Source organism: Apostichopus japonicus, chromosome 13 (assembly GCF_037975245.1).
Source record: "Apostichopus japonicus isolate 1M-3 chromosome 13, ASM3797524v1, whole genome shotgun sequence".
In the NCBI taxonomy this organism is placed as follows: domain Eukaryota; kingdom Metazoa; phylum Echinodermata; class Holothuroidea; order Aspidochirotida; family Stichopodidae; genus Apostichopus; species Apostichopus japonicus.
Window position 1 is genome coordinate 8,376,210 of NC_092573.1, and position 122,677 is coordinate 8,498,886.

At 37.2% G+C, this 122,677-nt stretch overlaps 2 protein-coding genes across 3 annotated transcripts; one reads left to right on the forward strand and one right to left on the reverse strand.

The window, feature by feature from the left end:
* Positions 1-1,415: 1,415 nt before the first annotated feature.
* LOC139978651 (uncharacterized) lies at positions 1,416-58,793 on the reverse strand. 2 transcript variants are annotated; one of them, XM_071989030.1, is made up of 36 exons: positions 58,691-58,793; positions 41,698-48,190; positions 40,867-41,154; positions 38,012-38,113; positions 37,520-37,601; positions 36,493-36,592; positions 35,889-36,024; positions 35,510-35,599; positions 34,434-34,865; positions 33,302-33,460; positions 32,626-32,770; positions 31,520-31,625; positions 31,001-31,136; positions 30,365-30,448; positions 29,303-29,440; positions 26,840-27,049; positions 26,146-26,316; positions 25,267-25,539; positions 24,572-24,770; positions 23,585-23,730; positions 23,093-23,325; positions 21,859-21,885; positions 17,767-17,979; positions 17,154-17,274; positions 15,883-15,987; positions 14,342-14,502; positions 13,061-13,252; positions 12,296-12,419; positions 11,068-11,319; positions 10,232-10,385; positions 9,454-9,627; positions 7,925-8,085; positions 7,153-7,407; positions 5,331-5,396; positions 4,170-4,390; positions 1,416-2,338 (listed from the first exon to the last, which is right to left on the reverse strand). In XM_071989030.1, exons 2-36 carry the CDS (start codon positions 48,086-48,088, stop codon positions 2,036-2,038), a joined length of 12,150 nt encoding a protein of 4,049 aa, XP_071845131.1. In that variant the 5' UTR covers positions 48,089-48,190; positions 58,691-58,793; the 3' UTR covers positions 1,416-2,035. The 2 variants fall into 2 exon arrangements, with proteins under 2 accessions (XP_071845131.1, XP_071845132.1); XM_071989031.1 differs by lacking the exon at positions 21,859-21,885.
* Positions 58,794-67,574: 8,781 nt separating this feature from the next.
* LOC139978462 (NBAS subunit of NRZ tethering complex-like) lies at positions 67,575-119,616 on the forward strand. Its single transcript, XM_071988717.1, has 58 exons — positions 67,575-67,703; positions 69,285-69,348; positions 69,767-69,809; positions 70,297-70,377; positions 70,844-70,935; positions 73,157-73,290; positions 73,742-73,830; positions 74,288-74,344; positions 74,909-75,149; positions 75,756-75,833; positions 76,406-76,534; positions 77,632-77,695; positions 78,141-78,187; positions 78,925-79,068; positions 79,711-79,869; positions 80,535-80,590; positions 80,941-81,010; positions 81,750-81,875; positions 82,970-83,121; positions 84,197-84,349; positions 84,828-84,906; positions 85,533-85,637; positions 86,644-86,780; positions 87,309-87,461; positions 87,841-87,919; positions 88,833-88,883; positions 89,458-89,592; positions 90,755-90,880; positions 91,426-91,473; positions 92,599-92,732; positions 93,234-93,419; positions 94,338-94,440; positions 95,101-95,366; positions 96,945-97,057; positions 97,798-97,877; positions 98,669-98,764; positions 99,386-99,507; positions 100,175-100,262; positions 100,548-100,673; positions 101,196-101,540; positions 101,871-102,021; positions 102,705-102,781; positions 103,181-103,481; positions 104,451-104,517; positions 105,198-105,308; positions 106,324-106,565; positions 107,876-107,988; positions 108,411-108,509; positions 109,107-109,220; positions 109,932-110,129; positions 110,965-111,164; positions 111,557-111,652; positions 112,216-112,324; positions 112,942-113,025; positions 113,756-113,892; positions 114,581-114,716; positions 115,724-115,852; positions 116,767-119,616. Exons 1-58 carry the CDS (start codon positions 67,626-67,628, stop codon positions 117,055-117,057), a joined length of 7,284 nt encoding a protein of 2,427 aa, XP_071844818.1. The 5' UTR covers positions 67,575-67,625; the 3' UTR covers positions 117,058-119,616.
* The last annotated feature ends 3,061 nt before the right edge of the window (positions 119,617-122,677 follow it).

A 122,677-nucleotide genomic window follows, 5' to 3' on the forward strand; every position in this document is an offset into this window, starting at 1 on the left:
TCAAATTTGACCTCTAACTAATCACTGTAAATGTTTCCTTTATGTACTTCTTATCCTATATATATACATTTATAATTAAACTGGAATAAAAAAATGAAGAAAAAAAATGGCATGGAGTTTGAGAGTGGTAAAAATGCAGGTTATTAATAAAGCAATTAAATGATCAAGAGGAAGGTAAAATTTTCTTTAATGACCATACAGTAAGTGGGGTAGGAATGAAATGCATACGTGCCCTCCCCCCCCCCACTAACAAAAATGGAGAGGTGCAACATGTTGCCCATCCCTCCCCCTATTGGCACCTACGTAACAATGCAAAGGCTTTACAGGAAAAAAGGCACGTGATAAAAACATTTCGGGGAAATATTCTTTATTCAACTAGAGAGTTCGTACAAACAAATTTACCTTAAAATATTATTGGATATGAACATATTGGTAGTGTAGGAAATGAAATATAAAATATAAAATATGAAGCATATTTTAAGTAAGTTTTATCCTTCATAAACTACTAAATTGGAGACATTATAGAGACACGGAAACATTCAAGTGTTTTTGTTTGTTTCTGTTACAAATTATTTGATCCTTGTTGTAACTATAATAAAATTAAAGTTATCATCATTATATGGTTCAAAACTTTCAACCTTTAGTTTGTTAAGGCACTGTTACTGATAGGAAAAAAAGAAAGAAAGAAAGGTTTTAACGATGAGAATATTCCAGCCTTGTAACATCTTAATGTCAGAAAAGGATTTTAACCTCAAAATTTACAATTCTAAAGAAAATGGGAAGAACAAGTTCTTTTTCATCCCAAATTGCTAATTGACAATTTATGCAAACTACTTGAGGTTATAGATCTACAGTTTTGATCCCCAACCCCCCTCCCCCCGCCACCCCTCACCCTCCGACCTCTTTCCAGCAAATTGGTGTTGAGAGCCAGAAAGTGACCCATGGACAATTATGCTACTGAACCCTCTTTTCGTCTTCATATTTCCTTTAGTATGTAGTACACATGAGAAAATACTTTTTATCCTGCTTTCCACCCCCTAACTTACCCCATGCAGACCTCAGGTCTTTAGCCCCTGACTGCACCCCCCCCCCCCCCTTTTCAGCAGGCCTGTTTCTTATACACAACATATGCTAATATTATTCTCAGGGTTGGACATACAGAAAATATATTGACTGGAATGTATACTAATTAGGTGCAGAAAACATTTGGAAGAAAGAATATTGGGCTTATATATATTTACATTGTTTTTCGTGTGGTATTAAAGGTATATCTAATAAAATATTGTCACTTCAAGATCAAAACAAAACTTCTAAACATTATATATAATCTACTATCCATTTTTTTTCATGATAAACTTTTCTTCAATAGAAATATAGTGATTTTTATATAAATATATATGAAAACATATATATGAATACATATATATGAATACATATATTTTGTATTCATTCAGAGGTTTGTCAATACCTATTAGTAATAATACTGCTTGATTTTAAGCACTGTATGAATGAGAATTCAAAAAAGAAATATATTACGAACTATTTTGTCTGGATTATGTGCCTTACGAATGGCAGTTTCAACTGTTATAACTAGAGGTGTTTTATATAGACTTATCATGTAGTGGTATCCGTTTGTACATGATAAAGTTTTCTCTCAAGGAAAAATAATTTCTTTTCGGAGGTATATATTTTAATGATAAAAAATAGAGCTAAGATATTATAGTAATACAACTCCAAATTCACTTCCCATTAAATACTTCATTATCGGTTAGGTTGGACACTGTGCAAAAGCATATAATCTGAGTTGTCATCTTATTGAAGAGGCTGATAGGTAGGAAAATATCCTTCTCCTCCCAACGACTAAATATTATATTCAGTGAACATCAAAACTGAAATGTAAAATATTTTACAGAGAAGAAAAAAGAAAATTAAAAAAAAAACTATAAATTACTACTCAAAATATTTATGCAAAATTGTTGTCTCTGGCTCAAAAGCGTCTACAGGCATTTACAGCCCCAACGTGTGAATATTGGTTTTAAGTGCTAGGTTCAGGGAGACTAGCATTAGACCCAAGGTTGGGGGGTGGCTGAGGGTCTTCGCTGGCCCCTGTAGCTTGAGCGTCGTTCCCCCCATCTACAGTTGGACCGGCGCTGTTGAGGCTTTCGCTGTCAGGTGCCCGGTCCGGCTTGAAGGGGTGACGAGGGGGGTTGCCCTCTGCCTCGGTAACCACGGTGGCCTCTGCACCGGGTGGCACGTACACGGACGGTGGAGGGGGCATGTTTGCTTCTCCTTGAAGGGGCACTGCCACAGGTTCGGCGGTTTCAAAGGCCACTGGGGGCTGGAAGGGTACAAACAATATGATATTAAGGGTTTAATCAACAAAATCTTGAAAGTTAACCGGTTGTCATAAAGTTACGTGATATGAGCGTTTATACTCTCGTTCAATGAAAGAGTCTTCACGATTAGCAATTAACCATCTTGGTCTTTTATAAAGAGTCAGTTGTCCCATTAGCCCTCACAGTCTATGCACAGAGAGTCTAAAATGATAATTTACACTTTTTTTTAAAAGAATTTTTTTTTTCCGTTCCCCCCTCCCCTCCCCCTTTTCAATTGTGGGTTTAGGAAAGGGGTAGAGTTTTCATCACTGGCACAAACTTATATTTCTAACTTGAAAGCCATGAGGAGATTATTTCCCTGTGAAGGAGTGCAAGTGTGGTAATGGACTCTGTAATGTAGTTAAAAGAGTTAAAAGAGTCAACACATGACAGACAATATAATACACTGTCCATGTTGACACAGAGAGAGATACTGACATTATGCAGGCAATCGACCATATCAATCATGTTTACCTGTCAAAACATACAAACAAACAAACAGATAAACAATGGGAGAGGAGGCAAGGCTTTCTTAACCTTTAATTGGGAGATATGAAAGACGATTGGTTCGATGATTACAATTGATAATAATAACAATAATAATACTAGGGTCACCGTTACCCCTAACATTTATCTAGAGCAAGCACATTATCGTTCATCAAAAAGCTAATACGAACAATACAAAAATATGATTTTGGTGCATTCACTTGACACAAGACTCTGTCTGGTCTTATCAATAACAAATATTTTCTGGATTGATGAAGTGAACCCGCCCCCCCTCCCTCAAGGAATAAATAAATAAAAAAGGAAGATTAAAGCCCAACGGGCACTATGAGTGTTGTATGTCATCACCAAATATCATAATATCTATGCCCACATGTACCAGCTATTAACCAACAATTGTATTCCAAGTTTAAAAAGTAATCTGATGTAAGGTTGTGGAGCTATTGCAGTTGTACAACTTTGGCCCCTCCCAAAACAATTTGGGCCTGATATATATATTGGCCCTAAATGGTCCAAAATATATTTGGCCCAAAGACAAAACAGCTCCAAAACATATTTGCCGCTCACAAAATATAGCCCCAAAATGTAGGCCGAAGTGGTCATAAAACCCTTGCGTTATGATGGTAGGCAAACTGAAAGCTGCTTTGCATGAATGGTCAACATTTTAACTTCCTGGTGAGGGGGTAGTTTGTTAACTTAGATTACAAATTTTTGAGGGATTAGGTTAGGCTGAAAAATTTTAATGAAACATACAGTCAAACTGGAAAATACATAGTATTGTATGCTTCCTGCACTTTTCTTACAATATTTTTCTGGCCTTAGCATTCATGACTCCAGCATTCATTGTCCAAATTTTGAATACTTAAATATTACATAACGTATAATTAAATAGTTCAAATCTAAATTATGAGTATTAACTCAAAGCGAATTGACATTGACCTCAAAACTTTTTTTTTTTTTTATGGAAAGAAATTATTTAATAGAATTTTTGGAATTCAAACAAGTGTTCTAAGGATTACAATTCCTGCGTTCACCCAACTGAGCTCTTTCGTCCTCAGTTGCTTACAAACTGTTTATCATCTTTGCTTTACTTGGGGATAGATGGGGTGGTTGGGGGGTGGTTGGGGGGTGGTTGGGGGGGGGGAGTGAGGGTTGAAGAGAGGGTTGACAGTCATGTGATAACAATAGATCAAATTCACTGCTTCAGATACCTAACTGTGTTAACCAAAAAATTATTTGGTCGTAATTGCCTCCTTTCTTATAATTTTTAAGATAAGAAGTCATACGTACATCAGCTGGACGAGGTGATGGCGTCCGTATCACATCTGCCGGAGGAGCTGAAGGTGCTGGCATTGCACGGCCCGCTTCAAAGTTGTTGTCACTGTCAACTTTGTTGCTACTGCTGCTCTTCATCTTGATGAAGACGGCCAAACCCACGATGGCTGCCACAATCACCACGACGACCACCGACCCAACGATGATGCCCACGATGGCACCGTTGCCACGATATGCTTTAGTAGGGGGGATGGAGGGGTGGAAATGGTGTGAAAATTTGGCTAGAAAATTAGTCATACAACCTAGTACTTTCTACCAGACAGACTAGCCTAGTCAGGTAGGACCAGCCAATAGGAAGATGATGCTAGTAACAAGGGGTGGGGGGGGGTGGGTACTGCAAGATCATTGGGGTTCAAGGTTAATTGTGGGGGGGGTGGGAAGTATATATGATGACTTAGGTCCACTGGGGGTTGCTAATTTGGCATGTTTTTTTACAGTAGTATTGCAAATGTTTTATACAATATCATTTGTACAATTCCATCTGCTCACCAGCTTTCTAATACTATTAGGGTTAAACCCTACAGTGATCTACAGATGCAGGACGATTGAAAGGATGATACTGTTTGAAGAATGTTAGGGTTGATACTATCATCATCAGCCACATCAAAGATGATAATTAGAGTGCTGGTTGAGGTTTTTTTTTGGATAACATTGACTCTTTTCTAAGAATGCTAAATATTCTCGGAATGCTCCTATTAGGCTACATCAATGAGTTAAGCGCATCAATCCAGTCTTAAATGTTTCATCTCAATCGTCTGACTTGATCAAACGTTGATCTTGTAACTTTCTGCCAACTATTGGATACCCGTAGACGACATTCAACACCATTTGTCCGTGCTAAATTAGTAATGCATTGCAAGCATCCCTATTTGAGGCAATAATTTAACATCTTACATTTTTAATTGACTTTTTTTTGTGTTATTTTCTGAGTAGTTTAGCTAATTTCACGGTGGGTGCTAGAGAGAGTAAGTTGTCCAGCCACTTTTTTGATGGGCTTCTGATGGGGGTCAAGGGTCATCTTTTTTTCAAGAAATAAAAATAAAACTTAGACTGATAGCAGTAGTTTTTCTTAACAGTTCACAAGATATCATTCAAAGATCTAATTTAATTAAATACCTGGTTCTGGATATTCCTCTGTGGTATGACTTTCTTCAGTGCCTTCATTTCCTTCACTGTCTTCAGCTAACAGAGGCAAAAAAAAAACGAAAGGAAGTTGACAAGAGCCAGCAACTTTTTTTCTCTCAGTTTGTAGAAACACACTGGACAATAAAATATCACAGTGACTGTTTGCTAGTGAAGGCTAGCATATATATATATATATATATATATATATATATATATATATATATATATATATATATATATATATATATATATATATATATATATATATATATATATATATAGTGGAACACTAGTACTTGTGAGAGACTAGTCTCAACTAGTCTCAACATATATTCCGCTCTGTCCACCGGACATAGAGCACTCTGCGCCAAGATAGACGCAAACCAACCAACTTTATATATACATATATATATTTATACTCATTCGAAATTAAAATGCTGATAAACTACCATTTGTATGATTCTTGTTTTTTGGCCCATTTGCTCAAACTTTACAAACAACAACAACAATCATTACAACAATAATAACAACAACATGCATAACAACAACAATAATAAAAATAACAACGAACAATAACAACAGTTAGAATCATAATAAGAACAAAAATCAAAACATTACATTCATAAAGTGCTTAATATAACTTTAGTTGAGCATTGATCTGCAAGTGCTTTACAATGACAAGACCTAGAAAACTACAAACTAACAAAGGGCCTGAATACACAGGAATTCTGCAATTTGGTCTTATAGCTAACAACAAAAGCTAAAATTAATGACAGACAAAAATAAATGTGCTAAATTAACTCAAAGAGTGATCGTCGTACAATTGTAGTCAAGAAGTAGGAATGACAAAGAGATTTTTTATTAGAACAACAGAGACTTCTGGAAGGTTGATGGAAATAGTAACATTTATAGTGCCCCACTCTCAATCCTTCACCCACCCCTGGCTTGCTTCACATTAACAAATTCTTACTTTTACAACATTTTAAGTTACCTTGTGAGGAAGATGTGATTGGCGATGCAGCTGAAGTGTCATTTACAACAAATGTGAATAAATAAATAAAAGTATTACCTTTGGCCAAACAATTCCACTGTTTTATATTTTTTATATTTTTGTTGTTAAACAAAGTATATATATATATATATATATATATATATATATATATATATATATATATATATATATATATACATACATAGTTTTTTTTTTTTTGTGAATATACTGTTATATAAATTAATATACTGTTTGAATGTAATTAAAAGAGTGCTGACGATAATATTATTAATGGCATCATTCAAGACGCCTCTGATGCTTGGTCATGTTGTACTTTTAAGAAGCCGTTAGACAATTTTGGTAACGAAACTGTATGGAATAACTCTGCAATTCGAATTAATAATAACATTTTATGTTACAGGTCTTGGCACACGAAGGGGGTACTTTACATGAAGGATTATTCAACGTCAACAACAAGTTCCTTTAATTCCTTAACTTTTTGAAATAAATTTAATTTATTGGGTTCACATTTCAACCTTCTTTTAGTCTGGTGGCCACCACCCCCTCTTCCTGGAAAATGTTGGTAAATGTTAATAATGTTCCCCTTGAGGATGACACTTTGTATCACAGGGTTGCCTTTTATAAGGAGGTGGCAAACAAACAATATAGGTACCAATGGGTGCTCACCAGTCGGTCAAGTAGACAATTTTTCGGATCGACATTAGTGTCGTTTAAAAGCACAAATGACAACATTTCAAAATCTTGAACTTTGAATACTTTATTGGTCAACTTTAATATAAATCAAAAATAGACAAATATTACCTTGTGAGGAAGGTTCCAATGGTGATGGAGTTGTTGTTGAACTGTCTGTTACGACTAATGTGAAGGTACTCAAATGGGTCGTTTCACATGTCACCGTGTCCGCCTCCAAGAGTAAAGACGTCAGGCCGGAGCTGCTCCACTCCGAAATATCGGTGTCCCAAAATCGGCACTCGTAGGATTTACCCTCTTGGGGTCTCGTTATCGTGAGATTGAATGTCACAGGTTCACTCAAATCTGAAACTGTCAGCTGGTCCCCTGATGAAATTAAACAGAAAAAAGAACCAACGAAACATGTTAAAACACAGAAATTGCAATATTACATTGAGCTTCTTGATGACATATCTAGCTGTATTCTGGGAGGAATCTGAAGGTTCCCTTCTTGATAAACAGTAAGACTGTCGATAGATCCAAATTTCCATAGTTGCAGATGATAATATTTTCTCCCCCCCCACCCCCTCCAATTGTCTTTCAACAAGGCAGTTATCTCCATAAAGACATCATTAGTGTTGATAAGGTAAGAAAAACAAAATCATCAAATATGATCAAAATTGTAAAAATAATGACAACAGTACAAATAGGTAACAATTCGATGCAACTGCGACCTGAATCTTTTGTGATAATATTTTGCAACAAGTTAAAAAAAAGAGGGTCATTTATATATATATGGTGCCTTCAGAAATAATGATGTCAAAGACAAATTTTGAGACATAATTGTTTACTTTCAAAAACGATATTAATTTAACGAGGATTAATTACGACGAGGAAACTGTACCTGAGTCTGGGTCGACGAGAGAGAATTCTATAATCGAGGCAGCTCGATTGGCTATGTCTTCGACGGTCTGTGAGTAATCATCTATAGAGTCATTGAAGGATTGGAATCTAAAGGTGACCCCATCACAAGATCCTGAACTGCAATTCCAGTTACTTCCAAACCTGGAATGATTTTCACCGATACCAAAATTCTTTAACATGATCATACTAATGAAGAACGAAACATGAAATCGTTCCTGAGATAAGAGAGTGTTGCGTGGCAGTATTAATAGACTTTTGATGTCCCGATCCGGGCAGGATCATTTTGGGAGGAAGGGAATGGCTCCCCTACCCTAGTGTTTTGATCCGGGATAGGATCTTCTTCAGATGATCGAAGACAGGCCACCTGCCTTTTATACATTTACCTACAAAAACTTGTTTGCTAATTATGGATATTGCACTCTGTTCTTAAACAGTTCTTTCCTTTTTTCTTTAATTTTCATTTTAAACAGTCAGTGGTAATAATATAAAAAAGGTTTCTGAGGGCACCAACATGCATGACAAAGCATACATGAAAATATTCCTGACATTAGAAAGAGTTGTACATCAGTAAAGATAACCTAGTGTTTTGATCTGGATGGGATCGAGGATCAAAAACAGGCCCCCTGTCTTTCTTATACATTTCCCTACAAAAGGTAATATTTTAAAGAATTTGTTCAAAATGTTTTTTTTTCTTGATTTTCATCAAACACAGTTTTAAAAGTTAAAAAACAAAAACAGGTTCCCGATCATATAAACAATGCATAAAGATGTCTTTTTTTTCAAATGTAAGTCTTCATAAAATGTTGTTGCCAAATATGCAAGGCTTTCTGATAACATATAAATATATATAAAATATAAAAATATAGATATTGTTCCAGGTAGCATAAACACTGATTTAAATTGGAGAGAACGTTCCTGATTGCACAGACAGGTTTACAAAATGAACGCTTAGGACTAGTTTTCCATCATTTTGAACAATGCTTGCAATTGATAGTGATAACATAAGGTATTTAATATTGAAATATTCCTCATACTATTCAAATGGTATAATATGACACAATCATCAAAGTATTCAAATGTCCCTGACAGAGAAATGTTAATAATTTGTCTTAAGCTTTAATATGATCATTGCCATTTTCAGCCAGTTTTAGCAAAGAAAAAGAGGGTTTGGGGGGGGGGGGGGGGGGTGAGAAATATAATAAAATATTAAAGATTTGAAGATCCACCCAGATATAGCAAAATGCTATCACCATTTCTGAGTTTAAATGAGGGGGATCTTGCACGTTTTCTACAGCGTCACGAAATGGTGCCGGGAAGTCTGTAAGTGTAAAACCTTATAGCAGTGGTCAAACTTTTAACATAGTACATAGTACAGTAAAATATATAGTACAAACTGATTTTGGTCAGAAAACAAATATCTGTGTTGCATAACCTCAATTCACACCCTTGCCCCTCTCCCGAAAAAAAAAGAAAAAAAAGAAGAAAAAAAAGAAAAGATATGTGACTGACCTGCTTTTGACATCTGCGCCGACATCGACAAGGAAATTTGAATCGAAGGTCATTCTACCGTTTGGAATATCGCGTTTGAGGACGATCTTGCTGGCAGATGTTTCTGTCTTACGCTCGCCCCCTCCGAGGCTCAAAGAGTGGTAAAGAGTCTTGATGGAGTCATCTGACAGAGTGCTGTAGTACCCAAGGGGGGAGTCGAGGGGTGTAAAAGGTCAATAACAGTTAAAGTCTAAGATGACTTTAACTTTTTTCAATTTTCTCTATCTGAGATACAATATAGGACATATATTATAGGATATCAATATATCATGTCAAGACAGGGGGTGGGGATGGGGTGGGGTGTGGGGTAGGGAATATTTGATAACACTTCTCCTACATTCTCTTTATGTTCCATGAAAATAAACAACTCTTAACAAAATTCAAAAGTAACCCCTTTATTACACTGGTTGCATGGTTGAGAATGTTATAGGTATCAAAATCTCAGAGGAACTGTTTTTAAAAAAAAAAAAAGCTGTTATTAATTTTTATTTCCAACATGATGATCCCAATAACCATGGCTGATAAATGTCAATTTTTAAATTTTCAAAATTTTTGGAAAACAAAAAGGACCTTCCATGTATTAACTTGAATTGTAGGTGCTAGAGATGGATTTTGTTGGTCGAAGGCATTTCTAATAACGATCATAATCAACTAAATGGTCACTTTGTCCACGTTGCCCATGGACCGAATATAAACCTCGTCATTAAAATTGTGTGAAAAATAAGCTGTCCATTGTCACCTGATTTTGCCACGTATTCTCGAAGCTGAAGAAGGTACTTCCCGTTTGATCTCTTCCAACTTCTGTAGCAATAACTCCGAGGAAGACTCGGGGATAGATTCCCCATTCTCGGTAAAAATATCCACCGTTTCTTGGAATTGGTCCACCAATGTTTCTATATATCGAAAGAGATGCAATCCCATTTAAATATGTGCATATTTGCGAAGCAGACTGTCGGGTGGGCAGTTCTAATTTCTCTCCACCGGGGGGGGGGGGGGGGCAAGGGACAGTTCGCTCCCCGGGACAATTATGTTAATACTCTCCCCCTGCCCCCCCATTTTTTGAAATCTTCACTTTGCCTTAAGCATTATGACAATGAGAATGCATTAATATTTATCCCACATGTCCAGTTATGCCTAATTAGCTGCCCCAGGTCCAAGTCCTACCACACTTTTCACAGAAAAGGAAATTCGAGTTTGCGTTCAAGAAATAGAGCTGGAGAAGGTACTGTCATTAACTTTTGAGACTAAGTAACAGCTGTTTGCTGTGTTTGCAAGCCATGGTTTTGATTTGTCATGTCCGACTGTCCCACTTTAGGCCAATGTTACCCATCCCAGCCCAGCCCTAGCCGGCTCAGTTCCCCCAACTCCCCCCCTTCCCCCTCCCCCAAGACAAATGAGGAAAAAGAATAAAAGAGAAACATTTGGCTATAATGGACAATAGTCTTAAAAGATAGGGGCCTTTTTGTGTAAAGTACCACTGACTCAATAACTGTGTTAAGAATTATAATCTCTTTCTTACATGTTCAATGTTTGCTGTCAAAGTGAGTTCTAAGAGGGATTGCATTAAATTCATACCCATGTCAGCTTGACTGCTTTCTCGAGTTTTGAAGTTGGACATTTCGTTTATCAACACCTCGGCCTCCCTTGTACCCATGTCGCTGTTGTCCATCCACTTGCGTCCGAGGTCTAGCGTCTTGGTATTGGCGTCGGAGGTCGTGTCCACGGCACGTCTGCGACGGACGTTCGTACCGATGGAGTTGGTGACTTGCTCGCCCCCAAGACGGAGCACCAAGATGTTGAAGTTTGTGAGGGCTTTCTGGTAGTTCTCTGCGGGGGGGGGGGGGGGAAAGAGAAACATCATTATCAGTGCGGGTAATGAAAATATGACTTTTTAATGAATTTTAATGAAATTAATTTGTCATATTCTTGGAGAATATTAAAACAAAAAACCTGCTGTTAGTCCAGTTCGCATACCTAAATCACGTCAAAGTTTTCAGAAATGACCAGCTGATAAACATCTAAACGATGACCATCGATTAAAAAATGGCTGGATTACTTTATAATCTAACACACAGACGAAACATTAGGTCAGTTCCCCTAAATAGGACACAAAACTTGACACATAAAACATAACACTTTTACTGCCTGAATAACATGTTTTAGGATGAATTTTATTATATACAGTTGTCAAGAACAAATGGGTTGTGAATGTCACCCAAGGGTGGCTTTGTTGTTCCATATGAAATTTACAAATATGGTTTTGGCTGTGTTACTAGAATTGATAAAACGACGGATTAACGTTAACGAGTAGGTCTGCACTGAGGGGTCAACGGTCCAGACCAATGTCAATTAATAGCTTTAATGGAGCATTCCCGAAATTTAGGTGAATATCTTGAAAATGAGAAAAATTATAGAAACAAATCTAGCACTCAAATTTTCATTTTTCCCCCCTTTGAGTTATGATATCTCAAAGCTTTTAATAATCTTGCCTACAGTCATCATGTAGATGAGGGGGAGGGGGCAGGGGAGGGAGGGGGAGATGTTGCAGCCAACAAACTAAATATGGCATTTATAAATTGATTCAAATAAGTTGAAAGGAACCTTCTCTACAAGCTCCAAGTGTGGGGGGGGAGGGCCAAATAGATGATTGAAAATGAAGTTGCTGAGAATGGTTACGAAATTTAGTGAGAAAGAAAAGCAAACCCCCACTCTTAACCAATCTGACTCTAAAAATGCGAGGCAATGAGACAGAATATTCTCTTGGAACAAAGAAGCTGAATATGGCATGAATAAAACAACTTACGTTTCTGTTCTTCGAGGTCGACGAGGTTTTCGACAGCCGACGCTACTTCCGCTTCTGTAAATTCCGCAGCAACAACGGTCAAAGTAAAGTCGAACTCGGAACAACTGTCGTAACTATTGCAGACCTAAAAACAAAGAGAAAAGAGAAAAACTTATCTCACATTTTGTGACAAAATTATATTGGGTATAAACTAATATCTTCTCACAAACATGAAATTAAATAAAAAAAAACATCTTATAGGTGTGTTTTCAGTGATTATAGTTGCTCTCAATACCTATAAAGTTTTATCCAGTTCACAAAATCAATACCTATCTCAATTCTTTCATGTCTCTAGGGGTAACTACAACCCCCCGCCCTAATTTTTAAATTTTTTTTTATAATTTCCTTGTAGCTGCAAAACCTATAATGCTTTTAAGGGTTCCAAACTGGTACCCTACTCTATTAAATTATTAAATGTTAATAAAAGGAAAGGGTCTTTTTCACTTTCTTTTTCATTCAAATTTTTGCATTCCTTTGAAACAAAGGCAATTGATATAAATAACTATAGCTTGGAAGTTTTAAGGGTAAAGACAAGCTACCAACAGGACAATGATAATTGTGTTTATTAATCCTATAAAGTTTGACTCTGTTCTGTTATATCAATACATTTCTCCACCACAAAAGTAAAGAATCTTTAATATGCAAGTTAATTAACTGATGATGCCTTTAAACAGTCACCTGTTGAAAGGGCTTTCGGTCCATGTGAATATACAATTGGTACTCTACCTTAACTCTGAAGTTATTGAAGGCATTGGAACTAGATATGAATGTAGCCGGTGCTCCAGTGACCGAGATTCTATCGGAAGATTCAGATGATGTTATGGCGGTGTAAATTTCCTCAGAACTGGCCATGAGAAGCTGATATGTGAGAGGATAGGCATCTGTATCTGTGGTGCAACTGTCCACACCGATCGTAATCTAATCAAATCATTAAATAACAGCAAGAAAGAAAAAACATTACAAAAAAATCCCATAAATTGTTTCCAAGTAACCAAACACAAAAATTGTTTTCTTCATAAATCATAAAAATGAATTTTTTTAATATTAGTACAAGGTACAGCCAGTTTCAAAATATCAGGAATATAATTTTATTATAACTTTGGGTTGTTTCTGAGGTTCGACCTGTGCATCAATAGATTGAAACAATATATAATGTTCATTATTCAATGTTAGTGTTAAAGATATGGCTAGTTTCAATGTATCAGGAATTAATTCAATAGATTGAAACAATTGATGTTATTTTCTTCAATGTTAGTGTGAGATATGGCTAGTTTCATAATACCAGGAATATTATTCTATTGTAACATTGGGTTCTTTCTGAGGTTGGATCTGTACATCAAAAGCTTGGATAGTATATTATGACAATTATTCAATGTTAGTGCATGATACGGCTAGTTGCTATGGTCAATGCTAGTTCTGCATTGCAATTGTTTCAACCAGAAGAAGTTACGAAAAGGTGACAGTTTGATGAAAGTTGATTATAACTTTAAAGGTAATTACAGTTGGACCACTGCTGACAATTGAAAGAAAGTCTCCTAACATTCATCTTTTGCCTCACATTAGACAGAGATTGATTCCGTAGATTTTCAGATTTGAAAATGGCTTTCATACGCCTGTTTTCACACAGACATAATTCACATATTCAGCTAAAATCTTCCGCACATTATCATATGGTCTGTATGAGTAAGGTACTACCCTATCAGTATGGATATAATGTTTAACCTTGCTCAGTTTCTCACACAAATAGTAAACATCATATCAGTATCGATTCAGTTTCGAGAGATCTTCTAGCAACTGAAGCGAAGTTCTTTGTAAGAAATTACTGAAAAATTCCGCCTCTTTTGATCGAAACCACGTCCTCATAGCATTTGGTATTGCGAAGACGCCCATGTTACATAGCAACAGCAAAGTGCATGATGTCATCCGGGCCAATGAGCTGATAATGTCTTTCTTTAAAATGTTTTATTTGAAATAAATGTTACACAGCTCAAATATTAAAATGCTCACGGTTTGCAGTTCTGTATAGCTTGTAGCCCCGTCTACCAAGCCGGCCATGCAAGAGGTCACGATGCTTCGAATACGGACTTCTACCGTGGCGTTGCTCGTCTTGTTGTCCTCCGTAGCGACTTCCAAGTTGAACCTGTAGGTCGATCCAGGCACAAGGATATCTGCCGAAAGGGAAGGAACAAAAAAAAAAAAAAACTTTTATCGATAAGAATGAATCAATTTTGCTGATTTTTTATGTCCACATGCTGATCTGGATTTAGTAGAAACATTGGCTGGATGCCTAAGCTATACCTCACGTCGACTTTGTCAATATCCGGTAACCGCGGTCGACTATAACCAGAAAGATCATGTTACCTGAAAACGAATACATTTAATATATTCAGCAGTACCAGTGGTCACTACAGACTGATGAAATAAGGCACGGTTGCGGATCCAGGGGGGTGCAAATTTTAGACAATGGAAAAGAACAAAGAAATTTCTCTGTTCTTGTCCATGAATAATTTTAATAATTAGTAACAATTGCCAGTGATTTCTTGGTTACATCGAGGGATTTCTCGATACATACTAACGCAGAAATGTAATTTTGAACTCTCAAAATATGAATTAATGTAAAAGTATATAGAAATCAATTGAGATATCTCAACAGAGTTAATCCTAACCTCTAACCTGTACCCTCATTTTGCCCTAGGTTAGCCTGACAGAGAGGTATTCGACATGCTAGTAACACATAGCTTGTATTATAGATATATCAGCTGAAGAGTATTTAAGAAACCTACCCCCAGCTTTTAAACTAGCATAATGTGAAAGCATAAAGATGAAGGTTACAGCAGTTGTTTAAACTGTGTACATTTGATATTCAAGTTACAGAAATTTAACCAACTATTTGAGAGCTAAGAACTTATTAAAACTTTTTAACAATGGCAATTAATCAAATTATGATGGTCTCCTAGATACTTTGACCAAAACAGAATGGTTTCTCAAAAGCACCACTTAATGATAATTTTCTTTTCGGACATGATAGTTTGCAGTAACTTTATTGACATAATTTTTGATCACTCACATCCTGCAAACAGGAATCAAAATTTTCGGAAATATTTTCCATCTTTCCACAAATCTAATTTGAAATGAAAGCTTATGACTATATATATTCCAAATAACAAAACTTCCCTACTATCAGACAAAGTGTGCAACCATTTTGAAAGTTCATCAAAATCAATGGTAACAGTTGCCTTAAAGAAAGCCTAGATTGACAATAAAAAGGAAGGATTTTATAACTGTATGGAAAATTTGCAGAGCTTTTTAACTTTTCCAATTATAAGTTTCATAAAAGATGATTAGCCACCAAAAAGAGTTTGCTGACATCAAATTGTAAACATCCGGTTCCAAGATTAGCTCAGTAATACAGGTCACAACAACCTGTAGCAAAAGCCTAACCTATACTTTGCATATAACAAACCTGGCCGACAATCACAAAAATAACCCGTAAAGGTGTTTGGGCCCCAACGAGGTCATAAAATTGATCGTGATGAGTAAAAACGTACTTTTGTCAAATGTCATGAAAGAGAATGTCTCTTGATCGGACACCTGAAGAGTAGTTGGTCTGGTGACAAAATTAGTTGGGTCAGTCACATCCACATAGCTATATTCTGCATGAATAAAAATATAAACAAACAAACATGTCATTTATACTGCTAAACAAGACAATAAAAAACAAGACAAAATTCAATCTGAGAATACATGTATCTTGTAAGTTAACTATTTAAGATATAGCTATTAACAATCTGACTTCAGATAGGCAAGTCTGACCAGAGCAAGCTTTTAAGGGTTGTTTTTCTCAACGACCATGTCTTTAAACTCTGTGGTTGTCCAAACAAGCAAATTTAGTCAACCGATAAAAAAGGTACCAGAGTAACCAGGAACGATCGAGATATGTACACTATAGGAGATTTGTGTAGCTTTGGGCCAGTAAAAGTCCACTTTGGGTGGATCATAGGAATAGCACAAAGTTTGTGTTTATTTTAGTATCTCCAAAGTGATGGAGGATGGTACCAATTTATGAGTTTACTTTATTTGGGGGTATTTAGTTACAATGCAACCTGGAATTTGGTGTGGATAACTAGACAACTGTTTGGGCGAGCTCGAAAGCTGATGTTGATTGTCCAAACCGAAATGACCAAATTTCGGTTTGGACAATCAAAATCAGCACAATGTGGAACACAGGTTTTTTGGGCAGGAGGGTCAAACTTCTTCACATGATGGAAATCCTTCTCGAGGCAAACGGCTCAAAAGCAATCAACCCTTGAAAATTGGATGGATTACTTATGAACGCATATAAATACAATGGTGAAAGCTGAGAAGCCAAACCGTAGTTCTAACTGGCTTCGTGCCATAGAGTGTTGTGAACCAGTGATATAAATGTGTTGACGTTAGTTGATAATTTACTAATATCAGTTGCAGTTATAAAGGTTGGATTCAACAGACAGTTTAATATAATAAATCCAACAAATGAGCAATATAACTGTCTATCCATCTGTATGCTGTCATATTTTATTGCTATTGTCTTTAATTTCTGAATTTGATTGTTTTTAATAATTATTGTTAAGTTATTTATTTCTGTAATTCTTAGGATGCAATATTTTTAGACTGTATTTTTAAGCTGTAATATTTTTTAAGTTGTATTATTTTATGCGATTCTGTGATGTGCTTTGAGATCATTCTTTTGATGTATAGCGCTATATAAGAATAACTTATTATTATTATTATTATAAACAATTTTGTTTTCTCTTTTGAATATTAAAGAAACCTTGCCAACCTGAATCAGTGTCTGTTGTGGACCATGTTACTTCTGACAGAGCAGTGGTGTGTAGAATGGTCGCCCTGATAGAAAGAACTTCATCAGATGACACTGCTCCGGTTAACGGAGCTATGGAAACCTGTCAAAATGAAAGATAATTGCTTATTAATCGTGAGAAATGTAACCTATGGACAAGTTTTCTGCAGTAAAAAGGAAATAATATATTTAACAACTAGAGCGTACTGTCTTGGAAATAGAAATAAGATTACGTTGGGTAACGAAAGTGATTTTGCTGTTTAAACTTGATTATAGAATTGAAAGTTTACTGAGTGGGGTCACCATAAATTGCTTTGAAACATGGAAAATTTACTCACAGTATAAATTACTATACTAAAAAGCAATTTGTTTAAACAAATCCTTACACAGCCAACAACAATTTTATCACTTTGCTGCAATTCACTGGCAAGATGAAAACCTAGCTCTCACTTGTATACAAAGGTCAGTGCAGGGAGCTTGGTGTGTGTACTAGTTTACTGCGAGTACACATAATCGACACTATAGCCCCCCCCCCCCCAAAATAAAACGATTTCAAATTCTACCTTAACCCTCTTAGAGACCACAAGCTTCTTACCTTTGGCGGGGCTCCGGCGACCGGCGATACAAAGATCGACGAAGTCGCTGTCCGGAGACCTTTCCTGACCGTGAGAGTGAAGAAGTAGATTTTGCTTGCGCCCAGGTGAGCAGCGTCAAAGGTCAGGACCGAATCGGTTGGGTTCGCATTTGTGAGAACAGTCTCTCCCGTGTGGCCGGACTTGTATGACCAACAGGCTGTGTTATCTGTAATCTAAATCACCAAAAGTCCAGGAAAGAAGGAAAAACTGATTTGTATTTCAATGTTTCACTGGCCCACCAAAACAAAAAACAAAACTGGATTCAGGATCAAAATCTTCCCAACGCTCTACTCCAAGGGCCGCTCAAAAGGCGATCAGCCATGCAGGCTGAAGAGGTCTGATGTTTGAGCATCCTCAAAGTATACCCTGCTCACTTGCTAAATTAATACAGCGATTGTGGGATATTGGTCGCAGAAAATTAATTAAGAACTATCCACCCGCCACCCTCCCCCCACCCTTCTTGGTCATTGAATCAAGTTTCATATTGGTGTGTTTATTCTGAGTCAATAGGGCTATGATAGAAAATGTTTATATTTCTGTTATAAACTGATATTCAGTCCTATAAATTCAAGCTGATACTGTGAGAAATTTCTCATTTTTTAGGTATCCAACTTTTTTCCTGTATTTACGGACATATTTATCAATCTGGGGCAATTTCTTCCTCGTTATCTCTAATTTGTTTTCATGCAGTCACCAGTTTCCCCTATAAAGGCCTTCTATATATTTTGTTTTGTTTACATCATAAGTCAAAATTATCTTGTATCAAATTAATATGTCATCTACTTGTTTTTAAACAAAATATAATACGAGAAGTAAAACTCACTAAAGTTGAATATAAAAACACATAAAACCCTTCAAACATATAAATGTAAAACACAGTAAAAGTTTTAACTACTGACACAATTTCAGTAAAACTTGCATGCTATAAAAGAAGTAAATTTAACTACAAGCAAGCAGATAAAATCCATCCACATCTGACAAGGTCATATTCAGAATTCAATAATCACTCCTAATTATTATACTTTCAACTTCTAATTACTAGAACAATGGAAATAGATTTCAAATGAAATGAAATCATTATTTTTCCTTTATCACATAAAAAGGCTGTTGAAATATTGTATATACACAAACACATACATATATCAGTGAAACCAGACTATTAAAAGAAAAAAAAAATGTTCAAAAGAAAAGGAATTATTCAAGATTAAAAACAGCAATTCTACCAGCTTTATCATCTACACATGACTTTGTTTGAGTTTGTCCCTCATTAACAACATTATTCGTTTTTTTTTTCAAAATATGAAAACTATATGAAAATTGTTACCATCTATATTCAGAATTATTAAGCTCTTTGGTCTGTGAGCTGACATCTTTTGGTCCCAATCGTCACTGAATTAGCGATAAAAGTTATGTGTTCCTTTTTATGACTGCACTTTTGTAATCATAAATTATTTACGATGCTCTAAATCTCAATAAAAATTATTATTCTGAAATCTGTTGTCAGGTATTCAGGAAAAAGGCCTTAACAGAAGAAAGATATTGACAAAGGTGATGAAAGAAAAAATTTACATTCTAAATGTCCCAGCAAGTTTATACACAAAACATAAATAGATACCATGGGGGTGGGGGGTGGGGAGGGGTGAATGGTTGCCTGATTGCAATGCTTGGATGTATAATAGCAAGTAAACATGGACTAGAGGGCCTATGAGTGCACACAGCTGACTTGCATGGTAACCTTAAAGGGTGTGAAGACTTGTGCAAAAAGAAACATCTCATGCCGGTAATCTGACCTAGTTTTGAATGAGGTGTAACAGAAGTGTTAGACACCACCAACGATCCCAGAAAATACACACACAGCTTGCAACCGTCGGTAATTAGACACTAGTGTACAGTCAGTACATACAGCTGCGGTCAATACCCACAGAACAGTGTATTAACGATACAGCGATGGACATCTCAGGTCCAGCTAAAGATAACAAGGCATCACGTTTCATTACTGTCTGCATTTTGTAGCAACACAAACAAAACGTCACTTGCAAGCAACAGAAAGTTAACTTTTTCAGATGGCCGCACGCAGTTTGGGGCGAGTCTTCAATGCCTTTAATTGTGGTAAACCAATGTCTAGGATGTCACTGACTGTGCAGGAACAGTACAGGGTAAGTCTGTAAAACGAACATGGATTTTCATGAACATCAATTACCACAATAGAATAACTAAAATGGGAAGTAAAAAACTATGAATAACAAAGAAATAGAAACGATATCACAAAAAAATCACAGTTTTCACTTGGATGTTAAAACATGACATTTTAGGTGTGAATTTACCTCTTGTCTGTTACCTTCAATCTAAAAATTAAATCAAATTTCCCAAAGACAAAAGAAATGAGAAGATTAACCTCAAACTATAATTATTATATGGCAAGTGATAAAAATATCAACAAATACAAAGATAAAGTAAAACAACTTTAATATCAACAATAGCATACTTTAAACAAATTAGTACTTGTTAAATTACAAAACTGCAGAAGGTTACTAAACCGAAAGTGAGACAAAATTGAACTCAAAAGGGGATCAATTCACATTCAAATAATGGAAATAGTAGAAAGTGATAAAAAAAAATAGGGGTGGATAAGTGTAACCCCCTCCCCCTCCTACAGAGCCAAACAAATTGTTGAGAGGAGGAGAAAGCATTTTCCAAAAGGCCATAATTGTCAGTTCCTCCCTTCCCCTAAAATTAAAATAAATCATAAAAAAAAATTGTGCTAATAAATATACCTGCAGTTATAATCATTTTTATGTAACAGCAAAATCTGCTTAATACTTCAATGTTAATTTTTTGGGCTTTTTTGACTTTGGATGGACTGTAACCCAAAATTGTGTAGACATACTTTTCATAAGAAAACAAAATGCAAAAAAATAAAGAATGCAACCAATATTAAAAAGCAAGGGCAAACTTTGTTTTTCTAAATCTACATACATGGCAATCAAACAAATCAAGTGCTAGCATCAAGATTGAAAATAACATGTTGAAAAAAAGCAGCAATAGAAAAATGAAAGTAAAATAATTATAAAGGAATAAAAATTAATTCTGGCAGAGTTGCTTAGGAAAAGTAGACTAAACAACCCATAGTAAAGAAAACAAAAGGGAAAAAAAGACATAACTTCAATGACAATCTCTATTTTTTGCTTTGAAACATCAAGCTCCATTAACTTAATGTAATGCAGTTTACCACATGAAATTCTATTTGTTCACTTAAACCGGTATCATCTCTCCCTCTTCTTGCACCCTCTCCCACTCCCCCTCCCCCTCCTCTTTTAAACCATGTTCATTCATACTTAGTAAAGATTCCTAAATCCTATTGGTCCATTCAGGTCAGCTGACCGTGGTTAATCCTGTGAGTAACGCACGGTAAAATTACCGGGCATCACTTTAATAAATCTTTGGTTATATGTAACCAAAAATGTTTTGTTTTATGATTTTTCCCCCACACAAATGGTAGTGTATGAATGAACGGGGTAAATGAACGGTCTAGCGTGCGTTACTCACATGATTAATGCACTCCGGGTGTTAATGCTATCGCTGGATGCACTCGGGTTCCGCTACGCTTCGCCCTCGTGCATCGCTTGCATTATACCCCGATCGTGCATTCATCCTGTGAGTAACACACGCTACACCGTTGATTAACCCCTTATTCTACCATGACCATTTGGTGATATCCCATCATTAAACCATGTTCTACTATGGTCTTTTTGGTGATGTCCCAATATTTAAACCATGTTCTACCACGATGTTTTGATAGTTCCCCACCTCACCATGATCTGGGTACCATCTAGTAGTAAGACTAGGGCAGAACTCACTCAATACTATTTAGCTAACAGTTACTGCATACAGTATCTCTATTGTTTTTACATAATTAGCAACAAAACAAACAAAACAAAAATGACAAATAGCTAAAACACCACAAAATGCTGCTAATATAGACTTCACGTTTCCTGCTGAGCAATGCTTGACTGACATATTATGCTAATATAACATCAATGCATATTCATTACCTGTTCCCTTGCCATGTCTCTATCAAACTACAGTATTATAATTGAGAAAGGCAAACATTAAAAAGTGATACATGGTATGATATCATGCTGGTTATAATATTGAGTTAGAAAGCCATGCAGGTTTCATTTGTGATAGAGGGATGGTGTAGGATAATTGAGGGAAAACCAAGTAGTTGTGGAGAGTGAAGAAGGAGTAAAGGGGGGGGGTGGCAGTGGCGGAGCTAGGGGTATTGGTCAGAGGGGGTGAGAATGGTCTGTAGGGGCGCTTTCGACACTATCTAAGCGGAGCACCACCACAGGTTGGTGCGGAGCGTAGAGAATTTTTTTGAGTAAAGGTACTCCCTAGATCGCCGGAAATGACCCTTTCCGGGCCTTGCTAATTTGCAGATAAACGAAGAATAAATAGCCATTAGAGCATTTTGTCAGAAAATTACACCAAAAAAATGTCAGTAAGTAAAAAGTGGAAAAAGCTGAAAAGGGCGCCAGCAGTCCATTTGAGTCCGTCAGGGGGGGCGTCCGCCCCCCTGACTGTATGGACGCTCCGCCACTGGGGGGTGGGATTAGGGAGTAGGTGGAATGAGGGTGTCAAAACTTACATAGTTTGATCAAGTGTACTGATAAATACTTGCATGTATGTGAATAGATCAGGCTATCCCCAAAAAATATCAAGGAGTGTAAAACAGGTAATTGGTGAAGGTATGAAGAGAGGACTATGGCAATGAAAATCATCTTTTTCTCTTTAGAATCATCCAAGGAACAATCCTTATCAATTAGATTGATGTAAATAGGAATTTTGGGGAAAACTCTAATAAAAAGCAATTTAATGGACGCATTTTTCTTGCCGAAAAAAAACAAAAACACAAAAACAACAAGTATTAAAGGAAAGTCATAAGTCCATTCCATGAAATCATTTTAATCTGCACATTATAAAGAAAGCATGATTTTTCTTTACCACCTTTTTACTGTTTTTTTATATGCCATTGTAAGAACATCGCATTATTTCAACACTTTCAATTACTGTGTTTCAAATAAATTTGTCAGTTTAAAACTACCCTGTTAAATATTAGATCAAAGTTGAAATAACTCTTGAATATCTTCTTTTGTAACAATTTTTCTTTTCATTGTTTCACTTTTACTGGTGCCAGAGAGTCAATTAAAAGCAACCAATTACTAAAATAATCTTCATGATGACGGAGAGAATACAGACTGTACAAAAAGTTGTCAAGTACGTTACCTGCTCACACAGCCATTCGTAAGTTGCGTCTACGGCTTCGTTGTCGGGATCGTACGACAGACTCCCGTCGAGCTCGAGGTCCCCGCTGTCTCGGCCGACAGTGATGAACTGACCTTGAGCTATGACTGCCTCCAGGTCAGAATACAGGGTAGTGATCGTTATTGATTCTTCTGCATAGCTGTCGGGAACAGTCTCCTTGTAGGCCCGGACCGTGAAGGTAACGCTTGTGCCTCCTTTAAGGAACAAACAACAACAACAACAAACATGGTGGATCATCCACGGCAAAAGATGCAGGAACATTTGGTAGAATATTTCGGTCGACTTAAAATTAATAACAATTAATAATCGTAGCAGCTTTTCTGAGTCAAGTTTGACATATATTTATTGATAATATTTAGATATTAAAATCCCATGACAGTGTACTACATCATTTAATAACGTGACTGTTATTTTTCAAATAAGACATTTTCCAATTTTCAACCACATTCTTACCAGGTAGAGAGTTTGCAGCTACATAAAGTCTGCGAGAGTTCTTCTTCAGGCTCAAGACAACAGCGGCATTATCCACACTCCATAGATAGGCAGTTGCCCCCGGAGGTACGCACTCAGAGAAGAACACATCTGCTTGCAGTACAAAGCTGTCAAATAGAGAGGAGCCAAATGAAATGTCACTAGGTCATGCATTATGCCCCCTAGCAACTACAAAACAAAAACCTGTGTCAAGCCTGTACCCATGACCACACATGATCTTAGGTAACACACACAAGTAATCACACAAAAAACCTATATTGAAAATCTGTGTTTTTGGAACCATTTTTCGCAGGTAAAATAATACATGTTCCAGCTTTTTTGTGTGATCCTAAACATAGTAAGATGTCATTTTTATTTGGGCACTATTAACTCCAGCCAATTCAAGTTTATAGCATTACAAGGGAAAGCATAAGGGTCAAAGTTCAAGCAGGAACATTTACAAAGTATGTAAACATGAATAGTATTGGATTGATCAAACTGGAAGTTAAACATTCTGTTTCTGAAAGAGATTTAATGTCTTTTTTTTCCCTTTAAAAGTAGAAGATTGTATGGATTAGCCACAGTACCAATTTAAGACGCATTTAATCTACAAGAATTATCTACATTCTGTAATATAGCGTATCTGTAGGCATTATGTACAAACTTCACAAGGAAAGCAAGACACAGTCAGATCCAGGAATTCAGAAAGGAGAGGGTGACACTGAGGTCTTTTGCATTCATTTCCCACTTGAGAGGCCTCCCCAGAAGAAAATATAATTTTAGAATTGAAATGGTGCATTCTGAAGCATATCTAGGCTATAAATTAGGTCTATAATAAGGACACACACGACTGTGTGAAAAAAACTACTTTTTATGTTTTGTGTGGGGAGTTGAAAGTGGGAGGGGGGCGGGGATGTAACACCACCAGCAACCATCCCCTTGGATCCATGCCTACAAAAGATCACTAACCTTTTGGAAACTAGCGCATTGTTGATGTCTATACCAAGAGCGTTTACAACGACATCAGGGGTGGGCTCTGCAGATCGACGGAGAGTTATTGAGGCTAAAGTCGAACCGCCCAAGAAGTTGGTTATCGTAACAGAGAAGGTGTAGTCAGTATCCACATCTATCAAGGAGCCGTTCAGTTCGAGATCTTTACCGGTGAGTGCTGTAGGAGTAATTATAAATCGCAAGTTTATTTACAGAGTTCAGAAGTTTATTAACAGCGTTCAAGCAATGCAAGAAATTAAAAAAAAATTTTTTTTTTTGTCTGCTTCTTTTTCAAAAGTAAGATGAATAAGACAACTTGTTACAACTTTTGTATCCAAGAAGCCAAATTTTGAAGATAAATCGAACCCCCACCCACCAGTCAAGTCTTTTTCCTCCCTCTCATCCTCCCAAGGTCATCAGCTGTACCTAGCGACCTATTTTTGTATTCCACTGTGACTGAATAGTCCAGATAAAGAAGGGACATCAACATATATAATAATATAATTTTTGCAGGGTCAGCCATTATTTCTTCCTGTTGAAGGAACTAGGGCATGCACCGGCCATCTTGGGCACAAATCTAGGACAGGATTTCAGGTCAGTTCAAAAGTATGTGGCATCTGCTGCCTACACAAGTGGATTGTTTTTGTGAAAGGTACTTTAAAATATCAACTTACATTGCAAAGCGTCTCCTACTTGTGACGTATCTCCTTCGCTGGTCACGGACCAGTCGTTGGTCAATTCTCTACCCGCTGCACCCTGAGACTGAAGAAACACCTTGATGATCCCACAACTGGAGATGGTAGATGATCCGAACAAGACTGCTTTGACGGGAGGAACGACAGCCGGGGCGGCGACCTCCATTTGAAATGTAGAGTCCGCATCCTCGGGAAAAGGATAGTCTTCGTTTAGAGCGACAATGTTTGCCCGTCTGAAGGTCAAAGTATTGCCTGTGATAGGAGAATAACAACGACACCAGATTGAATTGAAGACATGCTGACCAATCCAGGATTCCGACAATTTTCAGACCCACCCTTCAAGGTTTGCCTTCCGAAAATTAGGTAATTCAAATTTAAAAGCCATATTGAAATTGAAGAAACACTATGTACAAACCCACTTCATACAGTGTCCAATTCTGAAACACGAATTGTAAATATCTAGCAAACTATGCCAAGTCTTTACATCGCACAAAAAACATGCTTTGTTTAAAACCTTTCAAGCTAAATTATCATCTTCAGAAAGCATTGTCAATGTATGTCTAATTCCCTTCTATGCTCTATGTTTATCACCTGGTAAAATTTGTGCAGCACTAAGTACAAAAGTGGCTTTCTACTTGTTTATAAACTCAATGGTAGAGTCAGTATATTTTCCTGCTTTTTACTTTGGTCTTGACATGTGACATATGCTTATAATCTTTCTTAGTTTTACCTTGGAACTTCCAACTTGATTATACATATATGAGAAGCAAAAAAACAACATTTTTGAGCATTCCTGAATTTTCTCGGTGACACATAGTTTCCTTTTTTCTTAGTTTTCATACTGCAGTAACATCTTACCGACAGACACTAGGTCACTTCCAGATCCTACTCTGATTTCTAGCTTGGTTGGCGATATCCACTGACAATATGGCATGTCTCCCAGAAGAGAAACGTCTGCAAGCACATCACTGCATGAAGTGGAAGCTGTTGCTATTGCAGGGGAATCGAACACTGCGATGATGGAACTACCTGCACATTTCAAATGCAAATAGCAAAATGGTTGGATAGAAAAAGATCTTTCAAAAGTAAAAGTTAATATCCTTTCTGTTTACAAAGGATAACAGAAATTCACTCCAACTTAAATCCCAAAGTTTCAGATATTTTTGAATAGGGAAAACTGTAACTCACTAATTCATTGACTATATCACGAGCTAAATTATTGTAGTAATTGTTCTAACTCATTGGAAGTCAACTGTGATATATATACTTAAAGAACTTGGATCTTTCGGTTTAGATGGAAACCCGCTGGCACTCACATTCGACGTAAAATGAAACATTCGTTCAATAATGTCACCCTGTAAATTCTGCAACGAATGAGACTCCGCAGAATTTTCATTCAGTCCTAAAAGATTGACCAATCAAGAACAAAACAAACACATTTCTCGATTCTTGTGATGAGCAATGATTTATATCTGAGACATGGCTTAAACCGGAACATAGTATCACAATGTGCCAAGTTTCTCCGGCTTCTCTTTTTATGTGACATACATACCTCTAGCGTCAAAATACAAATCAGTCAGCTGTGGGGAGGGCGCATAGATGGTGACAGTCAGACCCTCCGCTGCCACTTCACCGATGCCTGGAAGGGCTGGTACGAGGATGACCTGGGCAGATCGAGAAGGTGTGTAACTGAAGCTGATGCTGTTAGTCGCATCGTCTCTGAAGGATGCTTGGATTCGTGCAAACACTGAGAAGTATCCCGCTGTCACGATAAGAAGAAGAAGGAGAGAAATAAAGTACAGTGCTGATTTCTCACTTTGCTATTCGCTTTTGAGAACAGAGTTTGATAATATACGATTGTTCAGTTTAATACTATGATGTTGCTTATATAATAGATAGTGATGGGAATTTTTTAAGCTTGACTTACAATTTATATTCGGACAAAAGGACAAAGAAACATTATACTTCAGTAGCACTCAAAATATTTTCTTTGCCCAGGGAATAAATGAATGTCAAAATTTTGCATAGCGCTTTTGAAGGCTGTTAACTTCGCGTCTTATAAAATTCCTATGGAACTGTGTACAAAAACTTCTATGTATCTTTGCACTAGTACAGCAATTTGCCTATTTACATAGCATTTTGCAATGGGATACAGGAATAAATTATTCACTGCTCCCTATTCAACTCCCCCTTTCCACTCTCCCCATCCCTCAAATATAAAATGAAAATTTTTTTTTCTTTCTATTAGTTTTTACTTCATACTTTTAAATTTCTGTAATAGCTATATCAGTACATCATCATGCCCTAACAGTGATTCATCAAATTTTTTGTTTTACGTAACAGCTAAAGGACAGACATTGTTATGTAACAATAGCAAACACAACACCGCAATCTCTTTATTCTAACTCGGTGAAGTGGGACATAATGAGACCCTGGACAAGCTAGAAACAACATTAGGTGAGAGCCAATAGTATTGTGCAAATAAAGTGGCTTTTGTCACAGAGGTGAAAGTTTGAGTCAGACAAACAATTTTTTCATTTGATTGATCGATTTCACTGATGGTCTAGTTATATCTTGTGATTCAAGGACTAAAAACAATGGGGAAAGTGTCACGTCTTGGTACCGAAAATATATATTGGGAATCTATAGTTAGCTATGGTGAAGTATCAAAGGATTCTAAAAGTGGTATCAGTGTACTAGGATAAAGATCTGTATGAACACAACAGAACAACTAAACTCAACCGGTAAGGGGAGGGGGAGGCGGTTGATCGGCAGGGGTGTTGATGGGCAGGGGTGTTGATGGGCAGGGTGTTTGATGGGCAGGGTGTTGATGGGCAGGTTGCTGATGGGCAGGGTGTTGATGGGCAGGGTTAAGGGGAGGGTGTTGATGGGCAGGGAGTTGATGGGCAGGGAGTTGATGGGCAGGGAGTTGATGGGCAGGGAGTTGATGGGCAGGGAGTTGATGGGCAGGTTGCTGATGACAGGGGTGTTGATGGGCAGGGTGTTGATGGGCAGGGTTAAGGGCAGGGTGTTGATGGGCAGGGAGCTGATGGGCAGGGAGTTGATGGGCAGGGAGTTGATGGGTAGGGAGTTGATGGGCAGGGTGTTGATGGGCAGGGTGTTGATGGGCATGGTGTTGATGGGCAGGGTGTTGATGGGCAGGGTGTTGATGGACAGGGAGTTGATGGGCAGGGAGTTGATGGGCAAGTGTTTTTGTGGGCAGGGTGTTGATGGGCAGGGTGTTGATGGGCAGGGTGTTGATGGGCAGGGAGTTGATGGGCAGGGAGTTGATGGGCAGGGAGTTGATGGGCAAAGGTTTTGATGGGCAGGGTGTTGATGGGCAGGGTGTTGATGGGCAGGGAGTTGATGGGCAGGGTGTTGATGGGCAGGGTGTTGATGGGCAGGGAGTTGATGGGCAAACATTTTGATGGGCAGGGAGTTGATGGGCAAACATTTAGATGGGCAGGGTGTTGATGGGCAGGGTTAGGGGAGGGTATGACTGTCTCCACTTCTTCCTTTTTCTGTGATGTGCGATGTTTGGTGATTCAAGGGATAAATTTACCCAGAGACACCATGTAGCCTGTTAAACCAATGGGTATAAAACAAACATGCACTTACAGATGGAATTAATTCCTAAATATGATATATGTGTAGGTAAAATATGACCACCAGTGGCTGACATTAATTCATCATCCCCCACCTCCCCCCCCCCCCAATTTCACCAACCACTCAAAATCACCTTCTTGTGTTGTGCTGCTGACACAGTGTTCTAGTCATGTCTTGTAGTTCAAGAACTAAATTTTGAGAGATATGGGAGCCTTCAAAATTATCTTCCACAACCCCCCCACCCCCTCCCCATATGGAATCTATAGCTAACACTGATCTTTTGGGCAACATTAATAGTACCATCATTGAATGTGTATTTTGAGCTTGGAATTTCCAATTAGTTAACATTTTATAAAATAAATCCAAGAGATATTTATTGCCTGCATAAAATATCTTGCACGGTACATACGGAAGTAAACATTGATGTATGGCGTCAGTCCTAACGCTCGCATTTCCTCAAAGGCTCCAGTGTTGGCTGTGAGGGTGAAGGTGTTAATTTCATCAGATACCAATCCATAGGATGGCTCAATGGAAGAGAGACTTACACCTAGAAAAATAGAGACGATATAAGAGAAGAGATAAAAGTTCATTTAAATGGTTGGTTCCCTCTCATTTCTTTTACCGTAGTGTTAAGCCGACAGCACACTGAAGTGACTAAACCCCGACCCAACTCAACTGGCCAGTCATGGCCTTGCTCTCCATGGTTACCAAAGGCGCACATTCATACAACTGACCCCCCCCCCACACACTGAATGACCAATGAGTGTACACAACAGGAGAGGTGCTCGTCTAGGTTACATGCAAACATCAGCTCCCTGTGATTATAGTTACATTTGTTGAAACTGTCTTTTCTTGATGAACAGCCACAAAGCAACTGCCAGTCAGGAAAACGGTACATTTCCAGTTTCGCACAACTGAAGAAGCCGATGCTAGTAAAAGTGTCAAAACCTAAACACTCCAGCAGTGCATAAGTATCTACGCATTCCATGTTACAGAGGTCAAACTAGGTGTATAGTGTAAGTACGTCGGTCAGTGTGCTGCTGGTCTTACTGGGAACCATGAGAGGCCAGTATGTGTTTATTGCATGAACTGAAAAGATGCATACAAAAATCCTATGCTTTTACAAAAACACAAACCTAACCATAGCATTCCATTAGTAAGCACCATGCATGGTACTAAATACTCTTACTCAGAAATATCGCCCTCTTCGAGCAGACACAGTTGAGGTTCATTTCCTAAAATTTTGAAACAATCATCCCTTGTAATCCTCTTTGTATAATTTCTAATATCTGAGAATAGGACTGATCCAACCACATGTCAACTTCATGACAATCACATGACAGTCAAATGACAATCACATGACAACCACATAAGGGTGTTTATGCCAATCAATAGGTACACAGAATGTACTATGAAAATAAGAAAATAGAAAAATCAAAGAATGTGCAGAAAACAGTTGCAATGTACATACCATCATAAGCATAGATGATCAGCTCAGCATTATCCTGTACATCCAGTGCTACGTCATTGACCAAAATAGACACAGAGTATGTACCTGGAGAAGAACAAAGTTAGCATATTTTTCCAGTTTTAATAATATGTACAGCGTATATAGGGCCATGCATATTTTGTCCAGGGCCTTTGTCACGTCTCCATGAATGACATGATGATGTGGCTTAATTTGGTACGAGAGACAAATAGACTATTGACTGATTAACTTGAGCAGGTGACCAGTAAGTGTTTGCGCAATTATAGACAAACAAATATACAGATATTTTTTCATGCATGAAAAATGTGTGAAATTACTGTTATTGTAACCTACCCCAGGCAACACTGACTAGGTTTTGAAGGAGGGTGTAGATAAGGGAGAACTGGGTGGGGAAAGGAGGGGCTGAGGATGGATGGTGGGGGGGGGGCGGAAATGAACATCTGCTTGCTACATTAATGTGCAGATAGCTTTTTGACCAGCATGCTTCTAACCTAATATTGCCACTTTAACGGATAGTAGTTTTTTTAATAGATACTTGGCCCATAAACCTCTGGTCACCCCCCTCCCAACCTAACCCACCCCCCTCCCAAACCACCAAAAGAAGTAAAATGTACCGACCTGCTACTGAAAAGCCAATTGTACAAGTGCCCTCTATAATAGATAATATTGTCATCTCACTGGTGACCGTTTCTGGGCCATCGAAGGAGCATAAGTAGCTCTCTAGTGTAGTGAATCCTGCTCCAAACACTCCCACCTATTGACAGCAGGACACAAAGTGAAAATTGTAAAGGAAAGAAAAGAGCACTTAAAAAGGCAAAAACTTGTAATGTCTCATTCAAAACTGCATAAAGAAATTAGGCTTGGTTCGGTCAGACAGTTTTCAAATTTTATGGAATATTTTAAGCAACAGAGTATGATTTTAAGTAACTGAAGTTTTCAAAGAGGATTACACTGATTCTCGGATATTTAAGGCATTTTTTTGTTGTCTCGCATCGATCTGTTGGGTTCCATTGTAATATAACTGTACATTTGATATTAACGAAACTGGTCATTCAAGTTCTTTACTTATATAAAATAAATAATATAGTTTATTATCCTTATGTATATAAGGAAGATGACAGGATTTTTAGCACAAACCTCTATTTGGACACCAACTTGAACCAGCTCTCTGCTGATGCTAGCTACTATCTGACAAGTTGTACCATCTCCGTTACACTCACCGCAGGCATCCTCCACTGCACCACTTCAAGAGAGAAAGGATAATTTACCAAGTTCATTGAGAGGTAAGAATTAATTAAGAGCACCATATTTAATAGCACCAATTATCAGAAGTGGATGTAGGATTTTATTAAGGAGGGGTGTGGCAATGGGGTCTACACAAAAGGGTGTAAAAATTAACTACTTTTGAACTTTTGTATGATATTAAAGTTTGGTGTACAATCCGCATCACACCCCCTCCTCACCCCCCCCCCCCCCCCCCCCCCCCACACACACACACACACAAGCACCCTGGATAAGCCGCTGCTTCATTTGAAGTACTTGGTCTAAAGGTTTAACAAATTTTCTGATGTTTAATTTCATAGTTTGAGAACCAACATTGGCAAAAATTGTTAAAGTAAAATACATTATGCCTATTATACATTTGCATGGCAGCCTTAAATTCATAATATATTGGTCTCTTAAACTTATTGCTCAAGTAGTTTTGTAAAATGAAAATAACCCAAATTGATAATTCTCCAAATATGGTAATATTGTGGCGTACTGCTATTCAGGGTAAAAGATATCGTTGAAGATGAACAAAGTATACCGTCATGAAACAAAATATATTGGCAATGGATGCGATGTGATATACAGTAGTGACATTGAATATTAATATACAGTAGGCCTATAAGTGAAATTGCTAAGCATTGTTTAGCATATTAATTAAGCATGCTCCAAGCAATAATAACTGTTCCTAAACCACGCTTGAAGACCAATGGTTACAGAAGCTTTGAATACTCTGGCTCTTATCTCTGAAACAAGTTACCAGATCACATTCGAACATGCTCTAAACTTTCTACATTCAAAAGTCTACTTAAGACCCATCTTTTCACTTGTTCTTTTGTAAATTAACCTGCTTTCTCTGTAAAGCGCCTTGAGCAGTGACTTTTGTCTACTGATTTGGCGCTATATAAGTCTCATTTATTATATATTATTATTAAAATAAAGAATGCATTTCTTCTTTAAATTATCATTTGTCCAACCTTAAGACTATTCCGTCACAACCAGTGCAGGTTGTGTTTCCTCCATCGCATATACCGCACGCATCCAATCCATAATCGGCCCTGAGTCCTGTCTGACCCCCAACACAGTAGTTGCAAATATTATCGTATGCAACATTGAATGTGCCTGAAACCGTAGAAGACAATGTGAACAAAATTAGGCAAAGGACTGGTTGTGAGAATTAACATAGCTATGAATATTCAGCAACTCGCGGCATGGATTGCCCCCATGGTAACTATCTGTTGATTTGCTGTGGTTCAAACAATCGATCCACTGGTATACTCTTTCATTCATATAAATATTCATGAGTTGGATATATAGTAGCCACTGTAATACAGTTTTACCTTTAATTTGTACTTGATCCCATCATATATTGATAGGTTAATTTATTCCATTTCTATAAATATTCAACAACTGACTGGCTAGATCATGGCCACTGTTAACAGAGTCTGCAGATTTTGCTAGTAGTATCTTTTATTGTCCAACAGAGTCCATCCATGGAGAGGGGGTTAAAACCATTAACATGAATATTCAACAACTTAAAGGAACTCAGTTATAGCAAGTTAGAGTTTGAATACAGGCCAATACCACTCCTGTATGTATAGTCCCAAAGTCCAATGAAATAAGCAATTTGATGTGAATAACTGAAACACTGACCTGGTGGATTGCAGTCACCATTACAGTCTTCATATATGCTGACAGGATTACTACCGGCCGGACCACAATAGCCGCAGCTATCTTCAATCCAGTCGCCATCGCAGACATCTCGACAGTCCAGCCTCTCCTCGGCATCGGAGACTATGCCAGTTGTACCTCCTGAAAAGAAAGGACAGACACTTCCCAGTTTAAATTACAGTTGCGCCATCTTCCTGTTTTAATACTTTCTCTTTAAATAGAAAAGATATTCCTCAAATACAGATTAATCATACAGAGTACCGCTGAGTTCAACCTCAGGCTAAATCCCCTCTAAATCAGATAGAAAGGTCAATACTTTGCAATAGTTCCCATGAACCTAGTCACTACTGCTCTGTCTAACTGCCAGGTAGAATGTTCACATCGTCGACAACGATATCATTAAGTCATGAGGTTCAATATTATAGTATCTTTAATTTCAAAACCCATTTCTATGATAGAAAATTAATTAAATTAAAATTAATTGTAAGTTAAAGTCAAGGAAAATAAAGATTTGAGATACGGTCGGCTTGATGATGTCATATGTAGACTTCATCATTTCTCTGGCGTATTATGTAAACAAAATTAAAAAAAGCTACTCTGAGATATCTCCTAAAATGGATTGAGATTTTAAATAGCTATTTAGGGAGGTAGAAAACAACAGTTTTAACCTCTATCACATAGACTAATAAATGATGGTTGCAATAGCGTCTCACTAAACTTTGTAAAAGGCCGTGCACCAATTCAATCAATCAATCAATCAGAAGACATTTATATAGCGCCAAAATAAACAGAAATTGTTCAAAGGCGCTAATGTACCATAACGTGTACAACTTAATCCTGGTCATTGTTACTTGTCACACCTACACACCAAAGTGTGCGCAATTCAATCAATCTTTCCTAGGGCACCACAGTGCCGGGGACTTCCCAAGGACACAACGCAATGATCTGGCCAGGGCTCGAACCTGTAATCCTTAGATCACCAGTCCACTGCCTTAACCACTTGATCACAACCTTCTCTCTAGACTGATCCCTCGAAATGTGACCAAAGTTTAGTTGAAATAGTTCTGGATGGAGGAGGTATTTGTACCAAAATACAAATGATTTTCACACTGACCTACACACACTCCACAGGCATCGAAGTACGCATCGCCATTGCAGGTTCCATTACAATCTCTGACATCTCTGTAATCCGGACTGGACGTGCAGAGCTGACAATCATCGTAACCGAGAGACTCCGAACGACCGGTCGTCCCACCGACGCAGTAACCGCATTCGTTGGTGAAGGCCTCGCCCTGGCAGGTGCCACCACAATCCCGCACCGCGGCTCCGTTGCATTCCCCGAGGCAATCCGCGAAAGCCGCGCCATTGCAGTCACCGGCGCAATCCAGCAGGGCATCGCCACCACATGCACCGGCGCAGTCGTACTCCAGGGTACCCCCGCATTCGCCACTGCAGTCTTCGACCGCACTCCCTCCGCAGACGTTGAAACAATCTATTTCGGCTGGTCCCCCACATACTCCTTGGCAGTCTACAGCCTCTGTGCAAGCTGTAATGAACATTGATAAACGATTTAGAAGGCGACACAATTTAATCAATGAGAAACGTCAGTTTGACCCATACATTATGGATAGTTTGTAATGTGAGCAATTCTATAGAAAGAGGGAAAGAATGGAACATTTAGAACAAACCATCTGCCTTTCAGCCAATTTCAGTTCTTAGGATAATTCTTAGCGTATATAGCTACTGCGAGAAATTTGAGAAATACCTACCAGCATAGGATACAAGCTGTCAAATCCCAAGGGAGTTCAATGTACCCAGTTTAACTTTAAAATTTGTCCTCAAAACCTCTCAAAGAAGAGAAAGATGCTCTTTCATTTTGTTTCTCAAATTTGAACAATCACTAAACTATGAGAAACGATTTGTAACACTGAGTTCAAAACTATCCAAAACAGATCCACAGTCTCTGGTTGCTAGTGAGTGTTTAAAGAAGAGACCTAACACATTTAAGGTGGACCTTCCTAACAGTGGACAACAATGAACCCTCTGCTCAACCAAGGAGTTACTGCAAAAAAAACATTCTACTTTACGATTTAAAAAAATTAAACTACAGTGTAATAAACAAACATACAACCTTATTTAAAAAAAAAATTAATTCATTGAAACAATGCCAGATTTCTGCATAATACTTACATGACCAAACCTCCAATACCAGAGATTGTCCATCAGATGAGGCTGTACCGGCAATGCCATTTTCGACGAGTAGAGAAAAGCTGTATGTATCTGCAAATAAATTCACGCACATAATGGAAAAGGAGTGTGACACATAGGCGTGTGAAAATTTCAGCCGTATTATGTACTAACTTTCGTCAGATCTGTTGAACATTCACATCAGATTTATCAAGCTTCTTTTGTTTGTAACATCTCCAAATAGCAATAATACCAAGAAATAAAAGCAGGGAAATAAATTTATCACAGAGACCACCAAAGGATCGACACACAATTTAATGAGAGAAATTAAAAAAGACTAGGCAAATTGCAAACAAATGTCACAATATTTTGAAATACCAACCGGCACTCAAAGAGACAAGGCAGATTCCAGTCTCTGCGCTACTGACTGTCATCGCAAATTCAACAGTGGTTCCATCTGTCCCCTGGAAACTGCATTGGTGATTTAACTCAGCATTGAAGATTCCAAAGACTTGAAGCTAAATACGAGAAAATAGAACAATATACATTGCTCAAAAAGTTATCCACGTGTGTGTCTAGTCAAAGCATATGCATAAGATATATATCACTATCGTACTGATGACATGCAATTAATATGTTATGTCGAGAATTGTGATAACATGAGGTCTATACCTCTCCCTACAGGTTTTCTGTCCAATTACAGTCTGGTTGATCAACTGGACCAACATCTAATGTAATGCATCTAATGCAGGAGTGCTAGCTCAGTGGTTAACGCCGGTGCCTTCCAATCATAAGGTCCCCGGTTCCAGTCACTCCAAGATTAATGTATGCAGTCGCAGTCCAGTTACAGAGTTGTTGGCAATTGACAATTCATAATCATGGACATAAAATATGAATGTAAGAGACTGACTTCGGTCAGCTTACGGCTTTGATAAGCCTTCTTTGCGAGTTCCTGCTTGCAGATCTAAAATACATACTATACATACCTCACTCTCAGTGTCTGCCTCCATAGCTATAAGGTTAATTCCACTGACACAGGCAAGACTGGTTCCACTGCACACACCACAGGCATCATATGTGGCACCACTGTTGATTATACATAGATATATAGTAAATGATACATTGATATATATCGGCCAAATTCATTGAATAACACAGAAATCACAGGCATTTGTACAGAAATCTGCATACAAATGGTTTATAGGAATTGGTAGCCTCCAGGATTACCCATACCTTAATGCTAATTAACTAAACCCTGTTGAAATCACACGCCGCGCTCCATTAGTCAGTCCCACGGTTTGACATAAATGTTGGAAAGTCGCATATGGCTTCATAATTTAGGAGGTCAACAATCATATATACAATTTAAGAGCAACATGGTGCAACTTTAGAGTGTAAGTACTCTTTAAAGGAGCACTCATGCCACAAAATTGTTTATTTCCTATGTACACTAAAGTGTTAAAAAGAACATTGAAGGAATACAAACTACTGTAGTTATCCACCAAATTCTAAATTAATCCTTTGGCACCAAATTTCTATTTTATTTGTCCCATGCAGTTGTCCTCATTTACAAGAAGACAAGAAAACAAAGCAAACAAACAAGAGGTTTCATTTCTGATATCTTAGATGATAGTGAATAAATACTTTGTGTTTGAACCAATTTATAATCTTTAACTTTTGGAATCATAGAAAGACCATCTCTAGGCATACAGAGGCCATAGCATTTTGTGTCATAGGTGGGTTCATTTCTTTGTCTTTAAATAAGGGTTTTGACTGATTTTTTACGGCAAAAATGAATGTTGCAATGAGTGTTGCACCTCCCTCTTCACTTTCCCACCCCCCCCTTCCTATTTTCTCCCTTAGATAATTCATAAAAGCACCACCACAGTGGAGTATGCTACTGTAGCAGAGTCTAGACACTAATCTTTTAAAGCACAGCCAACACATTAACCAATGATATAACATATAACAACCTAAACTTTTTTTGTTCGCCATCACAGCCTACACACTCACCTATTTGGTACGCCATCACAACCTAAGCAGGCGTTGCTTCCGCCACAGTCCCCGCACAGATCAATTGTCAATCCAATGCTCCCTGCAAACACAAAAAGGAACAGTTAAATCAAACAACACTATGCAGGGAACTTGTAACATATTAGTTACCAGTGTAGTAGGATGACCAGTTTCGCTATGACCCAAACAGCCAGGTGGCCAAAACAGCCAGGTGGAAAAAACACCAAATAGGCATTTTGCTGTTATTTTTATGAAATATGGTGAAAATTGCCAATATCTTTATTGCATGTAGGCCTAAATTTAAGCAACCTTGCTTTGGTCTGAACCAAATTAAATTGGTGATATCAATGTACTTTGGGGGTATTTAACAATTTTCCACTACTGTTGGTTTCATTGGATGGCCCAAAAAAAAGGGGCAGAAAATTTGATAAATGACAAATTTTATTTGATAGCCATGAGGTTAAGCTATAAATAACTTAATAAAACGTATACCTGCGGTTATGCATTCTCCCAAGCAATCAGTATATGCCGTTCCATCACAGTCTCCGTTACAATCAATCCGTTCTGGATTAAACGTCTTGCCAGTTTCTCCTCCTGCGGAAAAAAATTATCAATACTTCATGGAACGTTGCACCTAAAGTTCTATTCATCATGCCTGCCACCTATTACCCTGTTACCTGGCATGCATCTGAGACTCACATTTCATGTAATGTTTCTTGTTGGGATCCTCAATCTATCATGCAAAAGTTTTAAACCGGTAACACAAAGTAAAGAAGATAAATGGGAGTGAAGACTCTAGCACAAAGAAACGTCTGATGCCGGTAATCTGACCTAGTTTCGAATGAGGTGTAACAGAAAGGTTAGACACCACCATCAATCCCAGAAAATACACACACAGCTTGCTACTGTTGGTAATTAGAAACTAGTGTACAGTCAATACATGCAGCTACAGTCAATACCCACAACACAGTACATAGCAGCGATGGACATCCCAGCAGGGAATTGTTATGGAACTCCCTGATCTCAGGTCCAGATAAAAGATCACATTTCATTACTGTTGGCATTTTGTAGCGACAAGAAGAAAACTTCACTTGCAAGGAACGGAAAGTTAACTTTTATCAGAGGGCGGCACGCGGTTTGGGGTGAGTCTTCTATGCCTTTAAGTTAAGATGAGTTTTATATAGAATGACAAATATGAATTTTACTTAACTTTTAAGCTTTGTAAAATATGTCTAGGGTTTGCGGGGACCCAATCCGTATGTTTTAGCTTCTACTTTTGTTTTTGCAGTTACTAGCTAATGACCCTCTCATGTAACTCAGGGAGAATATTGATCAGTATGTGCACATATGATTTGTCATATGCCAATGACTGGACATGAGAAAAAATATGTCTTAATGCAAGATCTTCTAACCTTATAAAGTGAACAGGAAAATTGATCTGCACAAGAGAAGGCAGCCAACCAAAACTACCTAGGTGGACTACCCTATACATTAATACATGCTAATGTAAGTTAATATTCTTGCTTGATCTTGAAAAGCAACAGAAAGCAACAGTCTTCTTCATATCTTTACAACAACAAAACAACAAAAAACATATATGTCACTTGGGCTTTGAAGTACAAGCACTCCAAATTTCGATGGCCTAGCCTACTGCCATTTTACGTATTTGCATAGGTCGCGAATTCGGGTTAGGGCCCAAACCTAGCCTAGTATTTTAGTATTGCACATTATTGCAATTGTACGTACATACCAATGTTGGTATGGTTTGGTTTCTAATTGCCGAAAAAGGCTCCCGATTCCCGGAACGACAAACCACAAGAACACTCACACATATAAAAATTATCTGATGTTCAAGCTTTTACGTGTATCCCGGAACGCAGCGATCATATGACATTTAAGCACCGACATGATCTTTACACAAAAGTTGCCGTGCTGTTGAAATCAACCAGTCTATGCGCGCTGGTAACGATCACTACACAACAAACACACGCGAATATGATGTTAGGGATATCCCCCACGCTTCCGGGACTTTCCCAAAATAGACTATCAATAATAACTTTTCGTTCCTTTACTTTTTATGAATCTTGCGAACGAAAATTATCAAAGAGCTAGACCAGATTTTGGCAGGCAACAATTCGCTATATATTATCTTATATTATATATATTATATATATATTTTCTTATTTATTATGAATATAGTTCTAATTTAGTAATAATAAATTGTGAGTATAATACAGTACAAATCGTTATACGTAGGCCTATGCCTACCCTCTACGTTCTTCGATCGAGTAAAAAAAAAAGTCATGAAGGGTCATTAGTTCATCAATTATTGCAGATATTTAGAAATGATTACTCTGTCATGTGCTGGGAAAGTCAGTCATCTACATGTACCAAAATTAGGCCTACACATATACTTTCTGCAAGTGAATCTATTTGCTTGTTGGAGGACAAACAGAAAACTTTGGAAAGCAAAACAATAAACTTCGAAAAAAGCATCATCATATGACAATTTTTTTAATCATATATCCCTCTTGCTATTTCTTCGACTTGAACTGATCAATAAACAGATGCTCCATAGTTGCTTTATTAACGATTTTTTTAGGTTTTTCTATTATACTATACATTGATGGTAATCTTGCCGCTTATACGTACCTTCGAAAGAATCGATAAAACTGGCTATATATATTAAAAACGTTCGTCGTTTCAAGATGTTTATTCCATAAACATGCTACGACCTTCAAGAAAGTATCTGATGCTTTTTTGCTTCGTATATATAGTTCTTATGTACATTTTATTAAAATATATTACAATGAATTCTATAGAGTTACTTCAAGTAATTAATATAAAACAATACGAAAAAATAATGTCTTCCAGAAGCTCTGTTTTGGTATGAACAGGAATGTTCCGTCCATACATAAGTATAGTTACAAAAGACATGTTTGAAATTTGCCACACTAAGTAAACATAAGAGGAGACGGTTTTTTTTTTTTTTTTTTGTTCTTTGGTGAGGGGGACGAAGTCCTTAAGGCCCAATACTGACCGAAATTTAGATAAAAATGAGCGGCAGTTGATTTTAAAGAAATTAAACATCGTGGCATGATTTCATGTTCTTTTGTTTGCTTCAAGAATTATTATCAGAACTATGCATCATGGGTAAATTTAAGGATAGGTATATAAATAAAACCGTATGGGATTTGTATGATCCTATATTATCTTCCAGATTGGAGCGTCCAGAGGGATTGCATAATACAACAACATTTGTAGAACAGAATCTAAACGAGTCTAATCAGATGTAAATGAATTTTCCTTTCCATTTCCTATCAAGAAAGAAAGTTTAAAGCGATTACCTGAACATTCTTTACAAGGGTCAACCTCAGCAGTGCCGTAACAGACTCCGTTGCAATCAAGAGGGTTCTGGTATTCAGGAGTTAGGGTACACAATCCACACTCATCAATGGCGGAGTCTGTGATTCCAGTTTTACCTCCCACACACATCTGACTGCACTCACTGATGAATGCGTCTCCCATGCATTCTCCAGAGCAGTCTAACTGTGCGTCCCCTCCGCACACCAAATTACAGTCATATTTAGCAGTGCCGTTACATACCCCATGGCAGTCGAATTCGAAAGGGCATTCTGCAACAAGAGGTTGGTAAGCAAAAACATCAAAATAAAATAAACGAAAAATGAAGAATGAAAAATGAAAGAGGATTATTGAGGTAGCCTAAATACATATTTTTGCATCGATTACAAACACGGGATCTTTGTAAATAAAAGGGTTCTGTAATGACGCTGTGGATGATTTGTAAAACGTGTACTTGGGAGTCGATAGACCATTATGTGATTGTTATAGAATGACATAAAACAATAGATACAAAGTTCTGGGATTTTGATGTAATCAAAGCAAATATATAGTACATGTGAAAACATTCATTGCTGAGTTACTATTGTAGATCATGCGTAATAAACATTCGGCTTAATTAAATATCTGCATGTCTGTATAAGAGCCTTTGTACTCGATCGAATACCCAAAGCAGAAGAAACGATTGATTTCATGAATGACTTTCTACATATATAAGACACTGTATTATTCCGTGTATCATGAATCTGTCAATTGTGTAGCCTTAGATACTGCCTTTCACTGGTTTAAAAACATTGTAAAAGTTAAGACGATCTTACCTTCTTCGCTTAGGTAGGTGGTGACCATTTCGCAGAGTTCCTCTGGTGTACGGTAGCCTGTGAATTCATAGAAAATATCGTTGCTTATCATTCCTAATTCCCCTGAAAATAACTCCATCAAACTCGACAGTGTGTTCGAACAGGCATTTGCGTCATACATGACAGAATAGAGTTTATCAACTATTTCGGTTATCACTTCATCGCGTGCTTGACCAGTCGTGGGATCCAGCGCTAATTGGATGTACAAGCACATTGACTCCTGATCTGAGAACCCCAGAAGGGTCGCTACAAGATTAGTGGCGGTGCTGATTGCTTGCTCGTACATTGCTTGTGCCATCACGGTTGCCTCGTCAGTGTCCATTGTCCAGTTTGTGAACTGACCAATAAACGTGTCAAATTGTTGGGAATGTTTTGTTGGGCTGAAGTACCAGACGACTTGGTCCCAGCTGCTGCACATACCCGCGGCAGTAGGCAGTAGCTCAGACAGCCAGGCGTGAGCGATGAGGTTAGTGATACCTGGTAGATTCAAATCAGATTTGAAAAGCATGTCAATAGCTGGGCAAACCTCGAACGACGTAGATAACTCGGTTGTTCCTAATAGTTGCAGAAGAATCGAAAGACCCACATGATCGCCGTTTATCGGTCTTAATGCGATAGGATAATCCCAACCATAGTATCCAGGAACTGTTAGATTTAAGCACAGCTGCTCAATCTCAGCTGGGTTGACAGTTTTTATCACTTGACATATTCCTTCAACATCGAGCCACGCCATATCAGACTGCTGTAAGAGTACGTTCTTGAAAACATCGCACAGTACACTTGCTCCTTCTAGAAGTGTTGGTGCAGTGTAAATGGCACCTACGACCCTTGTCATGTTGGCGAAGGTAAATTCGGGTAGGAATTGTCCTGGAACTGCAAATGGTATCCACAAATCGAGGCTTTGCGTTGAACTTAAAGCGTATTGTAGAGGAGTAAACGAAGCATCACCAGAAAAGGATGACACCACGTGCTGACAAAAAGCTACCCTGTTCGATGGTAATGTCAGGTTCATCCCAGTGAGATTGTACAACATGTAGAATCTATCCTCTGCAGCCACTACAGATATAACACTATTACATACAACCTGGTCAGTTAGGATATTAAATACATTCTCGGCCATTAACATCCCTTGAGCTATGTATTCCTCACTGGAGTGTTCCTCGCTTAAGAAGCCACAAAAGTCAGTCTCTTCCATACCAGAAAGAGTAACAAGTAGATTCCTCAGAAAGCGATATGCTATGACGTCCGTAGAGAATTGCCCAGCATTGGTGTCCCTGATGGAACAAATGCCAAAATTTCCCGAATATTCTAGTAGATCGGCTATCGGATAGGAAAGTACCATTTTGGCTTGTTGGATTAGCATAGTGTGGTTTGTTGTCAGCAGTAAGCGGAGGAACGAACAACTCGAATATGGCTCATCCAGATTGAAGAAACCAAAATGAAAGACAGTTTGGATATGTTGGGCAACTCTTTCCAACCTCTCATATCTGAGTCCAAAGTCTGAATACATGCTCCAAAATATTTGTCCAACTTTTGAGACCACCCCTTCAATATACGACCAACTTGAAGTATGGTTTCTCCAAGTCTCTTCATCAAAGTAGGGTATGTTATTATCCATGAAAGTTGATACAATATCCAAACAAGGCAATAGAACCGATCCTTCACTACGCATATGCTCACAAATTATCGATATTTCAGCTGGAAAAGTTCCATTGAAATCTAAGGCGCTAGCAAGGTTACACACCTCTGTCAAAGAATTGATAGCATCATAATGATAAAATTGACTTGCAATTTTAATAACCTCTTCTACAGCGTTTTTCATCTGGACAGTCCAGCATTCACTCATGAAGTCACCGTTTTCTTCAGATTGGAGAATAGACATAAAGGAATCTAAATTTATCGGGATGTCTCGTTTTTCACTGAAGTAATAAGTGATTACGTCACATAGCTCCTCGTTGGTCTCGAATCCAATCCATGCTGCAACTGGCCCATAGATTGGCATCCTGTTCATAGAGGCGGTAAATTCTAAGCATTGATCTTTCATCTGTATGACTTCCATAAACCTTTGAGCCATTTTGTCTAGGATAGCATCGACACGAGAGGAATCCCCGTGGTATCGCCAATCTTGGTACGCTGTTTGCGCATCCCAGCATAGGTTTTCGTAGTCAGAGTAATTTCCAAGGAATTGATTGACAGCTCCAATAATATCCCTAAACTCAGTGCCATCGAAGTGCAGGTCAGGTTGTCTATGAGGACGCTCACTATCAGAGTAATAGTGTGTCGGACAAATGTTTTCAGCGTCACTGATGATCAGTAACTGGAAAAGACGGAACATCGAATCAAATATTTCTGGACCCTGAGATGCCTGTAACCAACTATCCAACCCCGTGCAGGTTACCGTTGAATCTAACAGTGATACACCAATGACGTGACTGAATATTTGGCCCATCGTTTCAAAAGACATGTGATTTAAGATGTTGGCGTTTCCGTTGTAATAATCGTATTGGTATTGGTAGTGGTTCTGATAGTTGCCGCCATTCCAGTCATAGTATGTTTGATGATCATAATCGTTATTATCGAACACGTCTTTCATGGGATTATGGTCTCGATTGTTCACTGCAAGCCAAAAGTATGGGATGTAACATTGAAGAGTATCTGTGCAAATTTCATCAAACGTCGTATCATTGATCTTCTGCAGTAAGCGACAGCCCTCCGTGATCTCCACATCTGGAACCAGATGGGGCGCTAACTCTACGATAGGACAAAAGGTTTCAATCAATTGTTTGATATTCTCAGCTCGGTAGATGAAAGCTGCTACTCCAATGATGGTGTCCATGTACACGGAATTAGTGACATCCATTTCCTCGACGTTTTCAAGTAGCTCTATAAGAATTGTAGCATTGATTAAAGGAGCAGGCAAGTCTGTCATATAATTAACTACTGTTTCGCAAAATACGTCATCACTTTCAAAGCCGGCAAGTTGCCATATTGAAATATCAGTTAACTCGTCACTTGGGAATGTATAGGCGAGAAACGATTTGCATGATGTTGTGTTTTGAACTAATTCAAACAATCTGTTGGTCATGATTTCTTCAATTTGAAGAATTTCCTCGGGAAACTCTCGAAGTGATTGAATGTCAATACATAAATCATTTGTATTGTTGTAACCGCCCAGAAAGGTATAAAGTTCTCCAAGGAAGTTTTCGGAAACCATGTCACTGACCTCTGTATCACCGTATACGTAATCGTACAAGTAGTCGACCGCAAAGTGTGTTTCGTTTGAGAATTTCACGTGTACATCTGAATCACATTGGACATCGGCTGATGCATGCAAGTGTAGACGAGTTAAGGTTCGGAAAGCATTCTCCAGGGTACTTTTAACTGACTGTGAAGAATAAAGATCCCAACCCAAACTGCACATTGGTATTGATTCGAGCGTTGTTCCCCATAGATCTGCTAGAATGCTTGGCAATTCATCCCAAGGTATTTGGTTGAAAATAGAATGACTTTCATGATGTTCTTCATCATAACCTCCGTTATAACCCCCATGGTGGTTATCGTTATTTTCATTTCCACTGCCGTAATCATCATATGTACCGTAGTTCTGACAATAGCTAACAAACTCATCTTGTGTTGGTTCATTGAACAGAAATTGACAGGTTTCTTTTTCAGAGTACCCTAGTATCCCCTTAAAACCCCGGCAAATCATTAAAGTTCCATCTCGAATGTTAGCATTGTAGAGACCACCTGCAAATTCTATGAATGATGACAACGAAACCCCGTTTGCTACTTCACCGGGTTGATTCTGATGGGTAGGAAATCCATATTGTTGGGCGTAATCGTAATCATTACTAGGCCAATAAAATGAGCTGTTTAAGCCAGACAAGAAAAATTGTCCTGAAAATGAACTTATGACGGCTTCGCAAACGGAGGATGGCGTTGCGAACTTCGTCATCTGGTAAAATTCATAATCAGTGAGGTTTTCTTTAAAATACTCTGTAAACAAGATACAACTGTTATAATCATGTAAAATACTGAGCAACTTTTCCTTCATTCGTTGCACAGCCTCCATACTGTCTAGGCGATACATTGTCTCATTTCGTTCGAATTGCTCCATGGTACGTAAACAAAACTCATCGTGGTTCTGAAAATTGGATATGAATGTTAGAACCTTCTTCAAAAAATCACCATGAATTATTCCAATGTGAAGATCCCACCATGGATCGAAATCATAGTCATAACTCTTCCCTGGGTATTCTGAGTCAGATTTGTCATAATCCCAATCTTGATCGACAGTTGTGTCCTCCCATCTGAATGGAGTATCTGTCGTCATTTCTGCCTCTCGTTTTGTCTTCCTGTTCCGAAAAGGTTCATAATCTAGAGTTGTCTCTGTAGTCATCTCTTCCATATACTCAGGAGTTTGGCGTCCTCGATCAGGATTAACTTCCCCACTATTGAATAGATCTTCGTTATGTTCATCATCAGTACCCGGCCATTGGTAGTCTGGAGTTAGAGGCTTATGGCAGTAATGAGGTGCGATAAGGTAGAGGAAATGTAGTTGCTTTTCTACAATTGGAAGGATGATATCTACGAATCCAATTTCATCGTTGAATAGAAGGTTGCCTATAGCAGGGCAAATGTCGCCTTCACTAGTATAGTCATAGGGATATATGAACTCGGAAAGGTCCACATTTGGCATGATATCGTGGTCGAATTGAGAAGCTTTTTCCTTAAGTTTATAGAATTGTAGGAAGAAGTTGTTAAGAAAGTCAAGTCCATGAAAATATGGATAATATGGAGATTCTTCTTCTTCTCGTGGGAACAACCATTCGGGCCAAAGATTGGAACTGTGACACATGTCGAGGAATGTATCATAGTTATGTTCATTTAGAGCACTGCAAGCCGCTAATTGATTGTAATCCAATATACTATTGTAAGCTCGACAAATCACAGAAAGTCCTTCTGCCGCTGTCATACTGTTCAATACATTTGCAGCCATTGCTATTGCGTCTTCGAAGGGAACACCCGGTAGTACGTCGCCCTCATAGAGAGGCCATTCTACGTAGTTGTAATAATAGTGCTGTAATGAGTTGTTGAAATTAATAATATTAACTTCAACACCTGCTTCCATTGTGAAAGTTGTAACAAGCTTTTCACAGAGCGATTCACCGTCTGGCATTCCTGTAGCTTTGTTAATTGACTCTGCAAAATCAGCTAACATATTGTAGAGGTCTAAACACGCATGTACATCTTTTAAAGCATCAAAGATTTTCATTTTCGCCATGTCTATGATTCCGCTCTTATCTACAGAATCGTCGAAGGTAACTTCACATGGATTACCTATCCCTAACGACTGGCTAACGTTGAATAAAAGCGATGTTGTGATGTCCATCCCATATGCAGTTGCATCAGTTGTAAACAAGAACTGGTACTCGCAGAACGATTCAAAGTTACCTAATTTAGACCAAAGAAAACCCGACAAGGCATGATCAATGACTGTAAAAGAAGAAATTGACTCATTGAATATGACAGCAGAGACGTTAAAACAGAAACTTTCTGACCCTCGGCCCAAGACGGCAAACGCCGCTTCAACAATGTGTTTAAACTGCCAGATATCCAAGTGGTGATACCCTCCATCATGAATGGCAGGGTAGTTATCATGAAAGTAACCTTCCGTCGAATGTTCCTGCGGTAGATCATAGTAGTCCTTTGAGTCATCATGCGGTCGTTCATGGTAATCCCTTGAATCGTCCTGTGGTCTCTCGGTATAATTCGTTGTGTTATCATGTGGTTGTTTTCCATCGTTAAGTGTAGGATCATAGTCAGCGGGATAATTAGGATAGTTGTAGTCATCATACCATTGATCATAATTAGTTTGGTCTGGTAACCATGCTGGACATGAAGGTACAGAAGAGATTGCACTTCCATGCTGGATAGTTTGCCATAATTGGTAGCAAGTCCCTTCTATGTTGGTTTCTTCACCTTGGTCCATCGCTTGAATGATGGGCTCACAGATAGTTCTGACTACACCCCCTGACATCAAGTTCAAGAGAGGCCCATAATGTCTACACACAGAAGCAGCAACTTCTGCAAGAGAATCAGCTCGCCATGCAGATCGAAACGTCTGCACAATGGTCGACATGTTGACTCCCGGAGCGAATTCACCTGGTTTCATGAGGGTACCATTATTGCAGAGAACTTGAAAGTCCATCATTAGCTGTTCGTTGTCCCAGTCCATGCCTGATTCTCGTTCATCGGCTAGTTTTTCCAAAAAGGCGGTGTCCACCGATGCTCCAATGTTCAATATGGATGATACCAAAAGTGCCAGCGCCAAATGCCTGAAGCTTGCCATGATGACGTCTTCAAACAGAGGCTTTCACCGGAGGAAACTTCCTCAAAAAGGAGGACTTTCACTCGAAACACTTGGGTAATGACGTTTGAGTTGCCAAGAGATCTGTAAAAATGGGAAACAAAGAATAGCATTGCAGTCGATCTAAATACAGTCATTCACAATTTCGTGTGCATGGTTTATAGAGTAAATAATGCACAATAGACTTTTGTTTGTTTCTTCCATGTGTACCGTGTAGATCTGCAGGTAACTAGCCTTTCAACAAATAGCGTTTTCCCCCTTTCTGTCATCCTTTGTTCTTTTCGTTCTGTTATATTCAAAGCGTTCCAACTTTCAACCGAAGCCCGTACCTCTCGACCCCAGTCATTCTACTGGTGTGTGACTGCGTATAAATTGGCTTTGCTTTGTATAGCTGTCAACTGTCACAGATAGCACCTCGGTGCTTTGAATCTGACACTTTACACAGAATTACCACTTTTAAGTCTGTGACACGAAGTTACGAGGTTCGATTCCTACCTTCGCCTGATGAGTCCCAAAAGGACGAAACCGGTAGTGAAGTGGAATTTTTCTGGTGTGATGATCTTTATTAATTTATTATATATCTGTCTTACTACTTGCTACACATTATTTTCATATTTACGGCTTGGCTATATATGGTAACGGAGGAGAAGGGGGGGGGGCGGTGAATATGCAAAATATTGCAATGTTAATATTCAGCTTCTCGCTTTCTTTATTTTTTTACTTTTATGGACTCTTTCACCAATATTGAGCAAGATTTTTAATTTACCATGAATTCTGTCTTTAAACTCCGACTACTAATGAAAAGCTCTCTCATACATTGAAAGAAAGAATATGAAAACGAAACTCGGAGTAAAGTTATATTGTTGTCCTGTTAACGATCACAACAGATATATTAACCAAGGTATACATGTCCATTCATTTGAATATTACAAATGTTTTCAAATTAATATCTGCGACGTGTTCTCAAGGTAACGAAGTATAAACATAGCATGATGTATCTTCCCGATTTCAAAGAGTTTATTGCTCAGTCTTATGTGAGACAAAAGATCAAAAAGGACCTATTGTAGGAGACAACAGATCAATATAAAATGTATTGTTTAACTATTGATTCCGATCTTCTATTGCATAAATAATTGATTTCCTTAGAGGCATTGTGGATATTGCAGGCAGTTAATTATAACTATATATACCTTATAGTTTAGACCTACAAAGCTATACAAAAGTAATATAGTAGTATAGATTCTTTATTTAGTTTTAGGAAGCAACTTGATTAAACTTTAGCCTATAAACGTATGTTTACCTTAACGAACTTATCTTTACTAGCAAAGCAGTCTTGATAAACCCTTTACAGCTGAAACGTGTAGTCCAAAGTGTATAAATGACTGAACCAAACTTCAAGTTAGTTTAGTCTAAAATTGATGGTCATTTTTGTATTTTGTTGAACCAACTAGAGTGCACTTTATCAGCATTTATTCAATGTTTTCACTAAGGCATGAAAGACTCCTCGTGATTTTATTCTTGGGGGTTGAAGCCAACTCCCCTCCCCCTCTCCCCCTCTCCCGGTCATCATGCACCTAAGTTAAAAATCAGGTCTCATGAACTCAACTTTGATTCTACAGTAGTCCAAGTTTCAATGTAAAGGAGAAGCATTTTCACCTGTACTGATTTATTTTCCCTCAAAAGTAACAGTATGAACCTGAAAATGTACTCTGACAACGGCGTCAACTTGCTACGTTCATTGCTGACAAAATTGCATGTTTTCTCTGCAAATTTGTTTTTACGAAAGAAAGGGAATGGGGGTGTTGGAGCGTCACAATCAGTAAATTCTCTACGGGTGTAAGTTTCCTTATAACACATATAACACCTCCCTTCCCACCCTCTCGGGTCCCCTACGGTCCCACGTCAAATTTAACCGAGATGATTATTTGGAAAGCGTATTCTCAACCACATACAGGCGCCATCTAGATAATCACAGTGTAAAAAAAGGTATAAAAATCAGGTCCTAGCCAGGAATTGGAGGGGTGACAACAATTAGACACTGTTAGCATGGGAACACGTGGGCCCTCCTTTCTCTTTCCCCTAAATTTCTTCCAAAATGGCATTTTATAACACACGCACGCACGCACGCACGCACGCACGCACGCACGCACGCACGCACGCACGCACGCACGCACGCACGCACGCACGCACGCACGCACGCACGCACGCACGCACGCACGCACGCACGCACGCACGCACGCACGCACGCACGCACGCACGCACGCACGCACGCACGCACGCACGCACGCACGCACGCACGCACGCACGCACGCACGCACGCACGCACGCACGCACGCACGTATGAAGTTACAATGATGGAAAGGATAGCACCAGTTTTTGCATCTCAGCCCACTTCCCGAGGAAAAAAAAAGGTGAGGGTACACCAGTCCCCTTAGACCCATTCCCTCCCCTCTAAAACCCGGAATTCCTGACAGAGGGTATAGAACCTATTAGGCGTCAAGAAAAGCCATATCAAAATGGAGACGACAGATTACGCATTGTTTCCTCAGAACACGAAGGCTTGCTTCATGCCGCCTGTATGTAAATATTGGTACATTTTCTCGGCATGATAACATGATCATGCTATTTTGAACCAAGATTTATCTCTAAGAAGAGAGTTGAGCTGAAGTTAAATTTTGATGCACACAAATTTAGAATATTTTCACCAAATCACAAAGTTGATTATTGTGTATAACAGAGTTGGGAACATTGTTTAACCAGACTATGATTTGCAGGACGTACCGAGTTTAAAAAAAGACACAAGCCCAGCCATCATCTTTGGCTCAATGTATGACAGAGACCTTTGGGAAGAACAACTCTCCAAACGGCGAAGCGAAATCTCGTTCCGTTTGGGAGATATTATAGTTCAAAAGCTGTGTCAGAAAGCTTGTCTTTTTAAAATCAAACAAATTGTGAGGTCAAAGTGCCATTAGGATCATAACTTATCAATTAACTCTTTGGATTTGTGCACATATCGTTTAAAGGTCTACGGACACATATAGCCAAATATGCCCCACATTCAGTACATTTGTTGTGTGTGATCATCTCATTCAAAATCTGTTGGAAATTTTTCGAAACACCTTCCGTATAGTTCTAAAATATACACATTTCAAGTTTTGATAAATCTGGGCAAAGCTCATTAAATATGTGCAAACTATGACATAGAGTATTGTGCTTATCAAAATGTCTAATTTTAGCTCTTAAAAAGTTAACCTCTATAATTACAGCATTTGAATGATGAAACGGTCCTTTTTCTTTTTAAAGAAGCCGTTGAAAACAATGAAAACTCGCCTTAGGCCACAAACCTGTGTTCAGTGTCCTTGAAATAAGGTTGTATAACTTCTAAACAAAAGGAATGACCTAACAGAAAATTATGCAGTCACTCCCCTGTAAACCATCAATGTGCATAATTAACTGTGTTTATTCATAAATGAAACTAGAATTAGGAAAAGACTTGTAAACCGGTCAATCTTCGATGGATTTTTGGTGAGTGGTTCTGCTATATTCTGATTTCTAATGCTTAGTAGAGTGATTAGGACATTTATTGTCGTTCCTGTGTGTCCGTAGACCTTTAAGTCGCCATCTTGCTTAGAGTAAAGAGATTAACAGTTTAACTATGTGAAGAATACTAACCGTATAAATTACTTTCATAATTTTTCCTTTTTTTCCCTTTTTTTAATTGTTTACTTTACCAACATGCGGTAATTGAAAACAAACTACCTTCCTTTGCATTGACAGTACTATACTTACACTATTCGTTTGTTTCTTGCCTATAACTTTGTTTATGCTTATTATTATTTTCAAGGCAATCCGTCGACTGAAGCAATAGATTGTAAGCTCAATGAGTCATGGGTGTTACCTTCTCTTCTTATACGCAGGTACACTTGACATACACGAGAAAATTCATACACAAAGAATTTTAGATTGAAAATTCACTCGTTCCTTTTTTAAATATCCAAATAACCAAATAATATTACTTTAAGTGAAAGAAAAAAATATATTTGACAAAATTATGTTTCTTTAGCATCACCTATATATGAGCGATATTTGAAAATACTAAATCAGTCGGGTGATTTCATAATTTTCCCGACCCCACGTACCCACCCACCCTTAGAATCATATGGCGAATCCGTTGACGAAGTATGTCTTCCTCGCCCACCCCCTACAAATAGTAACAATCTAGAATAAAAAATTCAAAATGCAGCTCAATAGCTTGGCAATCTAAATAAAACGTAGAATGTTGCGTGTAGACACCTGAGCAATATATATTTGTTTTCAGCAAAATAATCGATGAAATGATGATGAATAGAAGCACGACAATAACAATAATTCTGATGAACGATTTGTTTTTCTCTCTCAAATAATGGACTGGTCTTGGTTTCTTTTCTGCTCGTTTCTCGGCTGTGTGTGTGCAATATAGCCATTTTCTTACTCGAAATGTGACACTGGATTTTGAGATGGGATATTGATTTTTGCATTTGGATTCTTATTTACAGAATCTCGTAGATATAAACATATGTGTGCTACACAAGTATTGGTTCAGTCAACCCATAGTGTCCCGCAAATTGTTTAATGATTTGTTTCAATTTATTTGCAATCCTATTGTCTAAATTGATGAATTTCTGTTGCGCTATTTGTTGGCCGACGTACCTGATTATGTTCTCAGATTGCTACGGGCGGCTTTTCCATTTTTGTAAAGAAAAAAGGACCGTTTTTTGTTACTTAAAGAGTGAAGTGGATCGCAACCAAAGACATCAGTACCTAGAAAATGCGCTTTTGTTTAAAAATAAAGAAAAAGTATGAATTAAAATGTATCGTTTTGTTGAAGAATATTAAAAACTAGTATACTCAGTGGAGTGTGCGGCACAAAGTGCACAGATGGTCCATTTTTACGTGTGACGGTTCATTGAAATGATGATGCGGTTTCTGCCGCAAATCAAAGTATCCCACTGCCCTTTGAAGTCTATGAACCACCCCTCCCCCCCCCACACACACATCGATTGATCCATCTTGCGACCCCATTTGTAAGGGTACCACTTTAAACTCTCTTTCAACAGTATGGCCTTTTACGCCTATATTCTGTATATTAAAGCAAAGTCGACACACAAGACACTTTTACCGTTTTTCTTACTCTTGTTTTGAATCTTATTTGGACAGATTAAAACTAACATAGTCGGTCATTGATATAATGTTTTTTTTTCTCCAATAAATCTCTCCATAACTCAATGGTATTCATATCCTGACGATTACATTACTAAACATGTACGAGTGGACCCTTCAAGTGGACACACAATAATAACATTTAAGAGTTTCCGTAGCATATGGTCATACTTGCTTCTGATATGTATTTTTCATCATACTATAGCTCCAAAAATACCAGATTTCCGTTTTTTTGAAACCCAATGACATATAAAAACTGTAATCCAAGTGGCACAAATCTAAGGCCTACATAAATCATATTAGGCTATATGTTCAATTTTAAACAGATTTTTCGAAAATGCAGAGAAAATGTTTAGGAATATAACGCAAAACCATGCTGCAGTAACACTGGTATGTGTGAAAATGCTATTTGTGATTTAAAAAAATCTTCAAAAGTGCTTTTAAAATCGGGGAAAGTTGTATCCGTTTGAGGGATATTACATGTTTAATGTTCCTTCACACACCACCTAGGAGACATTAACATTATTACGCCGGTGCTGTTGCCGAGTGTATAAAGGCGGTGGCATTCTGAAGTAATGAGGCAATCGGGAGGTTCGGGTTTCGATCCCCGACCGGATCATAGTATGGTGGGTTTTTCATTCAAGAGCAATCTACGAATTTCCCATCTGAAATTAATTTCTTATTTAGAAAGATTTCAAGTTTGAGTTACAATGTTGAATTGGAAGCCACCCGACGTGAAAGTTGTAACCCATAAGCCCTTGCGGGCTTCTCCTACATTCGTGGTCGCTGAAGCGTCGCAGAAATAACTGCATGTCTGATTATTATTATGATATTGCCACATATTATTTTCTATCGTTTTTTCTTAGTTTCTTACAATGTTTACTTAATCTAATGAAGCGCAGTTGGGATCACCTATAAACTAATGAGGTTTATGCTGTACATGACCTTATAATCATAGGCGTACGGGACCATTTCGATTTGGGGGGGGGGCAGAATCTTTTGTGCCCGAAAGTTCCCGTGACACTATCTAAGCGGAGCGCCACCATCGGTTGGCGCGTAGCGTACAAGAAATGTTTTGGCAAAAGATGCCTCTCAGATTGCCGGAAATGGCACTTCTGAGGCCTTGCAAGTTGCATCTAAACATTCTTTATTTTATAATCTCACGTTTTAGAAATTTACACTTCCCAAAAATTAGAAGAAGAAAAAATGGAAATATTCGGGCATCATGATGCTAAATAAAGAAAATCATTAGGCCTATATTAATATTAATGTCAGAAACCAAATAACAAAAACGCTCTCCACGGAATTGTCGGGCAAATATTTGAAAAAGGTTCGGGCAAGCTACTGCATATTTATATATTTTTTCTCCTCTTAGGCTGCCCGAATTTTTCAGGACTTTTGCCCGAATTTCTTGTCCTCTGGAAATTGGGGGGGGGGCAGTGTGCCCCCTGCCCCCCCCCCCCGCCTCGTACGCCTATGCTTATAATGATATTGGGTTGGCCGTCTTTACTATATTAACGTCCACGTATACTGTTCTGTGTCTAAGCATTTTATGTTTTCGTCAAATGATTCGTTTTTTGTCAACAGATTCCTGACTGTGTATAATTTTACGGGGCTTTCGTACCATATACCTCAATAATCGAATATTGAGTTAAAAGAGCCTGTTTGCTTTGGGTTGACTATTTACAATCCTTTGATCAAGACCAGTCGGTTAACTAAGAGATTTATGTGTCTAAAAATCAATTCGCAAATGTTGTCAGCGAGAATATTAAACCCAAAGGTTTTTTGTTTCTATAACTTTGCAAAGCTTTGGAAATTAATGTCTTTATTTTTCTTTTTCCTGGTTCAATTTTGATGGATTAAAAAGAAATAGGTTATATTGTCGAGAAGTTTTTTCTTTCTTTTTGCGAGCGATTATTGTGTGCAACAAAGTTAACGTTGAAAGACTATATGTGTTTTGCAGACATACTATAATGTGTACATTAAACATTGCACATCACAGTGCGATATCATTACATTCATGCACTCATGTGTGTAACATGTGTGTTACTCTATATTTTAATTCCATACTTATAACTTAATTTACAACAAGCTACTCATAACCAAGTTTCTCGCACGAAGATGTGATCGTTATCATATCACTGCAAAACTACTAGGCCTAGCTTACTTTACCTCTAGGCTAAGGGCTTACTGATAATATAGCCTAGGCTACGTTTTACCCTCTCTAATATATATGATTAAAATGAAGCGGAATTTATTGCTTTGACCAACCTCTAACTTTTATACCGTCAATGTTGTGATGCACTTGGATTACTTACCGTAGTTTGTAAAGATATTCTTATATTTTCGATAGTTGAAACTACGCTTTAATTCCATAGTACACATGATTCATTTGGCAAAATCGACGTATATACTATATCGTATGTTAGAATGCAATAGCCCCATGTATGTGCGGTTTAAATTAATGTACACTTTTTCACGTACGAACAAAAATGAACACAATGCGCGTGTATAGTGCAGTTTAGTGTATTTTCCACAACACATGTTTACACTCGCTCTTGTCATATAACCTTGGAAACTGTAATTTTTGGCAGAATATCACTTTCTGGCGTGCATGAGACGAATTATAGGGTAGATTAATTTGAAAAATGAAATCAATTTTAACATGTATTAAACATTTCTATACTTATGTTTATGTTCAAACTTTTGTATGTGCCCGTGACCAGGGTATACATTTAAGTGTCAATGCGAAAACTTCTGCTTTGCTGAAAGCATTTTTTATGAAATTAGGAAGATTTAATGCATTTGTGTTTTGTTAGTTTCATTTGATAACCTATGTAAATATGCTCTAAAAGTTGTTGGTTTATTCTTAAATTGCATTATTTGCCAGAAGTGTAAAGCTATAAAGCCATAGCCTTGTACAGCTAATTTGATAATTTGGTAAGCAGGAAACTCGATTATTTGCCTAAAGCTATATATCGTTGTGTATAGCGTATTTTCTAATATTAGTGTATTGTGAAAGTTGTGTTGTACGTTAAAAATACAGATACATACTGTCGGTTTCATGCACGTAGGAGCCTTTGCGATGTACACAATCATAAAAAGAAGGTTTTCTTTCCACTTTCGTGATTTAAATCAACTCAAACATATAGTAGTAAATCGAATCATATAAATAACACGTTATACTTACTCTACGAATTTTAGTTTGCGAACAGCTGAGTACAAATATGATTCAATGGCTTGCATAGAGGAGGAGCGGAGGAGCGGAGGAGCGGAGGAGCGGAGGGGCGGAGGGGGGGGGGCGAGTAAAAGTTCCATCGACTGCACTATGTAGGGGGATGAACCTTTATGGCAAGGGCAAGGCAGGATCAATGATTTCTTAAAGGAGGAGTGCTGCCTTGTGGTCATTGCAGTCGACGTCCATGTAGGAGTGGAGTCCTCCCTAATACCCTTCCTCAAAATAAAACTTAATGCGTCAAATAATAATACATTGAACTGAAATTTCCACCAACTGAACTAGATAGGGGCAGAACCGTAATGGAAGGGTCAGAGATTCACTGACTTTGTTGTTGAAGCCTAGTTCCCCGACTGACGATTTGAGATGGGGTCATACCCCCCCACCCCGGCCCTGGATCACTCGAGCTTTGCGCACAATTCCTTGTAAGTAGGGACGTCGCCAGATATTTGAAAGGGGAAGCAGAATTTTAAAAGTGGCACTTCTCACAAAGGGAGCATTTATGACACTTAACGGAGCGCCACGATGTACAAAGAAATTGTTTGCCCAAAATGCCTCCCACGCCCATCCTAGACAAAACTTGAGTCAAACATGGTCACGGATTGTTGATCAGGATGCAATGTCATCTCACGCAGATATTAAATCCACTGAGGCCACTAATGTATTCCATAATGTCATTATTTACATTTTCTTGCAGTTATAATACGTGAATTATTTGTTGTGATTCTTCCGTTTTTTGGGGTATAGAACATAAGCTAGGTTCCTAACTAAAGCAATGCATTCAGTATGACTCTTCTGCATCTTTCAAATTTTAGTTAACGCTAACGTCACAGTGACGATATCAATCGTTCTTGAATAATTGAAAGTAAATCGGACAATATCATATTTTCCTGATGTTTAATGTTACTGTTAAAATGTCGTATGTGTGCATTATAACTCTAAATGATTTTTTTTTTAAATTGGCCTACACGTATACTAAAAATACGGAACATCAAATATATTATGCGCACATCTGCACGGTTGTTAACAGTTGATAATGTAAAGTGATATTTCGTCATCTAAATGTATAAAATGATCATTGTTGTATTTTTTATCATTGTATCCTTGTGAAAGATCAAACTTGCAATTCTTGAAGAACTAAGATTAACAACAAGTTAGTGAAAGTATTACTTACTGTGTAATGGATAATTCATCACCAGTAAATATCGCTTCAAAAAACAACAAGTTTTTAAATGAACTTCATCAAATCCATTTGATCTCAAATTAGCCGAGCTAATTTACCACCAAAGCTGTAACATATTATATTTATTATCGACACAAAATGGAGTAACGTTATATATGAGACTATATTTAATCAACAAATTACGCTCATTCCTAATCTACACCGAGGGACTCTTGATCTGACCAACAACAACACGACATCAAATCATATTTGAAAAAAATTACAATGAAGATCCGTGATTATAACTTAACTAATCGCTGATTACCAACTACAACTTATCAGTAAACGGTTAATGTCATCAATTCGAGTTGTACATGTTTGTCCAGAAAACTTATCTGCAGACTGTTATCAAAAGAACTCACATTTTCGTCCAATTTTGTTTTGTATTATATTCAAACATGAAATAATTAACTACTGCTATCATATTGACATGACGTTGGAGAAATTGACATGATAACTTTCATCAATTTAAATTTTAAAGTAAATTATATAATTAAGATGAAACATAATAGTGTAAATATATTTATACATATTTTGTTTGTATGAAATTATAGATGTCATTCATTTTTATTTAGGCCTATTTCATGGAAAATGGTTATTGTCCTCTTAAAGGAAAACATAATGATATATGAATCACTGTATATTAGTTCTGTTGAAAGAAATTCTATATGTATAGGTCTAAAAAATATGTTATATTCATATTAGTAAATATCATCATTGGAAATATTGACCGCAAAATAATCGTGAACAAATTGCAAACTGGGCTCATAAAATATTGGTGTATAAAACCGAAATAAGACTGACAATTTTTTCCTTTAATAACCTTAAACCTCAAACTAATTAAACCTAGTATATCTATAAATCAGGAACCCGGTCGCAGTTGTATGTAAATTACTGTTGAAAAACTGTACAATATAAAGTGGTTTACCTTTTGTCAAAGATAAGTCCTTATCTTAATCCTCGGTAAGAAATGTGAAATGATGACCAACTGACGAGAGAGGTTCATCATATATAGCGTACGTCACTCTTACCTAGCTCTCTCCCTCTCCATCTCACAAAATCTCCTACTCGTTCAATAACGCATATTTAAGTAACGGTTGCCATGGCTACGGTACGCGCTCTTTCATTAAAATGAATAGCTCCGATATTGACTAACTGGTACTGGTTGTTTGCACGCGAACAATGAAACATGTTTGGTTAATCTCTTAGATATTTGGCTGTTTTTCTTTATGAAGCTGCTATACGTCTGATGCTATGTAATTGTCTGTTTGAGTGAGACACGAAATGACTAGTTAATTTTTTTTTTTTCACAAGCGATCAAACATGTACCTCACGTCATACCGTAACAATTCAATGCAATGAGGATGATTTGGTCAATAACCATGACTAAAGCTTTTTGTAATATTGGGGTTCGACACCAAAAATATAAGAGACTGCATTACGTAATATAAACTTACCAACCAAAGAGAAGAGGGGGTAAGCAAGGGATTGAGGGACTTCCTTGACCACCCATTACAAAATATTTGTGTACTTTTCTTGATTCTTTCTGGTTCGTCTCCGTTTTTATCATCATTCTATATCAAGAAATCACGATTTTATCTGACACATGAGTAACATGACCTTCTATAACATTTATTTTCAACTTTCAGCTTCAGTTGCAATTTCAGTATTATTGCGTTTTATATTCTCATAGAGATGTATGTGACTGGTAACATTTACGCATTATGCAAAACAAAAATTGATGAACGCACTTAGTAATGGGTAAAGGTGAAAAAAGAATTAGAAAAAGAACAAACAAGGACAAAAATGCACTTACATGAGCTTTAAGTGAAGTAAAGTGGTATGTGGAGGTCGGTTACCAGCACTACCCCCTGGCACACGTAAAGAGTAAAACATTCAATTATGAAAGATTATCTTTCTTTTTAAGCAATCATGTAAATTTAAATTCCAAAATGCAGTTTTGGAATTCAGTATGAAAAGTTGCTCTATTTTATTTCATACATTCAACTAAGAAAAAAAAAAAATCATAAATGATTGTATAGTCAATGTGCGTGTGCTGCCCTCACTCGCGTTGGATATGCGTGCTAGACAGCCAGCTAACCATACATGAGGCAAAGACAGGTGTAGCTTTACTGTATTTCCCCACTTGTAATTGTGTGGTTGAATTTACTGTGAAACAAGATAAATGATTCATAATAATACTACAACCTTACGAAATTAATTACTAAACTAAATAGGATAATGATCGTACTCCGAACAGTGTCATGCTAACATTGTCGGTTATGATGAATATAGCATAACTATGACTGAGTATGATAGAGACGAGAATAAAGTAGGTTATCTCTAAAAGCCCTACTACAAATATGTACCTTCAGATTAACTAACTGATTAACATATCGATCTATTGATAACACCCAAGAACTGGAAGATAGAAACTACAAAGGCTAAATAAGTAAATTAATTAGAACAAGAAAGTATACTATTAGATCCGATACCTAACAAAGACTTGATATCACATGTGATGATAACGGTGAGCAAACACATAGTATGTGACTGTGCTCTCATGGTACATATTGAGTTGCCGATATGAATAAGATGATTCACTACTCCTTATATGTAGTCAACATTCTAAACAATTGAAGTCACCTCAGTAACAGGTCATTTCCTAAATTCTATATTGAATAAACAAAACATCGAGTACTTACGAACTATTAATTGGCCAGGACAAAAAAACTGTTAACCAAAAAGAAAGGCTGGTTGGCGTATAAAACAGTGTTGTCACCAATACACAAAAACTGGATATAGCAGTGTAAAGCCTACTAAAACAAAAAATTGCATTTGCAGGAATAGCTGAGGGAGAAATTCTCAAAATCTGACCTCAGACAGCCCTTTACGAGTATACGAACAATAAGGAATGTCGCACAGTGGCCGGACTAATGTGACCCCTGAGACCTGAGATAAAATTGATTTTGTTTTAGTCATATTGTAAGGATATATGCGTTAGTCTCAACATAGGTATAGCATTGACATACATTGAACTATAATATAATACTCTATGAACCATATGCACGGGTCTCTCTTCAAATTTGATTATTCTTACAAAATGGGACTAGACTAAACCTTAATTTAAACACAGTTTTCCTGTCGTATGAGATATGATAGTATAGCGTTCATCCGTATACGTATAACTTAACAACTTAATACACTAATGCATGCAGCTGAATATGAAAGTATTGATTTTGAGAAAGTTGGAAGAAAGTTGACATTTAGCAGCTATCGTTAATCGATGTGACAGTAGAATGTCTTAAACTAGCACACGTTATTGATAATTGCTTACAATTCTCGACCTGTTCACTATATCAATAGGTAAACTATATACTGTAGGCCTATTCTGATAAATTGTGTAGCGTTTTCACGTATATAACTTCACTTATGAGAAGCAGAGTTGACTTTAATTTATACCTTATTATTCTACAGGAGTCAGGTAGTACTTGCCACGAGTTTCAAGCAAACAAGACTGAAATGAGTTTATTGATCGAATTTATGAGGTGAACAAAGAGGAGCCTAAAAGCCTTCCACATATCAGGATGGTATTTATTACATCTTTTAAATATGTAGAGTTTGCGCCAAGACCCATGGACAGGTCAAAAAGGTAAAACGATGTGGAGAAGATGCCAAATAGAGAACAGTTTCCGGAGCAAATGCTCATCTCATCCAATCCACCGCCAATCATCGCCGAAATATCTATCAGTCAAAGAAATCTTTCTATATACCAATGATAGCGACCCGACACTAGAAGGTTTATGGCCTTCAATAATATTTTAACAGCAATGATTTGAATTTCTCGAGGGTAAGGTATCGTGACATGGACGGCAATTTAAAAACCACTAAACATTGGTTAACTCCTGCCCTTCCAACCCCCCCCCCCCCCCTCGCACCCTCCAAAATCTAAAACATGTGAGCGGAGCCCTGGATGGAATTTATGGGATTAACTTATTAAAAATTTGCCCGTTTACTACGATCGGTACAAAAGTATTTATATCCCTATATATGTTTTTCTGCCACAATCCCCCTCTCCTTCCTCCTTAAAAGTGGTACATGCTGGTGACAAGTATAACGTATACAATATGTACCAGTACAGGGGCAGGATTTGGAGCACGGGAGGGTGGGGGGGGGTAAAAGATATTGACGGACAACAACGGTTGATCTTTCGGTGAAAAGAAAATTGGTCGTAATAAGTATTTAGAAGGCTGAAGAAGAAAGAGATGGAGCGGAATTGAAGTGACATCAATTTTCCCAGGTGTAATCGAATTCTCGGTATCAGAGTTGTAACCACCTTCTTGTTTTACAGGGGGGGGGGGGCTCACATGTTAAATGGTCAAGGCAATGGGTTTGGGAAATTTTGCTTAGATGGACAGAGACTAGAAGCAAAACGGTAATGTATTTTGCAACTGTTATAAAACAATGTTAAAGATTTCTTGAAGGCCTTGTGGGTTGAAAAAAAGCTATTTTTATTGTAACTACGGCCTAATGGGTCTTTTTAGCTTCACTAACGCGTCGCTACTTGCTCCTTACTCGAGGAGTAAATACTCATCATGTGGTCAAGTGGTCAGGCAGTATAGATTAAGGTTTACAGCTTCGAGTCCTGACCAGATCATTACGTTGTGTCCTTGGGCAAGGCAGTTTATCTCCATTGTCCCTCTTCACCCAGAGGACTTGCGAGGTAACTTGTAAATTTAGTTGCGTCGGCCGTATGGCAAGCCGTTTTACTTTTTATTCGATATTTGATGATATCAACAATTATTTGTTGATATCAGCAAACAATTGTTGATATCAACAATTAATTGCTGATATCATCAAATCATTTAATGATATCTTCAAATAATTATTGATATCAACAATTATTTGCTGATATCACCAAATAATTGTTGATATCAGAAATTCATTTGCTGATATCACCAATTCATTTGTTGATATCATCAAATAATTGCTGATATCAACAAATAATTGCTGATATCAACAAATATTTGCTGATATCAGCAATTATTTGGTGATATCAGCAAATGAATTGGTGATATCAGCAAATCATTTGATGATATCAACAATTATTTGCTGATATCACCAAATAATTGTTGATATCATTAATTATTTGCTGATATCAACAATTCCAACATATCACTAATTCATTTGATGATATCAACAAATCAATTGGTGATATCAGTAATTGATTTAATGATATCAGTAAATGAACCGTACATATCACTAATGCATGCTTTTGTTGATATCACTAATTCATTTGATGATATCAACAAATCATTTGCTGATATCAGTAATTAAACCGTGACGATGATATCAGTAATTCAACCGTGACAGCCCGTCTAACAGGCATGCGCACACGATGTCAGTGTACTGTGCAGTACATGCAAATCAGTGTACATGTCACACATGCATAAGATAAGATAAGATAATATAAGATTCACTTTATTAAACCCGCTTCGGGTAATTAAATGCTCGTTGTACAGAATAAGATGGATATAACATTAAAATACAGCACATGGAAATTGACTCACATAAAACAATAAGACAATAAAATTGCAAAGTCCAACAATGGCAAGACTAAGTATGACAAAAACAGTGAAGGTGTTACCAGAGGGCAAGAACACTAGCGATTGTAATTTTTATTATGGATTCTGATGCACTATGGGACGAATGAGGAGAGGTAACGATTAGTTTTGGCTGTCGTCAGCCTCATCCTCCCGCTCCGAGGAATCACTGCATTCTGAAATTGTCCATACAGTGGGTGGTCAGCATCATCCAAAATCATGTCTAATTTCTGGTGGAGTAGATGGGTATAACTTGATGAGTAAGAGGGTTGGCTGTTGCCAATTATGCGGCCCGCCTGACGGATTAAAGAGTCTATACGGTTCTGGTCTTCCTTTCTCGCATTCCCGCCCCAAGAAATCATATTGTATTTCCATACCCCACAAATGGTGGAAGTATAAAACATAGTCAGAATACGTTCAAACGTTCAAAATACGTTCATCAATTTGAAAAGTTTTCATTTTACGCACGCAGTGCATTCTAGAGTTAAGTTTCTTCAGTGTGGCATCAACATGGCTATGCCAGGACAAGGAGTTATCCAGTGACACCCCTAGATATGTATAGTGATCCACTCGCTCAACATCATGGGCTTTAATACGGACAGGACTCGGGATAGCCCCACACTTACGGAAATCTATTACCATTTCCTTTGTTTTATCAACATTTAAAACCAGGAAATTGCTCTCACAATATTTCTCAAAATCTCTGATTTGCTCAATATACTGGGTGTCATCATCTTTCGTCATCAACCCAATCAGGGCAGTGTCATCTGCAAATTTAACGAGAGAACAACTCTCGGCTATAGCCGATGTAGCTTAAAATGTTTGTACCATATTATATGTACATAGGTACTGTCGAACACTATTACACCATTGAAGTAATACTTCCATGACTACACTATAGCAGACTAGTAGAGTACTACTACAATACTAGACTAGGCCACTATACTACTTCAGAATTAGCGGGGTTTAATTTGTGGATGGGGTTTTGTTGATGGCGCTCGTTTCCAATTCCTTTTTGTAGACGTTGGTTCGATACGCTTGAATTACTGATATCAGCAAATGAATTGGTGATATCAGCAATTCCAACATATCGCCAATTCAATTGCTGATATCAGCAAATCAGTTAATGATATCACCTAATCATTTAATGATATCAGCAATTCGGTTCCTCATATCACCAATTAATTAGTGATATGTTGGAATTGTTGATATCAGCAAATGATTTGCTGATATCAACAATTCAATTGCTGATATCACCAATTCATTTGCTGATATCAGCAAATATTTGTTGATATCAGCTATTATTTATTGATATCAGCAATTATTTGGTGATATCAACAAATGAATTGGTGATATCAGCAAATGAATTGGTGATATCAGCAAATGAATTGCTGATATCAACAATTATTTGGTGATATCAGCAAATAATTGTTGACATCAGCAATTATTTGATGATATCATCAAATCATTTGATGATATCAGCAATTAATTGTTGATATCATTAATTATTTGCTGATATCACCAAATATTTGATGATATCATTAAATATCGAATAAAAAGTAAAACGGCTTGCCATACGGCCGGTTGTGACTGCGCCCCATGGGAAGTCAACCAGGGGACACGTAGATGTTGTGCACAGTAGCGCTTCAAGAGGGATTTGTTTCAATTGTGCAGCAGCTCCCTGGTTTAGGTACCATGCCACGATTACAGTAAAGTACTTCAAATAGAAATACGTAAAATGATCTACTGTGGTGCTTGTTTTGGCATATTTTCAATCACCATGGTCGTTTTTTTTTCTGCCGGTATGTGAATGAGCGTTAATCAAAGTACAGATGGTCTTAATATATAAGGAGGACTGAAGGTAATATAAATCAGTTTAGAAATTCCTAGGTTAAATGTGGATATAATTCCGAGCGAACAGCAAACATACATTGTGCTAAACTTGCTCTCTTCTAGCTCAAAATCTAAACGGTCATTATAGATGGAAATTTTCAGGTGCCATGACAGGCTAAGACCTCAACATGATCATGTGGATGGTAGCATATGCCAGCTGAATACTTTATATATGCTTTAGAGGGCGTTGAAAGGGACGAACTTGATGTTTTAGTCAATGGAACGATTAATTGTGGTATAAACTTACAGCAGCAATATAACTCTGGATTAAAACTTTAATATGGCTACCAACTGTGACTGATATACGCAACCGTCGCCGCGGCGTTCTAACTTTACAGGGACTCTCAACGTACTCTCCCGGATGCCTTTGCGGAATAAGGGAGGATAAGGATTGGGATCGTAGGCACGCGTAAAAATCCCACCTTGGCAAAGCCATTGCGACAATGCAGCAAACACCGACGTGCAGCGCTGCCCGAACAACCAAACAGGTCATCACGCCAGCCTGTCGGTTCTTGGGTGTAAATAATACTTAGAGTTCAAGTTCGTTCTAAAACATCCCGTCAAGAAGGCATATAATGTACCATGGTTAAGGAGCTTTCGCGTGACAGTAACATTTGTCTTGCCCGTGCGCGCATGCATACAGTGATACACTCACACGAATAATCAGCACAAAATCAGAAGCCCACCCTCCAACATAATTGTATGCATGTTGTACGTACATAATAAACCGGTGCTTGTGCGTGTAATTATATACGAGTGTTTACTATACCGTCATACCAGGGAGCTGCTACTGTTAGAGTAGCAGCTCCCTGGTCATAAAAAGTGGTTTGTCAAAATCAATAAAAAGTGGTTTGGAAAATCAATTTTTTGTAATATTACGCTAAATTTAGAGGTGCCTCTTGCAAAACAAATAGCAAAAGCTACATAGAGTATAAATTAGTGATTTTTATTCGACAATGGGTAGACTTTACCAGTAGAATGTCCTCAGTGTGTAATATTTGAATCCTCCACGCTACTAATTTTATTTTCGGAGATGCCTGCTGTATTTTCATTTCTACTTTGTCTACTGTCATTTTTATCGCATCTTTTGATGTTACGGGCGGAGAAGCAAATGCACTCCCATATCCCTTCTCAGTAAGTCTGATGAGTGGCATGTAGAAAAGGATCTCAGAGGTGGGGTAACTAAACCTAGTTTTGTCTTCCCGTCTGTACAATGGTCAGTGAAGTTACACTTGAATCGTGCAGCTAGTTCAATCAGAGATCCACACAGGCCCTCGACATTGTATATCCAACGGTACAATCTTGTGTAACGCATTCTTTTTTTCAAACGCCTGCTTCGGTAAAGCAGCACGTAAGAAATGTGAAGTCGTTCTAACTGGAGCAAAGCTGTTTCCACACTTTTCGGTTCGTAAAAGACTACATAATGACAGAACAAAAGAAAGCAATTAAACAAAACAAAACAAAAACATAACATATACTATTTGGTTTGGTTATCAAAAATGACTCCGTCACGAAAAAGACTTCTGACCCAACATCTATAGTCCCATATTAATATTTCATCTCAAGAATTACCATTCATTGTGTCAGTTAGATATCAGCAACCGCTTTCTATGAAAATTTTGAAATTTCTTTTTACCTATCAGATCTGGAATATACCTCTATAACTCTCTTCTTTGAAGGGTGTGAAGACTCACGCAAAAAGCAACGCCTAATGCCGGTAGTCTGACCTAGTTTCGAATGAGGTGTAACAGAAGTGTTAGACACCACCATCGATCCCAGAAAATACACACACAGCTTAATTGCTACCGTCGGTAATTAGACACTAGTGTACAGTCAGTGCATGCAGCTGTGGTCAATACCCACAGTACGGTGTATAAACGATACAGCGATGGAAATCTCAGATCCAGCTAAAGATAACAAGGTATCACGTTTCATTACTATCTGCATTTGTAGCGACACGAACAACACGTCACTCACAAGCAACAGAAAGTTAACTTTTTTTCCGATAGCCGCACGCGGTTTGGGGCGAGTCTTCAATACATTTTCTGCGGTCGATATCAATTACATGCATGGTAACCGTACTGCAAATTTATCCACGGTCGACAGAGCTGTGGAAGGGGCAACAATGGAATGCCTCCCTCCCTCCTTCCCATTTTTTTGTGGAATAATTCAATTGACTTTTGAGTTAATATGCTTTTAATGACATGTTTTTACAAAAAGAAAGAAATATATTCGACGTGTGTCGATCTCAGGACTTCTGGCAACCAGGAATAGCGTTACGAAGTTGAGACCATTTGGCGTTCCATACAATTTGGGCTACTTGTACCTACCTTCTGGTTCTACTCGCAGATTGTGTTTTAAAAAAACATGGCTGAAGAGGAAGAAGAGTCTATACTATACGATCTACTCGTTCCTGCGGAATGGACAGTAGAACCAGAACCTCTGGTAATTGCTGCAGTTGATTTAATTACAATTTTCTCTGATTTTCAGATTAATTACGATCGATTGCCACGTACCTTGTAACACTACATTGATTGAGGTTGCATGGTAGTCTCAGTAAGGATGATTATTACTAGGCCCCTAGGAAACTAGTTCCGCGAAAAATAGTTGAGATTTGTCAGGATAGCTTTGGGTATTTACTATTTAGCATGATAATGCTAGGTTTTGATACATTTTGGTCATAAAATGAGACATATCCATGCTTTTGAGTGTAAGGATTGCTCGGACTAACTGTTAGGGATAGAATCGTCTTCACATTTAAGCCATGGGAATTCTTGAGTACCATTTCTGATCTGCTACAACTTAACACAATTCTGTGTGAGACTGTCAGTAGCCGTCCATACTGTACATTGGAATGAAATCTGGGAGAAGCTTACTAAGTGAAATAGTCATTAGAAAAAACCTCATGACAATTGAAAAATGTGTGCCCCAAATCTAAAACTTGCATTCCCCCTACCTGATGAGTTATGGAACAATGTGGCCCATCGATATTTGTACTAGTAGTACTAATATACAGTTTACAGTTTCATGACTGATTCATGTGGAACTTGAAGCCAGGTGGGAAGTGTAGGCCAATATTCTTGGAAGCTAGGCCTAATATGGTGTGAAATTTGTTATGGAACTTATTTAAAGATGAGCTGATATAAGACAGCAAATATTAGAAATGTTATTGGATAGAAATGGTTTGGACCTTGGTCAAAGCCTAGTTATGTAAACTTAGTATTCATAGTTTGACTTTGAAAATTATTGTGCATAGCCAAATGTGAGACAAGTTTATCAGACAGTGTTTCCTTTCCATTACTGTAGTAAAATGATAAAGTTTGTCCTATGTGGAGAGTGAAGAGAACATCTCATATTGGAGCATAAAAGACAGATACTATGCACAGTGAACTGTGTATACGAAAAGACAATATAAGTACAAGAGCTGAAAGCCTAATTATAACAAAGATAGATGCAGACTATGTATGCAGAGCTTTGTCATAGGCTTACATAATAGGCCATACTGAAATCAGGACTTTTGTATTCATTTGCCAAACACAAATCTTCATTATTTGCCCAGCTGACTGGCACTAAAAAATATCTTTTCCACTTTCAAATATGTTAACTGCTTGTACAATATTTTGATGCTATAGGACTGTGAGATCTTTGTGAGATGTTTCATCAATGTATCTAATAACATTTTGTGTAATTATTATCTCATAAAAAAAATTCTTATTCCCATCTAATTCACTTCTGTAATGACTATGCAGCACCTAATGTTTGCAACAACAGTTGCTAGATCTTATTACACACAGTGATCTCATTTCATGTTATTCAAGTATTGTTATCCCAGTTTGCCACATGTGGCTAATATAAACCATCATATAAATTTTGATCTTTCATATCACAGACTCCACAAACTTTTTTTGTTTTGGCTCTCGTTAAACTTTTGAAATTTTATAGTTTACTACAGTATGTTTGGCAGTAGATGCAAAACAATTTGAAGTTCAGAATTTACTCTTTATTTCTTTCTACTTTTATCTCCAGACGAATGTAATCCTTGATAATCAACAGACTTCATTCGGCAGTAAACTACTGTCTGCTGCCATCAGTGAGTATATTACATCCATGCCAGAAATAATTTATTTAAATTATATGTGATCATGAGATGAACAGAGGTTACAGCCTGAAAACCTTGTAAAACACCAGAACTTAAAAAAATAATTTTTTGCTTGGTTTAACTTCATACTACTGTAAGTCACAGTAGATCTCCGTTGATCATTACAAGAAAACCCAATTGAAATTGATGCAGATCAGATCAATATCTGACAACCTTTTTAACGTGATTATCCGTAACTATAAAAGCTTTGATGAACTTTGGTATCGATAGGTACGACAGTGTTACTTTAAGTGCTACTGGTGAATGTTCTCATTCAAGCTGTGGCAGGGAATCACTAAGCTAGTTGGCTTTCTGCTTGTATGATAAATAAATCAGTTTTCAAGATATCGTTATTTCCTTCCACCGCCAGGAACGGGATGGACAATGCTTCGCAGCACAGGGATACCCCTGACGTAAGTTTCCCTCAATATTTCATAATTGATTTTAAATTTATAAAGTGAACATTGGAAGATAAATGTTTGAGAAGGTTTGCTACTTTTCAGCATCGACAGTGTCCTGTATTCACCTTGAAAATATTAAAGGGGATATATGTGGATAGTGAAAAATTTCATATGAAGCTATAACATTCTGTACATTGTGCATTTACAAAATGGCAGCCTAAGTAAAGTGACTACTGAACAGCAGCAGGGTTTAAATACCTTAAATATTTTGGGGAGTTGTGCACCACAAGCTTACTCTATCTATCATATAAGTCTATAATTTATAGGATTTAATACAGTTGTTCTGTTGTGCTTTTTGTTGTTGTGCTGAAGATAGATTAGAAGTTTGTTTAAATAAGCAATAATTAGAAAATGAAATTGCTCTTACATCTTTTTCAATGACCTTCCCTAGATTAATCCAAATGTTTTACTCTTCGCTTGTCTGTTTTTCTTGTCTCAGAACTGCGACACGATGTTCCTTGCCAGCATCCCTCATCAGACTTATTAATTCTCAAATGAGCTGGCATCTTTCTGCCAATGAGTAAGTTTTGTTTTTATCGATACAGCCCCTAAAACCCATCATCACAGCTGCCTACACAAAGTGTAAGACATCCTGTCAAAATGAGATGAAGTAAATCAGCATCGCTTCTTATCAAATACTACTTGATATAAGTAAAATGCAGAACAGAAAAGAGAGAGGGAAAATTATAAACAAGAGAAAAGAGCAAAGATAATAAATGGCTAGAATGGAATTCAAACAAATGACCTCTGAAATCCTTTCCCTGCTGGTTTCTGGCTTGTATCCGAATGAAAAAGTGGGTTGTGAACCCTGGTTACAAGGTTTGCAATGTTCTGGGGTTTCTGAAAGAAATCTGTTGATAAAAGAGTTATTTTATGGTCATCTATCGAAATAGTGTTTGTCACAGAATGTTGAACATTGCTCTTTGTCCACAAATTTTCAACAGACTACTAGTTTCTCACATTTCATAATTATTTTCTGATAACAGAGATGGCCAATTACTTGCAGTCCTCCAGGATAACTACATCGAAATTCGAACGTTCAGAGATGAGTTTGAAAGCGTCATCGGAAAATGTCAAGGTAAAGAAATGAAATGGGGGTGTAGGCGGTTTTACACTATCTAACGCAACGTAGTGGCCAAGAACCTGAAGTATTTTTAAGGGAGGGCCCGAAGAACATGAACTTATAGCATGCTCCTCATGGTGAAACATAATTGCACCTATTAGGTGAATTGAGTGTACTTTTAATAGTAGGAAAGACTAGCGTAGGTTCTTATGACCAACTAGACTGGATTCTGCTCTCAACTTTTATAGGAGGAGCTTCATCAGTAGTAAGCCTTTGAATATTTTATATTCGGCATGAGCCTCTCATTCTCAAAATGCATCTATTTTCTGTGCACGAGTTTTTATGGACTCATAGTGCATCTATAAGAGCATCTAAAAGAGCTTCGTGTGAACCTTGAGAGTCAGCTGATTCTTCGTTAGTACGAAACCTTGAGTTAACAAGTAAATCTTTGAGATTTTGGGCCCTTTTGTAGGCAAGAATCGGTTCTTTTGGAAACAGTTTGGATAATTCCGCGTGTTGCAAAATTAGTTGCCAATGTTTCAAAAGTGCTTTTTTCAGATGCATGGTTTTGATATGGGGTGTATAGGTAAGCTTGAACACCAGTGGTGGTTCCTTTTGTTTAGGATTGGAAGTGAGGTAATGCCTACGGTTTTCAAATTTTATGCCTTTAGTGGCTGTGGCAATTTCCTCTTTCTTATAGTTACGGAGTAACAGTTTCTCTGTGAACGCGTTCTTTTTCTGTAAGAAATCAGTCTCGTTGTTACAGAGACGTGCGTATCGTAATATTTCCCCTTTAATGAAGCCTTTAAAAGTGGCAAGTGGGTGTGCAGAGTTTCTGTCGAGGTATTGGAAGGTTTCCGTGGGTTTGGTGTGGACTAGTGTCTAATAACCCATTGGTTTCAAACCTTGTACCTTTGAAGATTTTCAAATCTAGGTATGTTACCTCGGTGTTTGATATTTCTACCGTAAACTTTAAGAAGCGGTGAATTTCATTCAACCTTTTTACTAGGTGTTCAAGTTCCTGATGTGTACCGTCGTAGAGCAATAGAATGTCATCTCTATAGCGGAGCCATTTTAAGATTTTATTATCTGTCGGTAAAATCTGGTTTTCAAGTCTATGCATGACGATATCGCAGATTTCCGGAAAGGCTTGGCTACCCATGGCGCAACCGATCTTTTGTAGATAGAGTTGGTTATTGAACTCGAAACAGTTTCTTGTTAAGATGAGTTCCATTAGTTTGCGCATGGATATGGAAGATATTTTATTTATTCCATATTCGCTTTTTTCCGTCTTTTCATAGACTTCTTGACATATATCTAATGCCTCCTCTTGGGGAGTATTGGTATACATGGCGACGACATCGAGTGTAGCAAGTACTACCGTTTTTGGTAACGGGGTGGCTTCCAAAATTTGCAGAATGTGATTTGTGTCTTTCACATAAGTGCTTTGTTTTATTACAATAGGAAGCAAGAAATAGTCCACAAATTCCAATATTTTTTCGGTTGGTGATCCGTTTCCACTTATTATCGGTCTACTGGCAAATTTTGAGTTAGCCGGGGGTGCTTTATGAATTTTTGGTAGCACATATATGACCGGTGTGCAGATCTTGTGGCTATATGGTGACAAGTACTCGAAGGTGCTTTTATCGATCTCTTTTGCAGAGAACATTTCAATTAGTGTTTCCTGGACTAAACTTTTAGTTTGAAACGTCATATCACTTTTTAACTTTTCGTAGTGGTGACTAGCTAATTGCCTTTCAATTTCGGCCTGATAGTCTGAGTGATTCATTATAGCAATGCCTCTACCTTTATCGAAGGGTTTGACAATAATAGAGCGGTCATTTTTAATTGCATTTAGTGCAAAACGCTCTGCTTTATGCATGTTGCTATTGGCGTTTCGGATAGTAACACTTGCCATTTCGGTTTGTGTTGCTTCCAAGTAGTCCTCTAGGTTTTTACTAAAAGTCATGTTAGGTGACCATGTAGAGGGTAGACGGAATTTTGTAATCCCTTTTTGCATTTTATTCTGCATGATGAAGCGGATTCTCATTTTTCTTTTTAGGTCTTTTAATGACTTGAGAAGATCACTTCGTTTAGGTTTTACTGGAGTTGCTATGAACTTCAGACCTTTTCCCAGCGCAATAAACTCTATATTGGACATGTTTCTGTCTAATTGGTTCTTTACGAACTTTTTTAGTGTTTCTAATTGTTTCTTCTGCATCTTTCCTCACTCAAGTCCCCAGAGATACTCATCCACAATGGCGTCAGGTTGCCTGGAGTCCAGACTCGTCTATGATTGCTTGCGCTGATAGCCGTGGAAATGTCAGGGTCTTTGACCTCACAGGCCATCACCTTTACACTATTGAAAGAGTGAGTAGATATTACTTGTAAGGTCTATTTGGGGTTGGAAAATGTTGGGGGTGGGGGGTGGGGGTGGGGGGAATAATGGTGCAAGGGAGCTCTTCATGCTGCTCTAATAACAAGCTCTATTGATGGGAAGCCCCTGAGCTCTCCTTTGAAGATTTGTAGATATTTTCTTTAATTATGGAAAAAATGCATGGAAAAATGACTATAAAATGTTCTTTAGAATGTTTCCTTTCAGTAGGGATTCTTACCCTTCTCACATGTTAGTATTTTATGGATAACCTTGTATAATCAGGCAAATATATGATTGTCTTGGTTTAATTGTTTCTCTACTCAACACACATCCTCTGGGTCTCAAGGAGTCTTATCATTTTCACCCTTGATCCCTTACAGCTCTGAAAAGGTATCTTTGCTTATTTAATTTACTTATATCTAGTTTTTTTCCACCTCATTTCAGACAGAGCAGGCCTCTGTTGATACATTAGTTGATTTCAGCTGTGCAATTGCTGGCCTCATCTTCACTGGATACAAGCAGACTGCCAAATGGTAAAGTAAATACTGCCCTCTCTTACTCTGATGATCACAGCAGTCAAGTGCCATTCTTGACTAGCAGGTGTAAACTACTTAAATTTATTCATTGGAAAAAAATACTCCTTAATCGCAAGCCATCAAAATGTTACATGTTTGATTGTGAGTAGAAGAGTGAAAGGCCCAGTCTAAAATTGTCTGCCAGATTGAATCCTAATTTCATCTATGTTCCTAACTGTAAATTTATATCTCTACTAAGGAGTTTGTGGGAGAAATAGCCAAATCACCGGTAATTTCCTTAGTTCCAAGAAAGTATACGAAATAGGATATAAAAATAAACTGACAAATGGGAGTTTCTTTTCTAGTTAAATAGATCTTAGTGCATTTGCAAATAATGGCGATATTGAGAATTTTACTCACAAATTTCATGGCAATATCATTTTCATTTTTGACTCAAAATTGCATTTCTGAACAGGTCTGCTGAACTGCTTGTGATCAACTACCATGGAGCACTCCGCTGCTATCTTGTTAGGTAGGTGTACTATGGGTTCCCTGTCCCCCCCACTGCCCCAACCCCACCCCCCTTAAACTGTGATTAGAAAACTCATAGTTCTCTTTGGTCGAATATTTCTCCCATATGTGAGAGGTCAGAGGTCATAGTTTATTCTTGTCTATGGCTATTGTGCTCGGTCAGCTTTTGAACAGAGGGTCTTATGTAGTTGTCTCATTAAAGGTGTGAGACTTAAAATGTTTATAACAACTTTATTCTCGAACGTTTGTTAATCGATATATATATATGTCACAACTGTAACGTGAATTTTGTGTTTATCTTTCCTGATGAAATATTAGATGAAGAAGATGTGGATGCTATGTGACCTTATAGATATTTCCAAGAAGTCAACATCTGACTTCCGTTAAAATTTAACAACATAGCTTTGGTCGATGTGAAGATATATGTGGTGGATTATTTTAATTTTAATTTAAGTAGTTAGATTACATTGAAAAACCTCCCTTATCAAAATGTATATATCTTGTGGGACTGACATTTTAATAAAATTCCAAAACATTCTTCCATTTTTCCTTTTCTCTACAACAGTCCTTCTGAATTTCAGGAGAGTCACACATTTCTATTCAGTAGTTATTACCCACAAGGCATCAGCTGTGCCGCGTACGATACCCAGCATGCACTACTCTTCATCGGTGGACTGTCAGAGGAGAGTTCCAACCAAGCAGACAATGTTGTCATGGCAACTAACCAAGGCTTGACTGCCTGGAGAGATCTCTCTGTAGCTCCATACTATAAGCTGGTCACAGATTATGATCGAGAATATGGGCAGGTACGGTACTGGGTTGTTAAAAAATAAACATGTTAATGCAGGTATCAGGATTTCAGAATCTCACCATAACATGTTATACATATATGTCAGTTGATATGACAGTTTTAAACTGGAATATTTTTTAATGCGAGTATAAAGTCACAAAACGTTCAGTACAGACATCACAGTGTCGTATAACACTATTTAAATTTTGTTATCAAAACTTTAAAAATGGACTTGACTTCCTCACTTCAGAATAGATTTCTGATGTTAGATGGCACAGACACAATGAAATGGAAACACGACATGGCCACTTCCTAGTAAAGATTACAAAATCTGTAAAATGCAGTGTGTGTATTAAGCTAGATCTGGCAGATACAGTCACTATGAAAACGGGTATGAGGCAAAAATCCCCATGTTGTTTGAAAGTAAATGACAGTCATGATGCAGTTAATGCTAAGCTGCGTATTGGACTACCTGTATTGTCAGCGCTTTAACTTGTAGCAGCCAATGTACTTTAACACTCTAAAATATAACAGACCATGCAGTTGAAAAATGATATCTCACCCAACATAAACCATTTATACTTTCATTGTTAGAATATTTTGCTTTTGTTTTTTCTGATAGGGAGGAAGGAAGAGCATCTTAAAGAGGATATCTAGGATATCAACTGTTGGAAACTACTTTCTTCAGTCTCAAGAACAGGTGCAATTTATGATTTATGATCTACAATTATTTTATCATTTTGGTAGTATAAAATGAAAAATCTTACATCTCATATCTAAAGGAAATATTATTCAAATTGAGAAGGTAGCTGTTGAAGAAAGCCATGGTAATTTTATAGCTTGATTTCTATTAATTTTTATTCTTTTGTAATATCTTACTGGGTTTCCAGTTTGAAATTTGTATGGAGTACTGTAAGATGCTAGACGGAGGAAAATAGGATATGTCTTTTAATGCTGTCCTAGTAGTGTGTCCTTCTAATTTCTTTTAATATAAAACAAAGTCCTAACCATGCTGCATCTGTAGTGGATAGGGAATATTAGTGCCTGGCCGTTTTGATCTATTCCCATCATCACTCTTCTTGTTGCTGTTATTCATGTAAAAGACTTCATATGAACCATGAAAGCCTAGCTATTATCCATTTTTTTTTCAACTTTGGGGAATTTTGTATCAACACTTCTGGTTAACAAGAGCCATTTTTAATTTGCTTTAGTATTTGGTTTATGATTAAAGGTGTTTCGTCTTTAATTTAGTTATATTGCTTTCTCCAACAGGATGGCATTTTTAAGATGTGTCTATCTCCTAAAGGGACTGTATTAGCTACCATTCATCAATCTGGTCTGCTGGGTCTCTGGGATGTACCTTCAATGAGAAGAAAGAAGGCTTGGCCTAAACATGAACAGGTACTGTGGAATTTAGAAAACAGAAGAAACAGTTCTGGCTTTTTCAAAGAAAAAAAAAAGTCTTTGCAGGTTCTTCAAATTGTCAGAGATCAGTGAATTGTCGGAATGAACTGAGATTTTTACAAAGTTAAATGCTTTTTAGTGGGTAATCATGTTTGTTGGTATGATGTCAGTTACAGATCAGTCAAGGACTGCGTCAAAAGTAGGATGCTGAGGGGCTGCAGCATCGTGCAGCCAGGCTGCATAGGGTTTAAAGGCATTGAAGACTCGCCCCGAACCGCGTGCAGCCATCTGAAAAAGTTAACTTTCGGTTGCTTGCAAGTGACGTTTTGTTTGTGTCGCTACAAAATGCAGACGGTACAGTAATGAAACGTGATACCTTGTTATCTTTAGCTGGACCTGAGATGTCCATCCCTGTATTGTTTGTACAGTGTGCTGTGGGTATTGACCGCAGCTGTATGTACTGACTGTACTCTAGTGTATAATTACCGACGGCAGCAAGCTGTGTGTGTGTATTTTCTGGGATCGATGGTGGTGTCTAACACTTCTGTTACACCTCATTCGCAAGTAGGTCAGATTACCGGCATTAGACGTTTCTTTTTGCGCGAGTCTTCACACCCTTTAACCTTTTGTGCTATGCAGTTACACACAATAGGCACTGTCATCTTCAGTCTTGCTGCAGCTTTCTTTATTTATTTATTTTTTGACATGATTGCCTATGCATCAGTACACCTGCAATCTCATTTTCACCAACGTACGCAGATTTATACATTTATTGCTGAATAGTTAGCTTTTGAACGGATTCAATTCCTAATGCTTCAAATGCAGTCATTGTAGAAGAACAAGAAGCCTCCATGCTACGCCTCCAGGTCGTCGACTACCGACAGAACTATAATATATTACTATGAATTAATTGGGGAGAACAGATCATTAGAGAATTACATTTCTGTGTATTTCCTTCATTGGTATTGTGTCAACCATCATGGTTTAGTTGAGAGGGTAAAAGTTTAAAACATCTCAATTTGTTGTCACCTGTAATAAGTTATATCTCATTATATCTCTCTCTCTTTCTTTTTTCTTCCCTTCCCTCCATCTAGCCGAAACTGGAGGAGTCAGGCTCTAACTCTTTGTTGCCTACGAAGAAGAGAAAGCTTCAAGAAGGTAAGACCTCATTTTGCACCAAATTTTGTTTGCCTTAAAAAAGTCTTAAAAGAAAGATCCAGAATTAAAACCACATTATCGAATAAGCATGTTAACTGTAACGTTTGAGTGGATGGAGGCGGTGCCATTAGCAGCAGTGAAACCCTAGCATGTGGGAGGTCATGGGTTAAGGGCGGGGTCTTCCCCCAGGGGGTATCCCATGGTTTCCCATCTGAATTGGTCTTCCAAAATGTTTGAAAAAGGAAAATGAGCTAGTACTGTCAAATCTGATAGCAGCCCGACATGAGTTGTAAGTTATAAGCCATTCGGATTCTCCTACTTGCATGTATGGCTGCTTAGTGTCATAAAATACCTGCCTTCCATGCCGACATTATAACCTCTCTATTGAATTATGTTCTATCAAGTACTCTCTCATGAATTCTAAACGGTTCTACTTTGTTACCAGGGCAACCATCCGACACCCTGGCAGATGTCAACTTTTGGTCCGAAACTGTGAGTCGCATCGTAGCAATTAATAGATATTTTGTCGTTATATTTGTTAAACAAATTTGTGTCAAATTCCTCTCTGTATTTCAGTTACGATCAAGTTTAATCTCCTGCATGTCGTTGTTTAGGTTTTGATGTTAATGTAAAATGCGCATGCATCTAGTAATGTCTTTGTACATAGTGCGGCAACAGATTTTCTTCCACCCCAGTTAGAGAGTTTAGACTCTGGTAGCCCAGGTTATGCTCAAACCCAATCAATATTCCATAAATTTTGACTTGATATATTTTGTTAACATTATGAGGGATGCAGTCTTCTGTGTCCTAGTTTATTTCTATTTTGCCAAATAGGACATAAAAAATCGTTGAAGAACTGTCTATTCATCGATAGTCCAAATGACTTTGTTCGACACAGTTGCACTACAGTGTCTGTTGAGTAGGGTGTCTGGAAACCATTGCTGTGGTGCTCGAGCTTACAATATGGTTGACGGAAGTATTAATACCAAGATGTCAACTTCTAAACCACGAACAGTGGCAGTAATTAGAAATATTAAACAGTAATTTATCCATGATCATCATTGATATCTTTTTTTTTTTTTTTTTTACGTGAGTTTTTCAGTTCATAATGATAGATTTTCCAAAACTAATATTTCAAATTGACAACTGCCATTTGTTCCTAGAGATGCTGCTTATTAATGTTTTTGGAAGTGTTACTCACTCAGAATTCTATCTTCTCTATCTTCCAGAGTCTCATTCTAGCTCGTTTTTCCGGTGCTCTGGCCGTCTGTTCTTCCTCTGACCTGAAGAATAGACTCGGAGATGCAGCAGAGCAACTCGACTCGGCGCCCAGGCTCACTCCCAGATTCGGGAAAGGTTTTCTTGCCCTAGAGGTAGGGAAATGTTCCAGAAAAAAGTCATACAAACTTAGTGTGTTTCTTGTCCATAGCTGCAAGCTCTGTATATTTTGCCAGAATTTTAACTTCATCTTATAGCTGTTAAGTTTCATTAATTTCCCAATATATATTTTAGTTTCTCATCAGCGTTAAAGACACTGTCTCTTCGAAAGCTTTCTTTCCATCATTGAGTAAATTTTTTTCGATACGCAGAAATCCCATGTTGACTTTTCTATGTTCAGTTTACATCTTGTGTCACCGAGATCTAGCTCAAGTAATGGAAGAAAGGAAGGATCATCAAAAGTGTTTTTACTCATTTATTGAATCACAGTGAAAGATATGTTAGACTATCCGTAGCAACATGTGTAACAGGATCAATGATGAACAGAACAGAAATTAAATGATAAGCTCCCGCAGTCGGTAAGCATTCTAAATACAGGAAACTTGCATGTGTGCCATGCCTCAAATTACACTTGGTCAAGGTCAGTTCTGACCCTAATTCGACCTCTCAATATGCAAATAACATCGAAACCACACAAGGCAAAATTGTCAATGGACATCTTGATTTACTCTATGGGCCCTATACCTGTGATGGCAACCACATGGGAACTTTCTCTTTTTTTTGGCATCTTTTGTTAGTGCGATACCAGGGCTGTTCCCCCTGGACATCGTCACCTATCTGAGAGTGTGGATTCAGATGGAATAAATAGCGCCCTCATTGAAAGTGACGAAGAAGAGGAGGAGGACGATGATGAAGACCTGTCTTACATTTCACGATCAACAGGGTATATCAGACAGGTACGGAAAACCGAAAGAATTCGAGGTTTCAGTTCAGAGGTTTTATTTCTTTAAACATACAATGTAACATTGATTATGCATACTTCTAATGTCCAGGCCCAAAAATTATTTTTAATTCTATAACACTGCACACTTTCTTTCGGTACAGTTCAATGTGTTAGGGTGTTGTTATCTCAACTTCAAAGCCCCTATTGAAAAGTATTTTGAATACAGTTCTGTACAATATTGTGCTATCTATCATAATGTCCTGAGTTCGAGTCACTCCAAGATTAATGTATGTCGTCCAGTTACAGAGTTGTTGACAATTCATAGTCATGGATGTTAAATATGAATCTAAGAGACTGATTATGGTCAGCTTGCAGCTTTGATAAGCCAATGATGGCTTCTTCGCGAGTTCCTGCTTGCAGGAGGATCTAAAATACATACATCTTTGTCAAAATAAAATGTATACTCAAAGTGTGCCAAACCGTATTATCCAGATCTTTTTCATGTCATGACAGCATCGGGTTCCGATGACTCCACATAGTTCCAGTTTTATTGTACTTCTTTGTTTTAATGTGAACCCTTTCACCTATCCTCTCCTCCCCTTCTCCTTCCTCCTCTCCCCTCCCCCTTCTATTCATCTTTATTTGGTGGTTAGTTTGATCAAAATTCTATTCCCACAGGCCCTCTATTTTATCACAGACAGCGAAAGATTTCAACCTCCCAGGAAGAAGACAAAGTAAGTTTTTTTTGGCCTTTTTTTGGGTGTGCGTGTGTCCTATACCTTTAATATTCTATTGTTATGGTTTTATGAAATAAATAAATTAAGTGCATTTTGATAACAATAATTTCATCAGTTTCCATCTTTAATTTTTTGCTGAATATAATCCATTTGAGATGGTTCTATTCATGTTTATGATTGTCATTAAAACTTAGAATCTAGCCAAAAAATTAAAACAGATACAAATTGTTGAACTGAATCCATTTCTTATATTCACATGTCTGTCCATTAAGAGTAACTTTATATGCAAATTGATGCAGATTTAGGTATATAAATGTTGCTTCCTTTGTTTTACAACTTAACAACAGAGTCATGAAGCATACATACCGATTGGTTAGTCTGCATGAGACAACTCCTCAAGAACTCTATGCCAGGAGGGTAAGTCTCTTCATGTCATTGAAAAAGTGGGTTTCAGAGACATCTTCTCTATCCTAAGAAGTTGGCCTTTAACTACCCAACTAAATGTCTTTTGTAGTTTGCAAGACCGATGTCTTACAAATGGCACCTAAATGGCATATAAACTGATGAGGACACAAAATGAATGTTTTCTGTTCATGACCGGCACTCATGCGAACTGTAATAATTCCCTGCGATCGCTTATGTTTGTTCGTACTGAGGAGTTTTAGTTGTGAACCTTGTGAACACAATGCCGCCTGTTATGGGGGGGGGGTGGTGGGGGAGCCGATGTCGTGATTCCACCGACTGAAGACGAAGTGACCCATAACCTTTCGCAGATGTATGCAAAGCACCCCACTATCCACGATGTTCCATGTTACAACGGTTCAGTCGAGTTAGGTGGCATATAGTGGGGCAGTGTGTGGCTGGCTTAAACTTAAGACCAACATTATTGATAACAAATTTCTTCCTTTCTTCAATACATGTTCCACCATTAAATGCCAACTGTTGACAAAGATATTGTAAGGTCACATGTAATAAAAGAATCAATGTTTGATTAAAACATATCATCTGCTTATATTTAAAATGTTGTTCTGTTCTATTGAAGCATTTTAAAGACCATTGAACTCCACCCTTTGCATGGTCCAGTCTGATGCTTCACTGTTGAAATATTCAGGAAATAAAACCTTTCATTAATTAACACCGATTCTGTCTTCAACAGATTCAAAACGAAGAATACGGAGAAGCTTTGGCCGTTGCTAAGAGATTTGCTCTGGATACCGATTTGGTCTACCAAACTCAGTGGAAGAAATATCCTGTCTCCCTGGCAACCATTCAAGATTACCTTGTAAGGTTTACTGTTTTTTCCTCCATCTTAATCTTGTATTTTATACCTAGAGTCACATCATCCCTTAGCACGTCCAATCCAAGATAGCCACTTGCTTTTGCATTTTCTTAAAATTATACAAAACTCCTCAGATAACAGATCAGCTGCTTGTATTTCTTTCAAGTAACTGAATGCATTGTTCCATAAGATTACTCAGTATTTGTTATATGCAAAACTGATGACACAAATACCAGTAATGATATCAGTTCTCTTTCATGCATGTTTGCTTCAGGAGATGTTGTTGTGCACAACCAGCCAGAGTAGCTCACCGATATACCAGGGAATCATTTTAGTGTTCAAAATTTTGCGTAGCAGTTTTGAATGTTCCGAACTGTGTCTCATATAAAATGCTATCAGTGGTTCCTATGTACGGAAGATGCTAAACATCTGTGAACTTGTATAGCAGATTGCCCATATATAGCAGATGTATAGCAGATTGCCCATATCACAACAGCATCTTCAGGATGCAACCGGATAAGTTATTCCCTGTGTAAAATTTCTGCAATATTGTCCCACTTGCAAATATTCCAGAAGGACTAAACTCACCAACCGTTTTCAAGCAATGTACACTTCATCTGCTGCACCCTCAGGACATATTGTCTCTGAGTAACTTAATCATCTAATTGGATCCATTATTATCTGGGAGCATTAACAGTCTTTGGGAAAAAGATTTGGAAACTTCTGGTACTATTTTGTGTAGTACTAAAATTGTTAGATATTGAAAATAGTTCTTGATATTTCATCCATTGTTTCGCGTACTGACGAATATGCATATTATTTTATTTTGTCCTACGATGGTGTTTTAAACATCTATACGCCCTTAAAATTGTTCTACATCCTTTAAAAATAGGACGGCAATAAAATATAATTTGTTGTCTGTAACATAAAGCTAGGAGACTGCTAAGAAAGATATCATTTGTGATCAAAAATTCAGTTTTCAAATCAGTGAAATGATTTGGACCGTGATATAACATTTGTCAGTACGTGAAACGGGATGATTTGTCGGTGAGTATTTATTACAAGTAGACATTTTTTCCTTTGGTTGTCTTCCATAGAGTAAGATCACCAAGCGGTCTTGGGTGCTACACGAATGTTTGGAAAGAGTCCCCGAGGATATCGATGCTGCGAGAGAGCTCTTGGAATATGGACTCTCTGGAACTGACGTTAAGGCCCTCATTACTATCAGAAATGGAGAGGATAATGGCAGGTGAAGGACAAGATTTAGATCTTTCTGATTTATCAGAATTTATTCCCAAATTACTTTTCATTTCTGGACAGATATTGTCGATCCCGTACGTACTCTAACGTCCTTTTTGTTTGTGTCTCTGAGGTATTACCTGCTGATTTTTAGTTTTAGTATCTTTATTTCATCTTTTGTGTTCACGCTTGTTAACGTCACAAATATATCAGTTACTTTAAGAAAAAAAGAGTAATAATTATCGATCATGTTTTTCTTAGTCACCCTGTGTGATGAATAACGAAGCACAAGTACTACCTATCGTTAAGTACAATGCTACAGATAAACAAGATTTGTGTGGGTTAAGTGTGTGGGGAGAGGGAAACTAGTGCAGAGGGGTAATGTTTAAAAACAAATCCCTTTTGATGATACATGATCATTTACAGTCGTTATTTTTAAGGCAATAAAAATTCATAGTTACACATATTGACTAAAAAATATGTGCATGTCATTGAAAACCCCATTTTTAATAAATAACAAATATGTCATTTATATAGCGCTTAATCACAAAAAGTATCGAATAAAACGATAAAAAGGAAATAAATACAGTGAAAACAAATAATAACCTAATAAAAATAATCCTAAAATACCGACACAAAAAATGTAAAAAAAAATAAGAGGTTATTAAAAATACAATAGAAGGTTATAAAAAATACAATAGGAGGTTATAAAAGTACAATAAGAGGTTATAGCAAACAAGAGATTATTAAAGGTAATATTACGTAAAATAACTTTAAAAAATACGTCTTCAAATGACATTTATATATTGGCAGCGTTGGACTGGTCCTGATGTCTTTTGGCAAATCATTCCATAGCTTTGGACCAATGTAACTGAATGCTTGTTTGCCAATTGTCTTCCTTGCTGGTGGTACAAGAAATAAGGATGTGTCAGAAGAAGAAACGTAGCAAGCACCGTACAAAACAGAGACTGGTTGTGGAAATCACCATGGTTACAATGAAATCCTATTTTTTCATCACTTTAATAAATAGGCTTTACTGGCACGCATTGACTTTTGCGCTCGGTCTGTCGTTTCTTTCCACTCAGATTTATTGATTGTTCATTGGATGACGGAGATGAAACCATGGATACATCTGAAGACTGGGAGGCGGCAAACTTTAATGAAGATGAAGCTACGGTGTTAGCCAGACGGATGAGAGAATACCAGCAGAAACACGTCAAAGAAGTTGACTTTAACAGGTGATGACAGCTTCATAACAAGCTTTTCATCGGAGGGGGGAGGGGGTGGGAGAGGAGGGTAGGGGGGACGGTAAATGGGACAATTTACAGCTTCATAACGAGCTTTCAATCAGAGGGGGGAGGGGAAGAGGAGGGAAGGGGGAGAGGAGGGGATGGGGAAAGGAGGGGGAGAGGAGGGGAGAGGGAGGGGAAGGGGAGGGGAGAGGAGGGGAGGGGAGGGGGAGAGGAGGGGAGAAGAGGGGAGGGGGAGAGGAGGTGGAGGGGAGGGGAGAGGAGGGGAGGAGGAGGGGAGAGGGGATGGTAAATGGGCCAATTTGAGTTCTTGTCATAGGAAGGTTTACTAGCCTGGGAGTTTCATTGTTCATCTCTAGGTGACAGGTATTACGATTTGTTTTTGTTTCTGAATAAACATGGTACCTATTAATAGTAGATCAATGTCACTGTTTTGCTGAATTATTATTATTATTTTTTTTTTCAGTCTCAATATTGAGCAGAAGGAATTGATCAATTGCAGGCTGCGTCTTCTTTCGTATCTTGACAGACTCAAAACATATGAGGTAAGGGTTCTGATGAACTAAACTTTGGCATTATTTTATTATATATTTATTTCATATATTTTATAGTAATAATTCTGTCACCAAATATTGATATAACATATCACTTTGGAACCATACTGCATTACTTAACTATATTCCCGGGCCTTTTATCTTGCACTGCCATGTTAACAATACTTTAATACAGATAACGTCAACCACCCCTCCCCCCTCCCCCGCTCCGCCCTCCTCACCTCGGTTTCCTCTCGTCCAGGTATTTTCTCTCATATTTTTTAAAGGGGTCCTGTTTTGTGCATGATTTGATGTTCTACTGCAATATAAATTATAGTACGGTTTATGTATTTTGCCCACTGATTCTGTAATAATAAGAATAAGCATAGTGTATCATTAGAATGAGTCTGGCTCAATACGATAGCTATCACGAATATGTTGAAGCAAAGGCAAAATGTGAAGTTTACTTTAATCCTTCCTGTCTATTCTTCCATTGTCTTCAACCCCCATTCCCCCACCCACACTGCTGCCCCCACCCAACCCCCCTTCCCCCACCCACCCTGCCGCACCCTCCCAACCACTCCCTCCTTCCTCAGTTTTCTTCTTTAATATTCTTGTCATTTTACCCTCATCACCAGGACATCAAGGGTGGAGAAGAGAGAGCCGCTAGACTTTACTCTGAAGACGATTACCATCAGTTCAGGTCAAGAAACATCGTTGAACTTGCAGTGGAATACGCAAGGGTGAGCTTATTATTACATGTACTTGAGAGTCGATACAGTCGTCTGGTATACGAAATTAAAATAAGTACACACGACGACCATCAGAAAGTGCAGAAGGTTGTTCATCTAGCTCATTGACTACGAGGAAACAAACCCGCAGGAAGAAGGCATGGAAATATGAAGAAAGAATACTTGGAAAAGACGAATTATACTTGAAACAAGTCTGATAAAACCTTGATGTCTATAACTGTTTACTAGCTTAGAGTAGTATACTAGCTGAGTAAACACTTATACAGAGATTATGATAAATGGAATAAAAAGGGCTTCTTGCTTATCCTGTCTGCACATAGCAACCCTATCTATATATAGTTACTAGTAGCAACCACCATCTATGTAGGTACCTTAGCTCTTGAACAGTTTACTCCACAGCCTGCCGAGATAGATAGATAGATATTTATTCAGCCACTGATCATAACAATTCAATAAAAATTGGGTAAAAACAAGAGCTCAAAAGTCAAAACGAGTGGAAAAATAAAAACAAGATTCAAAATATAATGAATACCAGGATAAAAATGTTGCTAAGACATTACACACACAGTGTTCAAAATACGTCAGAAACCCTAAAATTGGTAAAACAGATAAATAAAATCGAGATAACGAAAGATTGCACAATAAATGGCAAAAACAGCAAGCTATCGATGTGGCGTAACAATCAACGAAGTTAGTTAGTGCATGCACTACAACGTCTATATGGAAGAAGGCATATACATTGAGTGTACAGTATGGAATAAGATAAGATTACTTCTAGTAGGGTGATCTACCTGCTATGAAGTCATTCTCAAGATGAAACTTTGATTTCCCTTAAACTGGACATGGAATACTGCCTGCCACATTGGTACTTTCTACCTATGGAAGGCATTATTTGAAAGATTTTTTTTTGTAAAAGATAAGATATCTAATTAAGGCTCTTGGTAGATGTGTACTTGCCACTTTGACATTGTAAACTACTGGTTTTCTTACAATTTAGAAATCTGACTGTAAGGAAGTCGACACTTTGCTCACCTTCCATGGAAAGGAATTACTGCCCTACTGGTTGATGATCTTAAGCGAATTCCCCGAAACGACTCCACCATCTGAATACAAGCAGCTGTTGCCAGAAATGAGGTATGGATAGACGGTAAAAGACTGATATTAATTTTTGAGAGGTGGCTGAAAACGCAATATTTTTGAAATTTCTGTTTTGAAAAATCCCCAGAAATTTGTGAGAAATGTGTCAAACTCTTTTACCCCTTGATTTTATATATATATGTATATTATTTAATTATCTTGAATGTCTGTTCTTGTCATATGTAGCTTCACGAGGACAAGAAGCACAATGATGAAGTTGTGCACATTTTATTACTCATTCTCTGAGGACCCGGGTCTGGGTGGTTATAGTTTAGGTATAAAGTATTAAGGGACAACCAAGATTTTGGGGCAGTCCAAAAAGCTACTACATTCTTGTAAAATCAAACCTGGGGTGAAGTTTGCCAGGTTTTTCCTCTTTTCTTGGTCAAATCTTTGAATATTGAAAGTTATTTCCATTCTTTATTAATTGATGGGTACCCAATATCATGATGCTTTATTCAATTCATCTGATAAACGAGTTTTTTGTGAGTACGCTAAATTAGTCCATTGTGATTTTTTCCACAGTGCGGACTCGGACGAAGTCTACGAGTGGGCGGAACAGAGCTTCCGGGAATCCGACTGGTCGGAAGATCCAAAAGTGATGAACATAATACACCCTGACCTGCAAGACCCAGGAGAAGAGTTCTTTGATGATAACCCTCTCATGAAGAGATTTAGGTATGTATCTACCCCTCTCCCCGCCCCCCTTAAAAAAAGAAAAGTACAAAAGAGAAATGCATGCACCTGCAAATTAACCAGTGTTGTAAACTTCACACTGCTTGCAATGTCAGCTTATATTTCATCTTTTACAGTCTTTTGCAAAGACAGTTTTTTGGAAATTACCCCTTAAAAATCTGTTTGCCCAGGATTTTTTATTTTTTTTAACGCTCTCATTTGGAGTATGGCACAGGATTTTGTTGTGTTAATGAGACAACAGTAAATTTTATAAGTAAATGAATAATGGAAAACTTAAACAGTATATTTTGTTATCATATTTTGTAAAATGCTTGATTATATACCTTTATATTTCTTTGTTTTTGTTTGTCTTCTTACACAGGTCAGACACCTTGACCAAGGAGATGGTCACTGATTGGTACTCCTTCAGAATCAGGGAAATTGAGAACCAGTCACATCAGGTAACCTTACAATGACTGCATTATGTAACATTATTCTAGTTCGAATTTCTTTTCAAATTTTTAAAGCTTATTAGCTTATTGAAGCTTATAAGCTGTAAAAATTTCAGTGTACAATTTGTTGTTTTGTTTCAAGAATGCCCAACACCTAGTGTGCAGTATAGGAACACAGAAATATGAGCTATTTTAAAATCTTTCTCTCCATCCTTGTCCACTTATAATCCCCTTACATCTATCTCTTTTGTGTTCACCGTGCTCATTAACCTGTCTGTATTCTGTGCGTGTTTTTGTCCCTTCTGTTACTGTTACTTGTCATTTAGCCTCTGAAGTAGATCCTGCTAGGATCGAAACGTCAGGCCAACTTACTTTTACACATTCTATTACACAGGCTCTCTAGTGGATAAGCAGTTTGCTAACAGTTTTATTTTTTTTTGATATTAAAATCTTATAAGCTGTAAAAATTTCAGCCTACAATTTGTTGTTTTGTTTCAAGAATGCACAACACCTAGTGTTGCAGGATAGGAACTCAGCAATCCTCCCCCTTTTTCACCATTCTCCAATCTATTTCCATAAGGTATATCAAGAATATTTTCTAAAACAATACCGTGTACCTTGATTTGTGCAAAACATGATTATTATTAGTTGTGGTCAATCTGTCTTGAGTATTCCTCGTTAACAATGGATGGCTTGGATGAATAGATAGACGTGTCAATGTTTATTCTTTTGCCATTGCCTTTCCAAATTACTTTGCTATAATTGATTACAGAGATGTACTTATCTCTGCCATGGCTTTCTCTGTTCCCCGAAATCGGGTTTGAGTCGTACAATACCGTAGCTGTAATAACACTTTTGTGAAAGGTTAAAAAAATCATAAAAAAAAAAAATCGATCAATCAATTTAATTTATTTTTGTTTAGGTTGATAATGCTATTGAACTCGCAAGGCTAGCATCTGAGAGAGGAATTCAAGTAAGTCTTACTCTATATTTTAATTTAATTTTGTCTTTTTTGTTTGTTTGTCCAAGGTGCTGAAGAGAACAATAAATAGAAAGTTTGAAATGTAAAATCTTGAAATGTTATTTCAGTTTATTTGGATGAAAGGTGCCCTTGTGCAATAATCTCTGCTGTTTATGCGTAGAGGACACCTTGTCCTGTTTGGACAAAAGATTATATAACATTCACTTGGAAACTTAATTGAACTGTGTGACAGGATGTTATTTTATGTAAGTCATTTTTGGTCAAATAACATCATAAAACTTGAACGGTGGTTTTAATTGTGGAGGGGTTTGTTGTCATGTCCATACATGTGTGGGGGGGGGGTGGTTGGATTGGAGGAGGGGGTGGGGAGCTGCTTGACACAAGCTATAGCAGCATCCTTGTCCTGTGGTTTCAGCATTTCACTTACAGACCAAGAGAAGTGGCAGGGAATGGTGTTCAGAAGTACTTTATCTTTAAAATGCAATGTGTGAGCAATTCAGTAAATCTATGTAATATTTACTAGAAGATTGGAAAATACTAGAAATGGTTCTTTTTGCCTCTTTAGGGTCTTAACAACCTGCGTGATGACCTTAAAACTTTGGAGGTCATGATTTACGAAGCAGAAGTCGACCCGAATTTGACCTTAGAGGAAATAGAGAAGATGGATGACCTAGAAAAGATCAAACAACTTATGAAGACGGTAAGAATAAAGATTTAGGAAAAATAGGATGTAGTTATTTCTTTTAATTTCATATACTTTTCATAAGAATATACATGTACAGATATAATTGAATATTATTAAATACAATTGAAGTGAAATATTCAACATTTTTGTGCAGTACAATGTAGCACACAAACATGCAGGAAAGGAAGAAAAATACAATAAAAAAGAAAACACAAAAAAAAAAAAAATTATGGAAATAACTGGTTGTGTGGGCCACGTAAAGTCACCCATCTTGCAAAAACATGGTTAAAAAAATTGTTGGGTTTATAATTTTAAGTGTCAACAGCTAGTCATTACCTTGGGAAGAAATATGTCTGATATTAAAAATATATTTCATATATTCTATATTAAACTCTCATCACTATACCCCCATTATTAAACTTGACCTCGTCCAGAGTCATTTCCAAGTGATGGAGTAGAGTCAACAGTATTTTAAATTTTCCAGTTTGGTTTTGTAAGTGATCCATACCAAGGAGTGTCTGGGAGACACACAATTTTGTGAAACGAATCAAATTCCTTCGGCACTTTGTCCAGCAGGAAAGCTGCAGCAGCTGCAAGATATGCTGCAGCAAGGCTGAATCAATATCAAACAATAGAGATTATCTCTCATTAGACCAGCAGTCCCTATTCTGTCATGACTGCACAATACAACAGTTTATATCGTTTGCAGCCCCCTCCGCATCCTTCCTTGGACACAGTGCTTTAATAACTGGCTCATTAATCTTTGTGTGGAAGAAGTTGGCTGAAGTTGAGTTGACCACAACTGATTGGGTTTATGACAGGGTCGTTGCAAAATTCTAAGGGAGCAAAGTATGAATGTGTTTGGTTGGGAATTGTATCTATGACAATATATACAATCTACTGCTACATATGATAGTTTAGTTTTGTATTATCCCATATGATGTAGGGTTTGTTTTCCTCTGAAATGATACTGGTGTGTGCATCTTTGTGAAAGATAGAAAAACAAAAATTGTAATTTTAGATATTATAGAATTGAAATATTTGACCATATGTGAGGTTCCAACAACTTTTCCTTGCCTTGTCTTTGCCTTGTTTGATTTTTTAAATTTTTATATAATCATTTTATAAAGTATGTGCAAGCTTACATTACAGACGACATCTTCTTTGTCCTATTCAGACACCAAAGGAGGTCTACTTGAAAAATATGAAGAGGTGGGTACTACCATTTCTTGAGAGGTGCGAAAGAAAGACGCCCGGTATCCGTGGAGATTTACTTCGTGACTACATCTTGTCTACTGCGAAGGTAAATCTATTTTTCATAGACACTATTTTGATTTCACAAGAATCAGAATTAATATATGTAAAAGCCAGCATCACAGTGTAACCAAGCGTACATTGGGCACTGCCAGACTCCACACTTTTCAGAAAGTATTTCTATATCAGTGAAAATACATATGCATAAATTTTGTCTGTATCTGCTGATCTTTGTATCATGAATTCTTTAGTGTAATTAATATTCTATAAATAAATCCAATTTGTTCCATATTTGAGCATTTTGTTTTATACTGTGGTAATAAATAGTGTAGAAACTGTGATGGATCGCCAACAAGATGCAAATGGCTAATTCTGTATAAGCATTAGTTTTATCAGACAATTTTCATTCCAATTTTTGAAATAATGTAGTTTCAGAAATTACTGCCAATTTTATATATGTTCGAAAGCTCTTATATTCATTGTGCAAATGATTTTATAAGTACAATTGGAAGTGTGCTGTTATCTTTCATTGATGGAACTTTATGATAATTAAATGTTTAAATTTTTCATTTCATAAACTTTTCCTGCATTTAGAATGACTTGGCCTACTGTTTGCAGATATTTGAGAATTGTAAGCCAGGGGTGAGTTTTTTTGTCTTAAATGTAAATTTTTTAAATTTGTAAAAATATTAGACATATGGTTAACCCTCATACATGCTTTGTGACTGCCTGTATCTCATTCTCTTTCTTCGACACGATACTACCAGCTATTAAGCATACTAGCTTATTATTGAAAATACTAACAAAAGTCGCTAGTATGCTTTGTGGCACTCTATTGAGGCTATGATATATCACTGATGTGTTTGATTAGTGATGTTTATTCCAGTTTGTTAGCTTGAGAAAAAAAAAATTAGCATAAAAATCAAACTTGAAACTATTATTATTGGTGTCCTGAAGCTTCAAGACAAGAAAGCTATTTGTATAATATCTTTTATAAATGCCCTTTACAGATGCATTATTGATTATTGATAAGATCACTGGTAGTTTATAGTACAACAATCCACTATGTCATGCCATATGATACTTTTAGATTTCATGAGCAAAAAAAAACCACACAGTCAACAAGGAACTCATGATCGTGCCCTCAGGAATGATTTGTTTATTGCGTTAAGTACCCTGGATAAAACTCGGTCATCACATGCCACTCTCCTTAAGGCTTCCGGTCATACTGTGGTTCTGCTGAAATCATCACATGAGATGGTTTGGAGGATGTTACTTGTTGGAAGAATTACTACAACTCTGGTCAACAAGTGATTTACACCGAGATGTTGTAAACTCTTGATGCTATGTCTGATTATCATTTGTTGGCATAACTTAATAGAGGTGCAATGTGACTTGAAAAGAGGAGATTCTTAATTTATGCAATCTGCCTGACACGTCAGGCATGGGCAAAGTGTACCCCCCCATCCCCGCCACAAGAAGGCTTTCGAAACCCTATCAATGTCTCTGTGCAACCTTAATAGCTAATAGCAAAGGGAGACATGAAATATGTTAGGCATAAGGAACTTTGTTTAATATGTCCTACTTGTGATGTGATAGTTCAAAATTAACACATGGACAACATAAATAATTTTTGGATCTTTGATTTCCCATTTTTAGTCATGTGTCCATGTTTATATCATGGAAGGAATTACATCCATAAGTCGGGCATGGTTTTCACTGTGGCGAACTAGATTAATTTCTCTAATTATGATTATTTTCCTGCAGATAACAAATCCTATCCTTACGGACCTGCAGGACATAGTACCCCTAGCACTGGAATGTGTCTATTCATGTGAAGGAAAAGACCAACATGAAAATGCTCAGAAAGTTCTAAACTGTCTTCCCAAGAAAGGTTTTGGGTGAGGAGGATTTCCTGTTTTATTTGTTTTTTTAAATTTTATGTATTAAAACTGGATTCAAATATTTAAAAAATATTTTAATATAGTCTATGTGAGCCAAACAGTTTATTCTGCTTTTCTTGTGCAACCATGTGCACAAAATGATACTTGTTGTCTGAATCATATCTCTCCACGAGCTCTCTGTGTGGTCAACAGTTAATACTGAATGATGTGCTTCTATTTCTCAAGTATGCCTGAAGTGAAAATGTGATGTTAGGGATGCTTTGTGATGCTGTGGTTTGAAAAGGGAAAACTCTTATTTTATGTAAGTAGATATGTTTCATCAAGACTCCATGGATGTTAAGGAAAATACTAAAAATGCAGTTTTCCATCAAGTGAAGTAGCTGTTGAACAATATACAGGTTGTTATGAATGCAAACTTTCCCTCCTCCCCACCCCACCCCACACGACATATTTGTTGTTTGGTTTAAATATATGATAAATTGATTGATCTTCTTGCAGTGTTATAGCTGAGGATATGGGGGCGCTCCATCACGACATTGAACAATTGCAGAACCACTTGAGGGCAGTAGAGATCCTCTTGAGGCGCGAGATCAAGAAGACTGCAAGATTTATCCGAGACTCACAACTTGACTCAGAGAAAGCCGAACAGCTGATGATACAGCTCACAAGGCAGGCCCCCAAACCGTGAGTAGCAATGTAGTACCCAGCTCAGTAGATTTAAGAAAATAGAGGGACTACAAAACATGTCATCTAGAAGGAATTTCTCATTATTGGACAAAATATGTGCAAAGGGTTTTTAAAGACTTAATTTTCTTAGAAATTTGTTCAGCTTGAAATCAATCATTAATTTGAATTAACAAATTAATGAAGAACTTTATAGGTAGATCGTTCATTTTTTATCTTCATTTTCATGGCAATAATATATCATAACTTTATACTTTTGTCTAAATTACTTCTGTTTATACTTGTTTTCTAACTTCCATAGTAGAAATAAATTTGAACTTAATTTAAGTCATGATTTTGGATGAATGCTGACTTATGTTGAGCATTCTCTTGTTTTTGCCAATATTTTATAAAGCATGAAGCATTTTTGCATGAAGCATTCAAGGAATAAGGAGGTGCCTCTAATTTGCTTCCATTTTTACTATCTGGTCTGCAATTAAATGTCTTCCTTTGAAAAGTGACAATCCCTCATCACCTGTAAAACATTTTACCGAAATAAGTGATAGGAAATCTATTTAGTATCATTATGGTACAACTATGGCAAGGGAGTTGCTATGGAAGCAATGCCAGAATAAATAAGAGAAAAATATTCTCAGAAATGTAAACTATGCACTCTTTGACTTTTTTTGGGAGTTTCATTTCCCCAAATGCGTAAGGTTTCCTGTTGGCGCAAATTTGGAACCTAACCCTTTGGGAGTTTGATATATACTCTTTGTGCTACACTACTTTGCGCAGACCGAGTCTGGGAGATAGATTAGCTTCCAAATATACTTTGGTTTTGCATTCGAGGAAAGTTGTGATTGGAACTTTTAGATAAATGCATCAGCTGAAGCAAAGTGTTTCTTTCAGTCAGTAATTTCACCTTTTGTCATCTTCCAGGGAAGGAGGATTCAAGAACATTGATTGGTTCCACCTTCTAGAAGACTGCATGGAATTACGTGACAAAGTGTACTCCTGCGTTGAACGGAAAAGATGTCTGGAGGTAAACTTACTATTTTCTAGGCCATTCAACGTTAACATTCATTTGTTGCACTGGTTTATGACCCGAGTAATTGTTAATTTAAGGAAGAAAAAAAACAATTTTTAAAATATCTGGTGACAGCAAATTTCTTTGTAAAATTATATTGATATTATAATAATGAATTTCAAGCCATTGGCTAAATTTGTGCAGAATTTCATCTTAAACCACTTTTATAACTTATTAGTACTACAGTATATGTGAGGTAAGAGGTCAATATAGCGATTTTTAAAGTGTACAATATTTTGTGATATCTTACAAGGTTTTGTATGTCAAAGTTTTAAAAATGCTGAATCTTTTACCCCAGATACATGCTAGTTATTCTAGATTTTGGTTGCTTTACGAGCTATTTTTAGGGCAGAAACTTTTAACCTTTATTGTGTCCTGTTCAACATTATTCAAACCTTTACCTCTTATTGTGATTACGTTAACTGCATTCTTTCTTCTTGACCATTTATCAGTTCCAGATCTAATGCTCTAATCCCTGTAATATTCCTATAATCCCTATATTATATTATATATATATATATTTCCTATAATCCCTATAATATTTGTAATATTTTTGTCTTTCAATAAATATTGGGGATGCTTTTTGTTTTTGAAACCTTTTATCTCTTTTTTAAGATCTATGTTGCCAGCCTACTTGGCTCTGAGAAGAAGTCTAACATTCAACTTGCGGGAGAGTTTCTTGCCAGAGCCAGGAAAGAATCAACAAAAGTTATGAAAACTTCACAGAAAGAGACAAAAGTTGCCACAACCAGCAGCACACTGTTTAAGCTTAGGCTGAGCAAGATTACCTATGAAAGCTCTGTTAGGCTAGTCTTGTCTGCAGCTAAAGAGTACTTTGATGCTTCAAAGAAGCTAATGGATACCAACATGGACCTTGCAAGGTGCGTTGATGTTCAAGTTATGTTGACATCATCATTTTTAACATGGTATTAAAAGACGAAAGGAGTGGGAAAGAGAGGAGACGTTGGTATAGAGACAGAGGGTGGGGGGGGGAGTGGGAGTTTGGAGAGAGACAACAAACTCAACTTTCACTTGACTCACATTTTGGAAGATATCGTACACTGCTTGTTCCTCTTTACTCTTCATCCTGATCTTCTTCATATTCTCCTATTTTTTCTTCTATGCAACAGTGGGTACATGTCAAAATCTCTCAGAATAAGGGGTTAATCAACGGTCTAGCGTGCGTTTCTCACAGGATTAATGCACGATCGGGGGATAATGCAAGCGATGCACGAGGGCGGAGCCCGAGTGCATCCAGCGATAGCGTTAACACCCGGAGTGCATTAATCATGTCAGTAACGCACGCTATACCGTTGATTAACCCCGTTCATTCATACACTACCATTTGTGTGGGGGAAAAATCATAAAACAAAACATTTTTGGTTACATATAACCAAAGATTTATTAAAGTGATGCCCTGTAATTTTACCATGCGTTACTCACAGGATTAATCACGGTCAGCTGACCTGAATGGACCAATAGGAGTTAGGAATCTTTACTAAGTATGAATGAACCATCAATTTAATCTTTGATTCAGTGCAAATAAAGCAAGTGCAAGTACACTAATCCTTGTTGAGATAAGCCTATGGAGAGTTTTCATGTAGCAGCAGCACACATATTTATACTAGTAAGCTCTTCATCCTATAATCCCTGCTACATACCTTCATTGTTTGGTTTGAGCAGTAAATAAAACCTATTTATGAGAAACGCACTATGACACCGTACCAATCGTCCCGACTGATCGAGATTGTCCCGTTTTGCAAGTACAATATCTTGTTCTGCAGTCAAACTCAATTCCGTATTTGCAAGGAAAATATCTTGTCCCACAGTTAAACAAAATTTGTCCCAATTTTCCAAAGGTCTTTGTGTCTTACAGAAATATCACTGTTTTTTAGGATATTATGTTATTTTAGGATATTATTTTTTTTATATAGTAAATAAAATCTATTTATGGGAAACGCACTATGACACCGTACCAATCGTCCCGACTGATCGAGATTGTCCCGTTTTGCAAGTACAATATCTTGTTCTGCAGTCAAACTCAATTCCGTATTTGCAAGGAAAATATCTTGTCCCACAGTTAAACAAAATTGTCCCAATTTTCCAAAGGTCTTGTGGCTTACAGAAATATCACTGTTATTAAGATATGAAGCAGACTAACAAGGTACACTTGTTGTGTTCATCAGTATACGTGACCAATCAGAAGCACGATGTAATCGCTTTCAATACATAAATTAGGATTGATAGACGCATATTAGCCCCCGGCCACAACCTTGGTGGAGAAAAAGACCTATGTAGCCCTCTTTAATTTTGTGCAATTTTGTTTAAGTTGGAGGGAGAAGTGCAGTGTCCCACTTATCAAGGAAAGAAATATGGTAACCATAAATATGAGTTGTTAACATGTTTACAATAATGTTATAAACCTTTTTTCCCCTCTCTCTCTCTCTCTTTCTTTCTAGGGCTTGTTTGGAACTGATCAACGAGTCTTGTCAAGAGATTGATGATGAGTTAGATTTAATCCAAAGTCTCTCCCTCCTGAATACATTTTCAACTCCAGTGTTACCCCTGAAAGGTGAGAGCTGCCAAAAGGTCTCTTGTAGTCTTAGGATATTAAACACTGCCCTGAGTTTTGTTGTAATTGACATCAACAGGAGGGTGACATCTCCAGTCCCTGGCCAAAATCTATATTTGGAGTAAACTAGTCTAGACTCCCTGCTTTTTTAAAATTTTTGATAGAAGTTTGTTGTTTATGTGCAGTCAGTATGGCATCACTGTCTATTGAACACAAGTAGCCATATTTTATAGTTAAATAGCTGAATCTCATGTGAAGTTATTTCAGTTTATTGCGTCACATCTCAATGTGAAGTATATTTCAGTTTATTGCGTTAAGGTCACGCACAGTTTCTTTAAAATTCTGGAGGAATTGTGTGATCATAAGTCTCAGCACAAGCATCAAAACTCAGCTCAGACTTAATACTCTTGAAGGATAAATGTACCTAGGTTGTTGCTACACTGTATATAACCATACAAGGCTAAAAGATGTTTTGTAAAGTTTTGAGGATAATATTTAACTAAGTTTACCCTTTCCAGAAAGATTATATACTTCCTAGAGTTGAAATTGAGGCTTAAATAAGACCAGTAATTTGAGTGAATCTGGTTGGAAAGAGAACTTTTGTGCATGAAATGCAGGGAGTACAGATTATACAATGCTTTGCCACTCTTCTTATTGTATGTCATTAGTTGGAAGTTGAGATTAATTGATTAATTAATTGATTGAACTATTTCTATTGTTCATGTTTCCTTACCTTTTAGTCCGCCTCAGCCAGAACAGACTCGATTTAGTCAAGATGGCGTTACAGTCCAGTCCCACAGCTTACAAGAGCAGTGGAAAGGTGAGAAAGTTATCATTTTGTTCTCAACCCCTTGAAATGGGCTCTTCTGGAGCTGTTCACAATCCAGGAATACGTACTACTCCATAAGTTGTCGATTTATGAATATTCATGTTTATAGGGCACTAGAATGTAAAATGCTGCTCTCCCTTATCACATCCCTAGATTTGTCTGATAGATTCGGTGTAATTGATTTCAATTCAGGGCATTTTCTAAATACTAAACTGGTGGATAAATTTCCCACCTGTCCTATTAGACTTGTAATTACAAATTGAAAGTGTTCATATTTGGTCAAGCATAGAATGGACATTCTTAAATATTGAACTGCCTTCATATACTCAAATTTCATGTTCATAATAATTATACTACTATGTACAAGGTGGGGTGGGGGAAGGGTGTGGGAGAGGGGATGTAAGCATATCCCCTTTTATAGGTTAGATGTATTTTTCTTTTTCCCCTACCAATGCAAATTCCCACCTGTGTATACTGTACATGCCTCATTGGAACACACCTTGATATTTCTGTATTTTTGATCAAATTGAGTAAGTATGTAGTGTTTCTTAGGACAAAAACAAAAGCAGTGATTGCATTCTAAAAGTGTGAAAACAACATTTTTGTTTACCTCGCATGCAAAAGTGAAGTTCATAATATTGATATGCACAATGGCATAATGCTGTCCTGCTATGTGTAATGTGTCATTACTTAATGCCAATATAGGTTCATTCTCATAAATAAAACTTGACTCGTTAAGTTACCGTTTGTCTGATTGATTAGTCACATATTCTAATTTTAAGATACTTGACCTAGCAAGGCTGCTTCGAGTTTACCTTAAAGATGAGGCCAAGGAGAAAGGACAGGTCCATGTACTGATTGCAGAGACTGCCCTTAAGGTGAAACATATTTTTAATTTTCTTTGTATTATTACAATTAGTGCACTAAGAAACCTGCATATCCATCTAGTGGGAAAGATAACTGGCACCCACATTTGTTCAGTCATTTACCCCCTAATCCCCCTCCCTCCACACACCCCTTCCACTCCCACTAATTGCCTCCCCATCTCGTGTCAACAACATGAGCTGAAAATAATACATAGACATTTTCTTTAAAATGTGCTTTACATGAGGTAAGCTGGGCCCAAATATTTTGTGTTGTTGGTTTAGATCTTCCCAGATCTAGTCAATTTATGTAAGCTACTGATTATCAAGTTAATTATAAAATACTTTCTGGTAATATTGGTGTATGATGAGGATTATAGTTTTGTAATATTACAAATGCAGTTGGAAATCAGGAAAAATTATTCTATGTATTTGTATTTCTTTAAAGAAACTGTTTGATTCATATTTCGTCTTTTGTTTTGTCAAAAGTTTATAGCCAATGACTTTAGAATTTGTGTACTTCCCTTACATGACTAAAGTGACTTAATAAATCAACTGTCTCCAGTTTAGATGGAGACATGACCTACGGATTTTGTCGCTGGTGGTATTTTCACATATTTAATAATTTCGTTGCAGGCTGGTGACCATCAGGTTGCCTACCTGCAGTGCCTGGCAATCATTAAGGACAAGTACAGTGAAGGTTGGACGGTATGCAAGAAACTAGCAGAGGCAAAGGGATTCCAGAACAAAGAGGCCAGGTGGGAGCAATGTTATTCTATATTGATACACACTCTTCAGACTAGGTTGTTAATCAGTAGTTTATTGGAGATGATTTCAGTCTAATGATTCATAGGAGAGGTGGAAAAAATGAAGTTGGCAAAGCAAAGTTGGTTACGGCCCGCAAGAATGTTTTTCAAAACCCTGTTAACGCTACCCCTTGAACATCGCAAATACAGAGTAATGATTTATGGAACCATAAATCAAGTGAACAATGAATTTCACTGATTAGACCAAAACAAGAAATATGCACGCAGATGAGGGTTTGTAGGTAAGGCCTACATGACAGGACATTTCAGCATAATGGATGGACTTATTTTCCATATAATGTAATATTTCCATTTTTGCCATTTTTGGAGTATGTACAACCTCAAGGGTTGGAACTAGTGGATTCGGAACAAAAGTTTCACTGTGGCCCTCAAGATCATTTTTGTGCACACTCCTGACATGAGACAATTTAACCATGGGATATTTTACTTTCCGACAAAAGAGTGCAACATTCATTCTTCTCACTTGGACAAGTTTTATTGTCTTTGAGATGTCATAGTTATTTAATGATTGTGTCTTGATATTCCTTCTGTTTTCCTTCTGTTTTCCTTCTGTTGTATTTTTCTTCTTGTAATTGTTTTACTTGTTTTTTACTTGCAGGCAAGAGTTAATTGCTTACGCTCTCTGCTACTGTGATCCATCTGCCTTCGAGGAGATGTTGGCTCTGAGAACGAGTAACGAACTGCAGGTAAGTGTATCGAGGAACGGTCGGTAAGAATGTCTTAGTGTAAAGCCTGGCTTGACAGAAAAAATATACCAAAACCTTGTGCAAAGTTTGTGAAATGTATTTTTCAGTGTTTAGGCTCCAACTATTTCCCCCAAACTTTCCCAAATTCACTGACAGAGAGAAAGATAATATGTCAGTTCACCTGAATGTTACAGTTTGTTATGCTACTGAGACTGTTTTCAGGAACAAGCTTGAGTGCAAAGAAATAAATAAATTGATGCGAATCTGCTGATGATTTGTTTTAAGATGCTGGGTGAAATTTTGGGATTCAGCGATGATTTAGAAGAAGAAAAAGAAGAAGAAGATATGGAGCAAGAAGATCTGGAAGAAAAGGAAACAGAGGAGCGAGAAATGGAAGATACCTTCCAAGATGTAAGTCCTCCCTCTCTACTCTCCCACCCCTCTTACTCCCCTGCCCCTCTTACTCCCCTGCCCCAGTCACACCCCCCTTTCCCTATGTCTAACCATTTTCATCTCCCACTTTCTTTCCCCTTCATTATAAACCCTAACCCTTGTTTTTTTTTCTTTCTTTAGGGAAAAAAAAGTTGTGATGCTATTTAGAAACTTGTATGATTCCATGTCTCCTGCAACTTCCTCGTATCAATTTTAGTTTTAGTTTGAAAGTCCAGTGAGGTTTTCACCTACGCTACAATTGGATACTCTGATAAATTTTTCTCTAAGTTTACCTATGATAAACCTAACCCTTGTTTGTTTTTTCTTTCTTTAGGGAAAAAAAAGTTGGGGTGTTCTTTAGGAACTTATCTGATTCCATGTCCCCTGCAACTTACTCGTATCAATTTAGTTTTCAATAAACTTCCAGTGCGATTATCACCGAGGCTACAATTGGATACCCTGATAAAGTTTTCTCTAATTTCGTTTCAATCTTCTGCGAAGGCACAGGAGGACGTGTCCGAGAAGAGCATGCTCCAGACCGCACTGGGAAAGACGACAGCCACCACGCGCCACGTCCTTGCCTCAACGGGTGCCACTACTCGCCAGGTTCTCGCGTCTACCGGTGCCACCACTCGTAACGTACTGGCCAGCACCGGCGCCACGACAAAGGCCCTGCTCGGCACCGTGAGCGATGCGACATTTTGGAAGGAGTCGTTGAAGTGGGTCCGACCGCTGTCGCAGTTGAAACAGGGGGAGGCGATAAAGAGCGTGGAAGCCAGTTTTGATGTACAATGGTACCATCCATTCTATCAGAGTATCCTTGGGAACTCGGCTCAAAGTTCAAAGGTCAGTTTTATACGAGCTTAAAATGTTAGGAGTTCCCAGAGAATGGATGTTTTCCCCCCTCCCCATAATTCTGCCTTGTTTTTTGTTTTATTTATTTTTGTTGTTCTTTTGCCTTAAGTTTGTCCTCTTCCATTCATGCTGTCATAAGAACGATTTTTTCCGCACACTTGAAAGTTGTAGTGCATGACATTCTCTGAAAGATTTTCATTATGACTTTGAAACAACATTTTTACTCATTGAATTCTTCGAAGAGAGTGAAAAAAGGTATTCTATGCTTTCGGTCACCTTCCATTTTTTTATTTTCTATTGTTGTTTATTGTATTTTTGCAGGATTATCCAGATTATTCCCAAATCCACTGGTCAGTCAGTAAGAGTTCCCCGGCTTACTTGAACGAGGCTCTTCTACGGTTCAGTTTGCTGGCTAGAGGACAGCAACAGGAAGGCGAGATGGATGAGGACTCTGACCAGCATATTACTGGAGGTAACTAGGAGTATGAGTAATGGATGTGGGTAATTGATATAATATAACTTATAATCAGCATACTACTCAAGGTAACTAGGGGTATGGAGGAATGGTATATTACTGGAGGTAACTAGGGGTATGGAGGAATGGTATATTACTGGAGGTAGCTAGGGGTATGGAGTAATGGATGTGGGTAATTGACCCAGTATACCACTCAAGGCAAATAGGAGTTAGTATGAATGGTATATTACTGGAGGTAACTAGGGGTATGGAGGAATGGATGTGGGTAAGTGATATTATATAACTTGTGATCAGCATACTACTCAAGGTAACTAGGAGTAGTATCAATGGCATATTACTGGAGGTAACTAGGGGTATGGAAGAATTGTGGGTAATTGATATTATATAACTTGTAATCAGCATACCACTCAAAGAGTATGGGTGACCTACCTTTGCCTTAATTATGTATATCTTTCAATCAACAGACCACTTATTATAATGAAGAGAGGATAAATGGTTGGTGGTATTTTACTGTATTGTCACAAGCCTAGAAAATTGGATTTGTATTATTTAAACATGATTCATCTGTTCTAGTACTGTCACGTAGCTGTTTGTCACATATTCACCTATTTGTAATGGAAAAAAGGTTAAGTTCAAGCAATCCTCGATAACATATTTTATTTTATTTTCTATTTTTGCAGTTCTTCTGCAGTTGGCTTCCCAACGGTTGACCTCTGAACTGTCTCTAACCATCTGTTACCTGCTAGCTCTGATGAAGGTTCGTAATATTCACCCATGTAACTCTCGCGAAATATTAAGTTCATGATCAGAAAGATGCAGGGACCTGATATTAAATTAACCCTTGCTTCATATTGATAGCAATAGCATATATGTTGTCTGGTTCCTTCTGTGCGTAAAAGAGTAGGCTCAGTTCCTTCTGCTATGAATGTATTGTAGCCCTGCGATAAGCAATGACAGACCTTTCAAGGATTCACATTTCTTGTGACGTTAATGCAACAAAATAACAAATGTACACCTAAATGAACATGTACAGTATCTGACTATTTCTATGAATATGTAAAAGAAATTATATTCGTCCATTGAAATGGTAATGAGTCGGAAATTGTAGATCAGTGAAAAATATTTATTCTTCTGCTTATTTTCTTTGGCGTCCTAGCCCTTGGCAGCCGAGGAATTCTTTGAGAAGATGCCTCGAAGTGCGGTGACACTCGAGATGGCGGCCTACGTCTATGCTCTCCAAATCTGTGCCTGGGTGGACAGAGACAACGAGACAGCATTAGCTACCATTTATCAGACTCCTCGTGCAGCCCTCATTGATAGAGTGAAAGATCATGTGACAGCTGAGACACCATCTGATTGGTCAGAAGATTTACAAGCTTTGGCAGAGAAATTTCAGACACATGTTACTCTCTTGGATGATTTTGTTCAAGCGCAGACTCTTCAGAACCTCGGAAGAGGTACATGTTAATATTTTTGTCTGTGTTAGACATTTGATAGTTCTTTCAGTTTGCACTCCAAAGTAAGATAAAATAAGACCAAATGGGGAGATGTCCTATCCAGTTGAATTGATAAAAGAGGCCTGTTGTGTTTCTGAGAATGATTCTTCAACAACAGTGGGGGCTCATCAATCAAATTGGCTGGATTACTTAGTTTAGCACACAAACCATCAGGTCATCTCATCAGAAATTCCACTACAGTCAGAAAGAGTAGTGGGTAATGGCTTGACTTGAGCTTGAAAAAGTAGTAACTCATTATACAACTGACATTCACTTTAAAGGTACCATGTCATATAGAAAGACTGCAGCAGGTGTGAAGTCTTGCTCAGCTAGGATGAATCAAGATCATACGATAGGGATTAAAAAGAAAGACTGCAGCAACTGTGAAGTCTTGCTCAGCTAGAATGAATCAATATCAAACAATAGGGATTAATAAGAAAGGCTGCAGCAGCTGTGAAGTCCTGCTCAGCTAGGATGAATCAATATCAAACAATAGGGATTAAAGAGAAAGGCTACAGCAGCTGTCAAGTCCTGCTCAGCTTGGATGAATCAATATCAAACAATAGGGATTAAAAAGAAAGGGTGCAGCAGCTGTGAAGTCCTGCTCAGCTTGGATGAATCAATATCAAACAATAGGGATTAATAAGAAAGGCTGCAGCAGCTGTGAAGTCCTGCTCAGCTAGGATGAATCAATATCAAACAATAGGGATTAAAAAGAAAGGCTGCAGCAGCTGTGAAGTCCTGCTCAGCTTGGATGAATCAATATCAAACAAAAGGGATTATCTGTGCAGAACTTCATTGCATATTGTATGAAACTGGAGCACAATAGCTTGTGTCCTGCTCAGCCTGGTTGCAGGAGCCTGCAGCCCCCTCAGCATTTTTGACATGGTACCTAACCATCATATCTCTCTCTCTCTCTGTATATTTTAGGAGTGGATGTGGCTAGGTTTACCAGAGATGATGAGTACAAGAAAGAGACCATCCTTGGTCTAACCATGTAAGTCATCATAAAGGAATAGTAGTAAGCAGTATTTTAGTAAGCAAATTGACCTTATGATAATTTGGTCACTGGTTGTAACATGTAACCATAGTGATATTCTCAAATTTAAAAACCATGTCAAGTAAACAAAAAGGGAAAACTTACAACACTTGGATGCAATTCATTTCCATAGATAAATACGATGACATCTGCATTTGTTGAATGTTCATTGACTCCGCAATGTTTTAGACCTGTCTAATTCACTTTGTTTTCAAATCAGTTCACTAAGATGGAGCATAAACTGTATGTTGATATTTGATAAATATATTTATTTATTACTATTTTAACTGTTTTAACTGTTTTTTTTAACTTATGCTATTGACATTCTGGATAATATGTGTTTTGTATCTTTGCTGTCACTAACTACTTTATGCTATCACCGTAATCCATAAATACTATGAATAATATGATCTATTCTGTAATTCATATATGCTATCACTGTAGTATTATATGTATGCCATCACTGTAGTATTGATGCTATCACAAACAATATATGTAATACATTGATGCTATCACAAGCAACATATCTATGCCATCACTGTACTTTAAGCAACTTTCATAACCTCTAGATTTTATCTCTGAAGAAGTTGATTTACTTTCTCATTTTACCTCCCATTCCATTCCTTCCTCCCGTCCAGGACTCTGGAGGACAAAGTTTATGACCTCTCCGTCTCCCTGGCCAAGAAGTACAACCTGCCTCTCTGGGAAATTTACATGGCACACATGGAGTTCCTCTTCTCCGATAGCGGGTAAGGAGGATCCTCACCCATAATGGTTTTGATGGTGTTCAGTATTTTCATATCAATCAGAGCCCACAGGAAGCTATCTTAAACTATTATAGTACTTTCTCCTCCAAGGTCATTTCTATCTGGACAGGACAAATCATTATTCTTAGTCTTGTCATCTTAATTACTTTTAAGTTATTTCTTTTTTATAACTCTAATAAGTACATCTTGCTGTTTAAGTGTTGTGGGACAAGGGTTAGTTTTGACTCTCACTCAATCAATTGTTACCAACTGGTCATAATCATTACATCATATGATTACAAGAAGCATCTCCAGGGTCTGTTTCATAAAACCATGAAAGTCAAAGTTTTTTAAAGGAAATACTGATTTAACATACTCTTGTAGTGATTAGTCAAGATTAAGTTAGTACTTGTAAATATAAAAAACAATCCTATGTTTTGTATTTTTTGCAGTTTAAGTTTCATTATATTGTTCCATTGTTGACAAATATTTCAAGGTTGTGAGATTATCTGGGCTGACAGGGTAGATATAAATATATAGTGGAGCAATTATTCAGAATTGCTCAGGTCTGTCTGGATGCCGTTGTGGTATTACGTTACTTATCTGCACATCAGGATATGATGCAAGCTGATAGGATAGGTATAGGCTTGTCCTTATTTATGTTACTTATCTGCACACGAGGAGATGATATAAGCTGATAGGATAGGTATAGGCTTGTCCTTAGTTATGTTACGTATCTGCACATGAGGAGAGATGTAAGCTGATAGGATAGGTATAGGCTTGTCTTTATTCATATTGGAATATATATTCAGACTATCGAAGGGAAATATTGTTCCCGTTTTGATATTAGGCTACTGATCTTACAGGAGGACATGATTAAGGCTAAGAGGATATACCACCTTATCTCTTTTATAGTGAATTGCATATTTAATCTAGTCTTTGTTGAAGGAAAGTGCTGTGTTCCTCTCCTCAGAAAGGAACAAATTTCCTTACAAACACTTCTTCTCTTCATTTCCAGTCTATCAACCACTAAAATCGAAGAGAGAGTCAAGCAGTTACTTCTCTTACCGACACTTCTGTCGCAACCTGAAGAATTCTGTACCAGGATGCAGGAGGGCATCTACCCGTTGATAGAGGGCAGCGATCATGCCAGTCTGCTTTACTACTACACCCTATTGCAAGGCTCAGAAATTGAGGGCAGTATTCATTCACCTGAAGTCCATGTCAAACTGCTAAAGAAGATTAAAAATGGAGTTCCCAGTGAGTTAAAAAACAAAACCTTTCTTTGCCAGAGGTTTCAGTACCATTTGTCTTAATGTAAAGTAGCATGGTGCAACATGTGAAGCAATGCCAAGATGTGGATTTGGAGCTTACAAAAGCTATGTCTTCCCATAGGGTCTAAAAAGTGATATGAAAAGGAAGCAGATCTCGATGATACCAAATTTTTGTGAAAACTGTCTCTTTTAGTTCATGTTATCCATGTGTTAACCTGTGAATATTAAGATTGGTACAAACTTTTCAGTGCTGTGCAAATGGATTTGTGTCATTGTATATTCCCTTTAAAGAAATACCCACATTAGACATAGCATGTTTTAATAATAGATTTAAATTTCCAGGTGAACAAGAGTTTGAAATATTGACCTGAAATTGTCATTTTAAGACACAGTTGGTAATCGGTTAATCGGTTACTGCATCATTCATTTATCTTCTTTTTCACGCTCTCGTTAAAAGCGAAATTTCCTCTGATTTTTTTAAAAGTGTGACTGTAGTTAAGTTACATGAATATGCCAGATAATAGTCTGATAGATAGTTTGAAATTGTCATTCGATGAATAGACCTCCATCAGTCATGCTTAAAGCTCACAATATTGGTCATTGTTGATTGAAAGAGTTTCAAATTAAATCAACTCCACTCAGGCAACAGCTTTAAAAGTAGGAAGCTGAGGGGGCTGCAGCATAATGCAGTCAGGCTGTGAAGGACATAGTCCTTTGTGTTTGTTGGTTTCATACAATAGCCACTGCTGGTCTGCAGAGATAAATCTATTGTTTGATTTTCAATCAACTAGCTTTGCTTTGCTAATGGACTCTGTGCCTTTTTGTTCCAGTATTGCAGATACCCACCATCCTTGAGATGGGTATAGTTTTTTTGTCCTAATCACAGAGAATTTGACATAATATGTACATAAGCTTGATGTTCAATACAAGAAATTTCCTTTGCACCAAAAGATTAATCAGATGACTGTACCAAAAGTTCTAAATGATTTTAAACCATATGTTGTTACAATTTCATCCATTAATTATCAGCTTAATTTATCAACTTGTTGTTTCTCTATGCTACTGCACCAATGTTTTTGTTTTTGGCAAGAGAATCACAACAAACCAGGTTCTAGAGTAGAATAAGAAATATTGTCTAGCTTTTATAATTAAAAAAAAAAAATTGGAAAAAAAAAATTGAAAAAAAAAAAATTGAAAAAAAAAAATTGAAAAAAAAAAATTGGGCATATCTAATGATAAATATTTTTTTAAGGAATTTATGAAAGTTACAAATAATTGTTATATTATTCTTAACAGGGTTGGACTACAAAGAAATGATGGAAGGCCACCCATACAAGACTCTTCCTCCAGTACTCATTGCTGCTAATGTACACATCATGGCCAAAATGGCAAATAAACTCCCAAACAAGGTAACTCCATTCGACTTTACAAATATGTATTAATCTATATTTAATTTATATCAGTGATGAGTTAGGTTCGAGAGGTGATTTCCTTCTGCCTTGGTTTTTATTATTTTTTATTTTTGTGGGAGAGGTGGGGGAGGTGGGCAAGGGGAGGCAATATCTTGCATTTACTTTTCAACATCACTTCTTTCTGTTCTTCCCCACTTCCCATTCGCTATGCTCCTCCACAATATATTGAAATTTGAAGTTGCCTTCTGACGAAAATTCCCAGTTTGCATGATGGTTAAAAAAGTGCCAAGTCTTATCATCAGTTATTGCTGGACGTTTAGCACTGTCTTGTTTCTTAGCTTTAACTTTATAACTACTTCAATTATTTATTTATTTTTGGTTGCCATGCTTATTCACTGTTCTTTCCCTCTGTTATTTAGGATGATGGATTCCTCACCAGTAGCCAGGTGTTTGGTATCTATGTCAAGAAACTATTTTGGCACGGTGACCAGGGCAACAAGAAGAAACCAGAGTCAATTGTGAGTGTAAGCTACAATTATTCACAGATATTTAGGGTGTGTCTGTGTGTTGGGGTAGGGGTGGTGGGGGGGGGTTGGTGGATATCTTGTTGACTCATCTTCTAGTATCATGCTAGAAAAACATACACAGTAACCAGCAAGATCATGTACCATATGAAATGACTGACACAAATTATAAAAACTAAGGTAGATATTAAAGAATGATTGGATGAGATATTCAATAGATTTAGTATACAATTAATTGTTGTGGGCCACCAAAGAAAATCACAAAATTACCACCCAAAAAATGGGTCTCCAAGTTGATTTGCTTTGTAGTAAAAGGTCCTCTGAAGTAAATAAGAAAAAACCCGAAAAATAAAATTTGTAACATGGTTAATAATGAATACAATCTGTTTAGTCATTGCGTAATATTGAGGTCAACACTACATGCTAATTTAATTGTTAGGCCATTTGATCAGTTTTGTACTACTAAATGTATCTCTTCTTTCTTACGAATGATAATAAGGTCAAGAGTAGAATAAAAAGTATGAAAATGCATATTAAAGCCATAAACAGAATGCCCTGTTAACAGCCGTTCTAATGTTTTCATATCCACAGGCTGATTGGTTGCACAGATACGAGGCTTGCGGCGAATTTTTCTCCAAGTTGTCACCAAATGAATTCAGCATCTTCGTCAAAGAGATTTTGTTTTCCGAGGAGTCCCTCAAAATGGTACGACATTTCTTATTTCTCTGTTTGAACTTGGTAATATAAGAATTATAATTAATGTTTCAATATGTATTAATACTACCTCCAGAAATTCTGTTGCTTTTAAAAATCTTACATCTCCATTTAAGTGAGCCCTTCAATGCTTGTACTTCACTGTGTGCAGTCTAATTGTGCACAGTGTATTAAGTGTTTCAGTATGTGTCTACTACCACCAGAAAGTCTGTTGGTTTTAAATAACTCATTTCCACCTCATAAGTGAGCCTTTTGGAGCTTAATTTTCTTAGTATAAACAAAAAAATCTGTTTACAGTCATTAATTTGTGTTTAATTAGTGTCATAACATAATATTAAACATTTTGTCTGTTACTTTTAGCACCAACCGACACCCCTTACTCACACTTTCTTAATTATACATGCAGATATGCAGCATCATTTGAATATTTACTGATTGAAAGGGTTAAACATGTCATCAAGAGATTTGGCCATTCACCAACCGATTCCCACCAGTCGATGCAAAAGAAAAAAAAATTTCTAGCATTCATGCACTACTTATATGAAATGAAAATCAGTGTTGGTTGGAGACGCACTTGTGGTTGGTGTAGTTTAATAGTAATAACACAACAAACTGCTTGAAATAGGAAAGAATGCATTTGAGAATAGGACACAAAAATACATCGATTACGCCTAACAATTCATTGTTTTGCTCTCCCTTCAGTTGGAACTTGAGTGCAGGCAGAATATTATCGGGAGAGCATTGAAGTATACGAGACAGAAAGGGGGCAGCAAGCAGAAATTTGTCAGTGAAGTTTCAGACGTTGAAATGACAACTATATGTGGAAAATTCCAACATTACCAGAAACACCTGCAGAGTTTGGTCAACGAGTCAGTGCTAGAACTGAAAAAGATTGACGGGGTAAGAAATCCATCATTTAAGTTTTTTACGTTTTTGTTGTTGAAAGAACGATGCAATGATTTAATGAAATGTAGACTTGGATGCTCAGAAATATTTCATCTTGTGGATCAATTAAATATCTTGATGACTTTTATGAAATAAAATGGCTTTTTCCATCCCTGTCAACGCAGTATCTTTTCACCAAAGCATATATGTTATAATTGTTATTATTATGTTAAGCGCTACGAGAATAATTTCATAGTTTGTTTGGCGCTATATAAAAATTATGTATTATTATTATTATTATTATATTTTTGATAGTCATTCAACTTCGTCTCTGCCATCAGAGCTCCAGTCGTCATTGCCCGCGATGATATCTTCATCGTCATGGTAATATGACTCAACATCTTCAGTGTCATTCCTCATTTCTCTTCAGATTCGAAAAAGTGAAATTTATCTCTGTAACTTTTTTCTTTCTCTCATCTAGATGAACAGGTTATCTTTGATATTATTAGCATTTCTCATCCATTTTTATCACAGTATATCAATGTATTTCTCACGATATTTTGTTATTTATGATGGTTGCTCAACAATGTGGACTCGACTTAATATCCATCATCGGTATAATTGTTGAAAGTTTCTTCCGGAGGTAAGACTCACAGATGTTTTCAGTGATCTCAAGGAGGATTATAGTTGATAAATAACTGTCTCAGTTTGGTCAAATATGGAAGGGTTTAGTAGTAGTAGTAGTTAAATCTTGGTTCAAATTTGAAAACTGCTGGATACCATTATTTGACATTCTAGCATATCCTGCGGCAATTTTGACTTCATAATATTTCTATTCATGTTTCCATAGCAACATGGAAGCCAGTACTACAGTGACTTTGATCTGACCTGCGGAGATGAAGACTCGTTGAAAAGACTGATCGGCGACCTGTTGTGTCGAGGAGAATCGATCGACTTGCTACAGTCGTTAATCAAAGTCTGTTCGATCGAGAACTGGACCAGCTCGATGAATGTCAAGGAGACTCTAGGGAGAATTACAGATGATATTAGGTAAGATCTTCAGATCAGCTTAAAGGTTGCCATGGCAATATTCCCTTTAGCTTTTATCTCAAACTCGTGTCGGTGTCAGTTACATTAAAGAGCATGTATTAATGACACCATGCATGTTGTCTCAGATGACCATTAAAAATTAGCCCTGCCTCATCAGAAAAACAGAAATGGTGGGTGATAAAAGCTCTCTTGACGCACTGTTATTGTACGCTATTGTTTCAGTGATAGAACACTGCTCTTGTGACCAACACACTCACAGGTTTGAACTGTCGTTATAAGAAATTATAAATACAATTATTGCCTGATTATATTGACAGTAATGAGTTAAGTGCAGCTAGTCATCCCAAATGAAATAAAAACTTACATTTTTACTTTTATTTTTAATGTTTTAGAAGGAACAGTACCACTGAAGAGGGCAGCAAACAGAACTCTGCCATGGACGTGCTCAGGAAAGTTGTAGAGAGTGTCAAACGACATATAGACAAGGGGTAAGATAAATTACTCTAAGGTAGATATTTTGTAATACCACCTGCACTACCTATGAAATATTGACCAATCATAGAGCTAGAATATCATGTATGAAATAATTTGTAATAGTCATATATCCACCTGAAAGATTATATTCTTTATACTTAACAAGCAGAGTAGAAAAGGAAAAAGAGAAATACACCAGTTGCATTTCGTTGAAGTCTGAAATTCAAAGTCAATGAAATATTGTCCGACCATTTTCAAATATGTGAGGTTTCAAGGTTAGGTAAACAACGAGATTATAGATGAAAAGTACAACTTTTTGAAAAATAGTTTCTGTAATGACATTCACAGAAGTTCACTGTGTTCATTCTTGGCATAACAAAGGGTTTGTTTATCAGATTAATCTGCCTTCCAACAACAAGAACAACAACGATATCTATAGAACCAAGATGGAGTATATTCGACCAGCCATGTGGGATAGTTTTGTCTTTCATATCTGTGTTAAAGCGCCTCCTTTCAGTGGCATGATCCTTTCATATCCTGATTGCTCGATCAACACTCTCTCTGCTCGTTGTTACAGAGGTACGGTCGTGAACCATAATCACGTGATCGGAGTCTTGAAACCATTCTGTGATGACTCGGACGTCCCAGCCTCGGCAAGAGTGGCAGTTATACAGTTGCTAGATCAGGTGAGGTGCACTGTGGGAGAAATGATCACTGGATATAAAACTCCTTCATTTTGTCATATTGATGATTTTAGTGTTCTGAAAGTTTGACTTCTAGAGGCCAAATAAAATCTGTGAAGTGATTTGCTATCTTGCAGCTTTGATAAAGTTAGGTTCTTTATATTTTATCTCTAGTGAAGAAAAATTGGCGTAAAATTGCAAATAAATACAAAGTAAAGTAATGTCGAGCAAAATGGTCAAGCAATTGTGTTAAATAATACGCTTGTGATGTGACACTTTATCTCTCTCTTTGTTTTTTTTGGGGGGGGGGAGTGGGAGGATGTCCATTTGACTCTCTTAAGTGAAATGAATGCAAATTGTTGCCCTTCTTAGTCTTTGGAGTTCTATTCATTATTCACTCTGCTTTGAAGTAGGACATGAAAGTACAGTATAGCAAAAATTATCCCAACTTTTTGGTGACCAGTTAGACCAGAAAGATGTAGATATTTTGTTTAAAAATTTCATTTTTCTTTAAGTCTGGACCTAAATTTTTTTGGCACAATATTTTCTTTGTAAAATGACCTGAAAATGATGAAAAGTCAACTATCTACTTCTTAATGACTATTCATTTATATCTACAGACCTTTGACCTGAGTGGTGACGATTCATTAGGCTTACTACTCTCTCAGACTCAGGCCTTAGTGTCAGAATGCTGGACCAGGAAGGTAAGATACAGAGTGAACATTTGTTCAAGGAAATTTAGATAGGATAGGATAGGATAGGATAGGATAGGAAAGGAAAGGATAGTATAGATAATTTAAGATAGGAAAAGAAAGGTGTTTGTAAATTACGAATTCTGTCTCCATTCTGAGATGATGTTTCAAAGTTCTGAGATAAGCACCTTTTGCAGTAGTTGCTCAATCATCCTTGATTATACTTACAGCCCTCCATATCTCTACTTTGATATATTCTTGACAGCCGTTCATCTAGTCACAAGTCTCTTTCATATTTTCATGTGACCTTACTCTTTGCCTATGATAAATAGTTCAATACTCTACTATTAGGAAAGAATCACTACCTCTCAGGGAATAATTTAAAAGCATCCCAATTTAGCAGCTTTGAGGGCTCTAAACTTTTGTCTCTTTTAAAAATACTATGCATTATATATGTATGTTTAAACAAAAACAGCTGTATATCTGTATAACAATTTGTCCATTTTGTTATAGCATTTTGCGATGCGATACTTGATAAGTTACTCCTGGCCTTAACTATTTCACAATGGATGTTTAACGTTGTCTTGCAGAGTATTAATGAGTCTGCTGTTTGTCATAGCTCCTTGACAAATCATCTTTTCTTGTATATATATCTTGTGATGTCTAAACAATCTCTGTTCTTTATATTTTTTATATTTTTTAATTGTTTTCTTTTTTTCTTTCATTTTTCCTTTCTTTGCAGGTGGAAGCCGCAGATATTCAAGATGAAAAGTCCAGGTTTTCACTCTTTCAAGATTTACTGTCATCAGCCAATTCATTTATTCATCTTGTGACTCTTAGTAAACTTCTCCAGCAGTGGCCTGGATTCCAAAGTCTACGGTAAGTAATGAGGAAAAATGCAGAAACCTCTGAGGGAGGAAATAAAGTAAAATAATGTCGAATAAAATAATAAATAAATCATCGTTTTCTCTTCTTATGTGTTAACTACCTCTTTTGGCTGTTTCAGTTTGCAAAGCGATGAGTAGGAGTTTTTCATAATCTGGTTATTACATGCATTCAATAAATCTTGCTGAATATGGAGCTACAATTGTTGTGGTAAGGTTGGAACAGAGCAGGCCAAATCAAACTGATTATTGTTAGAAATATTTCATGCACATTGGTGAATTTTTGAAATCCCCCTAAAGTATGGTAAGAGGTCGAGTCTTTCAAATTAAAGTCTTGGGAACAATAGTGCAGGTCCCTCAAACCCACACTATACGGTAACCACAGTAACATGTTGCTTACAACACACTATAGGGTAACCACAGTAACATGTTGCTTACAGCACACCCCCTGTCATTTCTTGTTTTCCTGTCCTCCACCCCTTCCCTCCCTCACTTACCCCCACACCCTTGTCCTGCTCTAAAGGTATTTTCTAAAAGAAGTTATCTTAATGAATATGTTTGTTCTTTCTTTAGTTTTTTAATTTTTTTGTAACTTTGCTCGTATTCAGTCTTCTAGAAAATTTGGATTTTTAAGGCTCCATGTTTTCATTTCTTATTAATTTATTTATTTCTTCTTAACTTAGTAACCAGACGGTGGATTTCAATCCATGGATGATGTTACTAGAGTCTATGACCCAAGATTCAGATTTCAAAGGTCAAGTTGCAATATTCTTGGAAATCATTGGACTGAAGGAGTGCAATATTCATCTGAATCAAGAGGTAACTCTCACTGAATTCACTGCCATTTTATCATTTTTGTTTATATTTGTGTACCAATCAGATCGGTTACAAGCTTACGTTACACCTTGTGAGTTACGTTCTCTGAATAAAGGTCTTCTCACCATTATGCCTACTAACAGATCATGGGGAAAGTTGCTGTTTTGCTTCTCTTTGCCCCCTCCCACCTCCCCCTTCCCCTCCCACCTCCCCCTCCCTCAACATCTTTGGAACAAAACACCTGATTACATCAAGCTCTCTGTTCCTCTTGTGTCCTTCAAATCTAAAAACTCATCTGTTTTGAGAACTCATCAACTTCTAGTAAATGGACTGTTTGTTTTATTGTTATGTTATTCTTTGTGTGTTTTGCCTTTCATCACTGCTGTTTCAGTGCCCCACGAGCGTCTTCTCGACAGATAACGGCGCAATATAAAAACTCCCTTTTCTATATTTATTATGAATACTATTATAATTGTGTGCATTTCCTGGCTGTCATGCAATAACATGCCTGATTATATTGTATACTGCTGTTGTCACTTGCTTGACATTCAATGCCATGCCTTACCTCGCTGGCCAATTAAAACATTATGCCCAAGTGTTAATGGTCAGGTTCACCGATTTCAAACAGGATTTAACCGTTAGATTTATTGCTATCCTTAGTTCACCCTTTAGCCTTACAGTGTCATCACTTCCAGGATGTTAGCAACTTGTAAATTGACATCTAAAAACTACTGAGAATTGTCACTAGCCAACAAAAAAGTAGGTTGTCTTTCAACAACAGAGACACATTTTGATTTCATTACACAAGCAAGTTTGGGAATCCATTTCCTTAATAATTTGTAACGCTGTGAGAAACAAATTGAACGTTTTTGCAGAAAGGTTTCTCGAGTGACTTTTCATCCTCTTGAAGGCACAAGATTTGTTCTATATCGACTTGAGCACCGAAAGGTCATATACCTAAGCCGCCCGTAAAATGTCATAAACCTTGCCTCTTTTGCCTCTTTCGACAGGATGTTGAGAAGATTTATCAAATTTTGTCGTCTTTAGAGGAACTGCTGGCCGGATGGAAAGTCATCCTGCTCTGTGGCCAGGATTTACTTTATCAACAGATTGTTCTGGATCTGAAAAACGTCACCGAGGTGAGATAAATTGCGTAATTATCTACGATATTTTGATGTGCTTAGCAATGGGATGAAAGTGACGGATCGTCTCTTAAATATTGTTGCCTTGTTTTCTTACAAGACTCCAGTTGGCATGGCCATCTCTCAATTTCCTAAAGCTGTTTTAGCTTCTGTTTTAGTTTTCTTTTCATTCTTCATGGAACTTTATTTACTCACAAGGTTTATACTGAAATGCCTAAACTATGTGTCATACACATGACATGCATAAATATTGCAGCAAAGTTTGTTGTCATATGCAAATTCATTGAGTCTTTAATAGCAAGAATGAAAAATTAAACTTGAGAAGAAAATTTTTGTATATGCAAATTCAAAATGATACCTTCAGACAACAAATTCCGAGAATTCCATTCTGAAAGTATAGCATCTGATCTTGATTCGATCTAACCAAAGTTGTGATGGAACCTTAGTTCACAACTGCTGTATATTCCTGCTTTATAGCAAAATGTTTAAACATCCACCAGGCCCATATGAAAGGGCCAGGAGTGGGGTGGGGGAGGGGGTGGAGGGGTGGGGGTGTGTGCACACACTACAAACATTTTCAAAGGTCCACATTTTTCATGGTAGAGAATGGTCTTTTGTGGTGTGGGGCACGTTACCACTAACTGTATCAAATGTCACAATATGTCGATGTGGTTGCTAAATATAGCACCATTTTGCTTCTCAAGTTCCATTCATTATGGAAAACAACCACCCCCCCACCAAGATGGTGTTCACTACATAGGTCCACATCTTCAGTAAATGCACACTCCTATAGAAAATCCTGGTTACAGGCTTGCGGAAATTTTCACTTACTTTTCTACATTTAATTTTTTAATTTTGTTAATTTTTCTGAGCTAAACAAGTAGATTCTCAATGATTCCTTGTCATTACAGGTTTCCAGTCTTCTTTGCGATGCTCAACTTCTCGAATTAATCATCTCCCGTAAGTTATCCTGCCGAATAGTCGAGACGGTATTCTACCCCCATCTCGTGGAGCATATACTGCAGATGGAGGACGAAAAGAGCCAATCAGAGATCGCCATGGCAGTCGCCAACGAGCTGAACCAGAACGGTTATCAAGTAGAGGGTGCAGCACTACTGCTGCAGTTCAGAGGGATACACCCAATGTTTCATACTCTTGATGCAGCTTTCTCTGTGGTTTCTAAATGGTTCCCGAAGAGATAGTAAAGAAAGTGAAAAATTAAATGTTTTTGGAAAGCTGCCTTCAGGAAGAGAAATAGGCCATTTCGATGTTTTATGTCGACCACCGTTGGCGCTATTTCTAAACTCTTTGGAATACTGACAAAGTATCCTATACTAGTTTGTCAATTGCTGTACAATTGACCCTTTCCCATTCATATCCGTTTTGAATTGACAATAAAATATCCTGTGACCAAATATATTATGGTAAGTTAGGATACAGGACATTTCAAGATGTTACCATAGCAACAGAAAAGTCAGACCAGCTTGAAGTTAACTACGGCAAATTATCTCAATACGCTTTTAACACGATGCAAGTCAAAAGTCTAACATATTGATGAAACTAGTAACTCCTTTTATGTTTTTGAGATCATTCAGCTTAGCTGTTATTCTGTGTCCAATATAAACAATGAAGAATTTTTCTTTCTGTGGATTTCTTTTGGTGCATGCAGTTCTTGAAGAATTCCTAGGAAAAAGCCCGCTTGAATTTCAGAAGCATTCCACTCATTGATCATTAAATAGAATGTGCCATATTATGTAAAATATTGATGTAATTCCTAAGTAACACATTACAGACGTTAGGGTTTATTATAATGAGGAGAGGAATTAATTTGATAATGAGTAGAATTTGCTAGTTCAAAGTTTAGACTTCATCTATGTACCACCCGATCCATGCTCCCATTGTTTATACAGCAGAAATGATTTGACTTTGTCAGTTCCATGTTTTGATCAGTAGCATAAGAAGCTTCTTTGCACAGCAGTTAAAAAACTTGATCAGTTCACAGGTAAGGAAGCTGAAACGGTGCAGTTCAGGTTGTATTTTAATACCAATTCAATTCACATTTTTTAGGATTGATCTTACTCTCAATACGGATCATCAATTAAAGTGACTGGACTAATGAGTCTACACTTAGGCTATTTATAATTAAGGTTAGTAGTTTATACAGCAGAAATTATTTGACTTTGTCAGTTCCATGTTTTGATCAGTAGCATAAGAAGCTTCTTTGCACAGCAGTTAAAAAACTAGAACAGTTCACAGATAGGGAAGCTGAAAATGTGAGTGCAATAGTTTGGGAAAAGGCTTTTTCATTTTTTTTCTTGCCTGGCTTTTTGTCAGTCTGCATTTCTTTCAGAAACCAGTATCGGTTCTATGTAAAACTGCTGTGTCTTGTTATTGAACTGTAAAGAAAAGTTTGCATCAAGAATGAAAGGTCAACTCATCCTTGGAAAACCTTGAAAGTCTAACTCTGGGATAAAGTTAATTTCTCTTCTTTATCTAGTGGGGGATGCGCTTACTTCCATCAATATTTGAAACTGTCTGATATTAAAGAAATTAATAGCAAGGCAGTTTGGTGGCTTCACTAGTCATGTTTTATATTTGCAATATGAACTATTTTTAATTCAATTTCTTGAATGACATGAAACCCTTTGAAAGTGTGTTAGCAACAAATTTTGTTTATCAAATGGAATAATTGGTGACTTGTTTATGTTAAAATATTCATTCGGTGAGAATATCTAGGCAAGTATATCGCCTCCATCAATTGAACAAAAAAAGAACTTGTTTTGATGTAAATAATATATTTAACTTTAATATAAAAACCGCTGAAAATTAGCAACCATGCATATTAAACCCATCTGCTTTAAAATAAGTCCCCAAGTGCAGAATGAATAATTTATGAGTAATAACAGTTTTATTGCATCGTTTTGTGAATCTTCCGAAAGCTTTACTTAATGTATGTCTTGTTGACTACAGCTTCTGCCCAAGTTGCTATGAAATTCTTTGCTATCCATGAACTTTAGATACACATTGGTTTTAAATGTCATGTTATTGATACGGTATCTGTCTTTATAAACTCTGTGAGGAACTTGATATTTTACCCTCGGAGGTGGTTTTGAACGATATCACCTAATGAAGGGAGAAATCCCTTTTTTGTTTTTTTGCCAGAGGCTTAATTTAAAGGTTACACATATGGATGTTTATATTGTGCATCCTATGTAGGACAGTTAAGCCAGCCTGTATTAATTACAAAAGTGCTGTGACATCATAGATGATTTAGTACATTCATTATTGGACAGAATATTATAATGCAACGATCATACGTGACTTTTAAACTTCCGAAATGAGAATATAAACTTTGCTCTCCTATGAAAATCTGACAGTTAGCAGATGCTATCATATCTCTGTGGAAATTTATTACATTTTTTGTACTGTTGATCTGTAGCGACTTTTCCTAATTCTTGCCATCATGTTGCGAAGTCAGTTAATGGTTGTTAACAGTGTGCAGCTACTGTATGTATCATACTGTGCTATGTAAGGCTATGCTTTGTCCTCTATCTAGATATAAAAGTCATCCACAGTGATCTGTAATTGTCAAAGAACTATTATACTAAATGCACAGAAAGTACAAGGTTTGCTTTAACTCTCTTCCACTTAAGAATTCTTCTAATCAAGCTATGAGAAAGATTTATCATTTATTAATTTTGATTGTCCTAAGATGCTACTACACAGTTGGTCAAACAAGAGATTAAAGTTTATGCCAGTGATTTTGTCTCTCGTTTCATTTTTTTTTGTAATCTCTCTCAAGAACATAAATTAATGATTTGAACACTCAGTTTATAGAGATTCTTTCTGCTAATTGTGGCATAGAGACTGTTATGGGCATGTTTTACCCTCTTGCATATTCACAACTGCATTTACTGATGACATCTCTACGTCATCGCCCTCGTAACAGTCCACGCTAGTACCGCGTCCTGACACCAGTCAGAGGTTTATACACCGTTGTTGGGGAATCATCGCCTCTCACCCCGTTCCAATAGCACGGTTCTTTGTTGTCTTGCCGTAACAATGCGTTACCTGTTTTATTCCTATCATTACTACATTCTGTTTTGACTGAAGGATCTTCAAGTCTTTAGCAACTTTCCATTTATCTAATTATCTTCACTTCTACTACGAAATGAACTTTCCCTTTTCCATACCATATTTGACTTCCATCCAGTGAATTGAAGCGGATCCCTTTACAACTAGTACAACTGTCCTTGGATGAACTTTTAATCATTTATGAATTCCGCGACGCGCCTTTTGATGAAGCACTCTTTATCGAATCGTTGCAAAGGCCCAGCTCTACTACACCATCGAGTTCATCAACTTCAGACCCAGTCTTAATAGATAAGTAATTTCTTTCTATCTAGCACCTTAAGTTAACTATCTTTGTTATTCACTTATTTGTACCATTCCCCCATTATTATCCTTATTATTTGTAGAATATAGAAATATTATTATTCAAAATACCATTCGAAACCTCGTCCATCTTTTCTTTTATGGGTTAACACCCTTGGAAACTCTTTCTGCCAGATACAAATTATTTACATGTTGTTTCCGTAACAGAGACATACAGACCTCTTCTCACCCTTGACTCCTGTTCCTTCTGTACGACACGCCTCATTATTAAAAGGTCTATGGACACCTATGGACAATATTGTCCTAATCACTATATTTGGCATTAGAAATCATGAAAGTAGCTGCAACTCTCATTAAAATTGATCAAAGATAAACCATTTTACAAGTCTTTTCTCAAGTCTAGTTTATTTTATGAATAAAGATTTATAGCTAATTATGCAAACTGATGGAGTGACTGCCTAATTTTCTGTTATGTTATCCCTCTGTTTTCACAACCTTCATTTCAGGGACACTGAACCAAGGGCGGCGGAACCGGGGGGGCACAGGGGGCACGTGCCCCCCCCACTTTTTTCCTCAGGTTAAAAATGTGCCCTTTTTCTACAAAAAAATTCTAAATAAAAAAGAGTTTACAAAGCGAAACCCACGTCGATTGAAATATTTCGGGAAGTTTTATATGTTTACTACCATAGGCGTAGGAGCCCAATTTGATTTAGGGAGCTGTAATGAATTGCCCGGAAAATATCCCCAATTTTTTTCGCGCGCTCCGCGCGCGTTCAACATGTAAATGTGCATATCATATAGGCATGCGTCGGTTATTACATCGCATGCCAATAACATACAATCATTCGCCGTGTTATTCCATATTGGTTATAATTATTGGGAAAGTCGTTACAATAATCATGATTATAATAATATCAGTTTAACAATTGAAAAACACATAGCAAATTATTTTTCTTTCAGTACGGTAGGTGCCCGAAAAATTCTCAGCATATTCCCCGAATTTTCACAAAAACTTTTGGTTGGGGGCTGCAGCCCCCTCCCCCACCGCCTCCTACGCCTATGTTTACTACCACAAGGCTTCTAACATTCTGGTGAGTGCCATTATGCATATTCAATTTGCCAAAAAATCCTAATGCATTTCCAAAAAGCATTTTTTTTATTACATTGTGACTTTGTAATAAGCAGAAGCCATTTATAACCTACTATGAGTATAGTTTTAATATCCCATAACATACCCCATACTTTCGTATTTTAACATATTTCATTTGCTTTCATGCATGTATCGACCGCGTGTGCAGGACTTTTTAATGATTTCAACTCATTTTGTCTCGAAAGAAAACTTTTTCCTTGTTTCCCAATTTGCACATTGGATATTGTAGTGCTAGTATGCATTGTTTCCTTGAGGGGGGGGGGCGTTGATGGAGTGATGTGTATACGCAAATAAGATAATACAATAAGAGTTATAAAGGGTAATAAATATCAGGCTGCATCAGTCCAATCGAATTTCTGCAAAGTGCCCTTCGACGTTGGTGCCCCCCCAGATTAAAAGTGCTTCCGCCGCCCTTGCACTGAACACAGGTTTGTGGCCTAAGAAGATTTTGTAAAATATTTTATTATCTTCTTTGAAAAGAGGAACATCACGATATTCATAGATATACAGTATGTGGGCTTGTAGTTAGGGGGTAACTCATTAAAGGGCTAAAATAAGAAATTTGTATGAACGTTGCACATATTTATGAGGTTCCCCAGATTTATCAAAAACTTTCAAATGTGTATATCTTGGAAATGAAAAGAGCTTTCCACAAAATGTCAACAGATTTTGAATAAGATTATCACACACAACTAATGTACTGAAGATGGGGCAAACTGGCTAGGTGTCCGAAGTACTTAAAGTCCCTTCCACACTGCTCATTCTTAAATTAAGACAATGCAAGAGAAAAAGCAATAATAAAACTATAAACCCATGCTTTTTTTTCAGACCATAGAATGTATTTTTTTCAAAGCTTTGCTTCAAGGTGATCTCTGTGAATATATCACTGTGTTTTGGTGCTCTATGTAATTAATTAATTAATTAATATGCAAGGTCTATAGATAACTATACTCACTGAAACTTATTTACAACGATGTACATGAAAAGAGAGAAAGAATGGCACGCACAAAATATAACACCATTTCAATGATAAAATCAGAAGACAGAATATTTTATCACTATCATTAGAAATTATTAAATTATTTTTACACATAAATTGCCTTAAATAATCTATCTTTAAAAGAGTTAGTAATAATATATTATAATTTTTAAAGATGAATATGTAACAGTCTAGATTACATGACATGATTGTGCATCTCAAATGTGTGGGTACATTAAAAGAATCGCCATTTCTCTCTATCCTTATCTGAGTTGGAATGCCATTTTTAAATTGTACT

What these genes read in the sequence shown, in the direction of transcription:
- LOC139978462 (XM_071988717.1), top strand. Translation starts at nt 67,626, where the DNA reads ATGGCTGAAGAGGAAGAAGAGTCTATACTATACGATCTACTCGTTCCT. An exon ending in ACCTTTACACTATTGAAAGA is followed by an intron (nt 73,291 to 73,741) that starts GTGAGTAGATAT and finishes ACCTCATTTCAG; the next exon opens with ACAGAGCAGGCCTCTGTTGA. An exon ending in CAGCTGTTGCCAGAAATGAG is followed by an intron (nt 86,781 to 87,308) that starts GTATGGATAGAC and finishes TTTTTTCCACAG; the next exon opens with TGCGGACTCGGACGAAGTCT.
- LOC139978651 (XM_071989030.1), bottom strand. Translation starts at nt 48,088, where the DNA reads ATGGCAAGCTTCAGGCATTTGGCGCTGGCACTTTTGGTATCATCCATA. An exon ending in CCTTGTCTCTTTGAGTGCCG is followed by an intron (nt 35,600 to 35,888) that starts GTTGGTATTTCA and finishes ATTTATTTGCAG; the next exon opens with ATACATACAGCTTTTCTCTA. An exon ending in AAGCAGTCAAGCTGACATGG is followed by an intron (nt 10,386 to 11,067) that starts GTATGAATTTAA and finishes TTCGATATATAG; the next exon opens with AAACATTGGTGGACCAATTC.